Below are 121896 nucleotides of genomic sequence, written 5' to 3'. Positions count from 1 at the left end.
CTATCTATCTATCTATCTATCTATCTATCGGTTTTGTTTTTAAAGCAAAAACCAGGTGTCTCACACATGGAGATAAAATATACAGGGCAGATACTTCTCCTTTTATTTGAATCCACTCTTGGTCTATAACCTGCTCGTGTGAACACATCCCAACTCCTTTATTTCCAACTCCCATTTACTAACTTCTATTCTGGGAGGAGCTTAACTGTCACATGACTGTAACCTGCCAACTGTGCCCTGTGTAGTTAAAAAAAAAACACACGCTAACATAAGGGGTGGAGCCTGACAACTACAGTATTTGCATGTGTGGGAAAGTAGGTGTCATGGAGATAACAGCCAATAGTTGCTACAATGTAGACCCCATACTGTGACATAAGTCTACAGAGCTACACAAACTGTGCACCAGTCTCCATATTGGGTGACAAGCAATATGGCTGCCAATCCAACTACAATAGTCTGTCACCCAGCTTTCCTAGAGTCCAGAACAGCAAATCTGCTTATATATGCAGGAATGATATATTACTAGTTAGACAACTCTAATAAAATTTGTAATGGCGGCCGTGTTGGCGATCACCCAGCTTTCCCGGCCACGGAAATAATTAAGAATCCGCTAAACAGACATTTTAACAACTTGACGTAAAACGATGACTGAAGTGCTGGGGAATTTTTGGATCGTGGATGTAAATATCTCCCCCACTAATGATTATTATCTGCTTGTGAGATTATAATCGGAGAATTTATTAACCGCAGCGACGTCGCCTCGAAATCAGGTGTCCCCCCCTCCCCCACCACACATGGTAAGGCAATCACTGGGGTCCGGGCATCAATCTTACAGCAAGTTACCTAATATACAATATGGAAAAGTAGTTGCACGGAGCATGTAAAATACAAGGTGACGCCGTAATGACTGCGCAGTGATATATGTATCTATAGGCGGCCTCGCTCCGCGTCCAGCACATTTACGGTAGTGACCTGCGAGATTTACAAGGCTCCGGTACCAAAAAATGTAAGTTTGTGCCCCCCTGGGGGGAGTGAGGTGTGTTTCTAATTTACCCTTTACCTGCAGTGTAATATTTTTAGGAGCTTGCGTCTTGATTTAAGGAAATGTCGTGTATAATTTCATTCGCCGCGTTCCCTCCACGGATGATCTACGGTTTACTCAGTCAATAGGTACAATGTAAAGTGCAGGGAGAGGCCATAATAGACGGCGAGTGGGGGTGATTTATCGGTTCTGCGTACGGCGCCGCCTCTTATTCCCTTCTTAACCGCTACAGATAAGAGCCAATAACCATAAAGCAAAACGACGTTAACCTGGCGAAGATTTATATTTCATATCGCTGTTCAGCGTGACGGTACAGACGGCGAGGACTGACTCTGCGCCAATTAGGAGCGGAGAGAAAATATGATGGTTCAATCTCTGGATAATTAAGTTTTCCAACTTTCTTATAGAATTTGTGTTTCAATTTCACCCTGTTCTCAAGATCTCTGCTTGCTGTCGATGAATGGGGACATTCTTGTTTAGATCAGACTTTAAACTAATAGTCCTAATACTTCTCACAGCTGAGCGTTTGCTACAATTGTATCCAGTCTAGACAATCCCGTGAGATAAGATATCAGAAGCAGAAGGCGCTGTTCACACAGTTTTTTCAAGCAGAAAAAAAATCTCCCTCAAAATACCTTCACGAGTCCGATTCTGACCTGCCTGCGCCATTTTTGTTGCGGTTTTTTGCCCACGGCCATTGAAGTTAATGCAAGGCCCGCGGGAAAAACAATGCAAAACGATGCGAAAAATGCTCGGAAACGAGCGCCGCAGTTTTTTTTGGGAGGTCAGAGGTAGATCTGTGGCAAGAAAAGGACATGCCGCTTTTTTTTCCCCTGTAAGTGGCCAAAAGCCACCTGGGAAAAAGACGCCTCTACCTCCCATTGAAATCAATGGGGGGCGATTTCGGCTGTTTTTTGGCGCTGATTCCAAGACTTTCTGCATCAAAATCAGCGCCAAAGAAACGGTGTGAACAGGGTCTAAATCTCTCTCCTGTCCTGATAGTTTGCTACAATGTATCAGTGCAGGTAAAATATATCAGCTTGGAGTTCAGTCTGTTTAGCTCACAGAAAATTGTCTAGACTTGTAACAAACCCTCAGCTGTGAGTAGCATTAGGTCTGTAAATAGAACATTGTTTACAATAAGTAGCACTGACAGCAAGCAGAGGTGCTTTCTAGCTTCCAAGAACAGAAAAAGTTACTAATTAACTGAAATTGGACTCAAGAATGGCAAATCAGGGTATGGGAAAGTTGGGTGACCACCACTGCGGGGGCTGTCACGGAGGCCATATTGGTTGTCACCCAGCTTTCCCATAGAACGGAAGACAATTATTTTCAGACCGGCAGAACTGATCGGTTTGGACATTCGATATTTCGCCCTGCGGCGATCACACAACCGGAATTGACATTTCTTACAGAATAAGTAATAAAACGTCAGACTTAAAGCGTTCGGGAATCTTTTATTTAGTCCTCGTCCAAAGTCAATTTACAGTGAGAATAGATGAAGAAATACGTAAGAAGTGCGTCACGCAGCGGTCCCTGCTCCACAGAGCTTACACTCTACACTATAGACATGCCTGGAGGGCTGTATGATGGAAGACTGGAGTGAAGGACATAGTGTGGGCTGTCATGCGGCTGTACTATGAGGGGACATGTGCGTGGTAGGGAACAAAAACAGAACCAGGAGGGACAGTTTGATTAACAAAGGATATTATTATTATATATATTATACAGGCGTTGTGTCTTGGGGTGTAAATAATACCCCCCCCCCCATCCATGGAAGACCTCATGCTTTCCATAGGATAGAAGGGTTACCTGGCCCTAGGCCCTTCCCCCTTCCATGGACCCCATTATTCTAAATGAATATAAAGACAGACGGGCAGTTAGGTCACTGACACAGGACATCTGCCTATCCACGCCCCGCAATGCTATAAAGGAAGGTTTGTGGCTGCAGAGAACATACAAGATTTATCTACATCACATGGAAGTTTTATCTTTCCTGATCACAGCAATCATTCTATCCATCCAATGCTGACTGTGGGCGTTTAAAGGAACAGAACCCCCTATTTTCTGATAGCAGCCATGTCGTACGTCTTTTCATGTTGATTAAGGCTTTGGCTCTGACATCTTTGAATTGAAGCGACTTCAAGAGATATTACATTTTAAATACCAGAATTGTGAGTTTGATTTCAGCTAAATTAGAGATGGGGGCGCTGTTGCATTGATATCTATGGAAAGTGTTTGGGAGAGGTGAAAAGTGGTACTGCAAGTCACAATTGCAAGACAAAAATATATATTTAGGAAAAGTTCCACTGATATTAATCTGCAATGAGGAATGTAAAATATCTGAATCGTTACCTTAGATCACATACAATATCACATCAAAGTAAAACTTATCAGAGCAGTCTCTCCAGCTAACCCTTCACAAACTGTCTCTTTCATGTCCTGTGCTGTCCCCCATCTCCATAATATCCTGAACCCTCTTTACCCCCTCCAGATCGGTGATCCCTCAGACTCTTTAGGCAAGAAACACATTGAGTTTTTGTTACCGAATTTGATCACATCTGGAGCCGTCTCCATAAGATACTGCAACGTCTCGACCTCCAAACAGTCTCCGATGTTCTTACTTGGACCTCTGACTGTCTCTTGGAGATTGTGTATTGTTTCTATCAGAACTGTCTCTACCACCAAGTTGTCTCTTTGCTCTCACTCAGACCCCAGACAATCCTGTAATGTATCCAAACTCCAATGTCCTCACTCTGATCTGATCTCTAGCACATCCTAAACTGTCTCTATCAGGGTCCTGAACTCTCTTTGCCTCAATACTAACCCCAAACTGTCTCTATCAACTGCAATGTCCACACTCAACGCTCTCTGGCAGATCTTGAAAAGTTTCTAACAACTCCTGAACTCTCCCTCTGCCCCAATACCATCCTGAACTGAACTCTCTCTATCTAGTCTTGAACTGTATCTTTCTAGTCTTGACCTGTCTCTATCTAAACTTGAACTGTCTATCTAGACTTGAACTGTCTATCTAGTCTTGAGCTGTCTCTATCTAGTCTTGAGCTGTCTCCATCTAGTCTTGAGCTATCTCCATCTAGTCTTGAGCTGTCTCCATCTAGTCTTGAACTGTCTCCATCTAGTCTTGAACTGTCTCTATCTAGTCTTGAGCTGTCTCTAGTCTTGAACTGCCTCTATCTAGTCTTGAACTGCCTCTATCTAGTCTTGAACTGCCTCTATCTAGTCTTGAGCTGTCTCTATCTAGTCTTGAGCGGTCTATCTAGTCTTGAACTGGCTCTATCTAGTCTTGAACTGTCTCTATCTAGTCTTGAACTGTCTCTATCTAGTCTTGAGCGGTCTCTATCTAGTCTTGAACTGCCTCTATCTAGTCTTGAACTGTCTCTATCTAGTCTTGAACGGCCTCTATCTAGTCTTGAACGGCCTCTATCTAGTCTTGAGCTGTCTCTATCTAGTCTTGAGCGGTCTCTATCTAGTCTTGAACGGCCTCTATCTAGTCTTGAGCTGTCTCTATCTAGTCTTGAGCGGTCTCTATCTAGTCTTGAACTGCCTCTATCTAGTCTTGAACTGCCTCTATCTAGTCTTGAACTGTCTCTATCTAGTCTTGAACTGTCTCTATCTAGTCTTGAGCTGTCTCTATCTAGTCTTGAGCGGTCTCTATCTAGTCTTGAACGGCCTCTATCTAGTCTTGAACGGTCTCTATCTAGTCTTGAACTGTCTCTATCTAGTCTTGAGCTGTCTCTATCTAGTCTTGAGCGGTCTCTATCTAGTCTTGAACGGCCTCTATCTAGTCTTGAACGGTCTCTATCTAGTCTTGAACTGTTTCTATCTAGTCTTGAACTGTCTCTTACCTACAATGCCCCACTCAGACATAACTCCGTAGCAGATCTTGAATGGTCTCCATCAGATCCTGAACTGTCTCGACCTCCTTCACATCCCAAGTTGTCTACATCCGACCTCCCTCCTCACCGTCTCTCTCATGTTCTGGACAGTCTCTCACATTGCAGGGGTCGTGTATTGTACAATGACCTCAGAATAATTTCTGCATCAGGAAAGATTTATTGAACGTAATTTCCTGATATAATTTCTTTCCCAACCTCCTGGATCAGTGACAGGAAACTCTGAAATCCTCTGTGCAACCACAGGCCAAGGTGCCACCAAATCTACTATGACAAATATGGATGACATCTTTAACACTATGACATCATGACATCTTTGACACTTAGGTCTGAGTTTAAATTTTGCTTTGGTTGGGCAGGAGAACGGTTCATGGTCTGCTCCTAAAATGACTGGAGGGGTCACGTTCTATTCTATGCCAAACTATAGTTACCAGATTATCAGTTAAAGGGGCTACACCTCCTCATGTCCGCACTTCTATTTGTAATCTGTAATACGAGATCTACATCAAATCTGTGTCTGATATTTCTGGGGGACTGTTCACTCCAAATATATGGCATTCAGGTTTAGATATTTTAAGGATGGGGGCGCTGTTGCACTGATGTTTATGGAAGTTTTTGCCAAAAGTAGTGGTGAAATGTGGTACTGCACTGTGATAGTATAAGGTTGTCACGTTTTTTTCTAGGTCATTTTAGGGGAACTTGTAGCTCTCGGGGAATAAGCTGCCAGCTCTAATTAATTTTCCAGGCCGTGTCGTGAATACAGATTTTTTTTTTGTGATAGTTACTCGTGTTACCTAAAATAATAAAGTCAAACTATTCAGCAGGCCGTCCAGCAGTTACTTGTCTTACAAATGAGCAAACTTTTATCACTTCTCCACTGTCCCCAAACTACTCTAATTATTTATATCGCAGGTTATTAAATACGGGAACGGCGCAATAACCGGCGCATTAAGCTGCAGCTTTACTTCGGCGGCAGGATTATGTGACCGAAAACGCTTCAAGTCCCCACAAACTAGAAAATAACAAAACAAACAGTAACTTAGTCTTCGAGTCTTTCTAAAAATTCTAAAATGTATCTCTGTCTGGGAAAGTTGGGTGGCAACCAATATGGCCACCAATACAGCTACTTAGAGGGGTTGTTACTCAGCTTTATCAGACTCCTGAAAGGCTTATTCTGCCTAGATATACATTGACTAATTCTCCAATCCCATGGAATTGGAAGCCAATAAGATTTGCCGTTCAGGAGTTTGGGAAAGCTGGGTCTTGGTCGTTACCTGGCGTTCCCAAAAACTGATAAAACGACTAAAAACTAGAAGAATTGTTAACAAATTGATGGAAGACGTTTCCAGAAGTTGTAATGAAGACCAATGTTGCAAAGCATCATGGTCCAGAATGTCAGACAATTAATATTGTGGTGGGTAAATAATTCGGAGCCACGGCGCCAGAATCTGTTCAGATTACAACTCTCATCATTTTTATTACCTGAATGACCAGTAGTTGGCGCTCCTCTGATATAGTGACCTATGACAAGAGCCTCGTGACTATCTGTGCTTCCAGTTAATAGGATACAAAGTGACAACATTCATCTAAAAACATATTTAAAGAGACAGCGCATTATTTCTTTTACATTTGCATAGTCCTTCGGGTAAGATTATCTCCTGTATCTCTAATATAGAGGGCAAAAAATACCATAAAAACACGTTTTGTGCATAATATAAACATTCCATATATATATTTTTTTAAAATACTCATTTGCATAAAAAGGTGGAGCTATATTGTAACAGAATATCATGTACAAAGCAGGGGCGGTCCTGAAATAAAAAAAAGCTTAAAGTGAAACTCCACCTAAAATGTTATATACTTTATATTATTGGCAGTGTAACCGGGGTGAGTGACTTGATTATATGGGGTTAAGAGGTTAATGAAAACTCCACCCAAAAGTTAATTCCTTCTTTAGTAAATATCCTACGGGGGCAGTAGATAAAGGGGGAGATGACATCAGTGGTAATTCATGAGGGTAAGGGGTTAACTCTAACTCCCATCGCCCCCACATTATCAGAACCATGGGGCTATGTGCAAAGTAAAATACCCAAACCCCTTTGGCACTGGTCCCTGCAAATAGACCCCCCCTCTAGTGGGTTTCTAGGTGGAATTCCCCTTTAAGCCTGCATTTTGCCCTATTCAGCATATGCAATTCCATATGAAACCTAGAGAGGTCCATGATTAGGAAGACAGCGCCACATCTGTGCACAGGTTGTGTCTGGTATTGTAGCTCCATTTGAAGTGAATGTGGCTGAGCTGTAATACCAAACACAACCTGTGGACCAGGGTGGTGCTGATCTGGAAGAAAGCAGCCATGTTTTCATAATCCTGGACAGCCCCTTCATTTCGGATTTTCCCACGGTCGTTTGTGATTGTCAATAGCAAAACATAAAAACAAAATAAAAATATATACAACATAATAAAGCGCTTTTACCGGTCATATAAACCATAAATAGTGATACAATGTATAAAATATAGAACACATAATTGTGCCATTTTATATACATCACAGCTATATACAGGGCGCCATTAACCCCATCATTGCTGGTACCAGGCAGTGCTAGGGTTAACCGGCTGGTCAGTATTTGCTTAAAAAAAAACCCCGCTATGTACAAGCTGGAGGTACAGCTGCCATGTTATAGTGATACAGTATATACTGGGCTCTAGGTGGGAGGGGGTCCGTCGTACTTAAGCATCAGGTTAAAGGAACGGGCAAAATTGTTGGACAGGGCGCAGTTCTTGGTGTCATGTAGAAAAGGGAGAAAGAACGCCAAAAGGAGGAGGAAGAGCAGGAGCAACTGCAAGGGCAGCGCAGCGCAACACACGCGGTGCAGGAAGGAGCAGATTCCACCAGACGGCTGCAACAGAGAACAAGATACACAATAATTATACAGAGCGAATGGACATGTCACCGCTGATCTCTAGTGAATGGATAGGCTGTATTCAGTGATGTCACCGCTGCTCTCTAGTGAATGGATAGGCAGCATTCTCATTGATGTCACCGCTGCTCTCTAGTGACTGGATAGGCTGCATTCTCAGTGATGTCACCGCTACTCTCTAGTGAATGGATAGGCTGCATTGTCAGTGATGTCACCGCTACTCTCTAGTGAATGGATAGGCTGCAGTCTCTGATGTCACCGCTACTCTCTAGTGAATGGATAGGCTGCATTCTCAGTGATGTCACTGCTACTCTCTAGAGAATGGATAGGCTGCATTGTCAGTGATGTCACTGCTGCCCTCTAGTGAATGGATAGGCTGCAGTCTCTGATGTCACCGCTACTCTCTAGTGAATGGATAGGCTGCATTCTCAGTGATGTCACCGCTACTCTCTAGAGAATGGATAGGCTGCATTCTCAGTGATGTCACCGCTGCTCTCTAGTGAATGGATAAGCTGCATTCTTAGTGATGTCACTGCTGCTCTCTAGTGAATGGATAGGCTGCATTCTCAATGATGTCACCGCTACTCTCTAGTGAATGGATAGGCTGCAGTCTCTGATGTCACCGCTGCTCTCTAGTGGATGGATAAGCTGCATTCTTAGTGATGTCACTGCTGCTCTCTAGTGAATGGATAGGCTGCATTCTCAATGATTTCACCGCTACTCTCTAGTGAATGGATAGGCTGCAGTCTCTGATGTCACCGCTGCACTCTAGTGAATGGATAGGCTGCATTCTCCGGGATGTCACCACTGTTCTCTAGTGAATGGATAGGCTGCATCCTTAGTGATGTCACTGCTGCTCTCTAGTGAATGGATAGGCTGCATTCTCAATGATGTCACCGCTACTCTCTAGTGAATGGATAGGCTGCAGTCTCTGATGTCACCGCTGCACTCTAGTGAATGGATAGGCTGCATTCTCAGTGATGTCACCGCTACTCTCTAGAGAATGGATAGGCTGCATTGTCAGTGATGTCACTGCTGCCCTCTAGTGAATGGATAGGCTGCAGTCTCTGATGTCACCGCTGCTCTCTAGTGAATGGATAGGCTGCATTCTTAGTGATGTCACTGCTGCTCTCTAGTGAATGGATAGGCTGCATTCTCAATGATGTCACCGCTACTCTCTAGTGAATGGATAGGCTGCAGTCTCTGATGTCACCGCTGCACTCTAGTGAATGGATAGGCTGCATTCTCCGGGATGTCACCACTGTTCTCTAGTGAATGGATAGGCTGCATCCTTAGTGATGTCACCGCTGCTCTCTAGTGAATGGATAGGCTGCATTCTCAATGATGTCACCGCTGCTCTCTAGTGAATGGATAGGCTGCATTCTCCGGGATGTCACCGCTGTTCTCTAGTGAATGGATAGGCTGCAGTCTACTAATATATTGACAGTACAATTCTCATACCTTGGTTACTCCTCTGGGCTCTTCTGCTATTCTCAGATTCTGTAAAGAAAATATTTTCTGTTTTGAATGTGAGTAGATCAGCGTTTCCTAAATATGGACTTTCACTTTAAGGCTATGTTCACACGGAGTATTTTGGGGGAGGAATATCTGCCTCAAAATTCCGTTTGGAACTTTGAGGCAGATTTTCCTCTCCCTGCACGCCGATTTTCGCGCCGTTTTTCGCCCGCGGCCATTGAACGCCGCGGGCATAAAACAGCGCGAAATACGCTTTCTCTGCCTCCCATTGAAGTCAATGGGAGGTCAGAGGCGGAATCGCCCGAAGATAGGGCATGTCGCTTCCCGCGGGAAAAAGACGCCGACGCCTCCCATTGAAATCAATGGGAGGCGTTCTCGGGCCGTTTTTGCCGAGTTTTGCGACGCGGTTTCCGCGTCAAAAAACTCGGCAAAATACTCCGTGTGAACATCCCTTTGGGTAAACATGATAACATCTTATTACACCAGTTCATCCTTCCAGGCGCCACCCATCTATAACCCTGTCCTGTTAATGCCCAACTTTAGGAAAGGTTCCACTCTGCAAATCCCAAAACCCTGCAGATCCTTGAGACATTGTATCCTCATATCTAATAATAATAATAATAATAATCTTTATTTATATAGCGCCAACATATTACGCAGCACTTTACAATTTAGAGGGAACATGAAAACAATATCAGACATTACATAGTGAGAAAGTTCATTTACAATTCAAACCTGGGGAGTGAGGACCCTGCTCGCAAGAGCTTACAATCTATGAGGAGAGGAGTGAGGACCCTGATCGCAAGAGCTTACAATCTATGAGGAGAGGAGTGAGGACCCTGATCGCAAGAGCTTACAATCTATGAGGACATAAGGGAGACACAAAGTGTAATAGTGTTTGTTCTGTACAATGGTCCGGCCATTTTTATACACATGGGGTGGTAACATAAAGCTGCATGAGCCGGTCACCAGCCACTATCCGTGTATGACGGACATGAAGAGAAGGAGTGTGAGGGAATCTTATTCTGATGACTAATCTAAATGGAGGGCCATGGAAAGGAGTCAGATTAGGGAATGTTATAGGCCGGTCTAAATAGATGTGTTTTCAGGGCACGTTTATAACTGGATATTGGGAATTAATCTGATTGTCTGGGGTAGCACATTCCAGAGGACGGGTGCAGCACGAGAGAAGTACTGGAGACGGGAGTGGGAGGTTCGGATTATGGAGGATTTTAATCTAAGGTCGTTGGCAGAACGTAGAGCCCGAGTAGGGTGGTAGACAGAGATGAGGGAGGAGATGTGAGGAGGTGCAGCGCTGGGGAGAGCTTTGTGGGTGAGAGTAATAAGTTTGAATTTTATTCGGAAGGGGATGGGCAACCAGTGCAGTGACTGGCACAGATTAGAGGCGTTGGTGCAGTGACTGGCACAGGGTAGAGGCGTTGGTGTAGCGGTTGGTCATAAAGATGAGCCTGGCTGCTGCATTGAGGATAGATTGGAGAGGGGAGAGTTTAGTGAGGGGAAGACCGACTAGTAATGAGTTACAGTAGTCATGACGAGAGTGAATCAGAGCAACAATGAGAGTTTTGGCAGTTTCCTCCGTAAGAAAAGAGCGGATTCTGGAGATGTTTTTTAGGTGAAAATGACAGGAGCGTGAAAGTGATTGTATGTGAGGAGTAAAGGAAAGATCTGAGTCAAAAATAACCCCGAGACAGCGGGCGTGCTGCTTAGGAGTTATGATAGAGACAGCGGGCGTGCTGCTTAGGAGTTATGATAGAGACAGCGGGCGTGCTGCTTAGGAGTTATGATAGAGACAGCGGGCGTGCTGCTTAGGAGTTATGATAGAGACAGCGGGCGTGCTGCTTAGGAGTTATGATAGTGCCACACACAGAGATGGAGACATCAGGTTTAGGGAGGTTAGTAGATGGTGGGAACACAAGAAGCTCAGTTTTAGAAAGATTCAGTTTCAGATAGAGAGAGGACATGATGTTAGAGACAGCGGACAGACAATCACTGGTGTTCTGTATTAGAGCGCGGGTGATGTCATGGGAAGAGGTATATAATTGGGTGTCATCAGCGTAGAGATGGTACTGGAAGCCAAGTCTGCTGATGGTTTGTCCAATAGGAGCTGTGTAGAGAGAAAAGAGGAGCGGACCTAGGACTGATCCCTGAGGAACCCCGATATCAAGAGGAAGAGGAGAAGTGGAACCAGCAAATGACACACTGAATGAGCGGTCAGAGAGGTAGGAGGAAAACCAAGAGAGAGAGCAGCGTCCTTGAGGCCAATAGAGTGGAGCATGTTAAGTAGGAGTTTGTGGTCTACAGTGTCAAAGGCTGCAGAGAGATCCAGAACAATCAGGAGAGAGGATTTACCGTCCGATTTAGCCGCCAAGAGATCATTTGAGACTTTAGTAAGGGCAGTTTCTGTGGAGTGTAGAGTGCGGAAACCAGATTGTAAGGGGTCAAGAATGGAGTTAGCAGAGAGATAGCGGATAAGGCGAGAGCAGACCAAGCGTTCCAGGAGTTTGGAGATGAAGGGCAGATTAGAGACTGGTCGGTAGTTGGCAGCGCTGGATGGGTCAAGTGTTGGTTTTTTCAATAATGGGTTTATAATGGCATGTTTAAAAGCGGAGGGAAAGATACCAGAGGAAAGAGAGAGGTTAAATATTTTAGTGAGGTGACTAGTGACAGCTGGGGAGAGGGACTGGAGGAGGTGTGAGGGGACAGGATCACTAGGGCAGGTAGTAGGACGAGAAGAAGAGAGGAGCCTCGAGACTTCTTCTTCAGTTATTGGGTCAAATGCTGAGAGTGAAGAAGAGGGAGTGTGGGGGGGAAGGGGATCCATGTTACTCGGGGACTGGGAGATAATATCATGCCGGATGTTGTCAATTTTAACTTTAAAATAATTGGCCAGGTCTTCAGCACTGAGATCTGTGATTGGCGTCTGCACTTTAGGACTAAGGAGGGAGTGAAAAGTATCAAAGAGGCGTTTTGGATTATTAGATAGTGTGGAGATGAGAGAAGTGAAGTAGACTTGTTTGGCGCGGTGAAGGGCAGAGTTGTAAGTTTTGAGCATAAATTTGTAATGGAGGAAATCTGCATCCAAATGCGATTTTCTCCACAGTCGTTCGGCACATCTCAAGCACCGCTGAAGAAAGCGGGATTGAGGCGTGTGCCAGGGTTGTCGTCGTCTTTGTCGGGTGGTTCGGAGTGTAGTGGGGGCTGCTTCATCCAATGCATTTTTGAGAGTGTTATTATAAAGTTTGGCAGCCAGATTGGGACAGGAGAGGGAAGAGATAGGGGACAATGAGGACTGTAGACTGTCTATGAATTTCACAGTGTTAATGGCATGTAGATTTCTGTATGTCTGATACGTAGGGATGACCTGAGGAGGCAGAGAATATTTGATAGTAAAGGAGAGAAGATTGTGGTCAGAAAGAGGGAGAGGAGAGTTAATAAAGTCAGAAACTGAGCAGAGCCGGAAGAAGACCAGGTCAAGCGAATGCCCGTCCTCATGTGTAGGAGAGTTAGTAAGTTGTGACAGACCGAGGGACGAGGTTAAAGATAGAAACTGGGAGGCAGATGAGGAGATTGGGTTATCAATGGGGATGTTGAAGTCACCCATGATGAGAGTGGGTGTTTCAGAGGATAGAAATTGTGGAAGCCAGGCAGCAAAATGATCCAGGAATTGGCGGGGTGAGCCCGGTGGGCGGTAGACAACTGCCACTCGGAGGGGAAAAGGGTGAAAGAGTCTGAGGGTGTGGACTTCAAAAGAGGGAAATGTGAGTGAGGGGACCGGGGGAATGACCTGGAAAGTGCAGTGTGGGGAAAGAAGTATACCTACTCCTCCACCCTGCCTGTTCTCAGGTCTGGGGGCATGAGAGAACTGGAGACCACCATAAGATAGAGCAGCAGGGGAATATCTACAATACATCAGCAGAGAACGACTCTTACCGTAGGTTTTCCAGAATCCCGGAGCTTGGATTTGTACAGCATCCAGAGGTAGCGGAGCTCTTCCAGTTTCAGGTCCTCCGTCACCGTCATGGACGATCTGCTGCGTAGAAGAGACTCAAAGAGGTTTTGGCCTTGAGGGACCCGAATCTGTAATTTCTGCATTTAAAGAAATCATAAACGTATTTTACATGTGAACCGAACTTCAAGCTCAGGAAAACCGGGCCGACTCCACCGCGGTCAAACATCTGGTTAATCTACGTCTACACCCCCCTCCCCCCGGCGATTCCTGGGGTATTTCGGTCCTCATGGTGATATATTCACCACCGTCCCTCTCACAGGCAGCAGATTCATGATTTTTAGTATGTACACAGTGACTTCACCAGCAGAATAGTGAGTGCAGCTCTGGAGTATAATACAGGATGTAACTCAGGATCAGTACAGGATAAGTAATGTAATGTATGTACACAGTGACTCCACCAGCAGAATAGTGAGTGCAGCTCTGGAATATAATATAGGATGTAACTCAGGATCAGTACAGTATAAGTAATGTAATGTATGTACACAGTGACTCCACCAGCAGAATAGTGAGTGCAGCTCTGGAGTATAATACAGGATGTAACTCAGGATCAGTACAGGATAAGTAATGTAATGTATGTACACAGTGACTCCAAAAGCAGAATAGTGAGTACAGCTCTGGAGTATAGTACAGGATATAACTCAGGATCAGTACAGGATAAGTAATGTATGTACACAGTGACTCCACCAGCAGAATAGTGAGTGCAGCTCTGGAGTATGATACAGGATGTAACTCAGGATCAGTACAGGATAAGTAATGTAATGTATGTACACAGTGACTCCACCAGCAGAATAGTTAGTGCAGCTCTGGAGTATAATACAGGATGTAACTCAGGATCAGTACAGGATAAGTAATGTAATGTATGTACACAGTGACTCCACCAGCAGAATAGTGAGTGCAGCTCTGGAGTATAATACAGGATGTAACTCAGGATCAGTACAGGATAAGTAATGTAATGTATGTACACAGTGACTCCACCAGCAGAATAGTCAGTGCAGCTCTGGAGTGGGTGGAGTAGGACGTGTGGAGAGAGCTGCTGAGACTTCCGTGCAGGCCTTGGATCCAGGGACTTTCCTTATCCTATCTGCCCAGGCCTCAAACCATCTGCCTGGGCTTGGAAAGTACCCTGAGGGGGGTTCCATCCTAGGATGGAGCCTCAGACCTCTACCTCCCGGAGCATGCCAGCGGGGGGTAGAGGGTCATCCCAGCTGGCTGGGAATATGAAAACAGTCGCGGGGGTGAGGAGATCATCTCGGGGCAAGGCTGTCCTGGCTCCCCCTGAGGCTGGAACCCTGGATAAGGGTATGGAGACGCGGTCCGGCATGGTGATCGAGGTGTTGTCGTCTGGAGAAGGACCAGCACCGTCCGGACATTTGGATGACGGTTGTGTGGAGGAATGGGGACAGCTGAGGACCGGAGAGACGGTGGAGAACTTCAGCTCCCGTCTGGCTATGCGGTTGGAGGAGTATCGGGACCTCAGGAAGTCGCTGCAACGGCTCCGTGCGGACTTGGCGGTCGCCAGAGGAAGGGCTGCAAAATGCACAGGAGGTAAGAGGTCCCGATACCGTTTAAATGTGAAATCCTTGTTGGAGGAAATAAAAGAAGTGGAAGAGAGACGTGAGGAGATTTTGGCAGGCGGAGGGGTGTTTGGAGAAAAGTTAAAAAACGAAGAGAGGTTTGCCGAGATGGCAGAACCTATAAAAATAGAAAGTGTGGAGGAAGACAGCAGAGCCCCAGACACAGCAAAGGAAATTGTGGGGGAGAAAATGGAGCATGAGAATGCAAAGTCCAGAGAAGGCTCAGATTCTGAGGCACCCAGGAGCAGTGAGGAGGAGGAGGGTGGACACACAGCTGGGAGAAATCAAGAGTGTTTTGAAACTGACAGTGAGCGGCCTCCAGGATTACTTACACAGATCCGTAACGTGGAGTCGCCGGTATCCTTCCAGGGATTTTGTTTCGGTGCGGAGTTACCCGCAGAGGAGGAAAAGGAAAAGAAAAAAAAATTTAAGAAGAAAAAAAAGGAAAAGGAAAAAAAATCTGCTAAAGGTTCATTTAAAATGGTGTATACAGCAAGATCCTTCCTGTGCTCTGAGCCAGATGCAAGTCAGGATCAGAGCGCAGGTCCCGCAAGACCCCCAGCTCAAGCCTCTGCAGTGGGGCTGGAGCGGGAATGCGGGGAGAGTGTTACGGGTCCGGCATTAGAACACGTGGTGGTCAAAATGGCGCCGGACGCCAACCCCTGCAAAGGGGGCGGTACTGGTGGCCTGGTGACGCCAGGGGGTGTGTCCCCGTGTCCGGTTAATGGCGAGCCCGGGAAACTGGTCTCTGATGCGAGTCAGCGGTCTGGAGAACGGGTAAACCAGAAACCGGATGTGGTGTCTGAAAGCCGGAAGTCTGTCGGTGTCAAGCCGTCATACGTTCCGGACAAGGGCGGTCACAGAGGGGGCTCCGGCTCTGTTGGCCACTCCTCTGTGGGAGGGGGGAGTGGTCCGGCGCCGGAGGCGGCTCCAGTGACGTCAGTGGCTCCTTCGTCCGCATCACTGAAAAGTGGTGTAGGCGAGAAGGGGGCTGCTGGCGTCGGGGGCGGCGGTGGCCCCTTTCCCAAAAATGTTCCGCACATAGAAAAGATGGAGGTTAATGAGGCGGAGGGCACAGCGGGGACACCGCTTATAACATCTGGTGGCGTCCCTGCAAAGGTGCCTGATGATGCGGAGACTGAAGCAGTGTCTACCCACACAAAATGCACAGAAAAAATACATAACATAGAACCAGGCCTGGCCAGAAGGATGACTGCAGGGGGACCTGGTGGGTTAAATAAAAAAGTTGCGGCTGTGGATGTGGGAACTGCTGGGGGTATGCAGGTGTCTGTAAATAAAGATGCTGGAGTGTCTGCTGGTAATGGGGTGTTGAGTGCTGTGTCTGTAGGTGGTGAGGTGGTGGGTGGTGGGGATGGGGTATCAACCAGGGGCAATGGGCCTGGCGCTCCTCTTGCTGTGACATCCGGCAGGTCTTATGCTGGTGTGGCAGCGGGGGGACAGCGGGCCCACCCATCTTCATCCTCAAGGTCCGGGGACGGTAACTTGCAACAACGTCTCTTGGACGCTTTAAGAGAGGGAAAGCAAACCCTAACCATAGGGGGAGTGCAGAAGGACCTGTCTTTCTGGATAGACAGATATGGTCTAAATGCCTTCCGAGAGCAACGAGGAGATCAGTGGTCGCTCCCAACAGCCGGGCAGGCTGTAGCCAGGAGGAATGTGGTCCGTCTCCGGTGGCGTGGCAATGATGCGTGCCCTCCCAGAAAGAGGGTGGTGGAGCTGCTGCTGGGGATGGGCTTCAAGGCGAGTGACATCTTTGCCTTGATACATCCTCATGGCTCGGTCGAGTTTGACATCAGCTTTGTTCACCTAGGGGGCCTTGAGGTCTTCTGGGGGAACTACGAGCTGATGAAGGACGAGCCTGGCTGGCGAGACTTTGCTGCACAAGCAATTTCTCGCCAAAGTGGTCCCAAGAGAGTGACCGTTCTTACCCGTAACGAGTCACTCTCTTGTATTGATATCATGACCTGGTTGGGAAGGTACGGAGAGGTAGTAGAGATGCCACGGAAGAACATGGATGAGTTTGGCATCTGGTCAGGGGCCTGGACGTTCATGGTTAAACTAAAGCGTCTGGGACAGACGGTGTCCCACATACCATCGTCTGCTTTCCTGGGAAGAGATCGGATCCTTGTCTTCTACCAGGGGCAGCCGAAGTTGTGTCACCGGTGTGGCGACCCCTCACATTTGAGTGCAGGCTGCAAGGTGCAGAAGTGTGCTCATTGTGGGGGGATTGGTCATCTAGCCGCATCGTGTGACCGTATTCGCTGCAACCTGTGTGGTGACTTAGGTCACCCGTTCAGTCGGTGTCCTCGCTCTGTTGTCAATGCCTGTTCCAAACCTGCGGAGGATGAAAGGAGGGAGGCCTCCGTGGGTGAGGGTGCGGGCAGGGACGATGGGGCACAGGGGCAAGGGAAGAATGCAAAGAAGGGTCCCCCTTCTCGCCAGAGAAGGGCGGAGAAGCGAAGGAAGGAGAGGATTTGGAGGGCGCTCCAGGAAACTGGGACGACCTCTGATTCGGATCTGGATGCCCCCCCTGAAGCTGATGCCCCTGGGGAGGCCGAATTGAACGGGGAGATGAGGAGGATCCAAAGGGAGCAGAGGGCTGAGGACTCTCAGTCCTCCCACTATGAAAGTGTGGGAGAGGAAGAGAGGACTCAGCCTACAGCAAAAGGGACACCGGGCAAAACCCAAGGGCCAAATACATCTGGCCCCGCCCTGGCCCAGGAAGGTAAATCCTGTACCCCCCTGGTGCGCTCTACTGATCGATACCATGCTCTCGTGGACATTCCAGCCTCTCATACTAAGAGGGAGGGCATGGTAGGGCACCCTAGAGTCGTTGAGCCTCCCCTGCTGCAGGGGCCGTTGCCCCCAGAGGGGGAGGTTGACCCGGAACTTGGGGATGAAGATGGGAATAGGGTGGTGAGTATGGACTCCTCAGTTTGCAAGAAGCGAGGCAAAGAAGGGGGGTCCTCATCAGATAGAGGAGGGGGTGGGAAGAAGAAAGCCGTCTAACTCAAACATCCATGATGGCGGCACCCACTCCGTTGACGCTGGCATCAATTAACGTTGCCAGCATTAAGTCAGATAGGGCGAGATTTGCAGCCTTTGATTTTCTTGGCCGAGTTGAAGCCGACATTTTGTTTTTGCAGGAGACCAGGCTGTCACTTTTGGCAGACGTCGTTAAATCTAGGAGGGAGTGGCGACGCGGGCCCTCCTACTGGTCTCTTGCGGCTGAGCCCTATAGCGGAGTGGCGGTCCTTTTCACCGCACCGGTAACATGCCGACGGATGATTGAGTTAGAAATGGGGAGGTGCTTGATCTTAGATGTCCTCATGAGGGGACAGGAATTAAGACTAATCAATATATACGGACCCCAGAGCAAATGGGACCGTAAAAGTCTCTTCATGAGGATTAAGCCTTTCCTTTTTTCAGGTCGACAAGTTATCTTTGGAGGGGACTTCAATACTGTCGTGAGGCCCCGAGATAGAGGAGGTTCCGGAGATAAAAAATTGACCTATGATAGTGTAGCATTAAAAAATATAGTTAGCGATGCTCGCCTGGTGGATATCCACATCAGGCATACCCCAGGCCACTCGGGTTTCACCTATCGTAGAGGTAGTTGTAGGTCTAGGATAGACAGGTTTTTCTTGAAGGAGGAAGCCATCTCTTCACCAGTGTCCGTTGTTGAGGTGGAGTTCTCCGATCACTGTATGATCATTTTCTCTTTGAACATTGCAGAGTCCCTCCAGATGGGAAGAGGTATATGGAGGCTGAATTCTACTCTCTTGGAAGAAGCGGAGATAAGACAGGCCTTTGAGGATTTTCTTCAGAGCCAGGTACCTTTGTTGGATCTCAGTGGTACTACGTCTGAGTGGTGGGAGTTGTTTAAAGTCCGGGTGGCAGGATTTTTCCGCAGGCTCTCAAGCCTCAGGTCCATGAGTAGGTACCGCCTATATCAGGAACTGAGGGGGAAACTCGAACATCTGGTCTCAACCGGGGGTAGTGGGGAGGAGATCTCCGTGGTGAAAGCTTTGCTCAGGAGGTGTCAGTATGATAGGCACACATCTTTAGTTCTTGAGAGGGATTTCGGGAAGTACCGCTCGCCCGACCCCTACAGGAACTGTAAGATGTCAGTGAGTCGTAAGGTTGTGACAGGACTGATTGATAGTACAGGATCTCTGAAGAGATCCAAATCAGGGATCTTGGAGGTCGTCAGATCCTTCTACTCGCACCTCTTGGGGAAGCAAGATCCAAACCGAGACGAGATGTCGGCTTTCCTGGCTGAAACCATCCCTGAGCCAGGGGTAGACCCCTCTCTCGGTGTTTTGATAGACTCGATCAAGGAAGAGGAAGTTGGATTGGCGATTGATGGGCTTGCCCTCAAAAAATCGCCAGGGCCGGATGGCTTAACATCCGAGTTTTATAAGACTTTTAAAGGAACCCTAGTTCCCCTCTTGACTGAGGTGTTTAATGAGTGCCTTTCCTTGGGTACTTTGCCAATGTCAATGAGGAGGTCGGCCTTGATCGTTTTATCGAAGGGTAAAGACTCGACCCGTATTGAGAATTGGCGTCCCATAGCGCTGCTCAATACGGACAGAAAGGTTCTCGCAAAGGTGCTGTTTAATCGGCTGGTGAAGTTTGCATCCCGGCTCCTTTCGCCGGTCCAGCATTGCTCTGTTCCAGGCCGCAGCACATTTAGTGCTGTCCTCAGTGTCAGAGAGGCAGTGGAGCAGGGAAATTCTGGTCGGTGGGAGGGGTACATCCTGTCCTTGGACCAGGCCAAGGCTTTTGACCGGGTGGACCACGAGTACCTCTGGTCGGTCCTTCTGAGGTACGGCCTACCGGGGGGGTTTGTCAATTGGCTACAGACCTTATACACTGGGGCTGAGACTTTTGCGCTGGTGAACGGTTGGGTTGGAACCCCCTTTGAGGTTGGGTCTGGTGTCCGCCAGGGTTGTCCCTTGAGCCCTTTGCTATATGCGTTCGCAATTGATCCTTTTCTTAAAAGGATCGATCGTGGGCCATTGGCGGGAGTCGGGGCCGGCCTGGAGGGGCCGGAGGCCACTCAGAGGGTGGTTGCGTACGCAGACGACGTCTCCATTTTTGTCACCTCGAGAGGGGAGGCAGAGTGGGTGATGTCGGAAGTGGAGCGTTACTCGTTGGCATCTGGGTCCAAGATCAACCGGGATAAGTGCAAAAGTCTCTGGCTGGGAGGAGGAGATCCTGGTTTTGATCTCCCGGACACCCTTCCAGAGCCTCAGGGGTCTGCTAAGATCTTAGGAGTCGAATTTGGCCCGGGTGATTACCCCAAGAAGAACTGGGAGGATAGGCTGAATCTAGTTGCCCAGAAGGTCGACCAATGGAAGGGTTGGTCCTTAACCCTGAGGGAAAGGGTTCACTTGGCCAAGGCCTACCTGGTGCCCATGTTGCTTTACCTGGGTAGTGTGTGCATCTTGCCAGAACCTCTCTGGACTCGGGTCTATAGCCTGTTCTTCCAGCTGTTATGGGGGAACAGGCTCAACCTAATCAAGAGGGAGGTTACTTACCTACCAAGGACACTAGGCGGGTTAGGTATGGTTAACCCGGTGGTGTTCCTAGTGAACACCTTTGTTAAGATCAACCTGGCAAACCTCTGGCAAGAGAGGGCTCCTTGGTGGATATCCTCCTGCAGGGGGTGGTTTCGGCCTTTCTTCCAGGAATGGGAGAGAGGAGGGCAAGTGAAAGACCTGCGTACACCTCACGGACATCTCCCGGCTTATGCCACCCTGGCGCTGAAGATTGTTCGCCGGTGGGGTCTGGAGGTGTGGGAGATCAGGACCATGTCGAGAAAATTTCTTGACAGGAGGGTCCTGATGACCCACTTCCAGAAGCCCCTGGCGCTCAAAGACTGCCCAAGTAGTGACCTCGGGGTGGGATTAAAACTTTTAAATTCAGCGAGGATTCCCCAGAAGTTTTGGGATCTGGCTTGGCGTTGCTTCCATGGGAGACTGTATGTGAGGGGCAATCTAAAGTGCAGAAGCTCTGATGATCGGGATTGCCCCCGGGAGGAGTGCGGCGGAGTGCTGGAAAGCATGGAGCATTTCCTGCTTCATTGCCCTTTCAATACAGAGGTATACAAAAGGGTGGGAGCCTCCATTGGTTGGCCAGGCCTAACCAGCCTCTCCTATGCTGGGTGGGCCTATGGAGTGTTCGGAGACCTCGGTGGTAGGGACCATTGCACCTTGTTTCTAGTCAGTATAGTGGTCAGGCACTTTATGTGGAATGCACGATGTCTAGTTTCTACCCAGAAGAAAATCCTCCTAGTGGATGAGGTTGTTAGCAATATCATGGGTGACCTGGTGAAGGTGCATTCTTTGGAGGTTGGCAGATTGGGAGAATCCAAAGCCTCTCGTCTTTGGAGGGGCTTTTCCTTTTGGGTGCCTTAATGTGTCTGCCTTCATGAGGGAGGGGGGGGGTCGTCACCGGTGCTCAACTGGAGGTGGGGGTCTGCGTTCCGCTGAGGCACCAAAAAAAAAAAAAAATATAGCGATAGGGCTCGGAATAAGGGAAAGGTGAGGGTCAGCATAGGGTCAGCTTTCAATAGGGTCAAGAAAGGGCTAGTAATAGGGTAAGGAGATAGGGCAAGCGATAGGGAGGGTGCAGCGGTGGACGTGGTACCTTGGCCTCTGGGGGGGTGCTGGGGGGGGGCTTTCCCTTCTCTCTATCTGGTGATGGGCTAGGTAAGCACAGGAAGATTTTTGTTTTGTTTAGGATTGAAATGGCAGGAAAAAGGTTTACAAGCGACCGAACTTGGTGCTTTCGGGTACGGTGTATTTTGTATATGGTTTGGTATTTGGACAAGTTGGTGATGTGTATTGTATTATATTGTAAAAATGTTGTTAGAATAGGGATAGACTTAAGGGGGTTAATAGATAGGTTGGGAGGGGTCGGGGGGGGGGGGGGGGGGGTTTGCCTGACCCAGCCCCGGACTATGCGGACATGGGAGGACATGGGGCGGGGGGCTGGGCTGGGGTGTTGGGTGTGGTGGTGGGGGCCAGCATCTGGACTATGCGGACGTGAGAGGACATGAGGCGAGATGCTGGCTGGGGTGGTGGAGTTTAGGTAAGAAGGGTAAGGTTAAGGAAAGTCAGGATGTGTATAGTGTGATTAAAAAAAAATAAAAATAAAAAAAAATTAAAAAAAAAATATAAAAAAAAAAAAAAAAAAATTGGGATTAGTATTATTATATTTTGGATTGTTTTTGTTATTATTATTATTATTATTATTATTTTATTTGTTATTATTATGTTGTTTGATTATTATTATTATCATCATTATTATGTTGTTTCTTTAGGCCCTTGGTTGACGCGGGTCGGGGGATTTTCTGTTAGTACTTTTGATGACGTTTATATGATGTTTGTATATATTCTAGCTATTGTTTAGCTTCGGATGAAGTGTAGATGTAAGTATATAAGAGTGGGGTGTATGTGGCCGGGTCTGGTATAGTTTTCTCTTCTCATATACTGAGATGTATATAAGAAAATTTGTTTATAAGAATTGGGTTGTGACTTTTTGGTTATATGGAATTAGTTATGTATTTGTTTTTCAGTTTATGTTTTGTAAATTTATATAAAATAAAGAGATACAGGATGTAACTCAGGATCAGTACAGGATAAGTAATGTAATGTACACAGTGACTCCACCAGCAGAATAGTGAGTGCAGCTCTGGAGTATAATACAGGATGTAACTCAGGATCAGTACAGGATAAGTAATGTAATGTATGTACACAGTGACTCCACCAGCAGAATAGTGAGTGCAGCTCTGGAGTATAATACAGGATGTAACTCAGGATCAGTACAGGATAAGTAATGTAATGTATGTACACAGTGACTCCACCAGCAGAATAGAGAGTGCAGCTCTGGAGTATAATACAGGATGTAACTCAGGATCAGTACAGGATAAGTAATGTAATGTATGTACACAGTGACTCCACCAGCAGAATAGTGAGTGCAGCTCTGGAGTATAATACAGGATATAACTCAGGATCAGTACAGGATAAGTAATGTAATGTATGTACACAGTGACTCCACCAGCAGACTAGTGAGTGCAGCTCTGGAGTATAATACAGGATGTAACTCAGGATCAGTACAGGATAAGTAATGTAATGTATGTACACAGTGACTCCACCAGCAGAATAGTGAGTGCAGCTCTGGAGTATAATACAGGATATAACTCAGGATCAGTACAGGATAAGTAATGTAATGTATGTACACAGTGACCCCACCAGCAGAATAGTGAGTGCAGCTCTGGAGTATAACACAGGATGTAACTCAGGATCAGTACAGGATAAGTAATGTAATGTACACAGTGACTCCACCAGCAGAATAGTGAGTGCAGCTCTGGAGTATAACACAGGATGTAACTCAGGATCAGTACAGGATAAGTAATGTAATGTATGTACACAGTGACTCCACCAGCAGAATAGTGAGTGCAGCTCTGGAGTATAATACAGGATGTAACTCAGGATCAGTACAGGATAAGTAATGTAATGTATGAACACAGTGACTCCACCAGCAGAATAGTGAGTGCAGCTCTGGAGTATAACACAGGATGTAACTCAGGATCAGTACAGGATAAGTAATGTAATGTATGTAAACTGTATAATGTACGTTAAGAAAAAGCATCTCTGATCACAGAGACGTTATTTTATCAAAACCTCTGAGCATTCTGTTAAATTAAAAATTTCTTGCAGTCACATCACATATCCGGCCCCAAAACGGAGCTGCAGTAAACAGTAGGATCCGGAGGTATTAGCGGTGGTGATGAGCATTGTAGACCTGGGCTCTGTAATTTATACCTGTAGATGACTCTGCCGCGTTCTTATTCCGTCGCTGCCAGAGACGCGAGATGCACAAATCCTGTTCAGTTTTGAACTTTCTGTCTGCAGCCACTGCTCAAACTCCAGCAGCAGCTTCATGTGATCGTCACCTGCCTGGAGCAAGAAAACAGCGGTGACCCCTAATATTCAATGTACCTCGGGGTACAGAATGACACACTGACACTTGGGGTACAAGATAATGACACTGTCTGTATCATTGTTTTGTACCCATAGTGTCATTGTTCTGCATCCCAAGTGTCAGTGTATCATTGTCCTGCATCCCAAGTCTGTTATGTACCCTCATTATCCTGTTCAAGTGTCATTCTTACACCCCAAGTGTCAGTGTCATCATGAGGCCCCCCAAGTGACAGTGTCCCCCAAGTGTCAGTTTTTCATTATCCTGTACCCCAAGTGTCAGCGTGTCATTATCCTGTACCCAGGGGCGTAGCTAGAGGCTCATGGGCCCCAATGCAAAAATTCTTACTGGGCCCCCCCCCCCCCGCAAACTTCTCATGGCCGACGGTCCGCAGCTTTCAGCTGCATCGCTGGGTCTCCTAAGTGACCCAACAATGCAGCACTAGCAGCCGGGGGCGTCACGAAGGCTGGGTTCACACACACTATTTACGGTCGTAATTCGGGCGTTTTAGCATTGAATTACGTCCGAAAATGCGGCTCAAAAGCGTCGGCAAACATCTGCCCATTCATTTGAATGGGTCTTACGATGTTCTGTGCCGACGGTCATTTTTTTTACGCGCCGCTGTCAAAAGGCGGCGCGTAAAAAAGACGCCCGCGTCAAAAAAGTGCCTGTCACTTCTTCAGACGTAAATAGAGCCGTTTTCCATGGACTCCATGGAAAACCAGCTTCAATTACTTCCGTAATGGAAGCAGCAAAAGACGCCTGCACATGCCATTACGGCTGAAATTACGGTGCTGTTTTCTCCTGAAAACAGCACCGTAATTTCAGCCATAACAGACGCTGCCGTGTGAACATACCCTCAGGGCTTAAAATGTCAGGGAAATAGCCCCAATACATATGTGTCCGCCCCAAAAAAAGTGTGTATATGAGACAGCATAGCATATCTATAGCACTACGACCCTATAAACTATGGATAGGATTAGATACATTGGCTCAGCAGACAGTATCACACATGATAGGATTAGATAGTGGCTCAGAAGGCAGTATCACACATGATAGGATTAGATACAGTGGCTCAGCAGACAGTATCACACATGATAGGATTAGATACAGTGGCTCAGCAGACAGTATCACACATGATAGGATTAGATACAGTGGCTCAGCAGACAGTACCACACATGATAGGATTAGATACAGTGGCTCAGAAGGCAGTATCACACATGATAGGATTAGATACAGTGGCTCAGAAGGCAGTATCACACATGATAGGATTAGATACAGTGGCCCAGCAGACAGTATCACACATGATAGGATTAGATACAGTGGCTCAGCAGACAGTACCACACATGATAGGATTAGATACAGTGGCTCAGAAGGCAGTATCACACATGATAGGATTAGATACAGTGGCCCAGCAGACAGTATCACACATGATAGGATTAGATACAGTGGCTCAGCAGACAGTACCACACATGATAGGATTAGATACAGTGGCTCAGAAGGCAGTATCACACATGATAGGATTAGATACAGTGGCTCAGCAGACAGTATCACACATGATCGGATTAGATATAGGGCCCAGAAGACAGTATCACACAAGATACGATTAGATACAGGGCCCAGCAGACAGTATCACACATGATTGGATTAGATACACAGCTCAGCAGACTGTATCACACATGATAGTATTAGATACAGGGCCCAGCTCGCTGACATTGCGGCTCCAGCGCTGGACCCAGGAAAGGTAAGAATAATAATTTTGCTTCTTTATGTGTTACTGATTATTTTTGTGTGTTTGTTTACAGGTTCGGTTGTTTGACTTCGGATACGAGGACTTCAATGACGGCGTTTTTTTTATTCTCAATAAAATGGTTAATGAGGGTTGTTTTTTTATTTCAATAAAATATTTTTTCTATGTGCTTGTATCTTTTTAAACTTTATTATCACCGCCTTAGTAATGGCCGCCGGCTGATTGACAACCTCCATTACTAAGGCGGGGCTTAATGTTAGCCGGTGCAGAGGCCAACACTAACCCCCATTATTACCCCGGTACCCACCGCCACCAGGAGTACTGGGAAGAGCCGGGTACGAACCAGTACCCGACCATCTGTAGTGACGGGCAGGCACCGGGGTGGCCGCAGGCTGGTAGTATTAGGCTGGGGAAGGCCAAAAACAGTGGCCCTTCCCACCCTTGTAATGCTTCCTGCTGCTGCTGTGTTGTATCTGGCTGGTTATGAAAATTGGGGGGGACCCGACATCGTTCTTTCCAATTTTTTATTTTTTTTTAAATGACGTGGGGTCCCCCCCATTTTTCATAACCAGCCAGATACAATAAAGCAGCAGCAGCCTAGCATCACCAGGGTAGTAGGGGCCACTGTATCTGGCCTTTCCCCTCCTGATACCAGCCTGCGACCACCCCAGTGGCCGACCATCACTACAAATGGTCAAGTACTGGATCGTACCCGGCTCTTCCCAGCACCCCTGGGTGCCGGGGTAATAAAGGGGGTTAGTGTTAGCCTCTGCATCGGCTAACACTAAGCCCCGCCTTAGTAATGGATGCTGTCAATCAGCCGGCGGCCATTACTAAGGCGGTGATAATAAAGTTTAAAAAAAAACACAAAGACATAGAAAAAATATTTTATTGAAATAAAAAAATAAAAACACACAACCCTCATTAACCATTTTATTAATAAAAAAAAAAGCTGTCATCGAAGTAGTCCTGGAATCCCTGTAGTCCATGACCGAACCTGTAAGAAAACACACAAAAAATGATTAGTAACACGTGTTAGGGTATGTGCACACACACTAATTACGTCCGTAATTGACGGACGTATTTCGGCCGCAAGTACCGGACCGAACACAGTGCAAGGAGCCGGGCTCCTAGCGTCGCACTTATGTACGATGCTAGCAGGACAACTGTCCCGTACTGAAAACATGATTACACTACGGGACAGTTGTCCTGCAGCGAGGCAGGGACTCCTAGCGTCGTACATAAGTATGATGCTAGGAGCCCGGCTCCCTGCACTGTGTTCGGTCCGGGACTTGCGGCCGAAATACGTCCGTCAATTACGGACGTAATTAGTGTCTGTGCACATACCCTAAGGCTTAGATACAGGGCCCATGTGTGATACTGTCTGTGGGACCCTGTATCTAAGCCTACCACAACGTAGGCTTAGATACAGGGTCCAGCAGACAGTAATCTTATACAGTATAAGATTACTGTGTGCTGGGGCCCTGTATCTAAACCTAGTGTGGTAGGCTTAGATACAGGGCCCAGCAGACAGGATCACACATGGGCCATGTATCTAAGCCTACCATGTGATTGGCTTAGATAAAGGGCCCAGCAGACAGGATCACACAATCTGTGATCCTGTCTCATGGGCCCCCTAAGCCTGCTACATCGTAGGCTTAGGGGTTGTGCAGTCCCTAAACATTGATGGCCTATCCTCAGGATAGGCCATCAATAGCTGATGTGTCGCCCGGGACCCGCAAATCAGCTGTTTTGAAGGGGACGCAGCACTCGTACGAGAGCTTCTCCCCTTCATTTCACTACTTGCTCACACTGTGAATCGCCGACACCGATTCACAGTGTGACCGGAATGAAGGGGAGCAGCTCTCGTACGAGTGCTGCGGCCCCTTCAAAACAGCTGATTGGCGGGTCCCGGGAGTAGGACCCCGCCAGTCAGGGCTAAGCTTACCTTCCTCTTCGGCCGCGGCGGGAGTTCTGTAGTCTCGATGCTGTGCGCGGCGGCATAGCGCTGTGACGTCATGCGCTGCGCACAGCGCCTGACATCAGGACCTCCGCTGCGATCCGGAACCAGGAAGGTAAGTAAAGTATGTTACTATAGTAACAGGGGCCCGCGGCCCGAGTTACTATAGTAACTTTTTATTGATGTGGTGCGGGGGGCCGTGGGCCCCCCTGGCTTCGGGGCCCGGTCGCAATTGCGACCGCTGCGACCCCTATAGCTACGCCAGTGCCTGTACCCCAAGTGTCAGCGTGTCATTATCCTGGACCCCAAGTGTCAGAATGTCATTATCCTGTACCCCAAGTGTCAGCGTGTCATTATCCTGTACCCCAAGTGTCAGCGTGTCATTATCCTGTACCCCAAGTGTCAGCGTGTCATTATCCTGTACCCCAAGTGTCAGCGTGTCATTATCCTGTACCCCAAGTGTCAGCGTGTCATTATCCTGTACCCCAGAAATCATTCTTGGTCCATTATATAAGTAATTACCTTATTCCCTCTGACTCTGTGGGCACTGGGAGAATCCACAATGTCTACGGACTCGGCGAGGGACACAAACTTCTGACCCCTCCTGGATGTGCCGGGATTATTGGAACATTTTCCTTTCTCTTTTATATTCCCTTCTGCAACAAAACTTTCCAGCGGAGACGTCGCTATAAATCTCGTGATTCTCGTATATGTAGGAATAATCTGCCGATACAACGCGGGTTCTTTACTTACCCAGAAGGGATCGGTTGTCTGTCTGGGGTAATCTGAAATCCTGCTCTGGGGTGAACCTCGTCTTCTTCATGAAGGCTGCGCCTGCGGGGGGATTATGGGAAAAGTGAAAAATCTCAGGTCATGACTGCATCTCATCCACGAGAACCAGCAGACATAGACCAGTGTAGACCAGTATAGTAACCTGGATGTCCAGTCTCCTCTGACCACTGCTGGACTCTTCTTAGACTTTGATGTATGAGAAGGACTCGTTCTACGGCCCGGACTGGAAAACCTGAGTAAGAACAGAATATTTGGAGTTTGTTACAATGTAACCACAAAACATAAATAAAAAGATATTAATCCCAAAAGATCTCTGGACCCCATAAACTACAGATCCAAAATACCTGGAATGGGGTATAATTAGAAATATTCCCCACAACAGTTTATACTATAGGGATAATTATCTGTAAAGACCATTTACCTGACCGAGCCGCTATTTAGTTCATGTCCTCGGGAGTCACCTTCCCCAGAATCACTAACTAGTCCATTAACTTCTTGGTTACCACTGACGATAAAGATAGATCTGAATTAGAACATATAATGCAGAAGCTTTACAGCTGCAGACAGACACTGAGCTCACCAGCCACAGATCTTAAAGGGGAAATCCACCTTGAAATCATTTTCTGACCAGTTACAGAAATGTCATGTTGTAGCTGGCGATCCATAAACGAGGACCCGCTCACGATACTTTATAGAACATCTGACCCCTTCCAGAAAGTCTGAAGTTTTCACACAAATCTCCGACCTTTGTAGGTGCCCTATAGAGCATGTAGGTCCCTTCTACTCAGGAATCAGTGGGGATCTGAGCTCCTTGACCCCACAGATTACATCATATGACAGGGACATTACTCATTGACCTCACGTGTGGTTGACAAGCAGTCCGATGTTCACCGCGCCTTCTGCACCCCCACAACTAATAATAATTCAACATCGTTTTTAGGGTTTGAGGGGGTGATTTTGGAAAATACTTGACCTACTATCCAAACTTGCAGAAGAGGAAAAGTATATTTATTTAAATAGATTTTTACCTTTGCTTCATAAATAATTTTTATCATTACCTTCCTCTATTTCCAACCTGTCCAAATTCTCGGCCGCTGGAAAAATTTTTGCTACTGTCGGCGTTTCCTATACTTCTGAATGAATGATCATCAATATCCGCACTGAAAAATATAGAGAATTGATATTGAAATATCAGATTTAGTACATTCACACAATATCTCAGACTGGATTTACCAGCTTTAGCAGCAGCTGCCTGACACTGGGTTGTCTGCTTTGGCATATGGAGGTATCACAGTTAAGACCCTTTTACACGGGCCAATGGTTGGAGAAACGAGTGTTTATATGAACGCCCGTTCCCGATCACTGACCTGTGTAAAACAGCGCAACATTCTGCCGATGACGCTCGTTCCTCTGCTGCTCGTATCGTTTATGCAGCACAAAATATTATGGTTATCGGCAGCAAACGCCCCTGCGTACACGGAGGCGCGCTGCTGACACGATAGAAATGTATGACGAGTGATTGGAGCAAACGAGCGCCGGTCAGTGACGTGTTTTGTTGATTGGCCGGTGTAAAGGGACCCCTAGCCGATGTCCAGCCTGACATGGCTGATAGCAGGGAACAAAAGATTGCATTCATTGTAGGTCTTTAATTATCCAGAATTGTTGATAAATCAAGTAACGGCAAATTAATTGGACTGAATAGTTTTTGTACCTGTCCGGCCTTTCAGATTTTTCATCTTCTTGACTCGCGTCTCCGTGGTCGATTACTCTGAATTCGTAGGATCTGCGGCCAACGCTGAAGGACACGAGGAAGTTCAAGAACTCAAAACCAGAGGAGATTCCGGTGCAGATATTTACAGGTCTTTATATTGTTCTGTGGGGTTATTATAACTACATGATAATGAATGACCCCCCCCACATGACTGACCCCGCCCCCCACGTGACTGACCCCCCCCACATGACTGACCCCGCCCCCCACGTGACTGACCCCCCCCACATGACTGACCCGGACCCTTTGGTTCTTGATTTTATTGACCTCCCCAGAGAACTGGTTCCTTTACCAGAGCCGGAGCTTCTGCCAAACATATAATATAAGTCATATATTGTATCCCCTATCATTATATCATGTTACATTATATTTCATTGTATTATATAATATACTGTCATGTAACAATGTAATGATATATAATATAATAAGTCATATATTGTATCCTCTGTTTGTAATGTTACATTCCAGTACTTTATTACATAGAGCTACATTCTATTTTATATTACAATATATTTTACTTATTACATTATATTTCATTGTATATTATAACATTACAGTAACTTATATTTGATAAAGCTGCTTTAGATTTTGTAACATTACATTACATCTTGTTACATTGTTTTATTATTGTATATTATAGAACATTACAGTACTTTATATGATATAAAACAACATTCTTTTTCCTAACATTACAGTTTATTATATGACATATTTTATAATGTTACAATGTGTTATATTCTATATTTACCGGACGGAGCTTCTTTTGTCCTGAATTCCCAGGGCTGGATCGGCGTCTGCTTTCTCATTAGCTTTGATGCTACGAGTATCGTGGTTCGTGCTATTAATTATATAATCGTGTTAGTCAACAAAACTTCTATTATAACTAAAGTATACAGCAGTGATCTCTAATCTGTGGCTCTCCAGCTGTTGGAAAACTACAACTCCCAGCATGGCCATTAGGATATGCTGGTGACGGTAGTTTCCCAACAGCGGAGTAGCCAAAGGTTGCAGACGACTGGTATACTGCCACTTCAGGAGCCCTAACCCGACATCAAAAAATGCTGCCGTTTCATAGTTACATCTGATCCCGGGAAAGCTGGGTGATAATCGTTATGGCTGATACAGCTCTTGCACATGTTATTAACAGGATTGATTGTCAGGAGTCTAGAAAAGCTGAGTGAAATGGCCACCATTATATCTCCCACAGAGGTTGTGGTCAACCAGACTTTTCAGACCCCTGAATGACAAATCTGTGCAGTTCTGCAGTAATAAAGCCTCTCAATTCTAAGAAAGCTGGGTGACCCCCTGACAGGGCAGACATAGCAGAGTCCACCCAGATTTCCACCTTCAGGCCCTGTTCACACTTTCCCTCAGGAATTTTGAGGCAGATTTTGACCTGCCTGCACGCTTTGCCATTTTTCGGGCCTCGACCATTGAGCGCCGTGGGAAAAAAACCCCACTAAAAACGCTTCTTCTGCTCTGCCTCCCATTGATGTCAACGGGGGAGACAGAGACTGAAACGCTCGAAGAAAGAGAATGGCGCTTCTTTTTCAACTCACGGGAAAAAACGCCTCCGCCTCCCATTGCAATCAATGAGAGGCGATTTCGGCCATTTTTTGCCGTGGTTTCCGATGCGGTTTCCGCGGCCGAGAACTCAGTGTGAACAGGGCCTCGGGGCCTAACGTGATTTGTTGCTTTGGGAATACGATTTTATAACTCTCAATAATCCTTGAAAATGTCAGGAACAATTATTTACCCGGACGCGCCCACAATTGGTCCAAATGCTGGGTTTTTCGGGGAGTCATTGGAAGTTTGGTCGTCTTGTAAATGAATACGTGGGACTTGCCGGTCTTCAGTGAAACTGTTCAACCCGAAGAAATGAAATAATAGATATTGGTAAGTGTCTGTGGGGATTTATTACAGGACACCGCTTGTCATGGCGATCTCCGAGGAGGCGGAGGACAACTGATCAGTGGGGGTCCCGGCGGTGGGACCCCCACTGACTTTACATTTATCACCTATTCAGTGATAAACGTTTCTAGCTGGAATAACCTTTAAGGCCGGGTTCCCGCGGGACGGACACGCTGTGAAAAACCACACAGTGTATCCGACCTGGAACCCGCAGGACTTTCCGTCCTAAAAATCGCACCACATTGGGGTGAGTTTTTCGGACAGAAATTCCGCTGCATGATTAAGCGCACATACTTACCCCCTCCCTCCTCTGACAGCCGCTCCGGCCTCCCTGGATGACATTTCAGGCCATGTGACGCTGCAGCCTGTGATTGGCTACAGCGGTCACATGGGATACGTCATCCCAGGAGCGAGGAGGGCGTTCTAGGAGAATAGGATTTTATTTTTTTTAAATTTTTTTGGGCGATGCGATTATGCCGCAAAAGTCCCAACACTTGGCTTTCTCTTGCGGGTTTTGCGTCCCCATTGAATTCAATGGGGAAAACCCGCAGCGGAAAATCAACGAAAACGCAGCGCAAATTGACATGCTGCGGAATTTAATTTTGCACAGCAGGTCAAGTTATTAACGTTTACGCTGCGTTTTATTTCCGCAGCGTGGGCATCAGATTTACTACATTTTAAACTTTGCTGCCGCTGTAAATGATGCAGAATTTCCGCACACAGTTCCGTTGCAGAGACTCCGCAGCGTTTATGCTACGTGGTAACCCGGCCTAAAGTTCAAAAAACTTCTCACATGTCAAAAGTTTTGATTGGTCGGGATCCGAGCACTGAGACCACCAATCACTAAAACAAAGTGAGAGAAGCGCTCGGGTGAACGCGGCGCCGCTTGCTTTCTGATCGTCCTTTCTCGGAGCGCGAGCAGTTGGTGGATGGACTTTCTATCGAGTTCCTTCACCGTTACATCGGCTTTCCAAGATAAACTGATCAGAGACGAAGCGGCTCAGCGCTGACGCGCCAAGAAATCCCGCGTCTGCAACGTCGTGCGCGGTCGTCATTTTTTTACTAAGACGATTCCTGATGAATTTGAGGCGTTACCGCAAATCGCGCGTATTTAGTCTTTCTCTGTAGTTAAGAAAGTAGTGACCGTCCTGGCAAAAACGGCGAATCAGCGATGGTCCGATTTTTGGTGACGTCGGGAAGATTCCCAGCAACTTTTTATTTTTTTACATCAAAACACCGAATTTGCATTCAAGTCGCAGTAATGGCGCAATTTGGTCACAGTGGGTCCCTATTTGCTTCATCTTTTGGATAAACGAATGAGCTGTATTTACGTCGCAAGCCGAAAACCGCGCAGGCGAGTGCGGAGATGACTTACACTGACCTTGTAGGGGCCGGGGTCTTGTCTCTCCGCAGGAGGTCGTCTGGGTCCAAATCTGAGATGAGGCTGAAAGAAAACAAGATCTATAAGGAATCTATTTACAGATCTGTTCCCTATATAATCATACATAACAATGCGGAACAGCAGGACTATAGCCAGGCTGCCGCTACTGTTCTCTGGAGTCAGCACAGGGCCTTACAGTGCTGTCTGACAGTCTGGTTGTTAAGCAGTGTATCCCTAGCAACCGCAGTATTCATATAGAGTTGTCAGGCAGCAGGTCTCTAGCAACCAGTCTGTATCTGACATTAGATTGTCAGCAAACGGCCAAGTTCTGCCATATGAATAATATACATTGAGTTGGTCCAAAAACGACCCCCCTCCCCCCCGAACGCGTCCCACAAATACTCAGCCGCTGATGTCAATACAATTAACAAGGACACGCAGAGGGGAGCTATAGGGTTAGGGAAGAGAGGGGAAACAATGGCCGCAGTCTTTTAATGCGGCGACCGGATACACGAGCATTCACCTCCATGTCTGATTTATGACGACGTCTGTTGGTTTGTTTTCAGAGCCGGGTCTTGATTTGTGGTGTTCTTCCTCCTTCACGCGCCTGTGAGATGTAAGAAGGACATTCCGGTTACGAACGGGACAACGTTTAGGCCAATGGTCCGCAACCTGGTGTTGTGGAAATACGTCTCTGTCAGGGCATGCTGGGAGTTGTAGTTTTAACACAGCTAGAAAGCCTCAGGTTGCAGAACGTTGGGCTAAACCATAAAGAACTAACCTAAGGTGCGGGATTATCCCGTTTCTAGTAGAGAAAGTCGCCCAACACGGCGCCATGTCAACCACATGGATCCGCGTCACATGAAGGAAGCCTCACCTGCTCATTTGCTCACAGAGCTGCTGTAAAGATTTCCAGGATTCCAACAGTTGCTTAAGTTCGGCGTGGAGGAGAGCGGCGCCCTCTGGTGAGGAGGTATCAATCGCCTTCTGTCCCTGAGCCTCCACCAGATGGCGCTGTATTTCTCTTTCTGACAATTCAGCCTTCAGCACCTGAGTATGGAAAGCAGAGAAGAAACCTAAAGCAAGGCCAGAAAGAATAACCAGAGCTCTGAAGAGAGGTATAACCAAGCAGCACGTATTATACTCCAGAGCTGCACTCACTAGTCTCTTCCAGCACCAGTAGAAGATAAATAATGAAATGTACACAGTGACTCCACCAGCAGAATAGTGAGTGCCGCTCTGGAGTATAATACAGGATATAACTCAGGATCAGTGCAGGATAAGTAATGTAATGTATGTACACAGTGACTCCACCAGCAGAATATTGAGTGCAGCTCTGGAGTATAATACAGGATGTAACTCAGGATCAGTACAGGATAAGTAATGTAATGTATGTACACAGTGACTCCACCAGCAGAATAGTGAGTGCAGCTCTGGAGTATAATACAGGATGTAACTCAGGATCAGTACAGGATTAGTAATGTAATGTATGTACACAGTGACTCAACCAGCAGAATAGTGAGTGCAGCTCTGGAGTATAATACAGAATGTAACTCAGGATCAGTACAGGATAAGTAATGTATGTACACAGTGACTCCACCAGCAGAATAGTGAGTGCAGCTCTGGAGTATAATACAGGCTGTAACTCAGGATCAGTACAGGATTAGTAATGTAATGTATGTACACAGTGACTCAACCAGCAGAATAGTGAGTGCAGCTCTGGAGTATAATACAGGATGTAACTCAGGATCAGTACAGGATAAGTAATGTATGTACACAGTGACTCCACCAGAAGAATAGTGAGCGCAGCTCTGAAGTATAATACAGGATGTAACTCAGGATCAGTACAGGATAAGTAATGTCATGTATGTACACAGTGACTCCACCAGCAGAATAGTGAGTGCAGCTCTGGAGTATAATACAGGATATAACTCAGGATCAGTACAGGATAAGTAATGTAATGTATGTACACAGTGACTCCACCAGCAGAATAGTGAGTGCAGCTCTGGGGTATAATACAGGATGTAACTCCGGATCAGTACAGGATAAGTAATGTAATGTATGTACACAGTGACTCCACCAGCAGAATAGTGAGTGCAGCTCTGGAGTATAATACAGGATATAACTCAGGATCAGTACAGGATAATTAATATAATGTATGTACACAGTGACTCCACCAGCAGAATAGTGAGTGCAGCTCTGGAGTATAATACAGCATATAATCAGGATCAGTACAGGATAAGTAATGTAATGTATGTACACAGTGACTCCACCAGCAGAATAGTGAGTGCAGCTCTGGAGTATAATACAGGATGTAACTCAGGATCAGTGCAGGATAAGTAATGTAATGTATGTACACAGTGACCCCACCAGCAGAATAGTGAGTGCAGCTCTGCAGTATAATACAGGATGTAACTCAGGATCAGTACAGGATAAGTAATGTAATGTATGTACACAGTGACTCCACCAGCAGAATAGTGAGTGCAGCTCTGCAGTATAATACAGGATATAACTCAGGATCAGTACAGGAGAAGTAATGTAATGTATGTACACAGTGACTCCACCAGCAGAATAGTGAGTGCAGCTCTGGAGTATAATACAGGATGTAACTCAGGATCAGTACAGGATAAGTAATGTATGTACACAGTGACTACACCAGCAGAATAGTGAGTGCAGCTCTGGAGTATAATACAGGATATAACTCAGGATCAGTACAGGATAAGTAATGTAATGTATGTACACAGTGACTCCACCAGCAGAATAGTGAGTGCAGCTCTGGAGTATAATACAGGATGTAACTCAGGATCAGTACAGGATAAGTAATGTAATGTATGTACACAGTGACTGCACCAGCAGAATAGTGAGTGCAGCTCTGGAGTATAATACAGGATGTAACTCAGGATCAGTACAGGATAAGTAACGTAATGTATGTACACAGTGACTTGATTGTTTACGTGGATTAATTCTATATGTGAACTTTAACCCCTTCCCAACATTTTACGTATCCATACGTCATAGCCGGGTAGGGGAAGTATGGAACGGGCTCACGGAGTGAACCTGCTCCATACGATGACGTTACAGCCGACACTTCACAGTAATGAACGGGTTCGCACTCGAGTGCGATCCCGCTCGTTTAACCCGTTAAATGCTACGTTCAATAGCGACCGCGGCATTTAAATCGTTAGAAAGAGGGGAACGACCCCCTCTAGCAGCTCATCGCGCCCCCCGCAATGCAATCGCGGGGTGGGGAGGGTTGCTATGGCTGCCTGGGGGTCGAATGAAGGGTCCCCCATCTTTGTGCTCCTATTAAGCGCTGCCTCCGGCCTGTCAGAAAGACGATACACTGCAATACATTGGTACTGCAGTATATCGTGCAAGCGAACCAACGTTGGATCGCCGGTTGAAGTCCCCGAGGAGGACTAAAGAAAAAAAAAGTTAAAATGAGTAAAATAACGTGTTTTTTTTAATGTAAAAAAACAAAAAAATTAAAAAGTTATAAAAAGCCCCCTTTTCCCATTTCCCCCTAGATCATAGTAAAAAAAAAAAATAACCATAATTGGTATCGCCGCGTCCGTAAAAGTCTGAACTATCACAATATATAATTATTTAACCCGCACGGTGAACGTGGCAAAAAAACAAAAAATATAAACGCCAGAATCTCTATTTTTTGGTCACCTCATCTCCCACAAAAAATGGAATAAAAAGTTATCAAAATGTCGCATGTACCCCAAAATGGTATCATTAAAAACGACAGCTTATCCCGCAGCAAATAAGCCCTCATACCACTTAAATCAACGGAAAAATAAAAAACGTAAGGCTCTCGGAATTTGGAGACACAAAATAAATTTTCTTTTTTACATTTAGGTTTTTACTTGTAAAAGTAGTAAAATATAGAAAAACGATATATATTTGGTATCGCTGTAATCGTATTGACCCGCAGAATAAAGTGAACATGTTGTTTTAATTGCACAGTGAATTCCGTAAAAACTAAGCGCAAAAAACCATGGAGGAATCGCTGTTTTTTTTTCATTTTCTACCCCACAAATAATTAATAATACAACTCGTCAAGCCCTCATACGACTATATCGACAGAGAAAATAAAGACGTTATGGCTTCTGGAATGTGGGGAGGAAAAAACGAAAATTAAAATCTGAACGTTCTTTACGACGGGAAGGGGTTAAAATGATGACTGGACATGGGATTTCCTATAAGATCACACATCGCACTCTGTTTTCCTTTAGTGCGGAGAATAAAGTTTCGTTCGCTCATTGATTCATAGACCTAATATAATAAGTGACCCCCCCCCCCTGCCAACCACCTGAGATTTAAATTCTACCCCACATAATATCGGTATGACCTGTACCTCCATATCCTTCTCGCCCCAATTCTTGCCACCATTTTGGTAGGATTCCAGCGCTTGGCACGTGACCAGGATCCACTGCTGGAGATCCCGGAGATTATGACTGAACAGCCGGTGCTCGTTAATATTCTCTTTGCTTTTTCGTATCTTGTTCTAGAGGAAGGAGAGTCGCAACATTGACATTATTTATACAGACACATGAATGTAGGAGATTCCTTGTTTTTTCATCTCTCCGTGACGGCAGACGATGGGATCAGTGGGGAGATCACCTCTAGAGACCTCTGTAACGTTAGGTAATCCGAGTTCAGCTGCTCGGCTCTGTGTGCATGGGTCGAGTAGGATTTGGTCATGGAAATTAGCTCTTGAATGGGAGAATCGAGGCTCATTAATTCTTCCAGCAGTATCTGCAAAACACAGGCACACAAAAATTATATTATTTTATATGATTTTTGCTGGTTAAATAAAAAAATTAATTAAATTTCTATGTCATTGCAATATATGGACCTCACAGCAGGTGGCGCTGTTGCATGGGGATCTATGGAAAAAGGTTCACCATAAACCTTCTTCTTGAAGCAAAAAGAGACTGACCTGCAGTCTTTGAACTTGTGCCTCCTTCCCTATAATATCCGTCTGCAGCTCATTCTCTTTCATGCTTTTCACTCGGATGGCAGAAATCCTACGTTGCAGAGTCTTGAAAGCAGAATCAAACTCTTTTCTCTGCTCAGCCAAACTCTGAATGGAAAGAAGAATCACAATAACTGATAAATAAGGAAGATATAACATTCAATACAGAAAAAGAACATAATATTACGCTTTACTAACTGATGAACACAAACATTTGATATAAATTGTATCTAGTTTGCGAGTTTCTGTAGTCTAGGTCATTCTCCCTTGTGGCCACCAGGTGTCACTGTTGCACTGTCCAGCCACGAGACCGCACAGACCCCGCACAGGAGGACGTCCTGGAGTTTGTTACCTGTAAAGTATTCTTCCTCTGGAGGAGATCTTGGTGGAGGGCGTCTCTCTCATTTTCTGCAACACAAATATCTTGCAGGAGCGTCTTGGTTTTCTCCTCACCGAGGACAAGGTGTATTCGCTCCTCCTTCACCTCTAGGGCCGCCAGCTTGTCTTTAATTGTGCAGCTTGCGACAAGTAGCTTCTATACGAGGACAATATGGGAGCAGGTTATAGTCACACTCAAGCAGAAGATCTACAGAAATGGTCTCTAAGCTGTGACTCTAAGGTCGAGTTCACACGTAGCGTAAATACTGCGGATTTTCCGCGGCAGCATAATACAGTAGCAGCAGCGTGGGTGAGATTGAACAAACCTTCACACGCTGCGCAAATGATGAACGGAAAAAACGCTCAGAAATTGACCTGCGGTGCGATTCTTAATCTGCAACATATGAATTGTATTTGCGGAATCGCTGCTTTTTTGGTGCAGGTTTTTCCCCATTGAATTCAACGGGAGGATAAACTCGCAACTAACAGCAGATGTGGCGAGGTTTACGTCGGAAAAGCTGCGATTCCACCACAAAATCGAAACTCAACATTTTTATTTTTTTGAAGTTACCCAGAATTCTGTGCTTCTTCGTCCAGGTCTGCCTCCTGGGATGACGTTTCCCATCATGTGACCGCTGCCGCCTGTGATTGGCTTCAGAGATCACATGGGATGAAGCATCACCCCAGAGCGGCCGGCCTGCAGAGCGATGCGTCGCCATGGCTACGGGTAAGTATGAAACTTTTTCTTTTATTTTTTATTACTTGCCGTTTTCCGCAGCGGACATTCAGGCCGAAAAACTGCACCACAATTTGGTGCGGTTTATCGGCCGGAATTTCTAGTGGTGACCCGGGCAGATACACGGTGTACTTTTACGCAGCGTACCCGCCCTGTGTGAACATAGCCTAAAGCTGGTGGAAAACTACAAGTCCCAGCGGCAGCCACTGGGTTTGTCAGCAGCTTCAGAGCCGCACGCGGGAGAACACCGATCTTCACCTATATGTAGTCGTCATGAAAAGTAATGGATATGTGTATTATGGAGCCTGCACGTGGGGCCCTAAAGAGTGATGGGGGCCCAGCTCAGACTAGGCCCCTTTGCCCTCTTTCATGGACAGTGCGAATCGGTGCAGGGCATCACCTCTCCAGCTTGGGGGTCACGGCGCCCATCTCTTCTACAAGGGATGTGGGGTTGGGATGCTCGGCCCTCTTGCCCCAGAGAAGGGGAGATTACATAATGTATTACAGTAGTCCAACCCTCTCTACCGATACCTGCCTTACAGGCCTCAGTTGTCAAAGCCCCTCCCCTCTGAACTTTACCACACAAAAAATAATGTAGGGGGATGGGTATAAACGACATCTCTCTCCTTATGCCAAGACCCTCTTTATGACAGAACACGTGAAGTCTACGGATTATATAGACATGATTTACATTGTTAAAAAACCGTATAAAGACGAACAAAACCGCCAAATGTCCGAGTACAACCAAGTGAGGAAGAACAAAATAATGTCACCTCAATATTATCCAGGGCATCGCGATTCATGGCGACATCATTCACAGGGACCACAGTGGCATCCAGGACGTTCTCAGCGTCTGATTTCCAGTAGAGAAATATCCGAAGAGGGTTCCGGAACAACTGTCTCAGTTCAGACTCCGTGTCAGTGCTCAACTTAAAGGCTTTACTTTTTGCCCTATAGAAAATATTCAACAAAAAACACAAGAAAATGAAAAAAAAAATTATAATTAACAAGTGTCACCGAGACGTACACAACCAACACAATAGGGGGCAGGATTATAGTAGTTATATTCTTGTATATAGGGGGCAGTATTATAGTAGTTATATTCTTGTATATAGGAGCAGTATTATAGTAGTTATATTCTTGTATATAGGGGCAGTATTATAGTAGTTATATTCTTGTATATAGGGAGCAGTATTATAGTAGTTATATTCTTGTATATAGGAGCAGTATTATAGTAGTTATATTCTTGTATATAGGAGCAGTATTACAGTAGTTATATTCTTGTATATGGGGGCAGTATTATAGTAGTTATATTCTTGTATATAGGAGCAGTATTACAGTAGTTATATTCTTGTATATGGGGGCAGTATTATAGTAGTTATATTCTTGTAGATAGGGGGCAGTATTATAGTAGTTATATTCTTGTATATAGGGGGCAGTATTATAGTAGTTATATTCTTGTATATCGGAGCAGTATTTATAGTAGTTATATTCTTGTATATAGGGGGCAGTATTATAGTAGTTATATTCTTGTATATAGGGAGCAGTATTATAGTAGTTATATTCTTGTATATAGGGGGCAGTATTATAGTAGTTATATTCTTGTATATGGGGGCAGTATTATAGTAGTTATATTCTTGTATATAGGAGCAGTATTACAGTAGTTATATTCTTGTATATGGGGGCAGTATTATAGTAGTTATATTCTTGTAGATAGGGGCAGTATTATAGTAGTTATATTCTTGTATATAGGAGCAGTATTATAGTAGTTATATTCTTGTATATAGGAGCAGTATTACAGTAGTTATATTCTTGTATATGGGGGCAGTATTATAGTAGTTATATTCTTGTAGATAGGGGGCAGTATTATAGTAGTTATATTCTTGTATATAGGGGGCAGTATTATAGTAGTTATATTCTTGTATATCGGAGCAGTATTATAGTAGTTATATTCTTGTATATAGGGGGCAGTATTATAGTAGTTATATTATTGTATATAGGAGCAGTATTATAGTAGTTTATTTCTTGTATATAGGGGGCAGTATTATAGTAGTTATATTCTTGTATATAGGGGCAGTATTATAGTAGTTATATTCTTGTATATAGGGGCAGTATTATAGTAGTTATATTCTTGTATATAGGGGCAGTATTATAGTAGTTATATTCTTGTATATAGGGGCAGTATTATAGTAGTTATATTCTTGTATATAGGGAGCTGTATTATAGTAGTTATATTCTTGTATATAGGGCCAGTATTATAGTAGTTATATTCTTGTATATAGGGAGCTGTATTATAGTAGTTATATTCTTGTATATAGGAGCAGTATTATAGTAGTTATAGTCTTGTATATAGGGGGCAGTATTATAGTAGTTATATTCTTGTATATAGGGGCAGTATTATAGTCGTTATATTCTTGTATATAGGAGCAGTATTATAGTAGTTATATTCTTGTATATAGGGGGCAGTATTATAGTAGTTATATTCTTGTATATAGGGGGCAGTATTATAGTAGTTATATTCTTGTATATAGGGGCAGTATTATAGTAGTTATATTCTTGTATATAGGAGCAATATTATAGTAGTTATATTCTTGTATATAGGGGGCAGTATTATAGTAGTTATATTCTTGTATACAGGAGCAGTATTATAGTAGTTATATTCTTGTATATATGGGCAGTATTATAGTCGTTATATTCTTGTATATAGGGAGCAGTATTATAGTAGTTATATTCTTGTATATAGGGGGCAGTATTATAGTCGTTATATTCTTGTATATAGGGAGCAGTATTATAGTAGTTATATTCTTGTATATAGGGGGCAGTATTATAGTAGTTATATTATTGTATATGGGAGCTGTATTATAGTAGTTATATACTTGTATATAGGGGGTAGTATTATAGTAGTTATATTCTTGTATATAGGGGCAGTATTATAGTAGTTATATTCTTGTATATAGGGGCAGTATTATAGTAGTTATATTCTCGTATATAGGAGCAGTATTATAGTAGTTATATTCTTGTATATAGGGGGCAGTATTATAGTAGCTATATTCATGTACATGGGGGGCAGTATTATAGTAGTTATATTCTTGTACATAGGGGGCAGTATTATAGTAGTTATATTCTTGTATATAGGGGGCAGTATTATAGTAGTTATATTCTTGTACATAGGGGGCAGTATTATAGTAGTTATATTCTTGTATATAGTGGCAGTATTATAGTAGTTATATTCTTGTATATAGTGGCAGTATTATAGTAGTTATATTCTTGTATATAGGGGGCAGTATTATAGTAGTTATATTCTTGTATATAGGGGGCAGTATTGTAGTAGTTATAGTAGTTATATTCTTGTATACAGAGGGCAGTATTATAGTAGTTATATTCTTGTATATAGGAGCAGTATTATAGTAGATATATTCCTGTATATAGGTGGCAGTATTATAGTAGTTATATTCTTGTATATAGTGAGCAGTATTATAGTAGATATATTCCTGTATATAGGGGGCAGTATTATAGTAGGTATATTCTTGTATATAGGGGCAGTATTATAGTAGGTATATTCTTGTATATAGGGGGCAGTATTATAGTAGTTATATTCTTGTATATAGGGAGCAGTATTATAGTAGTTATAGTCTTGTATATAGGGGGCAGTATTATAGTAGGTATATTCTTGTATATAGGGGCAGTATTATAGTAGATATATTCCTGTATATAGGGGGCAGTATTATAGTAGTTATATTCCTGTATATAGAGGTCAGTATTATAGTAGTTATATTCTTGTATATAGGGGACAGTATTATAGTAGTTATATTCTTGTATATAGGAGCAGTATTATAGTAGTTATATTCTTATATATAGGGGCAGTATTATAGTAGTTATATTCTTGTATATAGGGGCAGTATTATAGTAGTTATATTTTTGTATATAGGGGGCAGTATTATAGTAGTTATATTCTTGTATATAGGGAGCAGTATTATAGTAGTTATAGTCTTGTATATAGGGGGCAGTATTATAGTAGTTATATTCTTGTATATAGGGGCAGTATTATAGTAGTTATATTCCTGTATATAGAGGTCAGTATTATAGTAGTTATATTCTTGTATATAGGGGACAGTATTATAGTAGTTATATTCTTGTATATAGGAGCAGTATTATAGTAGTTATATTCTTATATATAGGGGCAGTATTATAGTAGTTATATTCTTGTATATAGGGGCAGTATTATAGTAGTTATATTACTGTATATAGAGGTCAGTATTATAGTAGTTATATTCTTGTATATAGGGGACAGTATTATAGTAGTTATATTCTTGTGTATAGGGGCAGTATTATAGTAGTTATATTCTTGTATATAGGAGCAGTATTATAGTAGTTATATTCTTATATATAGGGGCAGTATTATAGTAGTTATATTCTTGTATATAGGGGCAGTATTATAGTAGTTATATTCTTATATATAGGGGCAGTATTATGGTAGTTATATTCTTGTATATAGGGGCAGTATTATAGTAGTTATATTCTTATATATAGGGGGCAGTATTATAGTAGTTATATTCTTGTATATAGGGGCAGTATTATAGTAGTTATATTCTTGTATATAGGAGCAGTATTATAGTAGTTATATTCTTGTATATAGGAGCAGTATTATAGTAGTTATATTCTTGTATATAGGAGCAGTATTATAGTAGTTATATTCTTGTATATAGGAGCAGTATTATAGTAGTTATATTCTTGTATATAGGGGCAGTATTATAGTAGTTATATTCTTGTATATAGGGACAGTATTATAGTAGTTATATTCTTGTATATAGGGGCAGTATTATAGTAGTTATATTCTTGTATATAGGAGCAGTATTATAGTAGTTATATTCTTGTATATAGGGACAGTATTATAGTAGTTATATTCTTGTATATAGGGAGCAGTATTATAGTAGTTATAGTCTTGTATATAGGGGGCAGTATTATAGTAGTTATATTCTTGTATATAGGGGCAGTATTATAGTAGTTATATTCCTGTATATAGAGGTCAGTATTATAGTAGTTATATTCTTGTATATAGGGGACAGTATTATAGTAGTTATATTCTTGTATATAGGAGCAGTATTATAGTAGTTATATTCTTGTATATAGGGGGCAGTATTATAGTAGTTATATTCTTGTATATAGGGGAAGTATTATAGTAGTTATATTCTTGTATATAGGGGGCAGTATTATAGTAGTTATATTCTTGTATATAGGGGGCAGTATTATAGTAGTTATATTCTTGTGTATAGGGGCAGTATTATAGTAGTTATATTCTTGTATATAGGAGCAGTATTATAGTAGTTATATTCTTATATATAGGGGCAGTATTATAGTAGTTATATTCTTGTATATAGGGGCAGTATTATAGTAGTTATATTCTTATATATAGGGGCAGTATTATGGTAGTTATATTCTTGTATATAGGGGCAGTATTATAGTAGTTATATTCTTATATATAGGGGGCAGTATTATAGTAGTTATATTCTTGTATATAGGGGCAGTATTATAGTAGTTATATTCTTGTATATAGGAGCAGTATTATAGTAGTTATATTCTTGTATATAGGAGCAGTATTATAGTAGTTATATTCTTGTATATAGGAGCAGTATTATAGTAGTTATATTCTTGTATATAGGAGCAGTATTATAGTAGTTATATTCTTGTATATAGGGGCAGTATTATAGTAGTTATATTCTTGTATATAGGGACAGTATTATAGTAGTTATATTCTTGTATATAGGGGCAGTATTATAGTAGTTATATTCTTGTATATAGGAGCAGTATTATAGTAGTTATATTCTTGTATATAGGGGGCAGTGTTATAGTTGTTATATTCTTGTATATAGGAGACAGTATTATAGTAGTTATATTCTTGTATATAGGAGCAGTATTATAGTAGTTATATTCTTGTATATAGGTGGCAGTATTATAGTAGTTATATTCTTGTATATAGGGGGCAGTATTATAGTAGTTATATTCTTGTATATAGGGGCAGTATTATGGTAGTTATATTCTTGTATATAGGGGGCAGTATTATAGTAGTTATATTCTTGTATATAGGGGGCAGTATTATGGTAGTTATATTCTTGTACATAGGGGGCAGTATTATAGTAGTTATATTCTTGTATATAGGGGTAGTATTATAGTAGTTATATTCTTGTATATAGGGCAGTATTATAGTAGTTATATTCTTGTATATAGGAGGCAGTATTATAGTAGTTATATTGTTGTATATAGGGGGCAGTATTATAGTAGTTATATTCTTGTATATAGGAGGCAGTATTATAGTAGTTATATTCTTGTATATAGGGGGCAGTATTATAGTAGTTATATTCTTGTATATAGGAGCAGTATTATAGTAGTTATATTCTTCTATATAGGGGGCAGTATTATAGTAGTTATATTCTTGTATATAGGAGCAGTATTATAGTAGTTATATTCTTGTATATAGGTGCAGTATTATAGTAGTTATATTCTTGTATATAGGGGGCAGTATTATAGTAGTTATATTCTTGTATATTGGGGCAGTATTATAGTCGTTATATTCTTGTATATAGGAGCAGTATTATAGTAGTTATATTCTTCTATATAGGGGGCAGTATTATAGTAGTTATATTCTTGTATATAGGAGCAGTATTATAGTAGTTATATTCTTGTATATAGGTGCAGTATTATAGTAGTTATATTCTTGTATATAGGGGGCAGTATTATAGTAGTTATATTCTTGTACATAGGGGCAGTATTATAGTAGATATATTCTTGTATATACGGGGCAGTATTATAGTAGTTATATTCTTGTATATAGGGGGTCAGTATTATAGTAGTTATATTCTTGTATATAGGAGCAGTATTATAGTAATTATATTCTTGTATATAGGAGCAGTATTATAGTAGTTATATTCTTGTATATAGGGGGCAGTATTATAGTAGTTATATTCTTGTATATAGGAGCAGTATTATAGTAGTTATATTCTTGTATATGGGTGCAGTATTGTAGTAGTTATATTCTTGTATATAGGGGGCAGTATTATAGTAGTTATATTCTTGTATATAGGGGGCAGTATTATAGTAGTTATATTCTTGTATATAGGGAGCAGTATTATAGTAGTTATAGTCTTGTATATAGGGGGCAGTATTATAGTAGTTATATTCTTGTATATAGGGGCAGTATTATAGTAGTTATATTCCTGTATATAGAGGTCAGTATTATAGTAGTTATATTCTTGTATATAGGGGACAGTATTATAGTAGTTATATTCTTGTATATAGGAGCAGTATTATAGTAGTTATATTCTTATATATAGGGGCAGTATTATAGTAGTTATATTCTTGTATATAGGGGCAGTATTATAGTAGTTATATTACTGTATATAGAGGTCAGTATTATAGTAGTTATATTCTTGTATATAGGGGACAGTATTATAGTAGTTATATTCTTGTGTATAGGGGCAGTATTATAGTAGTTATATTCTTGTATATAGGAGCAGTATTATAGTAGTTATATTCTTATATATAGGGGCAGTATTATAGTAGTTATATTCTTGTATATAGGAGCAGTATTATAGTAGTTATATTCTTGTATATAGGGGGCAGTATTATAGTAGTTATATTCTTGTATATAGGGGAAGTATTATAGTAGTTATATTCTTGTATATAGGGGGCAGTATTATAGTAGTTATATTCTTGTATATAGGGGGCAGTATTATAGTAGTTATATTCTTGTGTATAGGGGCAGTATTATAGTAGTTATATTCTTGTATATAGGAGCAGTATTATAGTAGTTATATTCTTATATATAGGGGCAGTATTATAGTAGTTATATTCTTGTATATAGGGGCAGTATTATAGTAGTTATATTCTTATATATAGGGGCAGTATTATGGTAGTTATATTCTTGTATATAGGGGCAGTATTATAGTAGTTATATTCTTATATATAGGGGGCAGTATTATAGTAGTTATATTCTTGTATATAGGGGCAGTATTATAGTAGTTATATTCTTGTATATAGGAGCAGTATTATAGTAGTTATATTCTTGTATATAGGAGCAGTATTATAGTAGTTATATTCTTGTATATAGGAGCAGTATTATAGTAGATATATTCTTGTATATAGGAGCAGTATTATAGTAGTTATATTCTTGTATATAGGAGCAGTATTATAGTAGTTATATTCTTGTATATAGGGGCAGTATTATAGTAGTTATATTCTTGTATATAGGGACAGTATTATAGTAGTTATATTCTTGTATATAGGGGCAGTATTATAGTAGTTATATTCTTGTATATAGGAGCAGTATTATAGTAGTTATATTCTTGTATATAGGGACAGTATTATAGTAGTTATATTCTTGTATATAGGGGCAGTATTATAGTAGTTATATTCTTGTATATAGGGGGCAGTGTTATAGTTGTTATATTCTTGTATATAGGAGACAGTATTATAGTAGTTATATTCTTGTATATAGGAGCAGTATTATAGTAGTTATATTCTTGTATATAGGTGCAGTATTATAGTAGTTATATTCTTATATATAGGGGCAGTATTATAGTAGTTATATTCTTGTATATAGGAGCAGTATTATAGTAGTTATATTCTTGTATATAGGGGGCAGTATTATAGTAGTTATATTCTTGTATATAGGGGAAGTATTATAGTAGTTATATTCTTGTATATAGGGGGCAGTATTATAGTAGATATATTCTTGTATATAGGAGCAGTATTATAGTAGTTATATTCTTGTATATAGGAGCAGTATTATAGTAGTTATATTCTTGTATATAGGGGCAGTATTATAGTAGTTATATTCTTGTATATAGGGACAGTATTATAGTAGTTATATTCTTGTATATAGGGGCAGTATTATAGTAGTTATATTCTTGTATATAGGAGCAGTATTATAGTAGTTATATTCTTGTATATAGGGACAGTATTATAGTAGTTATATTCTTGTATATAGGGGCAGTATTATAGTAGTTATATTCTTGTATATAGGGGGCAGTGTTATAGTTGTTATATTCTTGTATATAGGAGACAGTATTATAGTAGTTATATTCTTGTATATAGGAGCAGTATTATAGTAGTTATATTCTTGTATATAGGTGGCAGTATTATAGTAGTTATATTCTTGTATATAGGGGGCAGTATTATAGTAGTTATATTCTTGTATATAGGGGCAGTATTATGGTAGTTATATTCTTGTATATAGGGGGCAGTATTATAGTAGTTATATTCTTGTATATAGGGGGCAGTATTATGGTAGTTATATTCTTGTACATAGGGGGCAGTATTATAGTAGTTATATTCTTGTATATAGGGGTAGTATTATAGTAGTTATATTCTTGTATATAGGGCAGTATTATAGTAGTTATATTCTTGTATATAGGAGGCAGTATTATAGTAGTTATATTGTTGTATATAGGGGGCAGTATTATAGTAGTTATATTCTTGTATATAGGAGGCAGTATTATAGTAGTTATATTCTTGTATATAGGGGGCAGTATTATAGTAGTTATATTCTTGTATATAGGAGCAGTATTATAGTAGTTATATTCTTCTATATAGGGGGCAGTATTATAGTAGTTATATTCTTGTATATAGGAGCAGTATTATAGTAGTTATATTCTTGTATATAGGTGCAGTATTATAGTAGTTATATTCTTGTATATAGGGGGCAGTATTATAGTAGTTATATTCTTGTATATTGGGGCAGTATTATAGTCGTTATATTCTTGTATATAGGGGGCAGTATTATAGTAGTTATATTCTTGTATATAGGAGCAGTATTATAGTAGTTATATTCTTCTATATAGGGGGCAGTATTATAGTAGTTATATTCTTGTATATAGGAGCAGTATTATAGTAGTTATATTCTTGTATATAGGTGCAGTATTATAGTAGTTATATTCTTGTATATAGGGGGCAGTATTATAGTAGTTATATTCTTGTACATAGGGGCAGTATTATAGTAGATATATTCTTGTATATACGGGGCAGTATTATAGTAGTTATATTCTTGTATATACGGGGCAGTATTATAGTAGTTATATTCTTGTATATAGGGGGCAGTATTATAGTAGTTATATTCTTGTATATTGGGGCAGTATTATAGTAGTTATATTCTTGTATATAGGAGCAGTATTATAGTAATTATATTCTTGTATATAGGAGCAGTATTATAGTAGTTATATTCTTGTATATAGGGGGCAGTATTATAGTAGTTATATTCTTGTATATAGGAGCAGTATTATAGTAGTTATATTCTTGTATATGGGTGCAGTATTGTAGTAGTTATATTCTTGTATATAGGGGGCAGTATTATAGTAGTTATATTCTTGTATATAGGCGCAGTATTATAGTAGTTATATTCTTGTATATAGGGGCAGTATTATAGTAGTTATATTCTTGTATATAGAGAGCAGTATTATAGTAGTTATATTCTTGTATATAGGGGGCAGTATTATAGTAGTTATATTTTTGTACATGGGGGGCAGTATTATGGTAGTTATATTTTTGTACATGGGGGGCAGTATTATGGTTTAGGTGATGAAAGTCCCAACTATCCACTTTCCTAAAGCAGAAATGTGCTTAGTGAATTATTCACATTCCCTCCCCCGCTCTCGGCAGCTAATGCAATAAGAATTTTTATCTGAGGAGTTGCTGAAAGAGAATATAAAACTAGTGCTCCCCTCTGAGTCTTTATGGGAGGGACGTTTAGAATTTAGTAGGAGCAGAGGGTGATATTTGTACCTCTGATAGTCACGCATGGCAGCGATGACTCCGTCAGACAGGGGCTGAACGTCCTTGGAGAATTTGAAGAGATTTCTCAGCTGCACCTTCACCCGCTCTGCTTTGGCTTCTTCTGCTGCTAATGCAGACTTAGTGGCCTAAAAACAGTAGTAAAATAAAAGGATCGGATTATCCTATAGTTTGTATAAAACCTGCTAAAAGTAAACCCCACCCAAAACTAAAAAATAGTAATGATTCTTTTTATTTCCCCCTTTTCTTCATTTTGTAGTAATAACATTATGGGTGGAGTAGTCCTTTATTATGCCTGTACTGTTGCAAGTAAGAACCTCGGAGAGATGATATTAACTGTTTAATGATGCTAGCAAAAGGGGAGTGGCTGTGACAATATTTCAAAGGAGCTAAAAGCTCCTGTCAAGCAGCATTTTATGGGGGGGGGGGGTACTTTTTCTAATATTTGATCTCCTGAATTCCAACTTACACCCACTGAATCCTGATTGGGACAGAACAGCCCTTACACAATCATTTGCAATAATGCTCAGAGCAGCACAGAGCATTTCAGACCCTTTTTTATGTAAAAGTGTACATGGGTGAGTCCCTCTCAGTCACAGGATTGGGTTATGTATGGTCTCTAAGGAAAATCTACACTTGGATCTCACATTCAGCGTTTTCCATAGGGCTATTAGGTCATCTTCGCTCCTGACCCGCTCCCCGGACTCCAGACTCTCCTCCAGCCTCTGAGTAGCTTTACGAAATTCATTGATGTTGGTTTCAAGCTGCTGGGCGAGCAGGAGGAAAGTGTTGTCGGAGTTGAGCGTCTTCATCAGACTCTGCTCCTCTTCATCGTTCATCTGTTTTAACTCCTTCAGGGTTCTGCACAGTTCCTCCAGTTCCTTGCAGATCTTCTCAGCTCCCAGGGGAGACGTGTTCTTAATCACAAGCGCCGACTTCTCCTCCAGGACTTCTAACTGTTTATTACCGCTCTCCACGTCCTTACAGATACCCTGCAAGAAGAGAGAAGACCCTGAATGAAAGAATTACCCCCCTACCCCAACAATATGGCAGCCAAGACCTTCACAATGGGGGTTGTCACTCTCCCAGGACTATGAATGGCAAATCTACCTTGAAATGCAGTGATACAAGAGTGGGGGGCTGTATCACCACACACCTGGGCAGATTAGCTATTCTGGGTTTGGGAAAGCTGAGTGACAACCCATGTGGTAGCTAGGATGTCAAGGACCCAATGACAACGGTTTAATTATGTTTTTTTCCATCACTACCCCACTTTCCTAGTTACATCCATTTCTGGAAAAGCTGTGAAAACTAATATGGACCCTATTGCGCTCTTCCACAGAAACCTGTGACCCCCGGCCTGTGGTCATTATATTCTCAGGGATTGTTTATTCTGTAATATACACAATTAAGGATAAAGTAAATGTAGAAATATGTTGGAGGCACAGAGTTCCTCAGGGGTGGAGTCAAGTTAAACCCCACCCCTGCCTACTGCAAGACATGCAGAGACTTGTATAATTTAGGGCTCATTATTACAGCTGTATTTAGGATTAGTCCCGTCCCCCCCAGTATATTTGGATCCCACCAGAGGGATGGATAAAATATATAATTAGAACGTAGAGAGAATTTACAGCACTGTAAATGTGCCCTAACTGGAATACTGCATTGTCTGGTAAAAGGCTGGAGGGTCCTGAAAATCCATTACCCCCCACATCCCCTCCTCCTTCCTGATGGGTATGCCCCGTACAGAAAGGGTAAATAACACCTGAAGAGGTTATAATTTTTTCCTATTTCCTTGGAGGGGTCACTTATCTTTCTAGATTATTAATCTTGTCTATGTACATGGTCAGGACACTTATACAGAACGTTCTTCTCAGATCACTGTCACTTTAAAGAAGAAAGAGGAATATGACAAGTGAACTGTCGAAATGCAGGAACCTTACTAAAAGTCCAAGATGACAGGTAGCAGAGGTATAATACACAGCAATCTACTGTGAAGGAGTCGGGATGTGAATTTATACAACTCAAAGTGTCAGCAATAACACAACTCAGATAGTTTGATGGATAGATAAAGCGAACATCTATCTAAATCATATCCATCCATCCAACAGTCCATCCATTCATCCAACTACCCATCCATCCGACTATCCATCCATCCCACTATCCACCCGTCCAACTATCCACCCGTCCAACTATCCATCCGTCCAACTATCCACCTGTCCAACTATCCACCTGTCCAACTATCCATCCGTCCCACTATCCATCCGTCCCACTATCCATCCGTCCCACTATCCATCCGTCCCACTATCCACCCGTCCAACTATCCACCCGTCCAACTATCCACCCGTCCAACTATCCACCCGTCCAACTATCCACCCGTCCAACTATCCATCGTCCAACTATCCACCCGTCCCACTATCCACCCGTCCAACTATCCACCCGTCCAACTATCCACCCGTCCAACTATCCACCCGTCCAACTATCCACCCGTCCAACTATCCACCCGTCCAACTATCCACCCGTCCAACTATCCACCCGTCCAACTATCCACCCGTCCAACTATCCACCCGTCCAACTATCCACCCGTCCAACTATCCACCCGTCCAACTATCCATCCGTCCAACTATCCACATGTCCAACTATCCATCCAACTATCCATCCATCCAACTATCCATCCAACTATCCATCCAACCGTCCGTCCATCCATCCATCTATCCATCCATCCATCCATCCAACTATCCATCCGCTCGCACATCCCTCTCCCCTACAAGGACACGATCCTAGAGACCACCCTGATCTATGACAATGTTGGGAGTTGTCTTTATGGCGCAGCTACTTACATCTACTTCTAGTAATTTTCTGATGCCTCTGACTACAAATTAGACTCGTCAGCTTTGAGGCCACACATTCCTACTTTATTTATACAGTACATTTTATTAGCGCTGTAGCAGATGAGTCGTCGGGTGGGCAGTGCATGGGCCCGGGTGCAGGGTGCCAGGTGGAGTGCCACACTGCATTGGCCAGGGTATGAAGATACAAGTATTGGGCAGCAAACAGAACATTTGCACCGGGTGAAGGAAAAACTGTCTACAGCTGTGATTTCGTACCTGCAGCAGGTCGTGCCGGTTTTCTGCAGATTTGGACGCTGCTCTAACATAATCCTTCAGTTTTTCGATGACACTATTCAGCCAGGATTTGAAGCCATGGACGTCCTGCTCATAAGCCTCATGATCCATCCAAATCTTCTCAAGATGTTCCACCCTCTCCTAAAATCAGGAAGAAAAAAAAGAAGTGGCTGTGAAATCGTTACAATTTAATCATTCAATCTGATTGGTTGTGATCTGTTTGGTCACAGGTATTTCTTGGAGGGCTAGTCTGTGACTGGTTGAGGATGTCAGCACGGTGCAGTCGTAGTAGACCTAGAAAGGGTTAACCTCACCTGAGCCTTCACCGCGTAGCCTGCGGTTTGGTAAAGCACCGTGGGACAATGCGCACAAGCTTCTCATACATGCACTAAACGAAATCCAAACAGACGTGAGACTGTGCAAACAGCCCGACAGGAGATTGAACTGAAGCCAAACCCCAGCAGCCGGCTGGCACCGATGCCAAGGAGAGATGTAAACACGTCCTCAGGTGAAGAGGGAGAACAGCAGACGTTGGCTCAGGTATCGTCAGGTGCTCATATTGAGACGTCACCTAATCTTCTGTATCACAACCATAAATCTAAATCTGACAGTTTTCTAGATCATCTCTGCCACATACTCCGGGATCGGGCAGAGATCTCATTCATTTTTATGAGGTTTAAAAGGATTGCGGAAATTCTCAGTTTGAGATCAGCTTAACACCAAGTCCCATCATACCCATGTGTCAATGTGTGCTAAATGTATTGCAGTGATCCACAGATCACCACCTAATGGTCACCATATAATCACCCATTAGTCATCACATCTCTACCCATGAGTCACCATATAATCACCCATTAGTCATCACATCTCCACCCATCAGTCACCATATAATCACCCATTAGTCATTAGATATACAGCCATAGGTCTCTATATAATCACCCATTAGTCATCACATCTCTACCCATCAGTCACCATATAATCACCCATTAGTCATTAGATATACAGCCATAGGTCTCTATATAATTACCCATTAGTCATCACATCTCTACCCATCAGTCACCATATAATCACCCATTAGTCATTAGATATACAGCCATAGGTCTCTATATAATTACCCATTAGTCATCACATCTCTACCCATCAGTCACCATATAATCACCCATTAGTCATCACATCTCTACCCATCAGTCACCATATAATCACCCATTAGTCATCACATCTCTACCCATCAGTCACCATATAATCACCCATTAGTCATTACATCTCTACCCATCAGTCACCATATAATCACCCATTAGTCATTAGATATACAGCCATAGGTCTCTATATAATTACCCATTAGTCATCACATCTCTACCCATCAGTCACCATATAATCACCCATTAGTCATCAGATATCCAGCCATAGGTCTCTATATAATCACCCATTAGTCATCAGTCCACCACTAATAGGTCACCATATAATCACCCATTAGTCATCAGATCTCCACCCATAGGTCACCATATAATCACCCATTATTCATTAAATATCCAGCCTTTGGTCCCCATATAATCACCCATTAGTCATCAGATCTCTACCCATCAGTCACCATATAATCACCCATTAGTCATTACATCTCCACCCATAGGTCACCATATAATCACCCATTAGTCATTACATCTCCACCCATCAGTCACCATATTATCACCCATTAGTCATTAGATATCCAGCCATAGGTCTCTATATACATCAACCATAAGTTACCAGATCATCATTATGATCTATAGGACCCCATAGGTTAGTATTTAATTATCCATAAATCACTGGATCATAATCTACTATGGATCACAAAGCTTACCAGATCACCACCTACACGTCACCAGATCATCACATCATCATTTGTGACTACTTTCCATGTTGTATTATTTTACAGCACAACTACACAGGGCAATCATTCCTGGATTTATAGACGAGCCCATTAACAAATACATTGTATTTGTTCAAATGTTGAGTTACATCTTGTGTTATGCTCTAGTCACAGCCAGAGCTGAATTCACATTTCAGTTAATTGGTCCTGAAAACCTTTGGTTTAGCTCGACCCCTCTGTCAGACATGTGACATAAGAGCGTGGCTCTAACTTTAGAGGTGTTATCTGAGCTCCCACAATGCACTGCTCTCTAACAAGAAACCAAGCAGAATTTTAAATGCAGCTCTGGATATGACTGGAAAAGAAAAAACATTCTACATATATACATTTTACTCAAGATTGTCTGCAAATTTTAATGATGAACGTTCCTTTAAAGGTAGAAAGATCACAGACCTGGGCCTTCTTCTTTATCTGGATGTACTCCGCCATCATCCGGCTCTGGACCGTCTCATCTACACTGGGGTCCCCAATCCGGTTATACAGGGAAGCGGCTTCCTCCAACAATCTGTCCACCAACCGCGACTGATTCAGGACGTCCTTCAAGAGGACCTGGGCATGATCACATTGCCAGCGTTTCTCCTTCAGGCCAAGCTGCAGCTCCACGTCCGGCTCCAGGGTCAGGGTGATGTTGTGAACCCAAAGTGTAAACTCGTCTCGCGCCAACAGGTACTCGTTCCAATGCAGCCAGACCCATTCGATGCGGCTGAAGAAAAACAAAGTATTATACATGATGAAACCTTGAATACAATGCAACAAGTCATGCACCTGTGTGGGCAGGACAGGATTTCAGCCTCTGAATGCAAACAGGAAGGTTGTCGTTTTCTGACAGCAAGAAGAGATCTTGAAAGTGGTGGTGAATTGAAAGCACAGGATATTAGAAAGTTGGAGAACTTTCAGAAAATCTCTTTAAGAGTCTTTTAGCTTGCCCTCCAGAGCTGCACTTCCAACGGTAAGATTGGACAGGAAGTTGCAACCATCGTCAGCCATATTGGATGTTATAGAGAACTGTCTTTAGTCACCGGGTCACAATTTTTTTTTTACAAGCACTTCCTGATCTCTCCTCTCCTTCTCTTATACGGATCAAGATTGCATAATCTTTTACACATATAGTTGCATTCTTCTGCCTTCTAACCCTACTTGTAGTAATGCATAATAAGAACAGCCACATGACAGCCCACATAGACTCCTACGCTTAAGATTTTCATCCATTGGAAACACAGTGATAATGCTACAGGCAGATATTGTGATTAGATCTCCTGTTTTTACTTTGCTGAGATTCTGCAAAATTTGGATCCCTGATCCAGGTCATCACCACGATCACGGTCCTAACAATGGATAGAAGCGCAAAGACAAATCTCTTACCTGTGACAGTGAATCATGTATGTAGTGGTTTCCTCAAATAAGCCTTTGATTTTCGCCAGTTTGAGGTGAATCTCATGCTTTTCCTCCTCGCTGCTCTCACTCAGCAGAACCTCGGCTTTTATCAGGACTTTCTCAACAAGGAGCTTCCCGTCACCTTCCAGGGAGCCGATTTTCTGCAGAGAAAACAACCAATATAATGTAATATAATATAAAATAATGTAATATAATATAAAATGTAATATAATATAACAGTGTAATGTAATATAATATAAAATAATGTAATATAATGTAACAGTGTAACGTAATATAATATAATGTAATATAACAGTGTAATGTAATATAATATAATGTAATATAATATAAAATGTAATATAATATAACAGTGTAATGTAATATAATATAAAATAATGTAATATAATATAACAGTGTAATGTAATATAATATAATGTAATATAATGTAACAGTGTAACGTAATATAATGTAATATAATATAACAGTGTAATGTATTAGAATATAAAATGTAATATAATGTAATATAACAGTGTAATTGAATGTAATATAAAATAACAGTGCAACGTAATGTAATATAATGTAACAATATAAAGTATTAGAATATAAAATGTAATATAACAGTGTAACAATGTGATGTATTACAATATAAAATAATGTAATAACGCAATAGAACAGTGTAATAAATTGTAACATAACATAATATAATGTAATATAATAGATTTTATAATCAAGCGAAGATTCATTACAACCTGCCTTATGCCACGGTCATTGATATTGAAGGGGGATTCTTAGTGGTTGGCTGTTGCCTTGCAGCACTGGTGTCCTAGGTTTTCTTGTGACATTTGGTGGAGGAAGAACTCCAGGTGAGGTCGGAGACTTGATGTCTAAGCCACTACACCCTGGTAATCTTCAGTGTCCGCTACTTGGATGCTTTTCAGCTCTGCTGCATTAGGACACATTAGTGGCTCCAGCTTAGCTGCTGCACTGTCTATTGGAGTCTGGGGGGGGGGGGGGGGGTCTGAAACACAACTGAGGTTGCTGCTCTATCCCGCCACCATGCTTTACACTGCTTCTGTGCTTTATTAGGGTAACAGTATGATTAGTGACTCCAGCTTAGCTGCATCGTCTATTGGAGTTTTAGGTAGTATGTGACATTCCCCTTCTGTCTCATCAGAGGCACAAGCTGCTTTTGTCCCTCCACTGTGCTTTACACGGCAGTTCTGCTTCTTTTGATTGGCTGCTGTGTGTAAAACATATGCTCAGCAGAAAGTCAGTACACGTAGATATCATTTCTATTACAGGAGGGGCGGAATGATTATAAACTACAAGCAACTAGACCACCAGTGAGAAAAAGAAGATTGTGTAATTTACAAAAGGAGAGGAGCCTTGCCAATACAGGAGGGGAGCCTCGACGAGAGGAGACTCGACCAGAGAGGAGAGGAGCCCCGCCAAGAGACGAGAGGAGCCCCAAGAGACGAGAGGAGCCCCAAGAGGAGCCCCAAGAGACGAGAGGAGCCCCGCCAAGAGACGAGAGGAGCCTCGACCAGAGAGGAGGGCAGCCTCGCCAAGACACGAGAGGCGCCTCGCCAAGAGACGAGAGGAGCCTCGCCAAGAGACGAGAGGAGCCCCAAGAGACGAGAGGAGCCTCGCCGAGAGGAGCCTCGCCAAGAGAGGAGGCTCAACAAGAGAGGAGAGGAGCCTCGACAAGAGAGGAGGAGCCTCGACAAGAGAGGAGGAGCGTCAACAAGAGAGGAGGAGCCTCAACGAGAGGAGGATCGGGCTCGAGATCTGATTTTATTACAACATTTGCAACCAATAATTCAGCCAGGAATAAATAACGTGACAGACAATGGTGGATCGATCTCTGTCGGGGAAGCCTGATGACTCTCAGCCGCCATGTATCACTGGTGATCTGATATCGGGTGTGAGGTCTGCCCTTGCTTCCTGTATGTCTACACCCTGGGGTCAATAATGACACCTCCACGCACTGGTATTACCACTAAAAACCAGCACCCACAAATCACAGGGGAGAACATGCCAGGAGTAAATGAAGCTGCGCCCCCTGAGATCAGGGTTTTATTTAACAAGGTTATGGGATGTCCATGATATTCAGCGACCGGTCAGGCGGAGGGAGATCACGGTCCAGCCTGCGGCCTCACAGTGCACAGACGCCGCTCTGCTCCTGCGCTGAACGTGCCCGGCAGCTTTTGACATGGAATGTGAGGAATCTACAAGAACCTGACAGATCAATGAAGGAGTCTACAAGCAACTTGTGAGAGCAGGAGTCAGTCATGTAGGAGCTTCACCTCCATTTCTCCACAAGACTCATTCATCCTGTCGAGTCATTCACACTTCTATTCTGCTCTAAGTCATACTTGGGATGACAAGCAATATGGACGCCATTACAGCTCCCATGGGGCGTACTACAGAGCCCTAACTCATAAATGGTTAATCTGCCATGTTATGCATTGATATGAGAGGGGGGATTATTTACTGCATACCATAGCAAGATTAGCCATTCAGGAGACTGGGAAAGTCACGATTTATTAAGCAAATGGAACCTTCTTGCAACTTTGTTGTGGCTACACAATTGCGTGCTGTATCTGTGGTTTTGCAAACGTTTTCTTCTTTGCTGCTGGATCGGATACAATGTATGATGGTCACATGCAACGCTATCATTTCCCATGGTGGCGACGATGGTTTTATGTTACAGCACGCTGCACCCTCCTGCAACAATTTATATATGTGACCAATAGATGTGATGTATGTGAAGATCTCTGCACCGTGTTGGAAACCTCCATTTAACATGGACTCTCTCACCTGTGTCTCTCGGAGCCTGGACTCCAGCGCTGAGCGGGGGCCCTGGGTATTGTCATTCTCTTTCAGCCGCTCCTGGATCTCCTTCATCCAAACTTCTGCTTTTTCCAGGGACGTCTCAAACTCGTCATGTGGCATCTGAGTCATCGCATGAGAGAAGCTGCAAGACACGGACACCAGGCGTGAAGTGCAAACATACAATACAATTGTGCACCAATTTGGGATTATAAAGGTTGGTAAGTCACACCCCAATTCACCTGGGAACACCCCCAAAGCTGACAGAAATAACCCTAAGGCTGAGTTCACACGTTGCGAATTTGACGCAGATTTTGTGGTGGTTTTGTCACAGATCTCACCCTTTTGCATTCCAAAGTGTAAAATCTGCACTGAAAATCTGCGATGTGTGAACTCAGCCTAAGGCGTTGTTCACACAGAGCTTTTTGGCGCTCGAAACAGCTCCCATTGATTTCATTGGGAGGCAGAGGCGTTTTTTTCCCGCTCACGGGAAAAAAAAGCGTCACACTCTTTCTTCCCGCGGTTCCATCTCTGACCTCCCAGTAAAATATATGAAAGGTAGAGAAAGCGTTTTTCGTTGCGTTTGTTTGCCCGCGGCCGAAAAACGTTACCAAAACCGTGTGCATTCGTGGGCGTGCGAAATTCCGGAAGTGATTCTATGCACCGCCAGAGGATTACCCAGGATTTCCTGTTGTTTTTTTTTTGCGGATCCGTAAATGCGGATCCAGTACGGACCGTATTTACGGACACCATTCCGTATATACGCGGATGATTTACAGATGACTATAAATGACTACGGATCCGTATTTACAGTGCATACGTATTTACGGATGGATGAAATCTATGAGGTGTGCATGGGGCCTAAAAAAAAAACATCCATTAAAATACACAAACATGTGCCGGACCAAGTCTTAACCCCTGGTTGGGCTACAGGACAAATCACTCATGGAAAATATATAAGAAAATGTCCTTAATGGGTAAAGCTTTAAATTTAAACAATCTGTACACTTTATTAACCATAAAGATGCTCTAATGCATCTAAAAGACTAACAGGGATTGTTTGTAACCATGGAAACACATGGGTCTGCATATGAGCTGTAGACACAAAACGGTAAAACATTTTTAAAACAAGACTATTTACAAAATTGGTTAATTTTGTATTTCAGATGCATTGGAGCAATAATACAAATGGTTGCAAAAGTATAAACACCCTCTAGAAGGAAGGTAGGTTTTTACACTAGACTCCCCTTTAGGAGTAGACAGATTGATTTGCTCTTTGCAGATGGTCAAAGTTGCCTGGCACAGGAGATGTTAAACATTTCTTCTTGAAGATTTGCTTCCCTCCGTGAAAAAATTCACGTAAAAGTCGAAGGAAGCCGCCAATTTGGTAATTCATTTTTGTAGAGATTTTCTTTGCTCCTTTTGGATTTTTCGAGTCTGAGCCAAGAAATTCCCTAGGAATTAATGTTCTGTTTCCGCTCCTTGCCGGACTATTCTATTAACCTCTGAGAATATGAAGGTCATACCCGGTGCCAGTCTAGGGCGCCAATGGCTGTTCCTGGCACCTAAAGTGTTGTTGAACCTATAAATCCTGGCAGATGCCGCACTCACAGGGGCCTCGGACAGCGGTGGCCGCCCTGCAGCTCGCAACATTCCTGCTCAGTTCTTGTGTCTTGTGATTTTCTCTATTATTTGTCAGTTAAGAATCTCAGTTTTTCCATCTTGTGGTTAAGTCAGGAATTTCTTGGAGGTTTGGATGAAATGTTGTAAAAGAAATGTTGAAGATATTAAAATATTTTTTGTTTTGGTCATTGACTTACATTCAGGGCAGAAGAATTGGAGCCACAAAGCATTTTAGGGCATGTAAACTTCTGCAACTGGTTTTGATATTGCTACAATGTGTCTAAAATAAAAATAAAGGAAGTTCATGAATCGTTTTGTGTACACAGCATCTTTGCTATGGAGGCTAAGGGAAAATATTTAACCTCTTCCATGCTGTACCAAGGGAAAACCAATCGGTCTAAAAGAGTGGCACCGCCCTTCCCTTAAAGGGAACGTACTCTTTTGCAATCAATGTATTATTGCTCCAATGCATTTAAAAGAAAAATAAGTTAAGCAACTTTGCAAATAGTTTGATTAGATATCTTCTATTGTTTTAGGTCTACTGGTCTTATGCAGTGCTATGTGTCTCCACGGTTACAGACTACACACATACCCTGTGTAGTCTGATGCTGCAGTCATACATTACTCTTCTATCTGCAAGTTAGCAAAAAGAGGAGGCAGAGTAGTAAGACATGACCACAGGATCAGACTATACAGGGTCTATTTGTAGTCGGTAACTATGGAGACATAAATCTACATCGGAGCCCTAAGCCCCCCCAGTCACAGTGCACGTGGGTCGATTCGGTGCAAGTGATTTCTGTTGAATGTCAGATTACCGCACTTTTTTATGAGGTGGAGATGCGTTCCGGTGGAGCAGCGAGCTCACAGCTTATGTGCTCAACATTCAGATTTCCCCCTTCCCCATAGAGCAACACCTACGGGGTGACGGAACGTGATACTTGATTGAGTGATGAGTATATTGCTGAAATCTGCAATAATGTTCTGTAAAAGAGAACTGGTTCAGCTGCATAAGTAACTTTCTTATGCAGCAACCTCCTCACTACACCACCTCCACCCAGTGAGGTCTCCTCTCAGACAAGGCTGCACTTCAGGATTTGAACCAGGGTCCACACAGAAGACACTGCTTAAAGGTAATGTGTCGCTAGAAAATGTTTTTTTTTGTTAGTTTTTTTAGTTAAAGAACCTCTGTCACCACATTATAAGTGCCCTGTCTCCTATATAAGGAGATTGGCGCTGTAATGTAGGTGACAGTAATGCTTTTTATTTTAAAAAAACGATATTTTTTCACAACGTTAGGAGCGATTTTGGTTTATGCTAATGAGCTTTCTTAATGCCCAAGTGGGCGTACTTTTACTTTCGACCAAGTGGGCGTTGTACAGAGGAGTGCATGACGCTGACCAATCAGCATCATGCACTCCTCTCCATTCATTTACACAGCACTAGAGATATAGTTATATCACTATGTGCAGCCTCATACACAAGCCCTAACATTACTACAGTGTCCTGATAATGAATACACATGAAATCCAGCCTGGACGTCATGTGTACTCAGAATCCTGACACTTCTGACTCTTTTTTTGTGAGATTCCGGCAAGTGAAACCAAATCTCGCGAGATCACGGAGCTAAACGACATTTGGTTTCACTTGCCGGAATCTCACAAAAAAAGAGTCAGAAGTGTCAGGATTCTGAGTACACATGACGTCCAGGCTGGATTTCATGTGTATTCATTATCAGGACACTAGTAATGTTAGGGCTTGTGTATGAGGCTGCACATAGTGATATAACTATATCTCTAGTGCTGTGTAAATGAATGGAGAGGAGTGCATGATGCTGATTGGTCAGCGTCATGCACTCCTCTGTACAACGCCCACTTGGTCGAAAGTAAAAGTACGCCCACTTGGGCATTAAGAAAGCTCATTAGCATAAACCAAAATCGCTCCTAACGTTGTGAAAAAAATCGTTTTTTTAAATAAAAAGCATTACTGTCACCGACATTACAGCGCCCATCTCCTTATATAGGACACAGGGCACTTATAATGTGGTGACAGAGACTCTTTAAACAGTTAGTGTATACATGATTAGACATTGTTATAATTTTTTTACATTTTTTCACAAGTCAGGAAATATTATAAATTAGATTCTAATTTATAACATTTCCCCGTGCTGGTCACTAGATGGAGCAATTCCCAAAATTGCAGCATTGGCATGTGGTAAAGCAACCGCATTGCTTTATGCTGCAAATTTGGTGTAATCACACACGCTCTAGTGTCCTCACAGAATCCCCCTCCCTTATCCTGGCTAGTGCCAGGAGAAAGGAGGGGATTGAAAGTTCAAGCCTCCTACACTGTGTGTCGCCATTTTTTGAGCGAATACACAGTGTAGTAGACTTACATACAGTAGTAATCACACACTAACAAAAAAAAAAGCCCCAATAGAGAAGAAAAAGCTTGAAAAAAAAGTAAAACACAAACACACAAATAAATAATTTTTTTTAAATAAAACACTAAAAGCAAATTGATCTAAAAAATTTTTTTTTCACGACACCCTTCCTTTAAGCACCGGACCACCAGCTCAGGCCAATCTCTGAGCTTTCTTATTGTCCCCATAAGACAAAATGTAAACGTCACTTCCTGCAGGAGTAAGAACATGTCATCAGTGGAAGAATTTATTACCAACAGTTGAAAGTGGAGGTAGCGCACTGGTAAAGATCTCTGCTAATAAATTAGTGGTGTTAGGGCCATGTGAGTTCTATCCCCAGGATCTCCAGCCTTAAAGTCAGTTGACCCTCAAGTCACTGCGCTGTCGAGCTGCAATGTCATCCAAGTTTTTTCTTGTTAAAGGTCCGATCACCCGTTTTTAAAAGAGGTGAAAACTGTATCCTTGTAAGGCTGCCATGCAGCTAGCTCACAGCTTGCGTGATCTGAGTTGAGTCCAGGAATCACTTCTGTACCAATGTGGGTTCTAACCCCCATGTTTTCTCCTGGTGAACTTGGGCAGCTCCCCCTTTCCCAAAAGTATCACCTATTGAGCGATGGATTATGATTTCTGTTTGAGTGATGAGTATGAGTATATTGCTGAAATTTGCAATAATTATATACACACACACCTACCTCTCTTAGAGACAGCTGTATAAGTAACTTTGTTATGCAGCAACAATGGCACTGCACTGCCTCCACACCACTATAAACACCACCCAGCAGAGTTCCCTTTTAGACAAGGTCACACATTAGGATTTGAACACAGAAGACACTCACTGTTTAGACACCACTTAATCACCACACCACATGGATTGTGCTCAGTTTGGTCTCTTAGCCCTCTTATTGTCTCCATAAGACCAAATGTAGACATCACTTCCAGCAGGAATAAGAACATGTCATCTTTGGAAGAATTTGCAGCCAGCTCTCAACAGCAGAGATAGTACACTGGTAAAGTTCTCTGCTGATGAATTAGATGAGTCAGGAACATGCAGGTTCTATCCCCAGGATCTCCTCCTAGAAAACCCAGTGCAGGTTCACAAGGCGTTCATTTAAAGGAGAAATGCATTGCCCTGTTGAGCGCCAGCCGCTTGCCAAAATTGTTGGGAAAACGTTGTCACCTTTAAGCACAAGCAGCTCACTCGTGTAAGTAAGGAGACCGTCATCTACCCCACAAGTCGCATGCAGCAAACCCAGGTACATGGGCTAACACTGTAGTGTTTCTGAACTCAGCACTCTAGCCCCCAGACCCCCCCAGTCACAGCGCTCTCATGAGACGATGTGACTTCTGTTGAAAGTCAGATTACCGCAGTTTTTTTTAAAGAGGTGAACAATGTGATGTGGTGGAGCCGTCGTCCTGCAGCTTATGTGGTCAGACACAACAGTAAATGCCACCAGCACCTTATTAGTAAAACGCTTTATCGCCGGCAGCTGAGAAGGATATTCGCAGGACTGACGGGCTTTTTTTAAAATGTATATTTCTCGTTAAAGAACGGCAGGAGACATCAGGTCGCCACAGGAGCGCTGCTCTGAGGGGTGTAGGGACCTCAATATAAATCAAGTACAAAAATAAATGACACAATCGAATTACAAAGACGTGAGATTATTATTTTTCTTTTTAAAGACGATCCTGACAGAGCAAATATAAAGCAGGAACATTTTTTATTATTTTTACATGGAAAGAAACCAAACAACAGGAGGCAAGGTGATGATTTTAGGCACAACTCCGAGCAGTAAGGCCTTATTTACACGAGTGTGTGCGTTTTGCGCATGCAAAAAACGCTGTGTTTTGCGTGCGCAAAAGGCACTTAACAGCTCCGTGTGTCAGCAGCGTATGGTGCGCGACTGCGTGATTTTCGCGCACCCACCATCATTATGACACTCTGTTTGTATGTTTGTAGCACGTGGTGCTTTTCTGTTTTCACTCATCCTTTTCACTGCTGTTGCGCGAATCACACGCGTCCCACGGAAGTGCTTCCGTGTTACATGCGTGGTTTTCACACACCCATTGACTTCAATGGGTGCGTGATGCGCAAACAACGCACAAATATAGGACATGTCGTGAGTTTTTCGCTGCGTAAAAATCACGGACTGTCTGCACGGCCCCATAGACTAACATAGGTCCGTGCGACGCGCGTGAAAATCATGCGCGTTGCACGGACGTATATCACGTTCGTGTAAATAATCGCTCATGTAAAGTGCATATGGTCTTGTCCCCCCCCCCCATCATTTATTAACCCTTCTTCTCCACACTGTACAGTCGTTTATACTTCTTATACTTACTAAAGATATTGCACAAATATTATACAAGAAAACGGTGTCAGTGACATCTAGAGAAGCCGAGGAGTTCATTAAAGGGGTTTTCCACCTTCTGACAACTGATGACCCATCCACCGGATAAGTCATCAGTACATGATCTGTGGGGGTCCGAGCCCCCGACCCCGCACAGATCAGCTGGTCCAGTGCCTCCGTGCACCAGAAGCCACGCAATAGAGGCCGAGCTTCTACAGTGCAGCCGCTATGCTATGTACAGTGCCAACTGCTTCCGGCTCCGTACATCGCATTATGTGCCATAACATCCGTTGCCCGCAGGCCACTAGAGCGGTTTAACGATGCGGGGTCCAGGTGCCAGACCGCACCGATGATATACTGATGTCCTATCCGGTGGATAGGTCATGAGTTGTCAGAATGTGGAAAACCCCTTTACCGGATTACGTGTAAACCAACTTTTGTACCACTTGTTAGAGCCGGGTCACCACAGATAACACATCTGGAAACAGTTTTGAGACCGACGCAGATTTTGGTTTTCACAGTTTTCTGCTTCAGGGTTTTTCAATCTTTTTCGTCAGATCTTTCTCTGGTTACTGAAGTACAATTATAAACATTTCATAAGTTTTTAAACTTTTATTGACAAATACATCAAGTTTATGCAAAGACTCAATATTTACAGTGTTGACCCTTCTTTTTCAAGACTTCGGCAATTCGCTCTGCCAGGCTGGATGTCAGCTTCTGGGCCAAATCCTGACTGATCACCAATTCTTACCTAATCAGTGCTTGGAGCCTATCACAATTTCTGTGTTTTTTTTTTTTGTCCACCCACTTTTTCAGGAGTGACCACAGGGTCTCAATGGGAATGAGATCTGGGGAGTTTTCTGGCCATGAACCCAAAATTTCAATGTTTTGTTCACCGAGCCCCTGAGTTCTCACTTTTGTCTTGTGACATGGTCCATCATGCTGGAAATAGCATTGCTCATCACCAAATTGCTCCTGGGTCGTTGGGAGAAGTTGCTCCTGGGTGGTTGGGAGAAGTTGCTCTTAGATGATGCTTAGATCTCATTCTTTATTCATGGTAGGGTTCTTAGGCAAAGTTTTGAGTTCACTCCCTTGGATGAAAAGCAACCCCCCACATGAATGGTTTTTAGGATTATTACTGTTGGCACGATGCAGAACTCATAGTAGTGCCCACCCTTTCTTCTCTGGACAATCATTCTTCCAAATGTCCCAAACATTCTGAAGGGGGCTTCATCAGAGAAAATAACTTTACCCCAGTACTCTGCAGTCCAATCACAGGACTTCCTGCAGAGGACTGTCCTCAATGTTCTTCTTGGAGAGAAGTGGCTTCTTTGCTGCCCTCCTTAACACCAGGCCGGCCTTCACCTCAGTGTGCGGTCAGACGTACTGACACCTGCCTGCTGCCATTCCGGAGCACGCTCTGCGCTGGTGTAGAACCGATCCCGTAGCTTAATCCTCTTTAGGAGACGGTCCTGGCATTTGCTGGACTATCTTGGGCGCCCTGAAGCTTCTTCACAGCAATCGAACCTCTCTTTTCGAAGTTATTGATGATCCGATAAATGGTTAAAGGGGTTTTCCCAGCAGGGACATTTATGACATCTCCACATTACATGTCATAAATATCAGATAGATGCGGGTCCCACATCTCTAGAACAGGGGCCCCCTAAACCCCGTTCTACCGCTCTGTGTTGCGGCTGAATGAGGTGAATTCTGAAAAAAAGGTTAGATCGTCTGGAGTTACAAAAACAGCGGATCTCGCGGAACTACGCTGCTTACGTAACTGCCATTCACTACTATACGAGTTACGGGAACAGCGTAGCTCAGCGAGATAAGCGGTTTTCTTCTTCATGGTCGAAAATCACACGCATTAGCCGCATCACAGAACGGAAGAACAGGGTTCAGCGTGCTCCGTTCTAGAGATAGATGTGGGTCCCAGTCGGAGCTGTATACCCAAATGATATGATATTTTTAGCCATGACTTTTGCAAAATTGCTTTCTTTTTTTTTTTCATTTCAGATGCATTGTAGCAATAAAAACGGGATTGCAAAAGTTTACAGACCCTTCAAGGGGTAAAATCTGCGACTTTAATGCATTTTTAGACGCAATAGTTGGTGCATTTCTCAACCACGCTTCTAATGGGGCCCTGGGACCCCGACCTTCCACGGAGCAGAGCTGGAAACCTTCGGAGCAGCAGTTACAAGAGTCACAGTACAGGATCTCAGTATGTAAAACACGCTGTGCTCAGATACAGAGGGAATCCCTCCCCGCTCGCGCTGCTTCCTCTGACTCACCAACGCTGCGCAGCAGCGGTTTCCTCTCGTTAGTCACAGGCCCAGGACTGCAGTTATAAATACATCTGGACTTTATTTGCAGTAGAGGAAGGGGAACTTCATCTATCCAGAGAGCATGGTTTATTACCTTATACTCAGCATTTCTGCCCAAATCTAAAAATTCCCAGTAAACAGAGAGTAGAGATTCTTACTCATTTTTAAGCCGCCCCCTCAGACTAATTCCACCCGACTCCCCCATACACGAGCGCTCGGCTAAGCTCGCATAGGTTTCTAATGGGAAGAGGGTAGTAATCCCACATTAAAGAACCAGAAATGTTGAAATCCAACACACCCGATCCATTTTCCCACCGACATTCGCTGTTGACATTCTCAAACACATTTGATAGACGTCTGGTCTCACTGGAATCGGTGTATTTAGCCATCTTTTAATTGAATGTGTTCGGGCACCCTTAATTACACCAATTTCTGGGAAAGCTAAAAGGACAACCAATAATGACGCCATTACAGCTCTCGCCGGGTTTTCCACCCAGCTAAACCACAGATCCGCAGTTCTGGCTACTTCATGGAGTCGTCCACTTGGGACATTCCCATTTTGCAAGTGGCCCCTGATTAGAAGACGATCACAGGGTGTCCTGCTGCTGGAATCCCCAGCGATCAGATGTAACTGTGGAGGAATTTATCAGCAAGTGTTCAATTTCCCTGCAGCGCCACCACAGGGGAAATGAAGCATTACACAGTTCTCATTGAAATCAATAGGCTGGGTCCTAGAGATGTTCGTTGCAGCGCTCTTCACCTCAGAAAGTGAGACCCCCCCTCTATTAGCCCAGAATCCCCTAATCGGGTATTTGAACCATGTTCAAGCAGCATAACAAGCGCCATTACTGTATTCTGCAGAATCAACCACAGCGCGGAGCCCTCCCCAAAAAAGTGACCACCCCTGCTCAGAGCATGACTTCTATACAGAGGAGCGGTCACCTGCATCATCCTCCCCTATCAAGTTGTAAAAAATTCCATTCATCCATTACTTTGTTATATCAGTTTCTGGGAAAGCTGGGTACCAATCAAGATGGTTGTCACCCAGCTTTTCCAAATTCCAGAACAGCGACACTGCTTTCTTATGACAGGATATGCAAGCAGTTGGATAATCATGGAGACAATAAACGGACAGCAATCCTGAATAATCACGGTCTGAGAGCAGCACTTGGCCCCGGCAGCTGTAGGAATAACCTCAGCTGCCGGGGGATGATCTGTCAATCACAATCCTGCGGGATCCCACCATGAAGTACGGTCACTGAGCAGGGTCCCGTCTGGTTCTCATGATGCTCCACAGCAGCTGCCGGCTGTCAGAGGACACGTGTCGTCAGCCGACAGTCACACCCGGAACCACCTGTCACACCAGATAGGAGTCTCATGGATCAACAACAAGCCCTATAGACAAATGTTCAGGCTTAAAGGGCAATTCCAGGGGGCCCCACAGATGGCAGCTACAGGCAGAGCCATATCCATACTTCACCTGAGGAAAAGATTCAGCTCACTGCCTTGTCCTGTAGCCAAGTACCCTGGCCAAGGCTGTGGATTGTTGGCATCCAGCACCGTGGGCAAAAGCCCTTTTAGTTGCCCCAGCTACACCACTGGCTACAACCTCATTGCTTACTGAAGTATTAAGTCGGTATGAGTTTTCTGCATGTAAAAATACTGTTTCCTTTCACTGACATCAAGCAGAGATATGGAAAATGGTGACGACTCGAAACATGAAGTTTATCAGCAAGTTGTAGAGCTTTAGATTACGCTTTATTTAATCACATATCGCACGTTTCTCGCTGAATCCTCCCGGTAACTGCGCCATTTCTTATGACAGAATCCATTAGGGTTTTATGATAATCAGGGGGATTAGTGCGGCTTTTCCTAGGATGTGGGTGAGACCAGACAGCTCAGACCTGTGAGACTAGTTTACGACGTGCGTGCCATCCATGAAAGACGACGCCTGCATCTCTGATACACAACAGACACAAAAACAGATACAGAACTAACATTACATCTACACAACAGATACATAAAGGATACTCAACAAGTGCAAAACAGATACAGGTGTTTCCCTCATCTACTTTGGTTTGCAGGACTCCCACCCCTCTATAATTCTATGAGACATGGATTTGTTTTTATCACCCTGGGTTAATAATCAGAGCATATTGGGGGTTGGAGTTCACAACAGTTGGAAAGCCACATGTTATAAACCACGGATGCAACCGGAGTGTTAACTTCAATACATAACTGAAATACTTGTACACTGGACTTTCTCCATGAACCATCACCTGCTACATGCAGAAAAGTTCTCCAACACAGCAGCAACTGAGCGCTCGCCAATCGTACGGATCCGGAGTTACATCCTGTATAAGGGATCGTCCACACGTAGCGGAATTCTCGTAGCGGAGTTTTTTCCATCTGGAATTGTGGACGAAAAAAACCCGCAGCAGAATACACTTTCGGACTGCTGCATGTCAATTCCTGCTGCGGAAAAAGGACTAAATTGCTGCGTTTTTCAGAGGAGAAGTCACCATCCCCCAACATTGAGAAAAACGCCGCAAAATATGCACCATTTTCTGCAGTTAAAAAAAATGCAGGAAATGGTGCATTTTTCCCACAGTGGAAAGTCAGCTGCTTTCAACGGAATTGCTGCAGAAACTCTGTCACATGTGTACAAGCCCTAATACTCCAGAGCTGCACTCACTATTCTGCTGGTGGAGTCACTGTGTACATTACATTACTTATCCTGTACTGATCCTGAGTTACATCCTGTATTATACTCCAGAGCTGCACTCACTATTCTGCTTTTGGAGTCACTGTGTACATACATTACATTACTTATCCTGTACTGATCTGGAGTTACATCCTGTATTATACTCCAGAGCTGCACTCACTATTCTGCTGGTGGAGTCACTGTGTACATACATTACATTACTGATCCTGTACTGATCCTGAGTTACATCCTATATTATACTCCAGAGCTGCACTCACTGTTCTGCTGGTGGAGTCACTGTGTACATACATTACATTACTTATCCTGTACTGATCCTGAGTTATATCCTGTATTATACTCCAGAGCTGCACTCACTATTCTGCTGGTGGAGTCACTGTGTACATACATTACATTACTTATCCTGTACTGATCCTGAGTTATATCCTGTATTATACTCCAGAGCTGCACTCACTATTCTGCTGGTGGAGTCACTGTGTACATACATTACATTACTTATCCTGTACTGATCCTGAGTTACATCCTGTATTATACTCGAGCTGCACTCACTATTCTGCTGGTGGAGTCACTGTGTACATACATTACATTACTTATCCTGTACTGATCCCGAGTTACATCCTGTATTATACTGCAGAGCTGCACTCACTATTCTGCTGGTGGAGTGACTGTGTACATACATTACATTACTTATCCTGCACTGATCCTGAGTTATATCCTGTATTATACTCCAGAGCTGCACTCACTATTCTGCTGGTGGAGTCACTGTGTACGTACATTACATTACTTATCCTGTACTGATCCTGAGTTACATCCTGTATTATACTCCAGAGCTGCACTCACTATTCCGCTGGAGGTGTCACTGTGTACATATATTACATTACTTATCCTGTACTGATCCTGAGTTACATCCTGTATTATACTCCAGAGCTGTACTCACTATTCTGCTGGAGGTGTCACTGTGTACATATATTACATTACTTATCCTGTACTGATCCTGAGTTACATCCTGTATTATACTCCAGAGCTGTACTCACTATTCTGCTGGAGGTGTCACTGTGTACATACATTACATTACTTATCCTGTACTGATCCTGAGTTATATCCTGTATTATACTCCAGAGCTGCACTCTCTATTCTGCTGGAGGTGTCACTGTGTACATAAATTACCCCTTTAAGGACGATATAATAAAAAGGTGACAAGTGGGGCTCCTTAAAGGGTTCTCCCACTTTGGACAATCTACCTGTTAGAAGGTTCCCTGACAAGAAGCTGATCAAAAGGTTTCCTCCTGCTGGGACCCCCGGCGATCAGCTGTAATCTGTTGGGAAACCTGGCAGTAAGGGGAGATTCACACGAGCGTTGCGTTTTTGCGCGCGCAAACAACGCGGCGTTTTGCGAGCGCAAAAACCATTTGACAGCTGCGTGTGTCATGCGTGTCTGATGCGCGGCTGCGTGATTTTCGCGCAGCCGGCATCATAGAGATGAGGCTTGTCGACGCCCGTCACTGTCCAAGGTGCTGAAAGAGCTAACTCTTTCAGCACCCTCGACAGTGAATGCCGAACACAACAGCGAAAAACCTGTAAAAAAAAAAAGATAAAGTTCCTACTTACCGAGAACTTCCCGGCCGTTGCCTTGGTGACGCGTCCTTGGTGACGCGTCCTTGGTGACGCGCCTCTCTTGACATCGGGCCCCACCTCCCTGGATGACGCGGCAGTCCAAGTGACCGCTGCAGCCTGTGATTGGCTGCAGCCTGTGCTTGGCCTGTGATTGGCTGGAGCTGTCACTTGAACTGAAGTGTCATCCCGGGAGGTCGGACTGCAGGAAGGAGACAGGAGTAAATCGGTAAGTTAGAACTTCGGTTTTTTTACAGGTTCATGTATTTTGGGATCGCAAGTCACTGTCCATGGTGCTGAAACAGTTTAACTCTTTCAGCACCATGCACAGTGAATCTCTCCCGACGTCGCGGACCGGAAATTTTTTTGCCGGGTTCGGCCAAAACGAGTTTGGCCGAACCCGGTGAAGTTTGCCTCGGTTGTCGGGGTTCGCTCCTCGCAAAGACACTCCGTTTGGATGCTTGGAAACAGAAAAGCACGTGGTGCTTTTCTGTTTTCATTCATCCTTTTCACTGCTGTTGCGCGAATCACGCTCGTCCCACGGAAGTGCTTCCGTGTGGTGCGCGTGATTTTCACGCACCCATTGACTTCAATGGGTGCGTGATGCGCGAAATACGCAGAGTTATTGAACCTGTCGCGCTTTTTGCGCAGCAGACAAACGCTGCGCAAAAAGCACGGACTGTCTGTACTGCCCCATAGACTTGTATTGGTCCATGCGTGCCGCGTGAAAACCACGCGGCCCGCACGGACCGAATACACGCTCGTGTGAATCCCCCCTAAGTGTTCAGTTTTCTCTGCAGCGCCACCACAGGAGAAATTAAGTATTACACAGTGTCTATTCATATCAATGTGTTTGTTGTCTGTGTAATACAGGTCCAGACTGGTCCTCCAGAGAGAGATGCTCCATGTAACCGCTCTGCACTCTCACCAAGGATGAGACCCCCCCCCCTCTATTACCCCAGAATTCCCTAATAGGGTGTATGGTAATTGAAACTCTAAACTTGATAATCCCTTTAAACAGAGTTTGACATGTGACAGGAAGATCAGACTTTACATTCATGTATGAGAGAATGTGCAGATCTTCACGTCACGTTGTCTGTGATGTTTATCCTTCTCATAAATCATCATCCACAACCGAGCCTCAGAATAACCGCCAAGAGTCATCACACTAATAACCCGGGGACAGAGCAGACGCCACATATAAGTGTATGAGAAGGTGCAAACACCCGGCTGGACAGCAGTGATTGACAGCGCGGGGCACGTAACGAGGAGCAATCAATGATAATATTCATCTCACAGCGCTAATTAACTGTCAAGAAGATCAGAAGGGTCAATACAAATCAAACCCGTGCCGGCCTTCACAAATTTACCTGCTACCATAGCCCCAAAATGCCCCTCATCACAAGAGTGATAGTTGAAAAAGAATTACCCAGCATGCAACAAAATATGGACAGAAGACCCCATCAAGCGAAGAAAAACTGCAATCCATCTACTTACTGCAAAGCCAGTGATCACATGACAACTCCAACTGCACAGCACTCCAATCTCAGCGATCACATGACAAGTCACATGATACTAACAGCAAACACATGACAAGTTACATGATTCTAACAGCACTCTATAGCCGGCAATCACATGATACGAACAGCACTCTATAGCCGGCAATCACATGACAAGTCACATGATACTAACAGCACTCACATGACAAGTTACATGATTCTAACAGCACTCTATAGCCGGCAATCACATGATACGAACAGCACTCTATAGCCGGCAATCACATGACAAGTCACATGATACTAACAGCACTCACATGACAAGTTACATGATTCTAACAGCACTCTATAGCCGGCAATCACATGATACAAACAGCACTCTATAGCCGGCAATCACATGATACTAACAGCACTCTATAGCCGGCAATCACATGACAACTCCAACTGCACAGCACTCTAATCTCAGCGATCACATGACAAGTCACATGATACTAACAGCACTCTATAGCCGGCAATCACATGACATGTCTCCTCCAGACCGCTCTCATAAGTTCCTCATTGATATGATGATAATTTGCCCAATCTACCGGGGTCACGTTCGATCACGGTTGATGCTTTTATATTGATCTGCAGGCCACACACATCACATGTAACGCAGCGTGCGCTGGAGACTTTGTAGCTTCCGACGAACCCGACCACTTCCTGTGATATTTTTAAGTTTGACTGAAGCAGAGTAACATTTATTGTCATGGGAGCTGTAAACATCAGAATATCAGCAAAGAATGCCAGACCTGAAAATAGAGGCACAGGAGGGTGACGCAGGTGGAGCAGCATGCGTCCATTCAGCTTACAGGCCAGGGACGAACAGAGCCAACGAGGGTAATGGGGGCTATACCAGCGACAGGGTCCCCCACATTAAAGAGATCCAGAACACTGGAAACATTTTTTTTTATTTTTATTTTTTAATATACCGTAGTGTAAAAAAAATTTAATAAAATATTGAATGATTATGTATTACTCGTCCCTGCAGACCCCACCCCCATGAATGTGCAAAGTACAATAAATCCGTACTATTCACATGCAAATCCAGGACCGTCGGCCCTTTTACCCCGCACCCGTGTACACTGCAGTCCTGCCCTCCGGGGATTACACATCTCGCCTTCATTCTTCTCCAGGAAAATTAGTTTATATATTTTTTCTCTGCTTGAATAACGTGAATGTAAATTGCAAAATGAGGGTAGAGAAGAAGGGAAGGGACGGGGAGGTGGGATCCAAAAAAATGTTGAAGAACAAGATGGAGAAATATAATTGCTCCTTTATGAAAACAAACACATTACACATGAATGTGAGCAAGAATTTCAGGCACGTCCCTCGTAAAGGGACAAATATTGGACACAAAAAAATTATATATATATATATATATATAAAAATAAATAAATAAATAAATAAATAAATAAATAAAATGTTGTGGAATGGACTAAGAAAATTTACTGCAAAAATATGTCATGAGCAATTTTTTTTTTTTACTTTAAGCTGGTCAGATTTGTCCAGGTTTTCCAAACGAAAAATACTCAATTAGTAATTAAGAAAAAATTGTTTTTGTTTTTTTCGAATTCAATTTAATGCAGCCAACATATCCTCGCCAGCGGTCTGGGAGTTCCTGTGGCATTCTGGGCATCATAGAAGAGCTTAAACAGCAGATGAAATACCAAACCTCCCACAATAACCCACATTAAAATGAGAACAGTCACAGCCCCAGACAAAAACATCACCGTCTGCCAGCTCGCCCGCTTGTGATCATGTTAAAGGGACAGTACATAATATTAACGAAACAGGACAAGTCACAAATTAAAAAAAAAAAAAAAAAGGGGCAAATGTGAACAGATCTGACTAGAAACCAGGCCACGTTCAGACGCCACACAGTTTGCAATGCAGATTCCGCACCAGTTTACAATAGAATACATGTGGATGGGGTTTTCACAAGTATTGGGGGGGGGGGGGGCAATTCTGTTGCACATTTTTCAGAGGGCATCATTCTTTGCGGTGCTTAGGATGAAACCCGCAACGGGGTGAAAAAAAAGCAGCGTAAAATATCCGTCACGTGTGGCCTAAGGCTACATCTTGAAATATACGCTGCTGCAATTTCCCGTGTCAGATCTGCATGCGTTACATGCAGATTTTGTTGCGGATTCAGCACGGATGCATTGCAAAGAGTGAAATCCATTGTGAAAATCTGCAGCTTGCTCGGATTTTCATGCACATTTTTTCTGCTACATGGGACTCGGGTGGTGAAAATCCCATCCACTTGTCTTGTTCTGTAATTTCTGCGGATTTGCAGTGCAAAATAAACACCTCAAATCCGCTGCGTGTGGACCAGGTATAAAAGTGCAAGGGACAAACCTTCTGCTTCTCAAGGTCCTTCTACACGGCCCGATATGGGGTGTGAAAACGGGTGCCAATCAGCACTCGTTAGTTCCTCTGTAAACCGGACAACGACCAGCCGACGAACGACCAAACACACGTTTAGCAACTTGTTTACGCATCCGATACAACGGTAGTGTGTAAACAGGGAGACGCGCCGCCGACATTATGGAAATGTATGGGGACGAGTGATCGTAGTAACCCAGCCCCATACAGAACCAATCATTGCTGCGAGTGAAAGGATCAAACGAGCGCCGATCAAGGAGCGGTCTCGTCGATCAGTGGTGACATTCCCAGCACACGTTGAGCCGTGTAACCAGAGCTTCACAAGGTGCCAGGATCGGTAACGTAATGGGACGGGTTAGGCCCTGTTCACATCTCGCCCTACGTTTAGCGTGAATGTTGGGAAAGCTCCCTACGTATACGCTAAACGTGTCTATAGGGCTCCTTTAGTCCGGAGGAGACCGAAAGTGTGTCTTTTTAGTCTGCGTTGGGCTAGTATAGCTTATTTTTAAACTACGCTCTTCCATCCTGATGGATCCTGCCCAAAAAAAACAACGTATACTGTGTGGTATATAGTTTTTTTTCTCACATGGGAGCCTATGTGCGACGGATGGATCTGTACGCTATACGTCAGAGGTATACCTTCGACGGAAGCAAAAGACGAGATGTGAACCTAACCTTACTACAATCGTTCGTCCTCATACATTTCTATCATGTCGGCAGCAGATGGTTTATACAGGGAGACGTGCGCCCGTCTAGCGACCATTTTATTGGCCTCAAACTAGCTGATAAATGAGAAAACGCTTGTTCATTGGCTGATCGTTGCCCTGTTTACCCAAGGCAATGATCGGGAACGAGCGCTCATATGAACGTTTATTTGCCTGATCATTGGCCCGTGTAATAGCGCCTCTAGAGATATCTTACAAAAAGAGGTTTCACAGGAAAAGAAATCGGTTATAGCGGAGATTTTCCAACTCGTGTGCGATATGGTTTCTTCAGATGTTCATTATCTCCTGATCCCTCCCATATCCATCTGACTTTACTAAGAGAGTGGGGCTTAATCTCCTAAAGCAGGCAGAACAGTGAGGGGGGGGGGTGCTCCTGCTGCAGCCAGTTGCCTTACAGCCAAACACAGGTCTGGGAAGGAGGAGGCTGATCTCTTAGGATACAAAGAATTCTCTCTCACATATTTGAGACAGGACAGGATCAGAAGGAGAGTAGGAGGATTTTTCCCCCCCGTATTTGCTTAGTTTACTGTTCCTTTAAAACCGGTCCGTGTGCGACCAGCTTTATAAGTGACCCAGAGTCTCTGGAAAGTTATTTAATTCCCAACAGCAGTTGAGCAGTGAATAGATGATCATATCCCATCCATTGTTTGCACGCTGTAATTATGTGACTAGTCTTGTGAACGCGGCTCAGACGGCGCCCGCTATGTTGTGACGGGATGTGAGGGGTGACAGCTGCTGCCTACATGACTAATTAAATACACAATTAATTATTAATACACCTGCAATCAAGACAGACAAAGGCGTAACGCTGACCGCTATGACACAGCTCGGTGCCGTTTATATAATGGAACAGACGGAAATCTTTAGCGACTCCGTAACTACAGACCAGGATCTCGATAACGTATACGGTAATATATACACAATATATCGGGATACTGATCCTATTCCATAATATTAGGGTCATATTCAGGATGGGCCATCGATGTGTAGTCTTGGTGGGTCCATAGGGGCGACGGTGCCCGCTAGATCGCCATTCACTGTAGTATCAGACGCAGCGGCACATCCATAAAGCTCATCCCAAGCTCAGCCCCAGACACAACATATAGCCCAGAAAGGCAGATCCGTCCAATCTCAGCGCACATTCTCACGGCCGGTAACTTATAATAGTTCCGGAGTGTTATAGGAGAGCAGCGGCGGAGATCAGTCACATATATGATGTAAAGGTCGCCGGGGGCTATCGGTACTAGAGATATGTGACAAAGTAGTGATAGAGGTTCTACAGTCAGCTGCTCCCCACCCTACAATGGCTGATAACAGGGAACAATAGACTGTATTCACCTGTCCTACAGTCAGCCTCTCCCCATCTTACAACGGCTGATAACAGGGAACAATAGATTGTAGGACAGGTGAATACAATCATCCTCTCCCCAACCTACAATGGCAGATAACAGGGAACAATAGATTGTAATAACCTGTCCAACTGTCGGCCTCTCTCGAGCCTGAAATGGCTGATAACAGGGAGCATTAAATTGTTTTCACCTGCACAGCAAATGGAGATCAGACTTTTAGGTTGAGTTCACATGTTGCATTTTTAAACTCTTGGGGACAAAAAAAAAGCATGGAAAAAAAACCTGCATGCGTCTTACAAAGTGTTTCAGCTTTAATCTGGTTTCAAATTTTCTAGTCTTAGGCTTTACAGCCGAAACACTTTTTTTTTTGTTTTTTTCCATGCGTTTTTGTCCCCAACAGTTAAAAAATGTAACAAAAGCGCAACAGAAACGCAACCAGAGGGTTATTGTCCCTTTAACATAAGATGGTCACCATCGCCAGGGGTGATACGGGGTTATTGTTCTTCTCACTTGTCTGCCTCCGTTCCGGACCCGCCGCTCATCGGATGTAAATCTATCAGACTTGTCACCCGTCACATTTTCTTGTCTCTTCACAACGTCCTCCCCCGCAGGCGACACACCTCATCTATGGCGGCCGCTGTCATCTACATAGGACATCGCTGGGACCCAGCCGCCCCGGGCACCACTACTTGGCATCCAAAAGGGTTAAAGTATGTAACATTTCTGGTTGAGGAACATCCTTTACCGTTACTTATATGTAGACGTGGGATTCCCCCCTCAGTAATCTCAGTGGTTCAGTCCAAGGCGTCATTCGTAGCGGGAGATGAAAAGATCTTTGTTTCTGGGAACTCGTGTTCCCTCTTTTCGTATTTTTTTGGGCTTCTGTAGCAATTAATATGCAGTAAAGATGAACAGAGCGTCTTATCCTATAATTATGCAGAAGAGGGGGGGGAGGGGAGCAAATGCAAAATAAACAAAAATCAGCCGAACCGGTGACTTATGAGATTATTGCCTCATGACGTACAATCAGTATCTATGTAAAAAGATTCAATTAAGGGCGATCGTTAAAAGAAATGACCCTTTATTACGGTCACATCTGGTGTGCCGGGATGTCCAGCGGACGCAGAACATGGCATCTACTTCAGACGCAGGTAACGAATACATAAAACATTCATTAACTCTGCAAATACTTTCTTGCATTTGTTATTGCATTCCAATTTAGAGCAGCTTACAAAATTCGACTGGTTGCCCTTGGAAACAGGCAGCGGTTTACACGGACTTTGCTGTCAGACATGTGACCCGACATCTCCGCTCTAACTGTGTAACTGGCCGAGCTCCCACTAAGCAATTCTCGATGATTAGAGGAAACCAGCAAAATTGTGAACACAGCTTTGGGTGTGACTGAAGTAATAAGACAAAATGTAAAAGCAAAGTATCTTGACATTTTGTTTTTCCCCTCGAATGTTTTGGACTGTCACAGGATAGGACGCCAGGTTTTAACACGATCGCCTCATGAAGCACCAGTGCCGATCCAGCCATGGCCTAAAATAGTTGCAGACGTACTAAGAAAACAGCCTGTTCAGGGGCCCTGAGGGTTCGGGGCCCCACTGGATCTAGAGTGCCTGTCATTGGGACAGTTCCTTCAAAGTACTCTATAGACCCTATTCGATCCACGTGACGTACGTAGTAAGTGGTCTCACTCCTCCAAACTGCAGGCTGGACCCCCCCAATACTTCCTGCACTGGAGACCTGATGTTCTACGACAAGTCCCTCAGCTGCTGCAGAACAATGGGCCCTGCATTTTGGCCTCCTAGAGCCGGTGCCCCCACCACAATGGACACTGAAGGGTACTGGCCCATCATCTGGTAAAAATCACATCCACAGGGGTTTTTATACATAATCTTGAGGTGACCTATAAGGACAGGACACAATGGCGGCTGCTTATAGTGACCGCCGCCTGGAGTTAAAAGTAACAATAATCTTCAGTCCAGATCTTTATAGAAATCAGTAGGAAACCCCCTAAAAAGTCGCAGATTTCTAGGTGCATCGAGCAGCGCGCTCCCGCCATTTACGTTATGTCTATGGAGCGAAAATAACCGCTTCGGAGAATGAGCAGATTGATCCGCCACTACCCTATAGAATATAATAAAAACTCTCCAAAAGCCAAAGCTCCAGCGCACTCAGCGTATCCCAAGGGCAGACGGATCGTGGATCGATAAGGTGGCTCATGCCGATCACAGTGGATCATGTGACTCAAGTCTTATTTACCAAACTTTTTTTTCCAAACTTTTCCAGTAAAATCAAAAAATTGCAGCAAATTGAAACCCTTAGTGCATTTCATGGGATGTAGTTCATCAAGACTGGCAACATTTTCACCTGTGGAACTACAAGTCCCAGCATGTCTTGCCAAGATGGAAGAGATACTGACTGACTACATCCGTTATAGGATTGCATTGGATTAAATTGCACAGATATTGTGTGAATTTGGATCGCCACTTGTGGGCTCTCTCCACAACTCACAACAAACAGGAGCACAACTCCCAGTAGACAGGACACTCGGGAATGCCGTCTGTTTTGCTCATGGCATACCCCCCCCCTCCCTATTTAAAGTGGAGGGGGTGTGAGAAGACAGCTGGATTCCTGCGCGCCACCAAAAAGACACAAAATACCGCTGCAGCAACAAGTACACACAACTTCAAACACTGAACTTAGTGACCCCCCCACACCAGTGAACTTTTACTCCCCCCACCACCAGTGAACTTACATGACCTTGAACGAGACAATTAAATATTAGTAAGGTGCAGTGAAATATTAACACTGGTGTCAGGTAGATGTTACTCATTAGTATGAGCTTCAGTTGGATGAAGAGGTTCTGCAGCAGATTTACACCCATAATATATCCTGTACTACAGCCCAGCACGGCCAAATACACATGCACTACAGCTCTAGGCCACCACATATACCCTACACATACTATACCATACTGTAGCCCAAGTACACCCCATTGGTCACCCCATGTATATTCAGTAATAAAGTGACAGTACAACCCACACTACACCACCATATATTATATACAGTACTTCAGCCCCTGTACAACCCATATATCCATCCTGTAGCCCCAGTACTGTACAATATCCAGTGTTAGGCACTACAGCCCATACATCACCCTGCATATCCCCAGTACACTCTATATTACAGCTTATACAATACTACTACACCCATATACCCCTAGTACTGTATCAGTATACGCTATATTACAGTCATTACATCTAATACTATACAGTACCCCAGTACACCCCATATATCCCTAGTACTGTATCAGTATACTCTATATTAGTCATTACATCTAATACTATACAGTACCCCAGAACACCCCATATATCCCCAGTACTTTACTAGTATACTCTTACAGTTTAAACATCGAATACTACACAAACTACCCCAGTAAACCTCATATAACCCCCAGTACTGTCCCAGTATACACTCTAGATTACAGTCATTACATCTAATACTACACACAGTACAGTCCATACACCGCCAAATATCAAGTAGTATTGCCCCAGTCCATCCCATAAAAAGTCAGTACTACAGAAACACTGCACCCCACAAACAGTCCTCCAATTCCAGTGGACCCCGTAGATCACCCCAGTCCGCAGTGCACCCTCAATATCTTGTCCTCCAGCCCGTAGATCCCACTCCAGTGCCAGTCTGATACCAGTCTCTGCCAGCAGCACCCCCTCCCCAGTCACCTCTGATACCGGGGCTCCCGGGGGCCACATACCTGGAGGTTCGGTGCACGGGGACCGGATTTGCGGCGCAGACAGGAACCTCCCGTCCTCCTGACACTGAGCGCGGACCGGAGGCGGAGACTGCCATATAAGGGCAGCAGTAGGGGTCACGTGGTGCAGTATTAGCGCTACTATGTATCATTCTTACTGTATTCTGTATTTAACAACATCTGTCTGTTTTGTAAAGTCGTGCAGAGGATTTGGGGCATTGATGACGATGATGATGATGACGATGATTGGCTGGGTCTTTATTTTTTGGGGCACTCAATCTTCCTCTACAGAAGTGACCTGCGATTCTCCCAGAACTGTGCAGCTACTGCTGTTATTTAGCTCAAAACGATAATGTAACAAACACTCAGCTGTGTGAGCCGGGCCCAATCTAAACAAAAATGGCCATATAAAAAAAAAAAAAAAAAGCAAGCAGAGATCTTGAAAAAGACGTGACATTAAAATAAAAGTATATTACAAAGTTGCAGAACTCCTCATTATACAATGATTATAATTTATTTACATAAAAAAGTGGAATATCTGTTTAAATGGAGACCGTTCTAATTGATTTTGTTAGACAAAAGGAAGACATTTTTAGTGTGGTTGGAAATAGGTCGCTGCAGCTTCATAAATATATATGCACACCTATATAAATATAAACCGATCCTATACACGACCGTAAAATTGCCAGCAATTATGGTCTGTCTGTAATTACAGGCCCATTCATTTCGATGGCCGACGGACACCTTCCTGTATGTCTACGGGAGGGTGTCCATGTCGTAGAAACCTGCTGAAACAAATAGGACGTCCTGTTTTCATTTTACGGACCCTGATTCTATACTTTATAATGGGAGTACGGCTCGTAAAAATGTCCGGCTGTCCGCGGCCAGCAGTGCTCGTAATTATGGGCACGGTCCGTGCAATTGTTGAGCTGTACCAAAAAAAAAAAAATCTCACTCCACATTTAGGCACAATGCACACGACCGTAAAAACTCCCATGATTACGGGCCCATAGACTTCTATTGGCCACGGGTACATCCCCGTATGCTAACGGGAAGGAGCCGATGCCGTTGAAAAAGATAGACCATGTCCTATTTCAGGCCGTAATTACGGCACGGGCAGCCCATAGAAGTCTATGGTGCACCCGTAATTACGGGAGCGTTGCTAGGTGACCTCAGTAAATAGTCACTGTCCAGGGTGCTGAAAGAGTTAAACGATCGGCAGTAACTGTTTCAGCACCCTGGACAGTGGCTGTCGATCAGAATATAGATAAAAGCTGTAAAAAAAAAAAAGGAGGACGTTCATACTTACCCAGAACTCCCTGCTTCTTCCTACAGTCCGGCCTCCTGGGATGACGTCACAGCCCATGTGACCACTGCAGCCAATCACAGGCTGCAGCGGTCACATGGACTGCTGCGTCATCCAGGGAGGTCGGACTGGATGTCAGGAGAGGGACACGTCACCAAGACAACGGCCGGGTAAGTATGAATTTCTTTTACTTTTATTACTTAAAGGGCTGTCCCTTCTCTCTATCCTGCACTGATAGAGAGAAGGGGCTGCCGATTAGTGCAGTGCAGTGCAATTTTGCAGCCAAAAACGTGCCCGTAAATACTGGTGCAATACGGGTCGAATACGTGTGACCAAGGACCCGTATTTACGGGTGGACAAAAATACGGTAGTGTGCATGAGGCCTAAAGTCAGGGATTCCAGCATTGGCGAGGCGAGGGGCACGTCCTACATTTATTGTAGGGGTTGTCCCCCATAAATCAACCCATGTATTTTTCCCTATTATGGACCCTCCATGAGCCAGAATGGAGAGCCGCTCTCATGTTCCTGAACTGTTCATGTATTATGTAATTCCTCTGAATAGCCTCCATGTAATATTACATTTCTACCAGGGGCGTAGCTATAGGGGGTGCAGAGGTAGCAATCGCACAAGGGGCCTTGTGCCTGAGGGGGCCCAAAGGACCCTCTACCTGATAATAAAATAGGAGTACTATAAATGGCACATGGTTGGTGGGGCCCCATTACAGGCTTTGCACTGGGGCCCAGAAGCTTTAAGCTACGCCTCCGGTTTCTACTGCAGCGACTGGCAAAAAGTCTTGCTGATGCTCCCCCGGCAAAATTAGCTGGGAGACCGGACCTGCTCCAGTATGAAATTAACAGCTGTACATACAGCGTATTTCCATATACATTGTCTAAAGTATTGGGACACCCCCACATTTCACCTACAAGAGCTTTTAGGACGTCCCATTATAAATCCATAGACATTAAAATGGAGTTGGTTCCCCTTTACATTAAAAAAATAAATCTTCCACTCGATTTTGGGGTCTGTGGGAATTTTTGCAAATTTGTGAGGTCAGACACTGATGTTGGGGGAGGGGGCCTGGCTCATAAATTTCAGTTCTAGTTCATCCCAATGGCATTGGATGGGGTTGAGGTCAGGACTCTGTGCGGCCCATCAAGATCTTCCACCTCAAATTCTGCCAGCCAACCAACCATGTCTTTTTGGACCTTGTGCACCGCGGCGGTCATGAGGAATAGAAAAGGTCAAACCCCAAACGGTTCCCACAAAGTTGGAAGCTACAATTGTCCGAAAGGTCTCGTATGCTGAAGAATTAGGATTTCCCTTCACTGCAACTAAGAGACCGACCCCTGAAAAACACCCCCATAGCATTATCCCCCCCTCCTCCACCAATCCGTGCACAATGCGGTAAGACGGGTAAAGTTCTGGTATTCACCAAACCGAGGAATAATCATCAGACGCCAGATAGAGAAGAGTCACTAAACAGAACACTTTTCCCCCAGTGGCGTCGGCTTTACACCCCTCCATTTGACACTTGGCATTGTGCTTGGTGATGCAAGGCTGGCATGCAGCTGCCCGACCCCCATGCCATGAAGCTTCCGGGCACAGTTTTTGTGCAGATGTTAATATCAGAGGAGGTTTATACTTTGCAGTTATGGAGTCAGCAGAGCGTTGGCCACTTTTCTGCATTATGCGCTCCCGCTCTGTAACTTTACATGGTCTCCACTTCGTGGCCGAGTTGCTGCGGTTCCATTCGCTTTGCAGTAATTCCACTCACAGTTGATGGTGGAATATCTAGGAGAGAAGAAATGTCCGGGACCCACTCGTTACAATGGTGGCGTCCTATTACAGGACCGCGCTGTAATTCAGGGACCTCTTAATAATGACATTCTATTACTAATGTTTCTAGAGGCGACTGCATGGCGAGGTGCTGGATTTTATACACCTGTGGTAATGGGATTGAAGGGAACACCGGCATTCAATGCTTGAGGGGTGTGTCCCAATACTTCTGCCTATATAGCATGCCTGCCCTCTGAGGTAGGGTGGTGTCCAAGATCCTGAGTTTTGAAAAATCCAACTGGTGGTGAAGGGGTCATATATAAGCGAATAACCCCAGTGCTGGGGCATAGAGGGTGCAGTCACAGGTCTGGGCGCCAGAGAAGCTGCTCGATTACATAAGACAGGAGAACTATAGATGGCACAGGACAACTTGCAGTCCGGGTAGATTTTGCTTTAGGTTCAGGTGGTTCAAGCTACGCCTCTGCCATTATCACTGGGTCCTACTTATTTGTGTTGCCCCCATTGGTGACATCCAGCACATTTTGCCCTTTAAGTGGTTGCCCCTATAAATAACATAGCAATAAACACAAGCCATAGACAGCGCTCAGATTAGACCTGCTGTAATACAAGACACTTTATATAGCGTTCTCTTTTAACCCTTCAATGGCTGCCAGGCATTACCATGGTACAGACGTGCACCGAACGCACCTGTTACGTGTATCTCCAGCCCGCGCCATATACAAGAGACTCGAGTCTTATTCTGGTTTTGTTAAAGCAACAGGACAGATAATCACGTGACTGCGCTCAACTATCTGAAATATATGGAAGGAATATTGGAACATCCACATCAACTGACTCCGGGACAACGAATCGTAATTTAAGGACGCAATGTCACCATGACCGTGAATCCCAGAATAAAGATGAATACATAGACGTAATTTAGAAATAAAATATATTTATTGGGAAGTTCATGATTAAAACCTGCACAAGCAGCATTTAGTTCTATCGCTAATAACACTCCTCCCCCTTACGGAGGCTCCTCCCCTCCGTATACGTGCAGCCGTTACCGCAATCTTTTTTTCACTGGGGGTTTAGTAACTTGTAGTTTAGAATCGTTCTATTCTTGCTGTAATGGAAAAAAAGATCTTCATGCACGGACTTCCAGCTGAGAATATACATAGCAGCCAATCTGAACAAGCGGAGCTGCAGTGTGAAGGTCCTGCCATGACCCGTCCCACGTAAACGAGTGCCGATCAACCAGACAGCTCGTTGATCGGCGCTCATTTGCTCCTGTCACACGGAGCTATGGATGGGGACGAGCGGTCGTTACTCCCCATACATTATCATCATGTCGGCAGCGCGTCTCCGGTTTACACACCAAGATGAGCCGCCGACAACGATAATATTTCACTTTTCAAAACGATACGATCAGCAGATGATCCAGTGTTGGCTCGTTCATCTGTTGATCGCTGCCCCGCTTACGCAGGGCAATGATCGGGAACGTGCGTTCTATGAGCGAGCGTTTGCCTGATAATTGGCCAGTGGAAAAGGGATTTTAAGCACGGGTCAGGATTTACAGAACAGTAGCAGGAGTCTGATAAGACAAGGAACTGCATCACATCTCCATTTAAGTGAGTGGGTCTGTGCTGCAGCTCCCTGCCACGCTGCCCTGTGAGTCGGACCCCATCAATCTGATATACCAACACATTCTGCGATTGGAAAACCACATGAGAATTAGGTGCAGGTATCTGCAGAAATATAAGACACTGATAATTCAGAGCATGAGTTGTGATCAGCGGATGGAAAAAAACAAAAAAAGTCCCCCCAGAATATGCCGTAAATGTCTATGATGGGAATACCCATTTCAGGCCGCATTTTAGTGTCCATATTGTGGGCGCAAATCTAATGGTCCAGATCCAATAGAGATCAATGATGCTGGTAGTTCAGGGCATTAGACCCAGTCAGGATTCGCAGTCATAATATGGGCGCAAAAATGAGCCTGCAATCTGCTGGTGGGGGAACTAACGGCAGCCGTGTTTGCAAACACTCCGCTTTCCCGGAATAACTTCTCTTTACTGGGGATATTGAAACAATCCTGAAATTCTGCACAATCGTCCCCCCTGTGATCACGACTAAAGTGCAGCTGCCATAAAACCACGATCCTCGCACTGAACATGCGATCCGGCTCCGAACAATCAGAGGGTGAAAGTGATGAGTGACATCTGTGTGTGATAGTGACAGACGACCCCCCCGCACCATGACACTTAATTCTGCATCTGTACCCCTAATGCGACTCGTCCCATATAGAGCTCATTTATAGGGTTCCCGGTTAAAAAGCATCATTGTTAAAAGTTCTGCACCCTCGGTGTTCACATTTCTCACCATTTTCAAGATAAATGCTTGCTGTCAGAGAAGAAGAACATTCTTGTTTAGGCTGAAAATTTAGTGCTGCTCACAGCTGTGGGTTTGCTACTATTGTATCCAGTCTAGACAATTCCCTAAGCTATATTCATAAGCAGCACCAATCACTCTCCTGTCCTGATAGTTTGTGACCATGTATCACTCAAAGAACATGTTGTTCTAAATGTTCCAGCTAGCCTGTCGTTATCCCCTGTAGACTAAGCTCTGACTCTTCGTGAATTAAGGTCATGACCAGATGCTGTATCGTCATTAATAGGTCTATAAAACTCCACAACTGACGTTACATAATTAGTATGACGGCCAGTGACACCTCCAGGGCATCAGACTTGTATTTACCTTTTTAAAGTGGAGAGAACGCTTTTACAGTATTCACAGAGCGCCACCTAGTGCTTGAGGTATAAAACTGCAAAGACCGAACAACTATAGCAGACTAAGGTTTAATGCATGGAGGAAAAAATAAAGAAACACAAAATTTGAAAATTGGATTCTATGAAAAAAAAAAGAAGGGGCCATATATTGGGCTCTAAACCTAAAATCCGCAAAACGGACGTCAGTCGCAGATATAATTGTATCTGGAGGATCTCAACACTGAAGATACGTGACAAAGTAAATATCATGGGGGCACTCAGCCCTTCACAACCTGAAATGGCAGATGACGGAGAACAATAGAATAACCCATGTAGTGTCACTTTAAAGCACCAAGTCATGAGCATAAGACCATAAAGTAGGGGCGCAGATCCCCTGTTGTATAGCGGCTATGGCTTGTAGTTTTTATACGTGTGAGAGAGAGGGGGGGGGGGGGTCCATCCTGCTGAACTTGATAGTTTCCTGAAAGGGAAACAGCCAGCAATCAGTCTGTTGGGACCCCGAGCAATCAGCTGTAATCAGTAGGGAAATCTGGCAATAAGTGTTTAGTTTCCCTGCAGCGCCACCACAGGAGAAGTGACGTATTACACAGTGTCCATACATATCAATGTGTTGTCTGTGTAATACAGGACAGAGCAGGTCCCCCAGAGAGAGACGTTCTATGTAACCGCTCTCCACTCTGACCAAGAGATGAGGATCCTGAACAGAAAACCCCCCTCTATTAACCTAGAATTCCCTAATAAGGTGCATGGACATGGGTTTTCTAAACTGGACGACCCCTTTAGGTAGTCGTTTCAGATCCCATCCGAAATAGTGCAATTATTCTGCATGTCTGATATTCAAGTCAATAGGGCAAAGCTGCAATACTCAACACAGCCCATGTAGAAGAGTGGCGCTGTTTCCGAGTCATCCTTGTTTTTAGTTGAGCTGCTTTCACTCATCAGTTGCATTTGTTTAGGAGATGAAAGGCGCCCCCAGTGGCTGGAGGTGTTCACTGCACCAGTGTTTAAATGATCGTAATTCCAATCAATCCTCATGAGAAGAGAGCGAGCTCAACGACTGGCAGATATCACACTCCATGGGCAGGGAGACAACTACAGATATAAGGTCAAACCGCCAACATTGCTGAATGTTACACCCACGAGACCGCTTCCTGGTGCGGTTTAATTATAAAATGCGGATAAACAAAGTATTTAAATTGTTTTATTTTAGATATTTTTTCCAAAGTTGAGTTTTTGGTGCAGACGACGATAAAGCAGCATGAGGCCCCATGCACCCGACCGTATTTTCATCAGTAATTACGGACCCATTCATTTCTATTGGCCACTGACACCTTTCAGGTATTTTTACTGATGGGAGTCCGTGCTGAAAAAACGTATAGAACCCATCCTATTCTTGTCCGTAATTACGGCAAAGACTCTCCCATAGAAGTCTATTGGAGCGTCCGTAAATACGGACGGCTACGGATGTGCATCCATATACCGTCCGTATTTACGGAAGCGTTGCTATGCAACATGTCGATGACATCATTTGTATCCTCCCTCTGTTGTTACGGATTCGTATATACGAATAGAATACGGATGCCGTATTATGGGATAGATGAAAATACGGTCGTGTGCATGGGGCCGGACCCAGATAAAGATAGCGTGGGCCCAAATACAGGAAAGGGTAACAGCTAGAGCATTTACAGGGGACGTCACCCCCACAGAGCAGTCAATGGGGAGGGAGCACCCAGAAGACACGGCCAGCAAAGGGGACAAAGAGCAACTTTGTAATATACGTGCTTCTCCCATTTACATGGCTAGAGTAGTTTATCAGCAGTGGTGATGTAGGAGAGTATTTATTTAAAAGTACTATTTTATCCTGATCGATCAATTCTATATGTAAACTGGGTTTAAAAAAAAGTATATATGTAAACATTACATAAATGACTTTCCTGTATATACTCCAGAGCTGCACTCCCTATTCTGCTGGTGGAGTCACTGTGTATATACATTACATTACTTATCCTGTACTGATCCTGAGTTATATCCTGTATTATACTCCAGAGCTGCACTCACTATTCTGCTGGTGGAGTCACTGTGTATATACATTACATTACTTATCCTGTACTGATCCTGAGTTACATCCTGTATTATACTCCAGAGCTGCACTCCCTATTCTGCTGGTGGAGTCACTGTGTATATACATTACATTACTTATCCTGTACTGATCCTGAGTTATATCCTGTATTATACTCCAGAGCTGCACTCACTATTCTGCTGGTGGAGTCACTGTGTATATACATTACATTACTTATCCTGTACTGATCCTGAGTTACATCCTGTATTATACTCCAGAGCTGCACTCACTATTCTGCTGGTGGAGTCACTGTGTATATACACATTACTTATCCTGTACTGATCCTGAGTTACATCCTGTATTATACTCCAGAGCTGCACTCACTATTCTGCTGGTGGAGTCACTGTGCACATACATTACTTATCCTGTACTGAGCCTGAGTTACATCCTGTATTATACTCCAGAGCTGCACTCACTATTCTGCTGGTGGAGTCACTGTGTACATACATTACATTACTTATCCTGTACTGATCCTGAGTTACATCCTGTATTATACTCCAGAGCTGCACTCACTATTCTGCTGGTGGAGTCACTGTGTACATACATTACATTACTTAACCTGTACTGATCCTGAGTTACATCCTGTATTATACTCCAGAGCTGCGCTCACTATTCTGCTGGTGGATTTACTGTGTACATACATTACATTTCTTATCCTGAGTTACATCCTGTATTATACTCCAGAGCTGCGCTCGCTATTCTGCTGGTGGAGTCACTGTACATACATTACATTACTTATCCTGCACTGATCCTGAGATACATCCTGTATTATACTCCAGAGCTGCACTCACTATTCTGCTGGTGGAGTCACTGTGTACATACATTACTTATCCTGTACTGATCCTGAGTTACATCCTGTATTATACTCCAGAGCTGCACTCACTATTCTGCTGGCGGAGTCACTGTGTACATACATTACATTACTTATCCTGTACTGATCCTGAGTTACATCCTGTATTATACTCCAGAGCTGCACTCACTATTCTGCTGGTGGAATCACTGTGTACATACATTACATTACTTATCCTGTACTGATCCTGAGTTACATCCTGTATTATACTCCAGAGCAGCACTCACTATTCTGCTGGTGGAGTCACTGTGTACATACATTACATTACTTATCCTGTACTGATCCTGAGTTACATCCTGTATTATACTCCAGAGCTGCACTCACTATTCTGCTGGTGGAGTCACTGTGTACATACATTACATATCCTGTACTGATCCTGAGTTACATCCTGTATTATACTCCAGAGCTGCACTCACTATTCTGCTGGCGGAGTAACTGTGTACATACATTACATTACTTATCCTGTACTGATCCTGAGTTACATCCAGTATTATACTCCAGAGCTGCACTCACTATTCTGCTGGTGGAGTCACTGTGTACATACATTACATTACTTATCCTGTACTGATCCTGAGTTACATCCTGTATTATACTCCAGAGCAGCACTCACTATTCTGCCGGTGGAGTCACTGTGTACATACATTACATTACTTATCCTGTACTGATCCTGAGTTACATCCTGTATTATACTCCAGAGCTGCACTCACTATTCTGCTGGTGGAGTCACTGTGTACATACATTACATTACTTATCCTGTACTGATCCTGAGTTACATCCTGTATTATACTCCAGAGCTGCACTCACTATTCTGCTGGTGGAGTCACGGTGTACATACATTACTTATCCTGTACTGAGCCTGAGTTACATCCTGTATTATACTCCAGAGCTGCACTCACTATTCTGCTGGTGGAGTCACTATGTACATACATTACATTACTTATCCTGTACTGATCCTGAGTTACATCCTGTATTATACTCCAGAGCTGCACTCACTATTCTGCTGGTGGAGTCACTGTGTACATACATTACATTACTTATCCTGTACTGATCCTGAGTTACATCCTGTATTATACTCCAGAGCTGCACTCACTATTCTGCTGGTGGAGTCACGGTGTACATACATTACATTACTTATCCTGTACTGATCCTGAGTTATATCCTGTATTATACTCCAGAGCTGCACTCACTATTCTGCTGGTGGAGTCACTGTGTACATACATTACATTACTTATCCTGTACTGATCCTGAGTTACATCCTGTATTATACTCCAGAGCTGCACTCACTATTCTGCTGGTGGAGTCACGGTGTACATACATTACTTATCCTGTACTGAGCCTGAGTTACATCCTGTATTATACTCCAGAGCTGCACTCACTATTCTGCTGGTGCAGTCACTGTGTACATACATTACATATCCTGTACTGATCCGGAGTTACATCCTGTATTTTACTCCAGAGCTGCACTCACTATTCTGCTGGCATTTGAAGGTGGAATTATTATTTAAGAGAATTACACAAAATCCCACCAATTCTCATGAGGTTAGAGACGTTAGAACGTGTTGCATGAAGTAGACATTTTCAGCTTGTCCAGGAGTTGGGGCACCGCTGATCCCTGTAATAGAAGGCGGCAGTGAGAAGCGGCGTCATACATTGCGGGAGGGGGGGGGCACATACTTCGCAGTAGAACACGTGTCGCAGTTCCAGTATTTACCAGACATCTTCATTCTGTAAATAATATCACGCTGCGTTTCTCTCTCTGTTGGTCGATGGATAACAACACGGGAACGTCATTATCTCCGTGGCAACAGACGCGATAATGTACGAGGAATATGGCACATCTATCTGCTGGCACTTGCGCAGTGAGGTCTCGGCTTCCTCCCATGGATTCTCTATGCAGCTCCAAAGACCCCGAGTACGAGGAACGCGAGGCCAGAGAGGAGACTGCACATCACAGCGGAGGACAAGACACGTGTACGGCACAAAAATATACAGTCTAATGCGTCTCACAGCGGAGGGGTTGTTACAGTGTATCAGTCTAGAGACAATCCTCTGAGAAAAACACATCAGCAGCACAAGTCAGTCTCCTGTCCTGATAGTTTGTTCCAATGTATCAGTGCAGGAAAAATGTAACTGGTTATCTCACATGATTCTCTGGATACAATTGTAACAAACCCTCAGCTGGGGACTTTCTAGAGCAATTATCAGCACAAGGGCTCAGTGCTGGTCATATAAATATCTAGGACCAGATTCTGGGGACACGTGGATTCTGAGGTGAGCCGGGGGCAGCCTGCACTGTAGTAGCAGTTATAACGCATGGATTTCCAGCTGAGGGAGTACCAGGAGCCCCAATAATATTTACATTATAACACGGCCGCCATATTTACAGACTACAAGTAAATATTTTAAAAAATACATAAAATATTTACATCCTCTACCAAGATGGCGGGCACAACTTCATTCTAACTCACCGCTGTTCGTCACCAACATGGCCGCCCACGCTCCTGCTGCTTACTGACGGTAACAACATAGATACACACAGTAATCTCACATGAGCCACGCCCTTATTCTGACGTCTCAGTCACGCATTGGTCTCTTGGGGGGATTGACAAGCTCCTTCTACCAATAGACGTACAAAGTTCGTTTCCGCCTCCCCGCCCTGCCTTTCAGCCAATTAGAGCCGCATGGTGGGCGGAGTCTTTAAGGTAACGGATGCCCCGCAGGGCCAAGAAGGTTTTCGTTAAGGTCGTCGCGTTTGAGTGACGGCGCTGAGTGTCAATCATGAGCTGGTGTGTGTCCCGAGTGTCCGCCGCTCTCCGGGGCCCCGTTATCCGCCGCCTACTCAACCAGAGCAGTAACTCCCGGGAGCACCTGGACGGGCTGGTGAAGAAGGACAAGGTGGTGGTGTTCATAAAGGGGACCCCGGCTCAGCCCCTGTGCGGCTTCAGTAACGCGGTGGTGCAGATCCTGCGGATGCATGGGGTGGACGACTACGCGGCCTATAACGTGCTGGAGGACCAGGACCTCAGACAGGGTCAGTACGGTCAGTGACTACATCTCCCAGCATGCTCTGAGGAGGGGATGCTGGGAGTTGTAGTCTCTAGTGATACATTTATATAGTATAGGGTGCACAGGTGTTTATATACAGGTATCTGCGAAGCTCCTCCCACATAAAGGTCACCCAAGTGATGTCATATTCAAGAGGGCGGCTGGGGTGTAGCTATAGAGGGGCGGAAGAGGCAGGCACATTGGGACCTGGTATATAGGGGCCCATTAGCTACGTGAGATGACCCTAGTGGGGGGTGGGGCCCTGGATTAGACTGTTTTGGGGCCCCGGAGTGGCGTGTTATACGGGGAGGAGGAGGGGTTACACTTGCGTTATCATTCTATATTATGGTAAGGGTGGGGTCATCGATGTGCTCGTTATGCCAACAGGGGGTGCTGGACGATTCTCGGGACACGGTGGGTTAGGATGAGTTGTGGCCCCTGTACGGCGGCGTCCAGACTAGAAGAAATGCAGCGGATTACAGAGCGGTCATGTGGATGAGATCCGAACAAATCAGAGTGCGCTCCTTGTGCTGCGGACGTTCACCGTTTCCAATGTAGAGGGGCCAAATCTGCAGCAAAACGGCCACGTAACGCGTACAGATCCGGTGCTGTAAAATCCTCTACAGATCTGCTGCGTGTCTCCTGCGGCCTCAGTCACACGACCGTGCGTTTCCACCCACATTTCTGCAGATAAATTCCTTTCTATGGCCCCGTGCAGACGACTGTGGTGATCGGGGCCACGGATCCGGACCAGTCATTTTACGGTGCGGACTTGCTGGTTCACAAACTGGTGAAATTACGGTGAATCCTGATGACAACTTCTTTTTTTCGCTGCGTTTTTTTTTTTTTTTTACCTTTTTCAATACGCAAAGGAAAAAAAAACGCTGTTTGTGGCGTTTTTTTTCCGTCTCCTATTGATTTCAATGGGGTTTTTGAGGCGGAAAACGCCTCGATAGGTCATGTCGCTTTTTTTCCCCTCCAGCCTTTTTTTTTTTCGCTTGCGGGAAAAAAACGTCTGTTTGCCATTGAAATCAATGGGAAGCGTTTTTGGCGTGGTCTTTGACGCGGTTTCCACATCAAAAAACGCACTTAAAGATTCCGTGTGAACAGGGCCTTACGCTTCTTATACGTGTGTGTGTATATAGGATGATGGATTACGTATCATACAGTGTAACGCGCCTCAATGTTGCCGTGCATGTCATCCTATAAATATGGATGTGTACAGAAAACGTACGGAATACAGAAGTGGTGGCGCCTTATTCTTATAATCTCTTCTACGGGAGGAAACCGCAGTAATATGCCATCCGATAGATTGTATTCACCTGTCATACAGTCATCCTCCCCCAGCCTGACATGTCTGATAACAGAGAACAATAGATTGTATTCACCTGTCCTACAGTCATCCTCTCACCAGCCTGACATGTCTAATAACAGAGAACAATAGATTGTATTCACCTGTCCTACAGTCATCCTCCCCCCATCCTGACATGTCTGATAACAGAGAACAATAGATTGTATTCACCTGTCCTACAGTCATCCTCCCCCAGCCTGACATGTCTGATAACAGAGAACAATAGATTGTATTCACCTGTCCTACAGTCATCCTCCCCCAGCCTGACATGTCTGATAACAGAGAACAATAGATTGTATTCACCTGTCCTACAGTCATCCTCTACCAGCCTGACATTTCTGATAACAGAGAACAATAGATTGTATTCACCTGTCCTACAGTCATGCTCCCCCCAGCCTGACATGTCTGATAACAGAACAATAGATTGTATTCACCTGTCCTACAGTCATCCTCTACCAGCCTGACATTTCTGATAACAGAGAACAATAGATTGTATTCACCTGTCCTACAGTCATCCTCCCCCAGCCTGACATGTCTGATAACAGAGAACAATAGATTGTATTCACCTGTCCTACAGTCATCCTCTCCCAGCCTGACATGTCTGATAACAGAGAACAATAGATTGTATTCACCTGTCCTACAGTCATCCTCTACCAGCCTGACATTTCTGATAACAGAGAACAATAGATTGTATTCACCTGTCCTACAGTCATCCTCTCCCAGCCTGACATGTCTGATAACAGAGAACAATAGATTGTAATATCTGTACTTCCCATGTGGATAGTCTGCAGATGCGCTGTCTCTAAGTATATGTTTCTGTACGTGCTGTATGTCCGGATGTCTCTGGTGACACAGCAGAGTTGTGTGTGTGTCTGGCACGCTGTGCTGGGTGTTGATCTCTCTAATGATCGCCGGCGTCCTCTCATGGTGACTCTGCAGTTTAATCACTGACCAAGCTGAAACCTCGTCCCTGTGTCGTCACCGCTGCATCTACTACATTTACACGAATCTTTCATGATCCTCGTTTTCAGAGGTGTCGCCCTGTAACATGAGAACTGTCCTTGCCCTTTAATATTCTCATCTGTTCTTGACCACCCCCCCTTCATGTGTTACAATGTAACGACACAGAAGATACTTAAAGGGGACTTGACCCTAAATCATCCCTGTGGAAAAAAAGGCCTTGTCAGCAAAGCCGATCATCATTGTGCGAATCTGATGAAGACGATCGATTCCAATTAACAAATACGTTCTAACGGTCGTAAGTAGTGGATGCCGTCCTGGGGGCTGAAGTGCTGCGCCCGCTCCAAACGCTGACACCTCGCACTGATGGCCAGGAGCAGAGATCACTCTGTTCCTGACCGTTTAACCACTTAGATTCTGCGGTCAATAGCGACTGCGGCATCTAAGCGGTTAGAAAAAGGGGGTAGGCTCCCCCCCCCTGCCAATGTTTGTTATGGCAGCCTGGGGGCCTAATAAAGTCCCCATGTCTGCCTCCTTTCTGCTCCTGTAGAAATGACAAAACACCAATACGATTGCTGGTTCAAATCCCCTGGAGGGACTAATAAAAAGTATTAACAGTTAAATTAAGTTTTCAGGGGCGTACAAAAGAAATATTGAAAGTTCAAGAAAAAAACAAAACCTTTGTCACGTTTTTCCTCTGAAGTAATGTAAAAAAGAAACCATTGGTATCGCCGAGCCCGTAAAAGTCCAAACTACTACAATGACGTCATTTAACTCGCACGGTGAACGCCATAACAACAATTTTTTAAAAAAATAATTCCAATAGAAACTACAAATCCTCCCGCAAAAAAATAAGCCCTCGCACCGCTCCATGCACAGAAAAATTAAAAAAGGAATGGCTTCGCTCTTGGAAGGCGGTGATTGAAAAACAAAAAGAAAAATGGATGTGGTGCTAAGGGGTTAAAGAGAGACCCTCCTTCTTAGAGGGCTCCCTTGACAATACAAAGAGTCCTCCGACCTTGACCCCCAGCGATCAACTGTGATCTGTAGGCAACCTGTTCAGTTTCCTCTGCAGCGCCACCACGGGAGAAATTAAGAATTACACAGTGTCCATTCATATCAATGTGTTGTGTGTAATACAGGACGGGTCCTCCAGAGACGCTCTATGTAACCGCTCTCCACTCTGACCAAGAGATGAGGGTCCTGAACAGAGGATCCCCCTCTATTACCCCAGAATTCCCTAATAGGGTGTATGGAAATGGCTTTTCTAAACTGGACAATCCCTTTTATCAGGGTGGGGGATGGCGCTCGCTGGACGGGCGATGGAAAGCGGGGCTGATGTAGGAGTCTTAGGGCACCTCTACAGACCTCTTCCCATGGCTGATAATAGGGAACAATAGAGCGCCTTCCACTGATGTAGATTTTGGGTCTCATGTCCCTTTTCTTTCTCTTGCAGGGGTGAAGAATTACTCTAACTGGCCGACCATCCCGCAGGTGTTCCTGAACGGAGAGTTTTTGGGGGGCTGCGACATTCTCCTCCAGATGCATCAGAACGGAGACCTTGTGGAGGAGCTGAAGAAGCTGGGGATCCGCTCTGTGCTCCTGGACGCAGCGCCGAGCCAAGAGAAGAAGTAGCGAGGGGGGGGGGGGGTTGTCCGCCTGCGCTGTGAACTGCTTATGCTGCCCCCTGAGGCGACCACGTCACCTCCACACCGGAGAAGCCTTACCATGAACTGTTCTGCCCATCCTCCGCCCAGATCTGGCGGTCCCGACGGGCGGCTCCATCCTATTCCTGTACGTTCCGCTGGGCAGAGAAGGATTTTAATAATGTCAGACGACGACCACTGATCTAGAGGAGAATAATCATCACTAGAACAGAAATAAAATCTATAATTCTGTAGAAAACACCAGCAGCGGCGTTGTGTTATATCTCCCGGGGGCGTCTCCAGGTGGACAATAAAACGGCTGCATCTGTGGGTTATAAATCCTAACGGAGAGTGGGAGCGGGGAGAAGCTTCTGAGTGACCGGGTGACGGAAAAAGAAACCGCATTGTATAGACTGGATACAATTGTAGCGAACTCTCAGCTGTGAGAAGTATTAGGTCATATCTCCTATAACTGCTGCTATTTTGATTTCTATTGAATGAAGAGAAGTTAGCTACTTCCCCTTGTATTGATCTCGACTACACTGCCCATCATTTCTGGTTTCACGCTTTACAGGCAGAGTTTGTCGTGTGTTTCTCTTCAGTTAGAGGGATAGGAGGGTTCTCACTGTGATTGGCTGCCAGGAAGAGCTGAGAGAGTGGTTAGGGAGAAGCTTCTGAGTGACCGGGTGACAGAAAAAGCAGCCCCATGAGAGCTGATATAAAATGAAAGGGATTGTCTAGACTGGATTCAATTGTAGCAAACTCTCAGCTGTGAGTAGTATTAGGTCAGAAGGGATTTTTAGCTGGGTGGGTGACGGGTATGGAAGCTATTACAGCTCTATATGTAATTGAGTCCTGAAGGGCAAATCTGCCGAGATATAGAGGACGACCCTTAATCCGCAATGGTGGCCATTTTTGTCGTCGTCCAGCTTTTCCAGAAAACTTAATTAACCAGGCAAGGACGTTAAGGGTGGGGGTGGGGGCTTTATTTACTGCTTAGTGGTGTAGAAAAAAACCAAAGACCTAATATATATATATTTTTTTTCTTAAAGTGACAGTACTATGAAATGTTCTTAGCATTACTTCTATATAAAAGCCGTAATTGCGGATTGTATAAACATTTTTAACGCTGCAGTGACTTCCTATTCCTGTTAGTAAATTTACTGACACTTTACTGATGAGGACACAGAATCTTGCATTCACTCTTGAATTTTATTTTCTCGTCTCCCCCTCCCCCGATTCTACAGGAAATATTTTATCTTGTCCCTGCCCTGCACACATGGCACTTGTCCTACACACCCTGACTGCTAATAGGAGATAGCGAACCTCAACCATGATAATGACGAAAAAGACGATGGTTGCCCGTTAGGGACCGTCAGGAGGAATCTGCTCTGCGCGGCGCTGCTTTTAAAGTGGAATTACACCTAAATAACCTCGGCTGTGTCATGGGATAACACTGGTCAGGGGCTGTGATGATCTGTAGGGCCCCTGAGCCCCGATATCTCAGCTATATCCATCTCTCAATAGCTCCAACACATTTTTTGAATCCAATGCTAATTAATCCTGGACCCCCTTAATGTTATTATTAGGTCTGTCCCCTTTAAGTCCAGACTTGTGGCTTTTCTTAAAGAGAGTGCTGCGTTACTTTGTCTCACGGCGGCTCCATTGACTATTATGGGCTGGCCATGCGGCCTATGGAAAATGCCAGGGTAGAGCCTACAAGGGGCCACTTACTTCGTTTTAGTGATTTACAGGGGTCCTTCAGCATGGCCCCCCTCTATTGGCATATCCTAATTATATGCCATCAGTGTTTGTGCTCAGGCCACCCATTTAAAGGTTTATTAACTTGTACTTAATTTTTTTTTTCAAGTGAAGTTCTAGCCAATTTCCCAAATATATGATGGAGCTCCCAGGAGGTGGCGCTGTTGCTGCATTCGTCTATGGGAAGGATTTGCTGGCCGCTGTGGTGTAGCTTTAAATCCGTGATCTCCACCCAGTGTGGCTCTCTAGTTGTTGTAAAACTACAACTCCCATCATGCTCTCTCCGGGAAAGCTGGAAGTTGTAGTTTTGCAATAGCCTAAGAACCACAGGTCAGGAGATGACGACAGATTTATGTGATCACTTTTAATAAATGCTTCCTCCAGATATGACGAGACCTTTTACGTATCACCTAGTAGAGTATGTTTTAATAAAATGTGATACTTCTCCTTTAAGACAACAACAAAAAGCCTAATTATGAAGAAAATCCTCTCCCGGTATCATATCACCTACATATTGGTCAGTCAGGAGTCTGGAAAAGCTGTGTGACAACCCCTGATCCATCCGGTACAGCAACAAAAGCCAGTGGCGGAACTGCCATAGCAGCTCCGCGGACTCAGGGGTCCGGCACACATGGTCCTGGCTGGTGACAGGAGAGAGCAGCGGCGCCCGCGGGGCAGGAGGACCTGGCAGCGGTAAGTACATAGGGGTCTGATCTGGGCTCTGGGTTATTTTTGGGGTCTCTTCTGGGGTTTGGTGCCTGCTCTGCCCCGTGTAGAAAGACACCTGTTCTGTGTAACTACAACTCCCACTGTAGTCTGATTATGATCTACTGTCAGGCACGCTGGGTGTTGTACTTCCACAGAAGTGGCGGGTTGCGGTTTCTAGCTGCGCCCCCGGCTGCTGTCTAATTTCGTACGCGTGCCGTTCGCCCTCTCGCTGGGATTTACTTCGTAACCGCCTGATGGTAAGGACCGGTCTCTGATCTATTGGGGAATCGATCCGGCGTCTCGTGGATCCGGCTGAATCGATGGAATTGACTGGACAATCTGACATGATTTACATATTTAAAGTGACAGCGTGTCCTAATAAGGGAAGGCGGCGAGAATCACACAGGATACATTAACCTCTTCACTGCTGGCCATTCATTATGTATTGTTCTAAACATACGAGCCACCCTTGTTGTAAAATTCAGCTATTTCTTAGTTATATCTGTTCCTGGGAAAGCTGGGTGACAATAAGGCTGACATTACCGCTCCTGCAGGGGATTTCACCCAACTTTCCCAGAAAATGTAAATATATGGGAATGAGGAATGTATTCCTGCTTAATTAGGCAGAGTTACAATTTAAGGATCTGGGAAAACTGAGTGACAGATGTTATTGGGGATATAATGGAGGGTATATAGAGTCACCCAGCTTTCCCAGATTCCTGAATGCCTTGTTATGCAGAGATAGAAAATAAGAACACTTTCCATCACTCATGTACCACTATAAGCTCTTGTCGGCCACAAATAGGTGATTCACGAAGGGACAAATGTCCCACTGATCATGTATGTGCTCATGTTTGCTTGTTGTCAGTGAATGGAAACTTGTTTACTGCGAGAGGCTGAAAACATGTAAAGACCTAATATATCTCACAGCTGGGGGTTTGTTATAATTGTATCTAGTCTGGACAATCCTCTATGAGCTAAACAGCCTGGACTCTAGACTGATACATTTTACCTGCACTGATACATTGTAACAAACTATCAGGACAGGAGAGAGATTTGTGCAGCTCACTTTGGATTGTCTACATTGAAGGACAGAAGTATTAGATCAGGACAGGTTTTCAGCCTGGTTGTAAACAAGAATATTCTTATTCATTAACAGCAAGCAGAGATCTTGAAAAATGGTGTGAAATTTAAACGCAAAGTATGTTTCTGTTATTAAAGATTTAAAAGTGGAAAAGAGCAGAATTAAACGTAATGATGAGTGACAGGACTTCGCCTGGGGCTGACAATATAAACCCGGGCATCGCCGCCGCTAATTCCGCCCCAGTCATTCCCGGCCTCGCAGAATTTACTTGGGAACATTTTTTATTCTGCGCTCAGGATTTCCCTGTCACATAGATCCTGGTGATTAACAGAAGCGTCTCACGTTTTCTATGCTCCCTCTGTGATACATTAGTCGCCGCGGCGATTCGTCAGCGCATTGTCCTTATTCTGCAATTTATTTACATTGTATCCTTGCAAATAACAGTAATGATGGCAGGAGGTGAATATAGGGATAGAGCGGAGCTGCGTGCAAGTATACGGCGTATTACTGTCTGGCTTTACCTCTTATTATCGCAATTGCGACCGCTGCGACCCCTATACCTGCGCCGCTGACGGGTCCCCCCCATTCTAAATAACCAGCCGGATACAATACCGCAGCAGCAGCCGCCTGGCATGACCAGGGTGGTAGGGGGCCACTGTGTTTGGACTTTCCCAGCCTAATGATACCAGGCACAGAACATCGTAAAGCCCATTCAAATGAATAGGCAGATGTTTGCCGACGCATTGGAGCCGTATTTTTGGACGTAATTCGAGGTTAAAACGCCCGAATTACGTCCGTAAATAGTGTGTGTGTGAACCCAGCCATATACTTACCTTAATGGGGTCCAGCGCTGGAGCTGCAATGTCAGCGAGCTGGGCCCTATATCTAATCCTATCCTGTGTGATACTGTCTGCTGAGCTGTGTATCTAATCCAATCATGTGTGATACTGTGTGCTGAGCCCTGTATCTAATCCAATCGTGTGATACTGTGTGCTGAGCTGTGTATCTAATCCTATCATGTGTGATACTGTCTGATGAGCCTCTGTATCTAATCCTATCATGTGTGATACTGTCTGCTGAGCCTCTGTATCTAATCCTATCATGTGTGATACTGTCTGCTGAGCCGCTGTATCTAATCCTATCATGTGTGATACTGTCTGCTGAGCTGTGTATCTAATCCTATCATGTGTGATACTGTCTGCTGAGCTGTGTATCTAATCCTATCATGTGTGGTACTGTCTGCTGAGCCACTGTATCTAATCCTGTCATGTGTGATACTGTCTGCTGAGCCGCTGTATCTAATCCTATCCATAGATATAGGGTCGTAGTGTTATAGATACGCTGTCTCCCCTTATGACCTTAGTGACGCTGCTGGTGCTACATCATTAGGTCACTTAGGAGACCCAGTGATGCAGATGAAAGCTGCGGGCCGTCGGCCATGAGAAGAGGGTGGGGGGGGGGTCCAAAAAGGACTTTTGCACCGGAGCCCATGAGCCATTAGCTACACCCCTGAGTGCCATAGAGTGTCCAACAGAAGTGTGCCATACAGTGCTCTACATTATAACACCACCATAGAGTGCCCACTATACGAGTGCTCTACATTATAACACCACCATAGATTGCCCACTATACGAGTGCTATACATTATAAAACCGCCATAGATTGCCCACTATACGAGTGCTATACATTATAACACCACCATAGATTGCCCACTATACGAGTGCTCTACATTATAACACCACCATAGATTGCCCACTATACGAGTGCTATACATTATAAAACCGCCATAGATTGCCCACTATACGAGTGCTATACATTATAAAACCGCCATAGATTGCCCACTATACGAGTGCTATACATTATAACACCACCATAGGGTGCCCACCATACATTATAACACCACCATAGAGTGCCCACTATAAGAGTGCTATACATTATAACACCACCATAGGGTGCCCACCATACATTATAACCCCACCATAGAGTGGCCAATATAAGAGTGCCATACAATGATATACATTATAACACCACCATAGATTGCCCACTATACGAGTGCTCTACATTATAAAACCGCCATAGATTGCCCACTATACGAGTGCTATACATTATAACACCACCATAGGGTGCCCACCATACATTATAACACCACCATAGAGTGGCCAATATAAGAGTGCCATACAATGATATACATTATAACACCACCATAGAGTGGCCATTATACGAGTGCTATACATTATAACACCACCATAGAGTGGCCAATATAAGAGTGCCATACAATGATATACATTATAACACCACCATAGAGTGGCCATTATACGAGTGCTATACATTATAACACCACCATAGAGTGGCCAATATAAGAGTGCCATACAATGATATACATTATAACACCACCATAGAGTGGCCATTATACGAGTGCTATACATTATAACACCACCATAGAGTGGCCAATATAAGAGTGCCATACAATGATATACATTATAACACCACCATAGAGTGGCCATTATACGAGTGCTATACATTATAACACCACCATAGAGTGGCCAATATAAGAGTGCCATACAATGATATACATTATAACACCACCATAGAGTGGCCATTATACGAGTGCTCTACATTATAACACCACCATAGTGCCCACTATACGAGTGCTCTACATTATAACACCACCATAGAGTGCCCACTATAAGTGTCATATAGTGCTATATATTATAGCAGTGTCAGTATTTCCCACCTCAGGTTACTGTACAATGCCCGGTGTGACACTCAGCAGGGGCTGCAGTGAAATGTTTAGGTCGTGCAGCCTTAGAGCCTTCTGGAAACCAGCAGAATACTGAATGCAGCTTTGGATGTGACTGGAGATACAGAGGAGATCAATAATGAGCGCTGGCGTCCTAATAACGTAATCTTTTTGTAGACGATGATAATCTGCTCCATGAGGGGTGACTCATTGGGGGAGATTTATTCGTTTATACACCAGTCGTGTGCGTTGGAGTAAGATGAGGCGCACGCCTCTTAATAAATTTGGCGCATCTTGATCTGCTCTAATGACATAAATGTTATCCTATACCTGATATGAGCAGGTGTAGATTTGCGCTATAATTTGCTCCAATTTCTGTCATAATTAAAAATAAATCTGCCGGTCCGATGTTGACTGTGAGAAAAGTTACACGTTTTAGCGCTAATATGACGGACACTAAAATGTGCCACTTTTTAATGCCACAAAAGTGGCGCACAGCGGTTAATAAATCCCCCCGGGGTCTGTGGGCATCAGAGATTTTTCTGTCGCTCAGTTTGGTGAACACAGGGCCGTATCGTCTCCTGCAGCGAGCGCGGTCTCCTGATAAACGTTTCATCGTGTTTCCGCTGCGTCAGGCGGCCCGATCGCTCCCTGGATAATATCCTAAAGTAAATGAACAGTTAAGCCTCAATTATCGTCTCCTGTATTGAAGACTCTTTATTCGCGGCCATATAACTTTATTACTGGGGGTTGTGACCGCGCACGGCGCTCGCTGATAGGAAATCGCTTGTTCTACGGCAGAGCACGATCCGGTAAGAGATCGGCCACGTAAGTCCAGACGCAAGACATTCAAAGGTCACACGATCTGACTCAGACATTTAGAATTACTGTCCCAGTTATTTGGTGCAGAAAAAATTTAAAATATCGCCGTCACAGGCGCCTTATTTATGAAAAACCCTGGATGCCGTTTTTTTAAACATTTCCTCCGGTTTTTAGTTGGGGGTGTGGTCTAATTAGACCGCAACATTTGTAAACCGTGTAAAACATTTCGTACAGTAAAACCAGTCCGGTGCTTCCGTATATAAAAATCAAGAGGCGCTGTCGCTGCGAGACCGGGATAATAAACACCGGCATTTATAAGATGCCCATGAAAAAGGTTGGATTACAGTGTGGGGGGGGGGGGGGGGGGGCAATTTCCTTCCCTGGGGGCTTCACCATGTGGTCTTCACATCATCCCCCCCCCCCACAGTGGTGGCATTGTAAGGTAAGTCATAGCACTATTATATATACACACTGTATAGCACTATTATATATGCACTGTATAGCACTATTATATATGCACTGTATAGTACTATTATATATGCACTGTATAGCACTATTATATGTACACTGTATAGCACTATTATATGTGCACTGTATAGCACTATTATATGTACACTGTATAGCACTATTATATATGCACTGTATAGCACTATTATATATACACTGTATAGCACTATTATATATGCACCGTATAGCACTATTATATATACACCGTATAGCACTATTATATGTACACTGTATAGCACTATTATATATACACTGTATAGCACTATTATATATACACCGTATAGCACTATTATATATGCACTGTATAGCACTATTATATATGCACTGTATAGCACTATTATATATGCACTGTATAGCTCTATTATATGTGCACTGTATAGTACTATTATATGTGCACTGTATAGTACTATTATATATACACACTGTATAGCACTATTATATGTGCACTGTATAGCACTATTATATGTGCACTGTATAGCACTATTATATATACACACTGTATAGCACTATTATATGTGCACTGTATAGCACTATTATATATGCACTGTATAGCACTATTATATATGCACTGTATAGCACTATTATATATCCACTGTATAGCACTATTATATATACACACTGTATAGCACTATTATATATGCACTGTATAGCACTATTATATATACACTGTATAGCACTATTATATATGCACTGTATAGCACTATTATATGTACACTGTATAGCACTATTATATGTACACTGTATAGCACTATTATATGTGCACTGTATAGCACTATTATATATGCACTGTATAGCACTATTATATGTACACTGTATAGCACTATTATATATGCACTGTATAGCACTATTATATGTACACTGTATAGCACTATTATATGTACACTGTATAGCACTATTATATGTGCACTGTATAGCACTATTATATGTGCACTGTATAGCACTATTATATATGCACTGTATAGCACTATTATATGTACACTGTATAGCACTATTATATATGCACTGTATAGCACTATTATATATCCACTGTATAGCACTATTATATATACACACTGTATAGCACTATTATATATGCACTGTATAGCACTATTATATATACACTGTATAGCACTATTATATATGCACTGTATAGCACTATTATATGTGCACTGTATAGCACTATTATATATACACACTGTATAGCACTATTATATGTGCACTGTATAGCACTATTATATATGCACTGTATAGCACTATTATATATGCACTGTATAGCACTATTATATATCCACTGTATAGCACTATTATATATACACACTGTATAGCACTATTATATATGCACTGTATAGCACTATTATATATACACTGTATAGCACTATTATATATGCACTGTATAGCACTATTATATGTACACTGTATAGCACTATTATATGTACACTGTATAGCACTATTATATGTGCACTGTATAGCACTATTATATATGCACTGTATAGCACTATTATATGTACACTGTATAGCACTATTATATATGCACTGTATAGCACTATTATATGTACACTGTATAGCACTATTATATGTACACTGTATAGCACTATTATATGTGCACTGTATAGCACTATTATATGTGCACTGTATAGCACTATTATATATGCACTGTATAGCACTATTATATGTACACTGTATAGCACTATTATATATGCACTGTATAGCACTATTATATATCCACTGTATAGCACTATTATATATACACACTGTATAGCACTATTATATATGCACTGTATAGCACTATTATATATACACTGTATAGCACTATTATATATGCACTGTATAGCACTATTATATGTACACTGTATAGCACTATTATATATGCACTGTATAGCACTATTATATATACACTGTATAGCACTATTATATATGCACTGTATAGCACTATTATATATGCACTGTATAGCACTATTATATATGCACTGTATAGCACTATTATATATGCACTGTATAGCTCTATTATATGTGCACTGTATAGTACTATTATATGTGCACTGTATAGTACTATTATATATACACACTGTATAGCACTATTATATGTGCACTGTATAGCACTATTATATATACACACTGTATAGCACTATTATATGTGCACTGTATAGCACTATTATATGTGCACTGTATAGCACTATTACATATGCACCGTATAGCACTATTATATATACACACTGTATAGCACTATTATATGTGCACTGTATAGTACTATTATATGTACACTGTATAGCACTATTATATGAGCACTGTATAGCACTATTATATGTGCACTGTATAGCACTATTATATATGCACCGTATAGCACTATTATATATACACACTGTATAGCACTATTATATGTGCACTGTATAGTACTATTATATGTACACTGTATAGCACTATTATATATGCACCGTATAGCACTATTATATATACACACTGTATAGTACTATTATATGTACTCTGTATAGCACTATTATATGTACACTGTATAGCACTATTATATATTCACTGTATAGCACTATTATATATACACACTGTATAGCACTATTATATATGCACTGTATAGCACTATTATATATGCACTGTATAGCACTATTATATATGCACTGTATAGCTCTATTATATGTGCACTGTATAGTACTATTATATGTGCACTGTATAGTACTATTATATATACACACTGTATAGCACTATTATATGTGCACTGTATAGCACTATTATATGTGCACTGTATAGCACTATTATATATACACACTGTATAGCACTATTATATGTGCACTGTATAGCAATATTATATGTGCACTGTATAGCACTATTATATATGCACCGTATAGCACTATTATATATATACACACTGTATAGCACTATTATATGTGCACTGTATAGTACTATTATATGTACACTGTATAGCACTATTATATGAGCACTGTATAGCACTATTATATGTGCACTGTATAGCACTATTATATATGCACCGTATAGCACTATTATATATACACACTGTATAGCACTATTATATATACACACTGTATAGTACTATTATATGTACACTGTATAGCACTATTATATATGCACCGTATAGCACTATTATATATACACACTGTATAGTACTATTATATGTACTCTGTATAGCACTATTATATGTACACTGTATAGCACTATTATATATGCACTGTATAGCACTATTATATGTGCACTGTATAGCACTATTATATGTGCACTGTATAGCACTATTATATGTGCACTGTATAGCACTATTATATATGCACTGTATAGCACTATTATATGTGCACTGTATAGCACTTTTATATATGCACTGTATAACACTATTATATGTACACTGTATAACACTATTATATGTACACTGTATAGCACTATTATATATGCACTGTATAGCACTATTATATATACACACTGTATAGCACTATTATATATGCACTGTATAGCACTATTATATATGCATTGTATAGCACTATTATATATGCACTGTATAGTACTATTATATGTGCACTGTATAGTACTATTATATATACACACTGTATAGCACTATTATATGTGCACTGTATAGCACTATTATATATGCACCGTATAGCACTATTATATATACACACTGTATAGCACTATTATATGTGCACTGTATAGTACTATTATATGTACACTGTATAGCACTATTATATGAGCACTGTATAGCACTATTATATGTGCACTGTATAGCACTATTATATATGCACCGTATAGCACTATTATATATACACACTGTATAGCACTATTATATATACACACTGTATAGTACTATTATATGTACACTGTATAGCACTATTATATATGCACCGTATAGCACTATTATATATACACACTGTATAGTACTATTATATGTACACTGTATAGCACTATTATATATGCACTGTATAGCACTATTATATGTGCACTGTATAGCACTATTATATGTGCACTGTATAGCACTATTATATGTGCACTGTATAGCACTATTATATATGCACTGTATAACACTATTATATGTACACTGTATAACACTATTATATGTACACTGTATAGCAATATTATATGTACACTGTATAGCAATATTATATATGCACTGTATAGCACTATTATATATGCACTGTATAGCACTATTATATATGCACTGTATAACACTATTATATGTACACTGTATAACACTATTATATGTACACTGTATAGCAATATTATATATGCACTGTATAGCACTATTATATGTGCACTGTATAGCACTATTATATATGCACTGTATAGCACTATTATATATACACACTGTATAGCACTATTATATATGCACTGTATAGCACTATTATATGTACACTGTATAGCACTATTATATATGCACCGTATAGCACTATTATATATACACACTGTATAGTACTATTATATGTACACTGTATAGCACTATTATATGTACACTGTATAGCACTATTATATATGCACTGTATAGCACTATTATATGTGCACTGTATAGCACTATTATATATGCACTGTATAGCACTATTATATGTACACTGTATAGCACTATTATATATGCACTGTATAGCACTATTATATGTGCACTGTATAGCACTATTATATGTGCACTGTATAGCACTATTATATATGCACTGTATTGCACTATTATATATGCACTGTATAGCACTATTATATATGTACTGTATAGCACTATTATATATCCACTGTATAGCACTATTATATATACACACTGTATAGCACTATTATATATGCACTGTATAGCACTATTATATGTGCACTGTATAGTACTATTATATATACACACTGTATAGCACTATTATATATACACACTGTATAGCACTATTATATGTGCACTGTATAGCACTATTATATGTGCACCGTATAGCACTATTATATATGCACCATATAGCACTATTATATATACACACTGTATAGCACTATTATATGTGCACTGTATAGTACTATTATATGTACACTGTATAGCACTATTATATGAGCACTGTATAGCACTATTATATGTGCACTGTATAGCACTATTATATATGCACCGTATAGCACTATTATATATACACACTGTATAGCACTATTATATGTGCACTGTATAGTACTATTATATGTACACTGTATAGCACTATTATATATGCACCGTATAGCACTATTATATATACACACTGTATAGTACTATTATATGTACACTGTATAGCACTATTATATGTACACTGTATAGCACTATTATATATGCACTGTATAGCACTATTATATGTGCACTGTATAGCACTATTATATGTGCACTGTATAGCACTATTATATATGCACTGTATAGCACTATTATATGTGCACTGTATAGCACTTTTATATATGCACTGTATAACACTATTATATGTACACTGTATAACACTATTATATGTACACTGTATAGCAATATTATATATGCACTGTATAGCACTATTATATGTGCACTGTATAGCACTATTATATATGCACTGTATAGCACTATTATATATACACACTGTATAGCACTATTATATATGCACTGTATAACACTATTATATGTACAATGTATAGCACTATTATATGTACACTGTATAGCACTATTATATATGCACTGTATAGCACTATTATATGTACACTGTATAGCACTATTATATGTACACTGTATAGCACTATTATATATGCACTGTATAGCACTATTATATGTGCACTGTATAGCACTATTATATGTGCACTGTATAGCACTATTATATATGCACTGTATAGCACTATTATATGTGCACTGTATAGCACTTTTATATATGCGCTGTATAACACTATTATATGTACACTGTATAACACTATTATATGTACACTGTATAGCAATATTATATATGCACTGTATAGCACTATTATATGTGCACTGTATAGCACTATTATATATGCACTGTATAGCACTATTATATATGCACTGTATAGCACTATTATATATACACACTGTATAGCACTATTATATATGCACTGTATAGCACTATTATATGTGCACTGTATAGCACTATTATATATACACACTGTATAGCACTATTATATATGCACTGTATAGCACTATTATATATGCACTGTATAGCACTATTATATATACACTGTATAGCACTATTATATATGCACCGTATAGCACTATTATATATGCACTGTATAGTAATATTATATGTACACTGTATAGCACTATTATATATGCACCGTATAGCACTATTATATAAGCACCGTATAGCACTATTATATATACACACTGTATAGCAATATTATATATGCACTGTATAGCACTATTATATGTGCACTGTATAGCACTATTATATATACACACTGTATAGCACTATTATATATGCACTGTATAGCACTATTATATATGCACTGTATAGCACTATTATATATACACTGTATAGCACTATTATATATGCACCGTATAGCACTATTATATATGCACTGTATAGTACTATTATATATGCACTGTATAGCACTATTATATATGCACTGTATAGCACTATTATATATACACTGTATAGCACTATTATATATGCACTGTATAGCACTATTATATATGCACTGTATAGCACTATTATATATACACTGTATAGCACTATTATATATGCACCGTATAGCACTATTATATATGCACTGTATAGCACTATTATATATGCACTGTATAGCACTATTATATATACACTGTATAGCACTATTATATATGCACCGTATAGCACTATTATATATGCACTGTATAGCACTATTATATATACACACTGTATAGCACTATTATATATGCACTGTATAGCACTATTATATATGCACTGTATAGCACTATTATATATACACTGTATAGCACTATTATATATGCACCGTATAGCACTATTATATATGCACTGTATAGTACTATTATATGTACACTGTATAGCACTATTATATATGCACCGTATAGCACTATTATATAAGCACCGTATAGCACTATTATATATGCACTGTATAGCACTATTATATATACACTGTATAGCACTATTATATATGCACTGTATAGCACTATTATATAAGCAATGTATAGCACTATTAGGGCATGGCCACACGTGGCGGATTTCCTCCGCAACTGTCCGCATCAATGCCGCACCTAATCCGGGTTGCGGATTACGGCTGCGGATCTGCCCAAAATGTGCAGAAAATTGATGCGGACTAGCTGCTGCGGACTGCGGGAAAAGTGCTTCCCTTCTCCCTATCAGTGCAGGATAGAGAGAAGGGACAGCACTTTCCCTAGTGAAAGTAAACTAATTTCATACTTACCGGCCGTTGTCTTGGTGACGCGTCCCTCTTTCGGCATCCAGCCCGACCTCCCTGGATGACGCGCCAGTCCATGTGACCGCTGCAGCCTGTGCTTGGCCTGTGATTGGCTGCAGCCGTCACTTAGACTGAAACGTCATCCTGGGAGGCCGGACTGGAGACAGAAGCAGGGAGTTCTCGGTAAGTATGAACTTATATTTTTTTACAGGTTGCTGTATATTGTGATCGGTAGTCACTGTCCCGGGTGCAGAAACAGTTACTGCCGATCGCTTAACTCTTTCAGCACCCTGGACAGTGACTATTTACAGACGTCTCCTAGCAACGCTCCCGTCATTACGGGAGCCCCATTGACTTCCTCAGTCTGGCTGTAGACCTAGAAATACATAGGTCCAGCCAGAATGAAGAAATGTCATGGCAAAAAAGCAAGACGGATCCGCAGCACACATAACATGTGCATGACAGCTGCGGACTTCATTGCGGAAATTAGAATCTCCATTGAAGTCAATGGAGAAATTCCGCCATGAGTCCGCCACTGCTCCGCAACAGACAGAGCATGCTGCGGACACCAAATTCCGCTCCGCAGCCTATGCTCCGCAGCGGAATTTTACGCATCGTCTAAACGAACACTGCTACGTATCGGGGGTTTCAGGGGGGTCGGCTAATATAAGCCGTACCCCGAAAGTAAGACATATGTCTTACTTTCGGGGAAACACGGGGGTATTGCCGCCTCCTGCCCACTTCCGCGCCGCCCCCCTCTCCATACGTCACCGCGCCGTCCCCTGCACTTGTCAATGCCGCCTTAACGCCGAAGGACGGATATATCCGTCCTCAGCAGCTGCTAGTTCGCGCAGGAGGACGGATATATCCGTCCTGTGATGGCGCGGGTACTGAGACTGTACCCACGCGATCAGCGGCAGGAGCACGGCTGTTATACACAGCCTGGCTCCTGCTGCAACTGCCGGAATCGAAGCGCGCGCCGATTCCGGCAGTTTAACCCATTAAATGCCGCTGTCAATAGTGACAGCGGCATTTAATGTGTTTGACAGAGGGGGGAGCTCCCTCTGTCACCCGATCGGCGCCCCCGCAAACAAATCGCGGGTCGCCGTCGGGTTTCCATGACAGCCGGGGGTCTAACAAAGACCCCCAGGTCTGCCTTCAGCATCTGCCTGTTAGGCGATGCCGGAGGCATGACCTAATAGGTTGCCTGTCAGTTTTACACTGACAGGCAATAATGCTTCGGTATACTAAGTATACCAAAGCATTATATATGCGATCGGCACATCGCATAGTGAAGTCCCCTGGTGGGACTAAAAAAAAAAATGTAAAACAGTTAAATAAAGTTTGTGAAAAAAAAAATAAAAAAAAATTCCACAATTTTTTCCCAATATAAGACATACCCCGAAAGTAAGACATAGTGGGGCTTTTGGGGATAAAAAGAAAGTAAGACACTGTCTTACTTTCGGGGAAACACGGTAAATTAAAGTGGAAGTCAATGGACAAACGGCTCCGCTGCGGATTAACGCTGCGGAGTGTCCGCAGCGGAATTCAAGTGAAATTCCGCCACGTGTGAACCCAGCCTTATATATGCACCGTATAGCACTATTATATATGCACTGTATAGCACTATTATATATGCACTGTATAGCACTATTATATGTACACTGTATAGCACTATTATATGTACACTGTATAGCACTATTATATATGCACTGTATAGCACTATTATATGTACAATGTATAGCACTATTATATATGCACTGTATAGCACTATTATATATGCACTGTATAGCACTATTATATGTACAATGTATAGCACTATTATATGTACACTGTATAGCACTATTATATATGCACTGTATAGCACTATTATATGTACAATGTATAGCACTATTATATATGCACTGTATAGCACTATTATATATGCACTGTATAGCACTATTATATATGCACTGTATAGCACTATTATATATGCACTGTATAGCACTATTATATGTACACTGTATAGCACTATTATATGTACAATGTATAGCACTATTATATATGCACTGTATAGCACTATTATATATGCACTGTATAGTACTATTATATATGCACTGTATAGCACTATTATATGTACAATGTATAGCACTATTATATGTACACTGTATAGCACTATTATATATGCACTGTATAGCACTATTATATGTACACTGTATAGCACTATTATATGTACAATGTATAGCACTATTATATATGCACTGTATAGCACTATTATATGTACACTGTATAGCACTATTATATATGCACTGTATAGCACTATTATATGTACACTGTATAGCACTATTATATGTACACTGTATAGCACTATTATATGTACAATGTATAGCACTATTATATATGCACTGTATAGCACTATTATATATGCACTGTATAGCACTATTATATGTACAATGTATAGCACTATTATATGTACACTGTATAGCACTATTATATATGCACTGTATAGCACTATTATATATGCACTGTATAGCACTATTATATGTACAATGTATAGCACTATTATATGTACAATGTATAGCACTATTATATATGCACTGTATAGCACTATTATATGTGCACTGTATAGCACTATTATATATGCACTGTATAGCACTATTATATATGCACTGTATAGCACTATTATATATGCACTGTATTACTCAAGGACTGTAGGGCAGTATTATGATTTGCTCATTCCTTAATCAGGCCAATTAAGAGTTAACATAGATCGACCACCATACCACCAATTTTCTTGCCACACAGTTTTGAAAAGTGCTGCAAAGAGTGGGTGTGGTTTACTTGGAGTGGGTGTGGCCTACAAGTTTTAGGCCTCATTTACACGAGCGTATTATACGCGCGTGCGACGCGCGTGCTTTGCACGCATGTCGTACGCACCTATATTAGTCAATGGGGCTGTTTAGACGATGCGTGAATTGCGCTCAGCGCGTGTGCGCAGATAAAAACTCACGACATGTTCTATAATCGTGCGTTTTTCGCGCACTCACGCACCCATTGAAGTCAATGGGTGCGTGAAAACCACGCATGCCGCACGGAAGCACTTCCGTGCGAACTGCGTGATTCGCGCAAGAGCTGTCAAACTCCTGAATGTAAACAGAAAAGCACCACGTGCTTTTCTGTTTACAAACATCCAAACGGAGTGTCAAATTCGAGATGAGCGCACCGAACTTCACCGGCTTCGGCCAAACTCGTTTTGACCGAAACCGGTAAAAAATGTCCGGGTACGCGACGTCAGGAGACAGTCACTGTCCACGGTGCTGAAAGCGTTAAACTGGTTCAGCACCATGGACAGTGACTTCCGCTCCGAAAATCCATGAACCTGTAAAAAAAAAAAGACGTTCTGACTTACCGATAACTCCGGTCCGACCTCCCGGGATGACAGTAAAGTCCAAGTGACAGCTGCAGCCAATCACAGGCCAAGCACAGGCTGCAGCCAATCACAGGCTGCAGCGGTCTCATGGACTGCGGCGTCATCCTGGGAGGTGGGGCCGGATGACAAGAGAGGGACGCGTCACCAAGGCAACGGCCGGGAGCCCGGACTGGGGGAAGCAGGAAGTTCTTGGTAAGTATGAAAGTCTTTTTATATTCACAGGTTGGTGTATATTGTGATCGGCATTCACTGTCGAGGGTGCTGAAAGAGTTACTGCCGATCAGTTAGCTCTTTCAGCACCTTGGACAGTGACGGGCGTCGACTAGCCTCATCTCTATGATGGCGGCTGCGCGAAAATCACGCAGCCGCGCATCATACACGGATGACACACGGAGCTGCCAAGTGCCTTTTGCGCGCGCAGAACGCAGCGTTTTTTGCGCGCGCAAAACGCACACGCTCGTGTAAATGAGGCCTTAGACAGATTTATTAATACTTTAAAATAGCGCAACAGAGGCCTGCACCTTTTAATAAAGTTTCCACAATTTTTTGGACTGTAGCATGAAACGCCGGTCTTAAATCTGTTTCATAGAGATAAATATTTGCACTGGGTCCATAGAATCTGTTCTGTAGATGTTCCCGTATAAACCAGCGCGGCCCGTCCGAACAGCAGTGGACCCTGACATCGAAGATCAGCACATAATTTACATGCATGTTACATGTTCCAGTACATGAATACCTAGTACAATGGTGGAAATGAGATCTCCTTCTACCACATATATGAAGGATACAGCTGTCAAATGACAGTGGCTCCTCTGTAAGAGATGAAACCTAAAGCTCCAGGGCCCCAATGCAAAATCTGGTCCTCTGACCATCACGTGTCATTAGTACTGCTCCTCCCTTATGGGGTAGAAGGGCATTTGAACCAGGTGTAAATGTAATCTCTGCCCCTCCTATATCTTTAAAATTAGAAGACGCAGGAAAAATAAGCTTGCAAGCTGCAGGGTAGAGGTAGGAATACCAGCAAAGAAAGAGAAGGGTAGAAACAAGCACGCACAAACCATGAACAGGGCACAAGCCAGGTACAGGAGGAAGAAAATTTGCCCTTGCCCCAACATAGTCGTCGGGCCATTGCAGAACTGTGTGAGGCCGAGTAGGAAACATCAGGGAAGGTGAATCCTTATATATCAGAAACTCAACCACATGGGTAGCCCCATCCTTGCTCCATGATAAGTCTACATCTGGCCCTGGTGGCCAAGTGGCCTGGAGGGCCCTGACAGTTTGACTGAATGGGGCCCAGACATGTCTATTGGCCACCCTGCTGGCAGGCTCCTCATTGGCAGGGTTTGTATCCGGTCCCTACCGTCCCTGCTGCAGTTCTATAGGTGGCGGCATTCAGGCTCTAATCCGCTCATTTAAGAGACGTTTGTAGAGAGCGGAGCGAGGGTCTGTGCTCCGTGTCATTCTACATTTGATGATTGACTGATTGGTGTATTTCCCAGAGCTGACAGATCTCTTTAGACAGTCCCCAAGGGAAAACCTCAACATTGTCCCTGAAAGATGAATAAAGGATGTGGATTCCCCCCAAGGTGTAGAACTTGTCAGGACCCCAGAACATCTCCCCCGGGGGTCACCAGGAAAGATTCATAGTCATTAGAGCAATTTGTTGGAAGTGATTAGGGATGAGGGGATTGTACCAGAGAGGAGTCTGTGCGGATAGAGGACATGATGCACTTGTGACCTTCCCTTATTTTTCTGTCCTCCGCTCTTTGTTATTGTATTGACACCTAAGGAACGTCTGACCTGTCTCCATTGGCTGTGAAGTTGATTTTTGGGGAGAGGCTGAATGTAGAAAAAGCGAATCCAATATTTAATCTTCTATTGTTACTCTGAAAATGTCTTACATTTTACAGCTGATATATCAATATATACAAAGGCTGTCACTATCCTTTACTTATCCTGTACTGATCCTGAGTTACATCCTGTATTATACTCCAGAGCTGCACTCTTTATTCTGCTGGTGGAGTCACTGTGTACATACATTACATTACTCATCCTGTACTGATCCTGAGTTACATCCTGTATTATACTCCAGAGCTGCACTCACTATTCTGCTGGTGGAGTCACTGTGTACATACATTACATTACTTATCCTGCACTGATCCTGAGTTACATCCTGTATTATACTCCAGAGCTGCACTCACTATTCTGCTGGTGGAGTCACTGAATACATTACTTATCCTGTACTGATCCTGAGTTATATCCTGCATTATACTCCAGAGCTGCACTCACTATTCTGCTGGTGGAGTCACTGTGTACATACATTACATTACTTATCCTGTACTGATCTGGAGTTACATCCTGTATTATACTCTAGAGCTGCACTCACTATTCTGCTGGTGGAGTCACTGTGTACATTACATTACTTATCCTGTACTGATCCTGAGTTACATCCTGTATTATACTCCAGAGCTGCACTCACTATTCTGCTGGTGGAGTCTCTGTGTACATACATTACATTACTTATCCTGCACTGATCCTGAGTTACATCCTGTATTATACTCCAGAGCTGCACTCACTATTCTGCTGGTGGAGTCACTGTGTACATACATTACATTACTGATCCTGTACTGATCCTGAGTTACATACTGTATTATATTCCAGAGCTGCACTCACTATTCTGCTGGTGGAGTCATTGTGTACATATATTACATTACTTATCCTGTACTGATCTTGAGTTACATCCTGTATTATACTCCAGATCTGCGCTCACTATTCTGCTGGTGGAGTCACTGTGTACATACATTACATTACTTATCCTGTACTGATCCTGAGTTACATGCTGTATTATACTCCAGAACTGCACTCACTATTCTGCTGGTGGAGTCACTGTGTACATACATTACTTATCCTGTACTGATCCCGATTTACACCCTGTATTATACTCCAGAGCTACACTCACTATTCTGCTGGTGGAGTCACTGAATACATTACTTATCGTGTACTGATCCTGAGTTACATCCTGTATTCTACTCCAGAGCTGCACTCACTATTCTGCTGGTGGAGTCACTGTGTACATACATTACATTACTTATCCTGTACTGATCCTGAGTTATATTCTGTATTATACTCCAGAGCTGCACTTACTATTCTGCTGGTGGAGTCACTGTGTTCATACATTACGTTACTTCTCCTGTACTGATCCTGAGTTACATCCTGTATGATACTCCAGAGCTGCACTCACTATTCTGCTGGTGGAGTCACTGTGTACATACATTACATTACTTATCCTGTACTGATCCTGAGTTATATCCTGTATTATGCTCCAGAGCTGCACTCACTATTCTGCTGGTGGAGTCACTGTTTACATAAGAGTAGTCATGTGATGTTTTTACAAGGCGAGTAGACTTTTTCTACAGATTAGTTTTATTTGGAAGCTATGACATGACGTTCAGATGCAAACATTTGTTTCAAAGCCATAAAACGATACAATGAGACTGTGAAGGATTTAGTGGCTGCGTTGAATCGCTCACATCTTATTACCTGAGGGGTCTCGCTGAGACCGGTAGAAAACAGAGCGAGAACACAGGGTGGCTTTAAGTCTGGCCGGCAGTGAAATCACATGAGCTGGATAATAGGGGAGAGGGATGATATCTGCCGGTCTCGGAGAATATAATCCTTGTGCGAAGCTACAAGAACAAAAAAAACATTGATCCGGCTGCAGAAAGTCTGTGCTGTCCCTATGGACTTAATAAGTTTACATTGTATCCAAAGAGCAAAGTTCTGTATACAGGACGGTACACGATGTCACCCTCAGCTGGTACAAGGCTTATCTGGCGCGTGCAAAAAGTAGACGGATCAAAATGTATTTTAAAATCCGCAGCATGTCAATTTATCCTGCGTTTCCTCTTGCGAATTGTTTTTGCCTAGTGCTGAGGAAAGTCGCATCAAAACCCGCAGCATGAAAACGCAGCAAAACTTAAAAACCGCACTGAAAAACTTGCGATCTGATGCGGTTTCTACCTGCGAATTTCCTGCGTATTACTGCATTTTTGGTCCGTATTTTGCGCACACTGTGTACATGTAGCCGTTTTCTGCAACTTTCTAAAATACTTTGTTTTTCAATCCTTCACCATTTTAAGATCTCTGCTAGCTTTCAGTGAATGGGAACATTCTTGTTTGTATCCAGGAACTGAAAGCTGAGGGTTTATTCCAATGTAACCAGTCTAAACAGCCTGGACACCAGACTGATACATTTTATCTACACAGATACATTGCTCTTCTGTTGCAAATTTTCCCCATTAAATTCAAACGGGAGGTAAAACCCGCAACAAAGTGCCATGTGTTGCGATTTTTCGGCAGAAACAAAAATAAAAATGTATTTAAAAAAAGCTTATACTTACCCCTGGCTGGTCGCTTCCCTTAGAATCACCATTGATTTCAATGGTAATTCTTTTGTTTCAGTTGCTTTCTGTTTGTTATAGTAACTGTGTTATCTCAGGTCCAGAGTCAGCGCAGCGTCTAGCAGGACATTTCCCGGCACTTCATGCTTCCCTCCGCTGACAGCTTTATGGAGACGCTGATTTCCAGCAGGACTTGGCATCTGCCCACACTGCCAAAAGTGCCAATACCTGGTGTAATAACCACAGTATCACTGCGCCTGATTGGCCAGCAAACTCGCCCGACCTAAACCCCATAGAGAATCTATAGGGTATTGTCAAGAGGAAGATGAGAGACCCCAGACCCAACAATGCAGACGAGATGAAGGCCGATATCAAAGCAACCTGGGCTTCCATACCACCTCAGCAGTGCCACAGGCTGATTGCTTCCATGCCACGCTGCATTGATAACACCTCAGCAGTGCCACAGGCTAATCACCTCCATGCCACGCCGCATTGATAACGCCTCAGCAGTGCCACAGGCTGATCGCCTCCATGCCACGCCGCATTGATAACACCTCAGTAGTGACACAGGCTGATCGCCTCCATGCCACACCGCAATGATAACACCTCAGCAGTGCCACAGGATGATCGGCTCCATGCCACACCGCAATGATAACACCTCAGCAGTGCCACAGGATGATTGCCTCCATGCCACGCCGCATTGATAACACCTCAGTAGTGACACAGGCTGATCGCCTCCATGCCACACCGCATTGATAACACCTCAGCAGTGCCACAGTCTGATCGCCTCCATGCCACGCCGCATTGATAACACCTCAGGAGTGCCACAGGCTGATCGCCTCCATGCCACGCCGCATTGATAACA

At 43.2% G+C, this 121896-nt stretch overlaps 2 protein-coding genes and 1 non-coding gene across 5 annotated transcripts; 1 reads left to right on the top strand and 2 right to left on the bottom strand.

The window, feature by feature from the left end:
• Nucleotides 1–2479: 2479 nt before the first annotated feature.
• SYNE3 (spectrin repeat containing nuclear envelope family member 3) lies at nt 2480–82538 on the bottom strand. Of its 3 annotated transcripts, none has more exons than XM_075844293.1 (27): nt 82474–82538; nt 59637–59793; nt 56805–56977; nt 55836–56145; nt 53519–53677; nt 51059–51403; nt 50403–50539; nt 40403–40580; nt 38868–39050; nt 38480–38623; nt 38161–38295; nt 37895–38044; nt 34409–34581; nt 34055–34138; nt 33526–33594; nt 31996–32100; nt 30988–31077; nt 30183–30266; nt 29530–29631; nt 28893–28976; nt 28614–28703; nt 28433–28513; nt 28202–28346; nt 23813–23947; nt 13305–13460; nt 9339–9377; nt 2480–7856 (listed from the first exon to the last, which is right to left on the bottom strand). In XM_075844293.1, the coding sequence occupies exons 2-27, from the start codon at nt 59778–59780 to the stop codon at nt 7662–7664; spliced, it is 3690 nt and encodes a 1229-aa protein (XP_075700408.1). In that variant the 5' UTR covers nt 59781–59793; nt 82474–82538; the 3' UTR covers nt 2480–7661. The 3 variants fall into 3 exon arrangements, with proteins under 3 accessions (XP_075700408.1, XP_075700409.1, XP_075700410.1); XM_075844294.1 differs by having other exon boundaries at nt 33532–33594; XM_075844295.1 differs by lacking the exons at nt 2480–7856; nt 9339–9377; nt 13305–13460; nt 23813–23947 and adding an exon at nt 26638–26716.
• Nucleotides 82539–92998: 10460 nt separating this feature from the next.
• Nucleotides 92999–93261, bottom strand: LOC142665356 (small Cajal body-specific RNA 13). Its single transcript, XR_012851488.1, has one exon.
• Nucleotides 93262–93997: 736 nt separating this feature from the next.
• GLRX5 (glutaredoxin 5) lies at nt 93998–98577 on the top strand. Its single transcript, XM_075843696.1, has 2 exons — nt 93998–94342; nt 98124–98577. Exons 1-2 carry the CDS (start codon nt 94090–94092, stop codon nt 98300–98302), a joined length of 432 nt encoding a protein of 143 aa, XP_075699811.1. The 5' UTR covers nt 93998–94089; the 3' UTR covers nt 98303–98577.
• The last annotated feature ends 23319 nt before the right edge of the window (nt 98578–121896 follow it).

Source organism: Rhinoderma darwinii, chromosome 12 (genome assembly GCF_050947455.1).
Source record: "Rhinoderma darwinii isolate aRhiDar2 chromosome 12, aRhiDar2.hap1, whole genome shotgun sequence".
Classification (NCBI taxonomy): Eukaryota; Metazoa; Chordata; class Amphibia; order Anura; family Rhinodermatidae; genus Rhinoderma; species Rhinoderma darwinii.
The sequence above is the reverse complement of the archived record's forward strand: the minus strand, read 5'-3'. Positions and strand labels throughout refer to the sequence as shown.

What these genes read in the sequence shown, in the direction of transcription:
- GLRX5 (XM_075843696.1), top strand. Translation starts at nt 94,090, where the DNA reads ATGAGCTGGTGTGTGTCCCGAGTGTCCGCCGCTCTCCGGGGCCCCGTT. An exon ending in GGACCAGGACCTCAGACAGG is followed by an intron (nt 94,343 to 98,123) that starts GTCAGTACGGTC and finishes TTTCTCTTGCAG; the next exon opens with GGGTGAAGAATTACTCTAAC.
- SYNE3 (XM_075844293.1), bottom strand. Translation starts at nt 59,780, where the DNA reads ATGACTCAGATGCCACATGACGAGTTTGAGACGTCCCTGGAAAAAGCA. An exon ending in AGATAAAGAAGAAGGCCCAG is followed by an intron (nt 53,678 to 55,835) that starts GTCTGTGATCTT and finishes TCCTGATTTTAG; the next exon opens with GAGAGGGTGGAACATCTTGA. An exon ending in CGTTACAGAGGTCTCTAGAG is followed by an intron (nt 38,045 to 38,160) that starts GTGATCTCCCCA and finishes TCCTTCCTCTAG; the next exon opens with AACAAGATACGAAAAAGCAA.